General features: G+C 44.1%; 3 protein-coding genes across 4 annotated transcripts; 1 reads left to right on the top strand and 2 right to left on the bottom strand.

Annotated features, from left to right (window-relative positions):
* Positions 1-1333: 1333 nt before the first annotated feature.
* PLA2G15 (phospholipase A2 group XV) lies at positions 1334-10233 on the bottom strand (the record flags this gene model as incomplete). Its single annotated transcript, XM_084257776.1, has 6 exons — positions 1334-1845; positions 3816-4040; positions 4418-4516; positions 4761-4879; positions 6867-7023; positions 10119-10233. The coding sequence occupies 6 exons, from the start codon at positions 10231-10233 to the stop codon at positions 1334-1336; spliced, it is 1227 nt and encodes a 408-aa protein (XP_084113902.1).
* Positions 10234-17191: 6958 nt separating this feature from the next.
* On the top strand, positions 17192-22911 carry ESRP2 (epithelial splicing regulatory protein 2; the record flags this gene model as incomplete). Its single annotated transcript, XM_084256558.1, has 15 exons — positions 17192-17389; positions 17459-17587; positions 19028-19141; positions 19260-19374; positions 19703-19801; positions 20022-20076; positions 20145-20255; positions 20331-20463; positions 20545-20587; positions 21037-21338; positions 21431-21643; positions 21747-21945; positions 22091-22277; positions 22580-22745; positions 22822-22911. 15 exons carry the CDS (start codon positions 17192-17194, stop codon positions 22909-22911), a joined length of 2154 nt encoding a protein of 717 aa, XP_084112684.1.
* Positions 22912-26596: 3685 nt separating this feature from the next.
* NFATC3 (nuclear factor of activated T cells 3) lies at positions 26597-132295 on the bottom strand (the record flags this gene model as incomplete). Of its 2 annotated transcripts, none has more annotated exons than XM_084257448.1 (10): positions 132120-132295; positions 86156-87290; positions 84285-84447; positions 69550-69749; positions 66869-67041; positions 63506-63646; positions 57216-57271; positions 56118-56244; positions 50600-51604; positions 26597-26718 (listed from the first exon to the last, which is right to left on the bottom strand). In XM_084257448.1, exons 1-10 carry the CDS (start codon positions 132220-132222, stop codon positions 26597-26599), a joined length of 3225 nt encoding a protein of 1074 aa, XP_084113574.1. In that variant the 5' UTR covers positions 132223-132295. The 2 variants fall into 2 exon arrangements, with proteins under 2 accessions (XP_084113574.1, XP_084113575.1); XM_084257449.1 differs by lacking the exon at positions 26597-26718 and adding an exon at positions 36166-36266.
* Between the last annotated feature and the right edge of the window lie 3302 nt (positions 132296-135597).

Raw genomic sequence — 135597 nt, 5'->3', positions numbered from 1 at the left:
CTAAGCTGTCAAGACCCCAGGAAGGGGCTAGCCCCTGCTGCCGGCCTCTCTACCACCCTGCCCCTCACTATCTTCCTCCTCATGCTCAGAGCATAGGCCAGTGCACTTTACAGCATCCAGAATACTTTTATTGCCAGAATTGAGGTACAGCCTGCTCAGAGCCCCAGGCAGGGCTCACCACTCAGGGGAAAAGTGACAAATGCTGGGGTAGGTATGCAACAGAGAAAATCCAGCTCCATAGTTACCTTGTGGGAGAGCAGCACAGTCCAGTCTGAATGTGGTTTCAGAGCCACACCTCAGCCTATAGCCATGGTCCACTGCCACCAAGGCAGACCTAGCTTCTTCATCCCTGCTGAGAGGGAGATCTGTCATACCTCTGGGGCAGAAAACCCCCAGGGGGGCCTCAAGGTACCTGGCTCTCTCAGAGGCCAACTCAAGTTTCCGGGTTAGTCCCTGAAGATCAGACACCACTCAGCTGCCTGGTGGGGTAGGTCCTAGGCTGGGGGGTGGAGGGGAGAGGCATGAGCTCTGTCTCCTCTCAGCCCTGTGCCAGCCCACTGGGTACTAGAGAGACCTTACAACAGGGTGGCAACACAGTAGTTATCCTTGAACCACAGTCCTGGGCAAAAGGAGCCAGCATCAATACTGTGGCCAAGAGCACACCAAGGGGATCAGGGTTCTGGGTACATATCCCCCAGAACTGGGGGCTATCTGCTGTCCAGACCTGAGCTAGGTGGCTCTTAGAGGTGAAGGAGGTAGGAGTGCCCCAGGGCAATCGGACTGCCCCCAGAAGCCAGTGAGGTGGCCGAGCAGCTGGGTTGCAAGGCAACCAGCAGCCCCAGCCACCCACGGCCAGGAGCAGGCCTACACGTGGCCAGTGTGCGGGAAGGGTCACGGAGGGCTAGGGGTCCATCCCTGGGACCACTGGGAGCAGGGACCACAGCTCAGTAACATCTCCCACAGCAAGGCTGAGGGACCAGGGCCTGGTGGGCAAGTGTGAGAAGGCCACAGGGGTAAGAGGTCCATGTGGCCCTGGAGTTGGGGAATGGGGCCAGGTGCCAGCCACTCCCCCTTCGGAGATGGTCTTGAGGTCACGATAATTCTACCATCAGCCACATTCTTTCCCTTAAGGCTTCCCTGAGTGGGTCTGGACTATTGTTTCTTTCCTCATTCCCGCAAAGGAAGGATAAGAAACAGCACTTCTTCACAGCAGGCATTTCCTAACACAAGGCCCAAAGGTCAGTCACAAACTGCTGAATTCTTGGGCCATGGCCACTCTGAGGCCAGGATAAACAGCTGTGGGCAAGCCACCAGCAGCCCACCTGGCATTGGGTCAGGGCTCAAAGAGCACATGTTTCAGATAGGCCAGGGTGGTGGGGTTGGCCAGCATCTCGATGTGCTCGCTGTGCGGCAGCTCCTGCATTGATACCTGGTGCTCCTGGCGGCCTCGCCAGGCCTGGCAATGCAGGGCACTCTGCAGATTCACAGTGCCATCACCATTACCAAAGTAGATTTTAGGCTCGTGGTCGGGGAAGTTCTCATAGTAGAAGGAGTCTGGCGTGGGGACCTCAGTGCCATAGAGGCAGTGCAGCGGCACACCGGGTGGCACCATGGGTTCCACAAGCCCTTCTGTGTCCTGCCGCATGAGCCAGCCATCTTTGAAGCCAATGTCCTGGAAGAACTGGGCATAGTCCCGCAGCGTGTAGTTCGTTGTGGGCGTGTGCACAAATACCTTCTCAGGTGACCAGGTGTAGTTGTAGGGCAGCAGCCAGCTGGTAGAGACAGCGGACCGCTGCTGCTCCCGGATCTTCAGGGGCCTGATGACCGGGATCCGGTTGTTGTCTCCTGCAGAGAGAGGGCTCCATCAGTCTGGTTCAGAAATGCCAGCCGGCCAGGCAGCAGGTTCACCTGCAGGTCTCCTGCCTGACCCGGCAGTGGCCCAGTTGGCGCTCGAGCCTCTGTACCAACATCATTACAACTCCTGACCCTACCGGGGCTTTTATCACTTTCCTTTATTTTTTGCTATAAAACACACAACCAAGACTTCTTCCTTTCCTTTGGCATTTCCTTACAGGGGTGGAGGCAGCACATTCCCACAAGTGATTTGTTATGCAAACAGTCCCCTCTTCTGAGCGCTAACAGTGGCCTGTGGGCACTGACCTTGTGAGAAGTGTTATCAGCAGGCTGAAGCCCAGAAGAATGTGCCTCTTTCTCTTTGACTACATCGAGTTATGTAAACATTTTTATTTTCCTGGTTCAGGCCAGCCAGTCCTGGTCTCATCTTACTCATCTGCCTCTCACTTGCCAGGACAGCCAGGGCTGCAGGAGACCTGGCAGGAGAGGCCACGGGTGGTCAGAGTCCTCCCACAGACGTGCTGACACCCACCAGTGGAGCTGGATCTTGGAAACAGGGGCCTCTGACCTGATAGGATGCACCCCACTGCTCTGACTGATCATAGCTTGGCCTGGTAGGACCTGGCTCTAACTTCCCGAGGAAAGGAAGTCTAGAGCTAGTACCCCACACCTCCGCACTCTCCCCCTGCTTCCGCACTGCCAGGGCCTGCCATGACAGCTTTCAGCAGCTGAAGGAGAAGTACTGAAAGGCCAGGGTATAGATCCAACAAGGCTGCCCATCTCATAGGCAGGGGTGCTCATATCCATCCCTTCAAGCCCAGGGACGCGGCTGTGATGAGTGATCACTGTATCTGGACATCTGTGTCCTAGGGTCACTGTCCAGTCAGTGCAGGGTCACTGCTGGGAGAGGCACAGGATCTGACCCAATCAAATGTCAGCTGACCAACAAGCAGGTCAGGTGGTACCAAAGACTTGAAGAAGATTCATCACAGCCCTGGCTCATGGTTACCAAAGTGAGGGGCTGTGAGGGTTACACCTAATCCTAGCAGAGGGAGGGAAGTGCTACAGCTGCAGCTGACAGGTTCTGACAGCCTTGACAAGGCAGGTGGGTTGGGGGAACGGGGAAGGAGGTCACTTTCCCAACTGCCAGGTAAGCAGGCCCAGCCAGATCTGCACCTGTTTCCTCCCTGCATTGCTCACAGAGGCGCCCCACTGCCTACAGATGGAGGTATAACTCATAAACAGGAAACTGTAGTCCAATCTTCCTGCTCTGGGGCCAAGGTGGGGATGAAGAAGGGGGGGGGGGAGTGGTAAAAGAAGGAAAAGGCTCTCCCAAAGAACTCTGTGTCTAACCAAGTTAGGCCAGTCAGGCCTGAGAGAGACAATGTGTGCACACATTTGCACAAGCAAGTACCTGTATGACTAACAGTCATGCCATACCACAAACATGCTGTAAGAAACTTACACAGGGCCTCCCTGGTGGCTCAAGGGGTTAAGATGCAACCTATAAAGCCATCTGCAGCCACTGCAGCACGAGTTCAATCCCTGGCTGGGGAGCTACCCACATGGCACAGCAGACCTCTCCTGTCTCACCCGCTGCTCCCCTCAGCAGTGTATCAGTCAATCTGCCTGTTCTGTTCCCCACTCTGCCTCTGGTGAATCTTCTCACCCCCCACACCTCTGGCCTGTACCCCAGCTCTTGTATGCATAAATAAATAAACCTTAAAAAAAAAAGAAACACACAGATTACAAAGGTCATTAACACTAGAGAACTGACATGAGGGAATAGCATTCTCCTGGATATTCTCTTTTGGAAAGAGTTGTTTGGACAGGATATCACTCAGGAAAATGAAAAGTGCTGACCAAGCAGAACCATGACGATGGCCAGGAGGATGTTGTAGAGAGAAAGAGATGGTTCCATCCCCAGTCCAGCCCCGAAGCTGGGCCCAGCAGGGTCTTACCTGAGGCCAGGACGCGCAGGGTCTTGGCCACGCCCCCCCAGGGCGCACCCAATGACACGAAGGCACGGATATACTTGTCCTTCCAGGCCTGTGGCTGCCGCTGCAGAAAGTAGAGCGTGTACATGTTGCCCATACTATGGGCAACCAGCACCACCGGGCCCCCATACAGCTGGTACATCTCCTCGATCATCTTGCGGAGGGCCAGGAAGTAAGGCCCGTTTTCATCTGCAGGCCAGAGCCAGGCAGGAGTCAGGCAGGAAGGGTCCTGGGCCTGAATCATGGACCACTTCTCAGGGCAGACCCAGGACCAGGAGGTGGGGAACAAGCTAAAATCCAAGTGGGAACAGTCCATTTCCCCTGGATTTCCATGAAGGAAGGAAAGGAGCTCCTTTCTTTCCGTCAGCCTTATGATCTCTCCCCAAGGCTCAGAGTTCCAGAAGTCCTGGGTGAGCAGCGGGAAAGGACACAGGAGACTGGCCAAGAGTGGTGGCTCTGGCCACCGGGCCAGACACCAGAGGCGCAGGGCCAGGAGAAAGCACAGGCTGTGAGCATGGATCCCCACCTCCCAAGGCCTCAGGAAGGAAATGAGGGTGACTGCTTACTTGGAGCTCGGCGCCAGTCATAAGGGGCCCCCCGGACATCCTCGTCCCGTGTGTAGCCCCAGCTCACAAGGCTTTCCACCATGGTGTGGAAATAGGAACCTGCAGGCAGAAATACGCATGACTAGAGAAGGAACAGCAACTGTCAGCTCCTCATATCGTGTCTGCCAAGGAGGCTGTGACACCTACCACGGGAGGCCCAGAGGAGGGCACGCGGGCTCCGTGCCCACCGTGATCAGAGACGGCTCACAGGCTGCCCCTTCAAACACACATGGTTCCCGCCACTCCAGGACTCCAGCAGAGCCCCCGGCCCCATCCCCTAGAGGACATGAGTAAGGGTACACACCCACACTGCTTTTGCTGGGGTCCAGGAACTCCACAGAGAAGGTCTTCCCAAAGTTGGGGACACGGACATCCACACCATCGGGAAACTGGGTGGTCCGGGATGTTCTGTTGTAGACCAGCCTGTCAGGAGGGGACACTGACTGGTGACCAAGAGGTGACACTAGGCATGGTGTGTCGTTGCTCTGTGTCCTGAACCATACTCCCTTTGGTTTGGTTAAATGCAGAGAGGAGACCCCAAGGAACCAAGTAAGTAAAGCACAGATCAGAGTAACAACGTCCAAATGAGGGTTCCCACCAAGGACCATCTAAAGACAGACCCCAGGATCTCTTGATGTCACCCACCCCAAATGCAGGTCTTAGATCTGGGTAGGAGAGGGAAGCGCCAGGTCTGACTCTGCCATGATCGTTATACTTGGCCCCAAAAGGCAAGCAGCCTAACCGCAGGGGCGCTTATCACCCCCCTCCACAGAGCCATCTCCTGTCACCCACCACAACACTTCACAGGGCAAAGAAAATGATGAACGGGGCCTCCCTGGTGGCACGAGGAGTAAAGACACAACCTATGAAGCTATCCGCAGCCACTGCAGCAGGAGTTCGATCCCCAGTCAGGGAGCAACCCACATGGCACAGTAGACCTCTCCTGGCTCGCCCGCTGCTCCCCCCACCAGTGTATTTCAGTAAATCTGCCTGTTCTGTTCCCTACTCTGTCTCTGGTGAGTTCTCTCACCCCCCTGCAACTCCGGCCTGTACCCCAGTTCTTGTATGTATAAATAAATAAATCTTAAAAAAAAAAAAAAAGTTTAAAAAAAGAAAGAAAATGGTGAACCAGCAAAAGACAGAACTAGACAGAAAGATATCCAGCCCAGGGCCTGAGCACCTGGGGTTGCAGCGTGGCCGGCTGCGGCGTGGCCAGGAGAGCAGGTCTGGAGAGATGATGGGGGTAACATAACAGGAGACAGGACAGCTCTGTGCTGGGCTGGAATTGTCTCCTGACACCAAGAGGCAAATATACCCAAGAAAATATAGGCTGGTGCTCCCCAACTCCTTCCATCCCACTTAGCCATAAAGATCAGCCACAAAAAGATGACAGGATCCCTAAAACCAGTCCAAATAATAGGTCTGGGGGGTTCACCTTCTCCAGGCAACTCTGTAGATTACTCTAATGGTCACTTAGCAAAGTTCAGAACATTGTTCTGGAAAGCTAAAGCAGTTCTGTCAGACCACCAAAGGCTGACAAGCCCGTCTTGTTACCAGCCTGCACCTCAAATCGGCAGTTCTTAAGACTGTGTCTGGGACAAAAATAGAAATGCAGATCAACTGCCCAAAACAAGCCTGGTCAAACACAGAGGACGGGGGTCAACAAAGCAGGCGCAAGCGAGGGGAGAGCGGGTGCCTGCAGGAACAGTGCGTGTCTCTGGGAGAAAATGTAACTTGAGGGATTCAGCTCAAGCACGCAGTGAGCCCCAGATGTGCTCTGGGTTCTACCACCATAAAGACAATCCCTCCTTCGGGGGCCTCTGTCTGGGAGAGAAGCTCAGCTTAGCGTCACCAAATACTGCATTCACATGCGGGGGCTGCACTTAGCTGAGTGACCCTAAACAAAGCTGGACTTCTCTGAGCTTACAGATGTTCTTCTTTTGGGAGAGGTTTGCAAACCATACACGGTCAGACTAAACAAAAGGAAGCATGTAAACTGCACAGCTTCTGTATTTAAGATGCTTTCATTCTCACTGCATTATTATCTCACTTGGGGAAACAGGCATGTGGCAGGCGGGGAGGAACAGAGACATGGTATGTCCCAGGGAGAACAAACAGTGATGAGGCAGGTGTGGTGAAGGTCAGGGAAGGGGCAGGGGGCCAGGCTGAGGGTGTAAACAGGGGCTGCATGCTGAGGCACAAGTCCTGGATGAAGAGGGTCGGGACAGGAGGGTAGGGTGAGAAGCAGGAAAGGGAGGAACGCTCTACCTGGAGATTGCAGGGGTGGTGATGCCAAGCAGACTGAGGAAATGGGGGACTAGAGGTCAGTGACCTCAAGGGCTCTTGAGGAAATGGGCTTCCGGAGGCCTCCTTAGGCTGAGCAGCACCCCGTCTGCATCGTGGTCCCCACCTGATATTGTCAATCCAGCAGTCGATCAAGAGAGGCAGGAGCAGCTCCAGGTTGAGCCAGAGTGTGAAGTAGCTGTCCGTCTTCTTGCAGCAGATATAGTGTACCACCGTTGGCTTGTCCAGCTTTGCCTCCAGCTGGTTACCCAAATCTCCAGGCACTGCAGTGGGGAGTGGGGGTGGGCACAGAGCAGACCTGAGGTCCTGGGGACTTGGCAATCTAGAGACCTTAGAGGCTTGAACGCAAGGGCCTTCAACCCACAGCTGTCCTAGCTACAGAGCAGGCAGGGCCTTGTACACTTTGAGAGAAAGGGTGGGAAACAGGAGAGAGTTGGGCCACTTCACCAACCAAACTGAACCCCAGGAAGGCATTCCAGGCAGGCTTGTGGAGAAGGTGATCAACAGAACCTCAGCCTGGCACCTGGTGACCTACTAAAGTGCCCTAAAGGACAGAATCCAGGTTCCAAAGGGCAGGTCATCTGGGAGGGCCTGAGCAGCTTGGCACAGTGGGGCCTGTGTTGGAGATGGCTACCCTGAAACAACACATCATTCCAGCCACAGCTCGGGGGGGTGGGTGTGACCAGGCCCCAAGGATGGCTGCCCTCCACCCCAGACAGCCTATCCAGCCCACACAGAGCCCAGGGGTCTTGTGACACTCAAACCCATCCCTACTGATTCACTGCCCAACATCAAGACTCTTCATAGTCTACATACTTCCAGCGACCCCTCACCCCCAACCTGCTCCCATATGCCAAGCTTTCAACACTTCCCAAACCCAACCCCACGAGGAACCCATGATCATTAAGTCAACTCGGTTTTCCTGGGCTTTCAGTGGGCTCCCACTGTGAACCCAGTCCTGATGAGGACATGCCCTTCCTGAACACCACACCCCAGGGTGCGGAGGGACATGGGAGACCAGTGTGACACCTGCCTTCACCTCCTTTCAGGGTGGAAGTGCAGAAATGGGGACCCCCAAGCATGACAGCATCTGGGTGACACGCCTGTGAACTAGGCAGAGCAGAAACCTTGGCCACTGTCTTCTCCAGAAAGGAAATGGCCAGAAGAGGAAGTCACCACATGTGCTCTCCCTGGACGCCCTTTGCCCTGGCCAGGCTGTGCAGCCTCTAACACAGCAGTCACTTTCTAAGCCCCATCTGTGCCTAGAACTAGGACAAGAGCCATCCACGTGCTTTTCACCTCAAGTAACACTGGCAGAGGATATCCTTATTATGCCCACTTACAGATGAGGAAGCTGAGGCTGGGGTAGATAGAATGGCTTACTACAGTCCTCTCCCTCTGTCCAGGGTCTTCTATGTATCACTTTTCTTGCCTCTGCTTTCTCTACCACAAATTCTAGTCCCACTCATAGAAACTGGTCACCCTTAGATGCTGATCCTCTGATGGCCAAACTCAGGTCCCTGCTCTGCACCTAGGAACAGCTCATCTGATGCAAACCACAGGATTCCCAGGAAGAATGCCAACAGCGGGGACTCCCCGGTGGCACACCCAGTTGAGCGCAGTGCTGTTAAGTTGTCCGCAGCCTCTGCAGTGCAGGTTCAATTCCCGGCCGGCCAGGGAGATTCCCACATGGCGGCAGACCTCTCTTGTCTCGCCCGCTGCTCCCCTCAGCAGTGTCTTGGATCCCTCTGCCTGTTCTGCTCCCTGCTCTGTCTCTGGTGAATCCTCTCACCCTCCAGCGCCTCTGGCCTGTACCCCAGTGCTTGTATAAATAAATAAATCTTTAAAAATAAATAAATAAATATAAGATTAGGGAAGGTGAACTTAAAAAAAAAAAAAAAAGAATGCCAGCAGCCTCACTCTCTGGGAAGCTGGCAGATTAGCATTCCAGTTTCTCTGTGACTCTGGATGAAGACTGAGATTCCTCTGCTGTGACCTAGGATAATCAAGGACTGTATGAATTAGCACCAATCCAGGTGAAAAATCTGCCTGAAACAGACACTTCCTAAAACCACACTCTTGACACTCAGAACCCTGCAGGCCACCCATCACCCATCACCTCAAGATAAAGACCACATGACCAGTCATGGTCAGTCATGGTCACAAGTTCTACACATTTCACTCTTTTCCATACTCTATTCTAGCCAGCCTGGACTGCTCACCTCCCTCCCTCTGATAGGTAGTTCTCTTTGCCTCGAACTCTTTCCTGGCCTCAGTTCTAACTACAGACTCCAGGAATCCTTCCCCGACATCCACCTATTCAGGCTGGCTCAGTGGATTCTCTGTGCCTGCCAAGCGCGGAGCTCATCTCTAGGAATCACTATTCACCCCGTCCTCCAAGCTCCTGAGCACAGGGCCACGGCTGCCTAAATCCTTTGGTTAACTTGGGCCCAGCAATCCCCCTGGAGCATTTCCTGGTCCAGAGCTTCCTGCCAACCCCACCCTTCTGTAATCTGCAACATCCCTGTGAAAATACTAGTAGCAGAATGAATACAGGGGTCATGCGGCTACAGACTCTGAATGCAATATAAGGCAGCATGCCGCTGCCTTCAGGAGTCCTGGCTGGCCATCAACACACTAGCTCTGGGTGGGAGGGACAGCCTGAATGAGGCATCTAAGACACCCCCCTTCCCCCACAGCAGCCTTATCCCTGCCCACCTCAGAAAACACTGTGACTCCTTGAGGTTGTTGTCGGGGCCAGGACCAAGTTGGGGTAAACGGGGCCAAGGCGGTCTAATCTGAGTAGGTCCATTCCCTGACAGCTGTTACTGACCAGCCATTGTCTGAATTCTTACCTCTGCCTTTAGCCATGCTCAGTTCTCTCGTTCCTCCCACAGGACAAATGTTGCCCATTCGATAAGCTGGGGGAGGGGGAGCCTTGGTGGCAAGCTAGGAGTGCCATCCTTTCCCCAAGAAGGCTTCCTTTCAGTAACGCCCCGTTAAACACGGGCTGGAACTGCCTAGGGAGACAACCTCCCAGCCAAGTCCAAGTCAACGCTGAGGCCCCCCTGGGGGGGAACCCGGGGCCACCCTACCAACCCCACGTACCCCCAAAGGACCTCGGTCTTCTCAGCTCAAAAATAAGGACTAAATGAGGCAAGGCTTGGCACTGCGTGAACGCAACCCTCTCCCCTCTCCCCACAGTCAACAGGGCAGGAGGGGAGGCTGACCACAGCCGCGCCCAGCATGGCGGGGGATGGACCCGCCGGCGCAGGGGGCAAGGCAGCCACACGCTCCCCTTCGGGGTTCAGGCACTGAGGAGTGCAAACAGCCCCGCCCGCACCCCGACGAGCCTCACCCAGCACCACCGGGGGGTGACGTCCGGCCGGGAGCACGGGGTCTACGAGCAGCAGGAGGCACAGGAGGCTGCCCGCGAGCCGCCCGGCGCGGGCAGGGCAGCGGCGGAGCCCCATGGCGGGAGAGCGCGGCCGCAGTCCAAGGGGCAGGTTCTGCGCTCCCAGCTAGTGCCTAGGCCGGGCGGCGGCGACACGCTTAACCCCGCCGCCCGCCGCCACCCCCGGCGCCCGGGCCAATCAGGCGCCACCGCCCGCGAACCGCCGGCCAATAGGAACTCGCCGCTGGCCGCGTCCCTCCCAGCCGAGCTCGCAGCCCCGCCCCCGCCCCGCCGGGCCCGCTCCATTGGCCGCGCCGCGAGCCGAGCGCATCGATCGATCCACTGGGCAGGGCTCCCGAGGCGCTCGCCGTTGCTATGGACCTGGCCCAGCGCTCGGTGCCGTGGGTCCAAGGTGCTCGGCTCTCGCCCGGCGCCCTCCCGACCTGGGATCTGGAACGGGCCAGGCCGGGCGGAGACTCAGGGTCCCTTGCTCGCCCCTGCTGAGCGACCCTGGTCAAGCGAGGAGAAGGGAGAAGTGATTCTGGTCAATTCTTGGGGCTAGAGCTGACCAGACCTTTATGCAGTTCCCACACCGGTTCTTCGCACCCTGTTCCCAAGGAACACCCGGGCTGGGCTCCGGGGACACTTGGTTTCAGGCAACCCAGTCTGCTCAGGATATAGGGGTGTAGGTCGGCGAGTGCAACGGGCTAAGGCCAGGTCAGCGTGTTTACGGGGGTCAGTACCCCTATTACAGAAGCAGAGTGTGGAGCCAAGCCGCCAGACAGAACAGGTCGCCAATCAGGTTGGCCTTGAGCTTCGATCTTGTGCCACGGCCCATCGGCACGTTCCCAGCAGAGCAGGAGGGGAATCAAAACTGCTATGTCCCGTCCCTCACCCCATGCAAACCTAGAGACAGAGAACAGAGACCCTGTATGAAGAATCTAGAATGACCAGAGTGGGCAAAGACTTGACAGCTGGTAATATGCCAGCTCCAAGTGTCTGGGACAGGGAGACCAGCATGTTTGGGGGCTGGAGGTCTTGATCCTCCACAGCCTCCCTCCTGAGGGGCAATCATATCCTGCATATCCCTGGTTGGTCCCAAGACCTGTTCCCACCCCCACCCTTCCTTCCGTCCTCTTTGCCAGTAACTAACACTTTCCAATAACTTTGTCAGTAACTAACCCTTGCCCATACCCGGGCCTCCCTTACCTCGATCCCAGGCCCCAGTGGAGGGGGTTGCTGAGGATCTATCTGGGGCAGACCCAGTGTGGGAGACCATAGAGACCCATCTGCCATGGCTAGGGACAGGCGGGAATCCAGAGCCAAGGGGAGCGCCAGGGGGAGGGGGATCAGGATGCCACCTTGGACTCTGGCCACTATCTGAAGGGTCTTGTCAGCCCAACAGCCTCAGGCGACAATGGGCCCCTTGCAGGGTGGCTCTGCCTCCCAGAGCCATTCCCTGGTGCCCACTCTCATATGCCCCTCAGGTCATAAGCACTATGGTCTTTGGGGGAGGGGTGCCAAGGCCTGGTCAGCAATAATCTGTGCAGGCATTGTGCAGAGAGGTCAGAAGGGGATTCAAATTGACCCCTCCATCCACACAAACCCCCCACTTCAGACCTGGGGTTGTCCTGGATGGTTGCTATCTCAAGTGCCAGATCCCAACCAGGTGGTCACCAAATCTTACCACTCTACCCTTCCAAAGCCAAACTACCCTCACCCCCAGAGTAACAGTCTCACTGATTTCCCAAATTATGTCTTTATTCCTGTGGCTTGTTCCCCACATGCCAGGCTGGCACCACTAAACACAGACACCATCACTGCTCCCCTACCCCACTCACAACACTCCCTCAGGACTTCTGTACTGGGAATGCTACAGGGGGACTCCACTGAGCATTTAGGCCTCAGCCCAGATATGACCATTTGGCTTTGAAGCAGCCCCTGCCTGACTCCCATTCAAATATCCCTGCAAGTGTAACCTGTCCTGTTATGTCACACAGTCCTGGGCATGCAGCAGGTACTTAGCATATGTTCAATGACACACGATCTACTGCTCTCGCCTCCTGTAACAGGGTGGTCTCCAGGAAAGGGGGGAGGTTCCAGGTTTCCTGCCCCACCCAAGGGAGGGTGGAGCTGAGCAGGGAGAAGAAGCTGCAGAGGAGACTGAGAAGAAAGGAAGCAGGATGGAGCCAGAAGGAGACCTGGAGGAGGCACGTGGAGCAGAGAGACATGTGAAGAAACTGCACTTCCCTTTTGGTCGTGGACTGATAGAAACAGATGGGGCGAAGGGGAGGGCATTTCTGTGGAGGGGAACTTTCTGGGCAAAGGCCAGAAGTGGGACTAAACCCAGCGATTGAGAGCTAGGCCAGTTGTGGTTTCTTCCTCGGGTGAGAATCCAGCAGACAGCCTCCCTGTTAGTGGGGTCCTTGCATTCCTCCTTCCTCCCCTTCCCCCAAGCTCCTCTGCCTTAACCAGGCTGGTGAGTGGGCTCAGGTCAACCCAACTAAAACTAGGGTTTCTGAGCTGCTTTGGTAGCCGGTGCTGAGTCCATTTGGAGATCAACTGATTTCTCCTTCAAGCTCGTGGCTCGGCATGCTCTTTCCGCCACTGCCGATGCTTTCCTGGAGTTAGGAGAGGCCAGACTCTGCTCCAATCATGATAGAACCCTGGGGGCAAGGGGCCCAGAACAGGGCATCTAACCTGGCCGAGGTATGAGGAAGGCTGTATGGAGGAAGAATTATTAATGGTGGGTTCTGGAGGATAAGCAGGAGTTTGCCAGCAACACAAAGGGGTGATTACGTAGGTGGGTGTTTCAGGCAGGGAAGTAAGCATATGCCCCTGCCTGGAGACCTGAAGGATCGCTGGCTGCGTTCTGCCAGGATTGGCCCCATGAACCATGCTTAAATGCTGAGGCGTTGCTACCTGGCTCTCTTCCTGCTGCATGAGATGGGCCTGCTGGGCGGCTGGACTGTCCTGCTGCTGCTGTATGAGGTCACAACAATACCCGTGCTAGTGCAGCCCCACTCTCCGCCCCTTGACAGTTTCCTGGCCCTGGGCTATCTCAGCCACACCCTAAACTAGTCTTAGAGCCACAGGCGCTTTGAGAGTCTTGCTCCCTGAGCCCTGGTGCCCGACTTCAAAAGGCATTCTTGTCCTTGCAGACAAAAACAAACAAAAAAGCTCGGCCTATATCCAGGGAGCCTGGAGCGAGGAAGATTCTCAAAGTCAAAGGAGGCAACCTGGAGGCAGGGGCAAGGACCCTTCTCTTCCCCCCATCTGGAGGCGTCACCCTGGGTGGAGCCCTCCCGCGTGTCTCCTCCCGGCCCGGATGCTCAGTGCGCCCTCAGGTGGGCACGTAGAGGAGGTTCGGCAAAGATGCCCAGATGGGAACCGGAAGGGGGTGAGGGGAGCCCGGGACTTTGGCTACTCCCGAGGTCCAGTCCCGGGATTGGATAAGGAAGAGGAGCAGCTGGAGGCTGCTGGGCCGCTGAGGGTGGGCATGGGCCTGGGCCGGTGAGTGTGGATCCTGGCAGGTGCACGTGCCGGCAGATCTTCTCCCACAGTGGGGTCTTTTGTGATGAGGATGGGAAGGAAGGAGGAAGAGAGCACTTCCACACCACTGCTGGATGCCCTGGAGGTCCAGGAAGTCAGCCACACTCCCTGCCCGGCACCAGAATCCCTGTGTCTGCCAGGCTTTCAATAATCAGCTAGCGAGCAAGGCTTTCCATAAGGCCAGCTGCCTCTGGGCAGTACTTGAGGGAGGGGGTGAGGATGAGATTCGTGGGGCATGAGGGCTGTTTCAGTTCCTTTCTCTCCAATACCTGGCATAAGGTTTGGTGAAGGCATCTGGCTTGGAGCCTTGCTTACCTCTCTCTCGTGTCCTTACCTCTCTCTCGTGTCCCGTCTCCTGTCTCCGATTCATTCATTCATGACTGGTGGCTCCTAGGAGTGGGAGAGGGAACATTTATCAGTGAAGTACAGAAATCTCAAAATACAGAGGTACCCTGCTAAGAATGAGGGGCCTGGAGGAAATCTGGAGGAGACACAGGGGTTAACCAGGTCAAGGGTCGGTTGGGAGAGGAAAGGATGCAGATGAAACTAGTGCAAAGGCCCTCTGTCCCCAGGGAGGGTTACTCTGAAGAAGCAAATGCAACTATCCCTTCATTAAGTCTTAAAGAGCAACTACTACTGGCCAGATGCAGTGACAGGTGCTGGGATTGAGCCTAACCTGAAGATCTGATATTGGGGGAGGGAGGGTGGCTTGTATGGAGACAATAAATGGTTTATAGTGTTAGAAATTGGTGGCGCAAGGCGTTAAGACGCAAACTATGAAGCTGTCTGCAGCCTCTGCAGCATGAGTTCGATCCCCAGGCTCGCCAGGGAGAAACCCACATGGCACAGCAGACCTCCCCTGTCTTGCCCGCTGCTCCCCTCAGCAGTGTATTTCAGTCAGTCTGCCAGTTCTGCTCCCCACTCTGTCTCTGGTGAACCCTCTCACCACCACACCTCTGGCCTGTACCCCAGCTCTTGCATAAATAAATAAATAAATAAATAAATATTAAATAAATAAATAAATATTAAAAAGAGAAATTGGTTTGGTGCTAGGGGAAAAGAAATGTGAGAACCATTTGGGGCAAGCATGCAGAATGTTAATAACAGGGTCATGTGGGGAACCCATCTGAAGATGAGTGCAGGTGTGTAGTTCTTTTAACAAATTTAGTTGTTTTTTAAAAAATATTTTATGTATACAAGAAGTGGGGTAGGCCAGTGATGCGGGGGCGGGGGGTGAGAGGATTCACCAGAGACAGAGTGGGGAACAGAACAGGCAGACTGACTGAAATACACTGCTGAGGGGAGCAGCGGGCGAGTCAGGAGAGGTCTGCTGCGCCATGTGGGTAGCTCCCTTGCTGGGGATCGAACTCGTGCTGCAGAGGCTGCGGACAGGTTCATAGATTGCATCTTAACCCCTTGCGCCACTAGGGAGGCCCTAACAAATTTAGTTTTTCAAGAAGAGCCCAAACCTCGCGTGGGGGGAGGCAGATAGGCGATGGGAGCCGCCCACACTGCTAACCCCGCGCTTCAGGCCCACTACCCAGCTGGGATCAGGACATGCAGGGACGAGCCACTAATGGGTATGTGCCCAGGACGGTGCCACACTGGACTAGCGCGGTGACCTCCAAGGGGAGGCTTCCAAGAGGATCCAGCTTTGAGATCCGCGCAACAGGAAGAGCCTAGCGTGAAGGCCCAGTTAACCCGACGGCGCGCGAGAAAGGGTGACACCAGAGATCAAGCAGGGCCGAGGCCTTGCGGGAAGCCAGGAACTCTGTCCTGTAGGAACAGGAGCCCCGTTAGGCGCTTGACAAAGAGTAATGCTCACCACGGTAGTTTCAGAAGAGCTCAGAGAGTGGGGTGCCGCTGGAGCGAAAGGCTTTGGCGCAAGGGCGTGGCCGGGCAGAAGAGGTGACTCCGCCTGGCGCAAGCGTGCTTCAGGGGGTGGGGGAAGGGCCTGCCTCACTTTGCACCGCCCCTAGAACAAATATTTGACATTCCAGACTTATCTGGGGGGCGGGCCCCGAAGGTAGAGGTTCCCCCCCACCTCTAGGGCCCGATTGGCTTGGCACTTCCAGGGGTGGGGACGAGGGGGCAGGCCCGGGCTGGACCACCCGAATGGAGCCGCGGCCGGGGACGACTGGCTGCGCCCCGAGGGGACGCGCAGGTCGCCCGAAGGCGCTGGAAGGCGGGTCTGCTCCCTCGCGGCCGCCCTGCTCCGCTGCCGCAGCCCGTCCTGCCGCGCGGGCACGCGGGCACCGTGGGCACAGTCTCCCGGGCAGCCCTTCCACCCCGCGCCTCCGGGCCGTCTCCATTGTCCGACCGTCCCAACGCAGCGCCCAGCTTTTCCGAAAACGCGAGGGGCGACTCCACCTCACGTCCGGCTGGGGCTTGGCACCCCCTGTCTGCTTCCCGCCGGATTCTCCAGTTTCTCAGTTACACAAGCAGAGTTTGGAGACGTGCGGGGCGGCCTGGAAACGCGGTAAAGGACCTTCCCCAAGCTCGACGGGCGAAGGGCGCTGGGACGCTCAGAGGGACCGTCCGAGTTCCCGGCGGGGAGCGCGGGCCCGCGGCCGCCCCCGCGCGCGTCTCCAGGCCGCAGGCCCGTCCAGGGCGGGAGAGGGGAGCGGGAGAGGCGGAGCCCCCCCGCAGGGTAGGGGTGACCCCGGAGGCCCAGACCGTGCCGTCCAGCCCCGCCTGGCGCGCTGCTCCAGGAGCTGGGGGCGGGGGGTGGGGCGCGGCTCTTCCCCAGCGCCGAAGACGGAGCACCTCAGACCCACGTCGACGTTTTGCCGCCTCGGGCGTTTCTTAGCCTGGCAAGGCCTTCGCGGGCAAGTCCTGCCCTGTGACCTCTGGTGACACCCCCAACCCCCGCACGGCTCTAATGACCACCCAGCCCACCTCTGGTGACCCCCCCAGGCCTCGGGGTGACACCTGGTAACCCTCACCGCCCCCTTGGGCCCTTGGTGACTCGTCACCCCACCAGACTTTGCGACCCTCACAACCCCTAGGCCGCCTCCGGGTGATTTTCACAAGCTCCATGGACCCCCCAAACTGAAGAAGGGCCCTGGCCTTGCGCGTTCCTTGGCGGAGGCCTCGGGACCTGAGGGCGCGGAGGGAAGATGGGGTCGCCGCAGGAGCCCGGCGGGGCCGGGCCGGGGGCGCGCGCCGGGGCGGGGCGGGGGCGCCCCGCGCGTCCTGGGCCGGGTGCCGGCGCCCTCCCCCGCGGCCCCCCCGGCGCCCTGGGTCACGTGGGCCGCGGGGCCGGCAGGTAACTCTCCCGGAGAAGGCGGGGGCCGGGGGCCGCCCCGCCCCGCAGGGCGCCGCGGGCCGGTCTCAGCCGCACTCGCCGCGCCAGCCGGGCCGCAGGTGCCGCCCCCGACACCCCGCGTCCCGCCCAAACTGCCTGGCGTCCGCCGTCGGCCCGGGCGTGCGTGCGCCTGGTCGGTCCGCGTGTGCCCGGCCGAGCGCCCCCCTCCTCCGCGGCCATGACGCCGCCGCCGCCCCAGCCGCCGTCCCCGGGCCCGAACCCCGCCGCGGACTCCGCCGCCGCCCCGCGCCCCGGCCCGGGAACTCTGGTCGTCCTGTTCGGGGCCACGGCCGGGGCGCTCGGGTCGGACCTGGGCTCCGACGAGACCGACTTGATCCTCCTGGTCTGGCAAGTGGTGGAGCCGCGGAGCCGCCAGGTAGGGCGCGGGGGCGGCGCGCGGGGGGCCGCGGGGCCGGGGCGCGGCGCTGACCGGCCCCCCCCGCAGGTGGGCTCGCTGCACAAGTCGCTGGTGCGCGCCGAGGCGGCCGCGCTGAGCCCGCAGTGCCGCGAAGCGAGCGGCCTGAGCGCCGACAGCCTCGCGCGGGCCGAGCCGCTGGACAAGGTGCTGCAGCAGGTGAGCGCCGGGGCCGGGGCGGCGGGGCCCTTCCGAGGCGGCGGGGGCGAGGCCTGGCGCGCGCAGCCGGCCGGCCCGGGCGGCGGGACGGGCTCCTGGTGTTTGAAACTTTCCGCGGCTCCCGCGTGTGCGTGTCTCCCGCGGGCGGCGCGCAGCCTCGCCGGGCCCGGCTCCCGCGGCGGCGGGGGTGGGGCTGGCGGCCGCGGGACCCCTCCCCGAGCGCGGCCCGCGGGGGCCGAGGCTGAGGCTCCTCGGGGAACCGGCCCGACCGGGTCTCCCAGAACAGCCCCCGGAAGCCCCAAGGCTGGGGGGCGCGGACTTGGCCACAGGTCAGGTCCCCCCGCCGGCGTCCTCAGCCCACCTGCCCGCCCGGGAGACGCTGCGGCGGGGGCGGAGGGCGGTGTCTGCCCCGGAGGCAGACGCCGCCAGGTGTAAGCGGCTCGTCCAGGCCTGTCCCGGCCGGCTGGCCAGGCGTGGGTGCTGTCCGGACCCCGCCTGGAGGCTCCCTGCCTTCCCGGGGCACAGGCCTAGGGCGCCTCCCGGCCCTGGCTGAAGTGGGGGGCGGTTCCCACCCATGTTTTCTCTTTCTTATCTTCGCACTGGGCTCACCCAGCACCTGAGACTCTTGAGTGGAATAATGAGTGTAAGTGCTCTATGTGCACATTCTTTCGTCCTCCAACAACTTTGGCGGTTCCGGATGAGAACATGGAGGCCAAAGATGTTGAAGCTTGAGTCTGTTCCACAAGGGCTCCCGGAGAGAGCTGGGCTGCCTTGCCCGGCCGGCCCGGATTGCCAAGTGGGGGCTGGAGAGTTCCCAGGCCCCTGCTCAGTGCTTGTGTCTGTTGTCCAGAGGGATGGGGGCTGGGGGAGGGGCTGGGCAGCTTCTGGTGTGCCACCCCCTCTATGAGCAAACAGCTCAGTGCCAGTCGGTCGATAGGGTGTGGGTCAAAGCTCACGCTGCCCCTGGCGTCCAGGTGTGGAGTTCTGTCCTTGGAGGTTCTCTGTGCCTTGGTTGGTCAAACCTGGAGGCGGGGCTGCCTTTGACCATGAGCCGCCTGGCCCGCTGGCAGGACTGGGCCGCCCCCACCTGTCTGAGGGTGGTGCCTCGGCCTCGGAGACAGGTTTAACCTGCTTTGCCCCACCCCTTCCCACCTGCTTGTCCCACTCCACCAGGTGTTTGCTCTGGCCTCATTCCAGACTCCTGGAGTGCGTGTGCTGGGGGCTTGGGCGATAGGTGACTGCCCTCACTCGGCCTGAAGAAGGTGACAGTGGGCTGGGGTGGAAGGGGGACACAGAGCCAGGCCCAGCAGGCGTGGCCACTTTCTTCCCAGGCAGGGTAGGGCTGAACATCTGGCTGAACCAGCTTTGCAGCCTGTGCCCTCCCTCCCTGCCCCCGCAGCTGTGAGTCTGTCTGTCTCTCTCCCCACTCCCTACCCCCAGTTCTCACAGCTGGTGAGCGGGGATGTGGCTCTGCTGGGCGGCGGCCCCTACACACTCTGCACTGATGGGCAGCAGCTGCTGCGACAGGTCCTGCACCCCGAGGCCTCCAGAAAGGTATGCCACTGAGGACACAACCGGGCCGGGGCTTCCAGGACTCTTAATGTCAGGGGGTGGGGGGGTAGGCAGTGCAGCCCAGTTCCTCCCATTCATCCCCACTCCCGTGTGCCCCCAGAACCTGGTGCTCCCCGACACCTTCTTCTCCTTCTACGACCTTCGCAGAGAGTTCCATGTGCAACACCCAAGCACCTGCCCTGCCAGGGACCTCACTGTGGCCACCATGGCACAGGGTATCTGTGACCCAGCAGGGTTAGGGTGGAGGGTGCTGTGTGTGTGAGTTTATGGTGCAAGTTCGCATTAGCTGCTGCCTCCGTGAGTGCACGTCTGTCTGTCTGTCTGTGCTGGGGCGCATTTGGAATGTAGGCATATGTCTACGTGCGCGTAGGCTGGGAGCTGCGAAGGCATACCTGGGCTGAGCCCAAACAGGTGTTTGCTAGGAGCCTGCGTGTGTCTGTGTAGGGGGCGTGGGCCTGGGGGTCACTGGGATTAGTGCTCACGCATGGCTCGTGCCCGGGGCGTCATGCGGGGGTCTCCTCATTGTTCCTTCTCTGCCTGTAGACTTGGGGCTAGAGACAGATGCCACAGAGGATGACTTTGGGGTCTGGGAAGTGAAGACAATGGTAGCTGTCATCCTCCACCTGCTGGAAGGGTCCAGTGGTAAGAGCCCCCTCGCTGCCTGTCACCTGCCCTCAGGACTGGGTCAGGGCCTGCCTATTTCCTCAAAGTACTCCCCGCTTCTTGTTACCTTCTCTAAGAGACCCCAAGGTGAGAGCCCTTTGTCACCCCCGCCCCCTCAACTGTGTCCTCTTTTTGCAGAGCTTGGTGGGGAGATCCCCCTCCACCAGACCCTGCTGACCCCCATGCCATCTCCTCTCAGGTCAATTGTTCTCGAAGCCTGAGGTGGTAAAGCAGAAATATGAGACTGGGCCTTGGTGAGTGTGGGGCTGGGGAAGGGGTGATGGCAGCCGGACAGCTCTGACCTCGTGCCCTGCCCCCACAGCAGCAAAGCCGATGTGGTGGACAGTGAGACAGTGGTTCGGGCCCGCGGGTTGCCCTGGCAGTCATCAGACCAGGACGTGGCTCGCTTCTTCAAAGGGCTCAATGTGGCCAGGTTGGTGTGGCAGGTCGGGTGGGCCCGGGAGGGCAGGCCGACCCTGGAGGCGCTAACACAGCACTGGCTCCACAGGGGCGGTGTGGCACTCTGCCTCAACGCCCAGGGCCGCAGGAATGGCGAGGCCCTCATCCGCTTTGTGGACAGCGAGCAGCGGGACCTAGCCCTGCAGAGACACAAGCACCACATGGGTGTCCGCTACATCGAGGTGGGGCTTTAGGCTGGGAGCGGAGCTGGGCAGAGATGGGGCACGCCTGAGACCCATGGGCTCTTCTCACTGTACCCACAGGTATATAAGGCAACGGGAGAGGAGTTTGTGAAGATCGCAGGGGGTGAGTGCTCCCAGTGGCATCTGGTTCCCTCTGGTTCTTTTTTTTTTTTTTTTTAAAGATTGATTTATTTATTTATTTGTACAAGCACTGGGTACAGTCAGAAGCGCGGGAGGGTGAGAGAATTCACCAGAGCCAGAGCGGAGAGCAGAGCAGGCAGAGTGGCGAAGTACACTGCTGAGGGGAGCAGCAGAGGCAGGAGAGGTCTGCCGCGCCATGTGGGACCCTCGCCGGTGGCCAGGGATCGAACCGGCGCTGCAGAGGCTGCGGGCAGCTTCACAGCCCAGCGCTCAACCGCTGCGCCACCAAGGGAGGCCTTCCCCCTGCTTCTTGACCCGGGTCCCACCTCCCACCACTCACCTTTCTGCTCTCCTGTGTGCCGGTGGCTAGTGAGTGTTTGAATGAATGAGGTCGGCAGGTGCCAACTCCCATGCCCCTCCCGCCCACCCCAGGCACATCACTAGAGGTGGCTCGTTTCCTGTCACGGGAAGACCAAGTAATCCTGCGGCTGCGGGGACTGCCCTTCTCCGCTGGCCCAGCAGACGTGCTGAGCTTCCTGGGGCCAGAGTGCCCAGTGACTGGCGGTGCTGACGGGCTGCTCTTTGTGCGCCACCCTGATGGCCGGCCCACGGGTGACGCCTTTGCCCTCTTTGCCTGTGAGGAGCTGGCACAGGCAGCACTGCGTAGGCACAAAGGCATGCTGGGTAAGCGATACATAGAACTCTTCCGGAGTACAGCAGCTGAGGTGCAGCAGGTAAGCACCCCGAGGTCCCGCCAGCCCTACCCCTTTCCATTCCTGGTCCCGAGTACTTAGCATGACCAGCTTGCCGCTGCCTGCCTTCCTAGGTGCTGAACCGCTATGCCTCCAGCCCCCTCCTTCCCACACTGACCGCTCCCCTGCTGCCCATCCCCTTCCCACTGGCAGCTGGGACCGGGAGAGATTGTGTCCGCCTTCGAGGTCTGCCCTACACAGCCACCATCGAAGACATCCTGAGCTTTCTGGGGGAGGCAGCGGCTGACATCCGGCCCCACGGTGTGCACATGGTGCTCAATCAGCAGGTGAGGCTGCTGCCGTGGGGGGACACCCAGTGAGGGTGGCGCGTGTGGCTGGGAGTAAGGCACTGCTGCGCACGCCAGACTGCTGACGAGACAGTGTGCACAGGGTCGGCCATCGGGGGATGCCTTCATCCAGATGACATCAGCGGAGCGGGCGCTAGCTGCTGCTCAGCGTTGCCATAAGAAAATGATGAAGGAACGCTACGTGGAGGTGGTCCCCTGCTCCACAGAGGAGATGAGCCGTGTGCTGATGGGGGGCACCCTGGGCCGCAGTGGCATGTCCCCTCCGCCCTGCAAGCTGCCCTGTGAGTGTCCCAGGGACTGGGGAAGGAGGCCTGCGGGGGCCAGGCTGTCACAGTCCCCTCTTTCTGCAATGGGGACTCCTTTCTGGCTAGTTGCCCAGGACAATGCCAGGCTCCATGCAGATGCACTCTCTGCTTCTGCCTCTAGGCCTCTCGCCGCCAGCCTACGCCACCTTCCAGGCCACCCCAACACTCATTCCCACTGAGACGGCAGCTCTGTATTCCTCTTCAGCACTTCTCCCGGCTACCAGGGTGCCTGCTACCCCCACACCCATTGCCTACTACCCGGGGCCAGCCACGCAACTCTACATGAACTACACAGCTTACTACCCCAGGTACCCTGCTGCTAAGAGGACTCCACATTCGTGCCCCCTGTCCTGTTCTGGGGAGGGGGGGGCACGATCCCCTTCCGGGCCAGATAACGCGAGGTCTGCTGGAGCTTGGACTTTACTCTGCAATGACAAGGGAGAGACAGGTGTGGGCTGACAAATGCCAGCTACAAACTAGAACAGTGAGGACGCTGGAGAGAAGGAACAGATGGACTAAGCACAAGGCAGAGGCAAAGGAAGGGGAGACTGGTCTTGGTTTAGGCCAGAGGTGGGACTGCATTACTAAACCCTTGCCTCTCCTCTCTTAGCCCCCCCGTGTCCCCCACCACAGTGGGCTACCTCACCACACCCCCTGCTGCCCTGGCCTCTGCTCCTACCTCAGTGTTGTCCCAGCCCGGCACCCTGGTCCGGATGCAGGGTGTCCCGTACACAGCTGGTATGAAGGATCTGCTCAGCGTTTTCCAGGCCTACCAGGTGAGGTGCAGCTAGCGAGCTTGGGGACCTGGCTTAGCGTGGAGCCCCCTGATCTAAGCCCCCATGCCTTCCACAGCTAGCTCCTGATGACTACACCAGTCTGATGCCTGTTGGTGACCCGCCTCGCACTGTGCTACAAGCCCCCAAAGAATGGGTGTGTTTGTAAGTCAGGGAGCCAGGAGGTAAGAGCCGGCTGGTGTCCTGAGCTAACTTGTCTCTCCTGCATCGAGAGGACCAGCACCCTCAATCCAGTGGCTTCTTTCTGGCTTGTCAGAGTTCTCGAGAGGCACCCAGAGGAGCCCAAGCCCCAGCTCCATCACTCAATTATTGTTCTGCTTGTTCACCCCAAAGATGATGGCTAGACCCTGCATGCAGGGTTGGGGGTGGAATGGTGCTACCCTGCTCCTGATGGCCTGAGCTGGGCCTCTTGAGTAGCACCCAGAGAGCCTTTGGCCTGTTCTGGCTATTGCCCATGCCCACAGATTCTGTGGGGTTCACAGCTCCACAGCAGGCTTGCTTGCTTTTTAAAAATGTAAGCCCTGGTACCTTCAATGACTCCTGGGAGCTTCTGGATAAAGATCCCGGTGTTCTACCTTTTTTGTCCTTTCCTGTAGGGGGCAGGGAGGCAGAGAATGCTGGCCTCAGCCCCCAGGATATCTGGACCTCAGCAGCCACGTTGTGCCAGGGGTGGTCCCGTCTAAGGATACCCGTCCACCTGCAGTTGATACAAGGAATATCAGATGGCAAAAATCACAGGGTATTTTGATGAACTGTGCTGCAGTATTTCCAGAGGACACTAGGGGGCAGGAGGCCCCCACACAAAAACTCAGGCTTGAATTTTAAAGGGGATTTTCTGCCTAATTTTCATGTGCACACCTTGGGCAGGCCAGTTGTCCTGAACTCAGCAGACACTGTGGAATGTCCTTTGCATCCATTAGAGGGTGCGGAACTGAAGCTTTGGAAAGAGTTTGGCACTCTACCCTTTCCTCCGTAAAATAAACAAAGATTCCTAACCAAGTGGATTTTTTTAAAGTGGAAGTGCCCTACCTTTGGCCCCCAGAGTGAGGGGTACCACACCAGCCCCAGGCGGAGGAAAACTCAGGCAGATTTCAAGGACACTGTTGACCTGTCAACTGTTTATTATTTCAGCACTGTAATTGAGGAGCTTGAATTGATGGCTCTTCCCTTTGTATTTGTGTTAAGGAGCACTACACTCCTGTAAAAGATTTTAAAATACAAACTGTACAAGAAAACACAATCCCAAGTGCTGTAAACATAACTGAGAACCAGTTTCTTAACTGAACATCATCCATTTTATAAAATACAAGGTTTCAACTTGAGCCCTTCTGAGCCTTTCAACAAGATGACCATCTGTTCTGAATACCAAACATGGGTCTTCACAGCCAGACCCAGCAAAGCTCAGGTGACAGCGGGTAGCCCTGGAAAGCGGTGGGTTGCACCCTGGGGTAGCAGTACCACACGTGAACCTGAAGATCTGTTACTTTGAAAGCTGTCTTTGATTGTGTTTCTAAGTCATGTCCAGTAAGCAGAAGGCTGCTCATCCCATTCCTCAACCCAACATCTAGAATGGGCTGGAGGGGTAAGGGTAGATGTTAGCACATTCCCAGTTGCTCAGTGCTGCTACTAGAAGAAAATTTGCATAGTCCCATGGGTGTGTGCTTCAACAACACTATGTTGCACAAAAGTTAAGTCTATCTACAAAGCCAAAAAATATTGACTCTTACACCAAAGCTTTTACAAAGCTGATACAAAACTGCTTACATAGTATACAAAGCTCTATTTTAAAATTTAACTTTTATTTTAAATAGGAAAGCATTTCTAGTGCTACAGGCATCAAGGTATTTAAAAGGCATCAAAATTTGGTGCATAGCAACTCTGGATCATAGAGGCTTTTATTCATGAGGGCAGCAGAGCAACCCCCAAAGGGTCTTGAAGGGGAACTCTTGCAAAGAACCCCATGTGAGGCAGCTACAGCACGGTCCAGAGGGGAGAGTTAAAAGGCTAGTATGGCCAGCAGTCTGGAACTTCATCTCGGAGGCCAGCCACAAACCGCCCCCCACCCCCCAGCAGGCTTCCAACCACAGGCCCTGAAGCAAATCTCACTATCCACACTCTGACACAAAACTCACTTTCAAAGAAAACAAAAAGACCCAGCTCCAAGTGTTTGGAGTAATATTACAGAGTAATTTGCTGAAAAGTAACATGTTTTTCTCTCGTGTGAGGGAAGAAAGCTAAAACTTTTTTTTTGTTTTTTTAAAGATCATACTTCCTCATCTTGGGTCAACAGCTACTACCTGGCTGACTAGAGGTGGTGGGCAATGAGCCAGCTCCCTCCACCTAGACCTCACTTGGCCTCAGTAGAGTCTGGCATGTAAGACCCACAATCCCTTGGAACAGCATCCAGCCTTTGACCAGCCCAGCACACTGTCTCACATACAGGCACTCAAAAACTTGCTTCCTGACCAAGTGAAAGTGTATCAATCCCATTTGAAAACATACTGCAAACTTCAGGGGCTCTGAAATAGGCCCAAGTTCCAACAGGTAACTTGTCCCATTATGAGGGAGGGGTAGGGCGGTGTTTGAAAAAAGCACCCAACTTGGGCACCTCCTTTGGTAGACAGCAGGCTGGTGTTCCTTGCTGGCCCCTGCCTTGGGTGCCAGCCTCACCAGCAGCAGCACCAGGGTATCTTTGGTGTGGAGAGTCAGGTCTACGATGCTACCTCATTTTTGGATTTGCCTGAATTTTAAGCTATGCAGACGGGGCAGGGTAGGCCAGAATCATTTTAGGCTGTAAACAAAATAAGCCTTCCATGCCATTGTGAATCTTAAAAGCGCCACATCTGAAGTCCTTCCATTTTTCTCTATTGTCTTGATGCAAATCTCATTTGTGCTTAGCGCCTGACAGTCTGGTCTCTGTAGATGAATTAGAACTGGCAAAACTGTCTGAACCATCATCAGAGACTGTGGCTTCAAAGGTTACAGAGCAGCCAAATGTAGATGCTCGCACCTAGAAACGGCCCGGGGCCGGAGGACACATGGGAAGCGCACTCCACCGCCTTCGTGTTTATAGGATGGCAGGAAATGATAGCTACCAAGCTAAAAACCCTACCTTTCAAAGCCATCTTTCATGCAGCTATTTTACCCAAGGCCCTGAGGGAAAAAAGCAATTTCAACATGGAGTCAGTATGGAGAGATTGCAGGAAGATTACCTAGAAAGTTACAAAAAGGCTATGCTCTGGAATGTCTTTTTATATTCCAACACTTCAATGATTGGAATGATCTCATGTTATCTAAAGGTTTTACTTTTATAAAGAGGTATGAGCTACATTTGGCTTTATTTCCTATGAATCTATGAAAGGCTTCAGGACACATGCTGAGTTTCTGAGGCATAGTGTGGGGCTTGGAGAATTTTTTTTCTTTTTTGTTTGCCTCTGGAAAGTTTTATCAAAAGTTCCTATTTAAAAAATATCAAAGCTAAAGGGTCCTTCAAATGACCATAGAGCAGTACAAATCACCAATCCTAGTTAAGCAACAGGTCACCTGCAAAAGCAGCACCTCTGAAATGGAGTCTGCTGCATTCACACTCAAAGCACCCATCATATAAAAGTATCCTATTCAAATATAAAAAGCAAAGCTCAAACAGCCTATGCTGCTCCTGTTCTTTTACAAAATCTACCCAAGGCCTGAAGTGGAGGAATGCTGCTTTCCCCACAAAATGATCGCAACTCCTGGCACCAGTCCTGAAGGCCGCAGAGTTGGAGATCCAAGGTCCAAGGAGAGAACACGCTGAGAAGTACATGGCGGTGGGCACAAGGCTGCAGTGAGCAATATCAGAGTCCATCAGCTCTTCCTAAATCCAGGGACTCAGGATTTGGGAGGGGAGCCTGCCTGCTCGCCCCTGTTCCTTGGGAAACAGAAATCTGGGACATGTCTCTCCCAATTATCTCGTTCACTGAAAAACAAACAGGAGAGTGATTAGTGACCTCTGCTGAATGACCATATGATGTTCAATGCCAATTCTACTTCAAAGACATTTTCCCTTTCCAAGGTTTCTATAAAGGTAATGGTATGCTTAAAGCCTGCTCCTGAGCTGAATGGGAACATCTTCCCATAGGTTGCTCCAAATCCCTCTTTTTTTCCCTTTCATTCAGTTTAGGCTGGAAAGGGGGCGGGTATGGTTGAGGAGAAGGGATCAGGAAAACACTCTTACCCTCACTCTGAAGGTTCATGCTGACAGCAAAGGGACAGGATACAGATGAAATTAAGTGTTCACCTTCACCTAACTTTTCTTTAATTTGCATCCCTGCAGAAGCATTTTCCATTTCTCATTCCTGCAGGGCACCTCATATATAAAGTGAATGAAAATGAAAGCTCTGGTGAGGGTGGATTATTGGGATTTGGGGGTTATTTTATTATCCTATGCTAATATAAACACCCTTTATTGCGTAGGAACATTTTTATAGTCTCTGATCCTTTCTCATTGCAGACTCACTTTTCTGTTTGGATTCTGTGATGTGCCAAGCACCTCAGGGAGCACAGTGCTCTGTGAGGTCCAATGCAAAGAATCTCAATCTTAGAGAACAATATAGAAGAAAACACTCCAAATTTCCTGAATGAGAACCTTTGGTTCTTATACCATAAGAACTCTGTTTTAAAAATGAATCATTCTGGCACTCCCCATTTCTCCTTTAGTGTGGCAGGATGTCCTGTTGAGGGAAATAACTGCGTTGTTAAAACCTTGGATGCGAGGCCTTCTGGCCAAGCATCTATATTTTCATATCGTTGGAGCATTGGCAGTTGCAGTTTTCTGTAAGTTTGTTGTGGTAGAACCAAGAAAGAAAACAGATTCAGATTTCTACAGAAATGATGATTCCATGAAAGATTTTAAAGAGATGAGGAAGGCTGGAATCTTTCAGAGTGCAAAGTGGTCTTGAAACAAAGGATTTGTTTGGCTTGATTTCCATGGAAATTCATCAGTGACTTGTGTTTTATGTTATGAAGCAACATTTGGGCTAAGGAATAATTTTTCTTGGTAAATAAATAAATACTGTGGGTAAAAAAAAAAAATCTCTGCTTTATTAACTAAAGATTCTATACTAATTCCACTCCTAGGCAAAGAACTAAAAACATATATCTACATAAAAACTTGTACTGAAATGATCATAGCAGGGCCTCCCTGGTGGCTCATGGGGTTAAGACGCAACCTACGAGGCTATCTGCAGCCACTGCAGCATGAGTTCAATCCCTGACCCGGGAGCTACCGACATGGCACAGCAGACCTCTCCTGACTTGCCCGCTGCTCCCTTCAGCAGTGTATTTCAGTCAATCTGCCTGTTCTGTTCTCCACTCTGTCAACGGTGAATCCTCTCGCCCCCCAACACCTCTGGCCTACACTCCACTTTTTGTATGCATAAATAAACGAATCTTTAAACAAAAACAACCAAATGTTCTTAGCAGCTCTATTCCTAATAGCTTTAAAGCAACCCAAATGTCTACAAATGATGAATGGATAAATATGATCTATCTATGAATCTATAAACATGATCTATCTGTACAATGGAATATTATTCAGCCTTTAAAAGGAATGAGTTCTGATACATTACAACCTTAAGGTTCATAGATGAACCTTAAAAATGTTGCACTAAAGGAAAGAAGCCAAACATAAAAGGTCACATATTGTTTAATTTCATTTGTATAAGATGGCCAGGATGAGCCAATTCATACAGAAAATAGATAGGTGGCTGTCCAGGGTTTTGAGGACGGGAAGAATGAAGAGCCACTACTAATGGTATGAAGTTTCTTGTTGGAGTAATGACAATGTTCTAAAATTAGATAGTGGTAACGGTTGCATAATTCTGTGTATGTCCTAAAAACCACTAAATTGTATACCTTAGTTTGAATTTTATAGTAACATCTCAATATAGTTATAAACAAAATCAAAGACAAAAACAATTCTATACTTAGAATTTGAAGTGATCATAGAGCAAAGGAAACAATTGTTTTTTAAAAATTAAGAATTAACGTGTAGTACTTTTATGGTTTAGATAATTAAAAAAACTTAAAATTCATGTATTCCTATGGCTATAAGGAGAAGGGAACTAACGTTTATTTATTCTACAAATCTGGGTTAGACTTTATAATTGAAAATTTTTTACCTCAATTATTTTTACCTCAATAATCTGTAACATTTTAAAATCACTGTCATCCCATTTGATATATCAGTTAATTTAGACTTTGACAGTTCACATTAGTTGCTTAGTAAACAGTGGAAACAGCTTCAAAACACCTGTCAGTTTTTGGTGGTCAAAAGAGCTGAGAGGGGCCTCCCCTGGTGGTGCAGCAGCTGAGCGCTGGGCTGCAAAGCTGCCCGCAGCCTCTGCAGCACCAGTTTGATCCCCAGCTGCCACGGAGGGTCCCACATGGCGCGCAGACCTCTCCTGCCTCACCCACTGCTCCCCTCAGCAGTGTATTTCGTCAGTCTGCCTGTTCTGTTCCCCGATCTGGCTCTGGTGAATTCTCTCACCCTCCCATGCTTCTGACTGTACCCAGTGCTTGTATAAAGAAAAAAAAAAAAGAAAAAAGAGCTGAGAGGCAGGGAAATAAATCATTTAGACAAAGAAAATGCAAAGGAGTCAGGCAAATATGATAGCAGAGGAGGAAGTGTGAATGTGGAAAGAAGGCTGACTCACTACTCCCACCAAAGTTGAGTCTAAAAAGAATGCTGTAACTTTAGAGGAAGAAAGGAAAAGTGGCAATTAGTTCTGAAATTGGAACTGAAAATGAGAACATCCAGATGGAAAAGTTTTGTGGGCGAGGACTACAATGAATGGTCAGAGCAAGAAGAGATTGGGCCATCTTCATACTAAAGGTCTGGAGGCATGGGAGAAACCTTACTATTTCACTGAAGAACAGAAGGCTGACAAGAATGGGTGGGAATAGCCTGGCGCTCAGATGAGAAGCTAGGACTTGGGAAAGCAAATATGTACGCATAGTCTCAAAATTTAGATTTGGTTTGGATATAGGCTTTGCCACTAACTATGTCCTTGGACCAGTTACTTCACACATCTATGATTTCATTCCCTTATTTATACAATGATGGTGTTAAGCTAATAAATCTCTTTCAACTGCAGAAATCTTTGGTTTTAACAAATTTTCAAATGGCAAAGAAGGGCAAAGAAATGAAGATTTGGCTTGACTGTGGTTTAGTATTTAATGTTGATTAGCATGTAGCTCATATTCAAGCCATCTTTTCCTATTAATTATTATTTCCAAAGATGGTAACTTCAAAACTATTGTAGGCTGCATTGAAACAGTTCCTCCCCACCCCCAATTCTTATCATTGCTCAAGTTTTAAAACTTCAAAGTGATTAAAAACGGTGCTTTGTCATATTCAAAACCACATGATATGCTGATTTCCTGTGTCTTTTAGAGGGCATCAATGCTTATATTTTCTTTTTTTTAGATTTATTTATTTATGCATACAAGATCTGGGGTACAGGTCAGAGGTGTGGGGGTGACAGGATTCACCAGAGTGGGGAGCAGAACAGGCAGACGAACTGAAATACACTGCTGAGGGGAGCAGCGCGCGAGTCAGGAGAGTTCTGCTGCGCCATGTGGGGAGCTCCCTGGCCAGCCAGGGACCAGAACTTGTGCTGCAGAGGCTGCGGACAGCCTCACAGTGCTGTGCTTAACCCCTTACACCACCAGAGAGGGCCCATATCCAGCATTATCAACTCACTTGCCAAGTACACTTTGATGATAAAGATGAACAAGTCTCTTCCTGAAGTGGTCAGGTGGTAAAAGCCTTATGGATGTTGTATGACTTCTGCTCCCCCTCACTAAAATTCTGCTTTTATTTAGCCTGGCTTGCCTAACCTCACTTATCTGAAGCAATCTGGAAAATTCCTGAAAGTTTAGGACTAATTGAAGACTATGATAAAGTCAAGAAGACTGTTCATAAAAAAATGCTCAAGCTGACTATATCTAAACATACATTAATTTACAGGATTCACTTGTAATTCATAGTAGTCAACAGATTAAGTTCCAGTAGGGCAGGAACCTTGTCTATTTTGTCATCCACTGAACCCTTGGTACTATAAGTGTTGCTATGTATTGAGTCCTGAATAAAATTACTTGCTAACTCAATAAAATTAGGAGACCTGAAACAACAAAAATTATGCCCAGATAATCACTATAGCCAAATACTGAATTTCTTGAAATGGGAGTCAGAACTGTAACAAAGCTGTCCTTTCGAGAAATGACTCAACAAACTGCTACCCACAAAGCAATACCTTCACCATCCTTTAGCAAGAGTGAATGTAGTACTGTGCACAAGTCCACAGCTCGCCATTTCCCTGCACATGGCCTGGAAGCTGGAAGCTCTGGGCTTTGGCTTCCACCCTGGGGTTCCTTAGATATCTTTCTATTGTGAATGGTCTAAATTTGGGTGTCAATCTAAGCAAGTCAAAATTATTACCAGTAAACAAATCTATGATGATATTTATATGTAAATCATTAGGAATCTTGAAAAATGCAATACCAAACTTAAAAAAAAAAAGATTTATTTATGCACACAAGAAGTGGAATGTAGGCCAGAGATTGGGGGGGGCAAGAGGATTCATCAGAGACAGAGTGGGGAGCAGCGGAAGAGACAGGAGAGGTCCACTGTGCCATGTGGGCCAGCTGCCTGGCCAGGGATTGAACTCATGTTATACTGGCTGGTGATAGCTTGATAGCACTGAGACTTAAACCCCTGTGCCACCAGGGAGACCTGCAATACCAAAATTTTTTGTATTAATTCTTGCAACTTCATTTTTCAATTTCTTTTGAATGTATATACATGAATTTATTGATTTATTTAAGCCTTAGTCCACAAAGTGTATGAGATGGTTTTATTTTTTCTCACCAATTTAAGAGCATAAAGAGTTGTTTTATGCCCTACAATTTTATCATTCCCCTCCTTATGAGTACAATGAATTAAAAATCTGGATCAAGAATCAACAGCCCGGGCTTCCCTGGTGGCGCAGGGGTTAAGGATAACACTATCAAGCTGTCACCAGCCACTGCAGCACGAGTTCGATCCCCCACTGGCCAGGAGTAATTAACCCATGTGGCGCAGCAGACCTCTCTTGTCTTGCCCGCTGCTCCCCTGTATGTTTTGGTAGATCCACCTGTTCTGCTCTCCACTCTCTCTGGTGAATCCTCTCACCTTCTGCACCTCTGGTCTACACCCCAGTTCTTGCATGCATAAATAAATAAAAACAAATCTTAAAAAAAGAGAAAAAAAATCAACAGCCCTCCACACCCATGCTAACAGGTTATGTAGGTCACAGCATCTGGCCCACTTGTGGCAGCCACCATCCTCAAGTTCCACTACCCTAACACCTGGTTTGTCTGTGTGACCACAATAAAAGTTAAGTCAGAACCAGGAGCAATATTTTATGTAAGTGAAAATTTCTTAAACTAGAAATGTTCAAATTAGCAGGCCAATGGAATGCTCTTTCTGCTCATGAGAATGAGCTGTTTAAATAACAACAGGCTCTCTCTCACTATTTCCCACGCGTAAGGATTTAGTGCGAGCAGACAAGCATGGCATGGTATGAAATTTCACCATCTGGGGCAGGGTAACCCAGGACATGCACAGTGGAGTATAGATGGATACACACTGCCACGTGCACAAAAGCCCAAAGGGCCTTTGTAACTAGCATCTAATCATCCTGAACATTTCTATAAGGGTTTTTTGGTAAAATTAGATTCCATTTATATATGTTATTTCATTTTGAATGCTCAACAAGCATTCATTAGCTTGACAAATTCATGTTTTTCCCCCTACACCCTAAGATTAAAAGTGTAACTGATCTTTGGGTAAACAATTTCAAAGAACAAAATTTTTTAAAATGAAAGATAGGCTACATATATGTACATTTTCTGAACTGAAGAGAAATTCTGAAAAGGAACAGAAAAGATCAGGGTGAAAAATATAGGATTACTTTATAGTTTATTACTCTACGGCAATTTTGCTACGATTCATTTTTAGGTTATTTGGTAAGTCAGAGAACACTATCTTTAAAAAAAAAAAAAACCACCACCATAATCTAAACTAAATCCATGAAATACTAAATTCACCTCTTTATGGCTCGAGCCAGAAATTAGCTTGCATTTATCAAAATCTGAACATTTAGTAAGAGTATGCTTATTTTCCAATGCATTCTTTGCTGCTAACTGAGGCTACCTAGTCACAGGGTCACTATCACAATTTACAAGTTTCCTTCCTGTAGCCAGGTATGGCTATGTAATTTGTTTACTCCAATGAAATATGAACAAAAGTGAAGTGTGCATCTTCCTCGCCACTTGCGCAATAACCTCTTCCTATCCCTTCTTCCACCCTTGCTTTAGGCTAAAATTCAAAGCAGTGACTCTGCTTTAACAGTAACTAAGGAGACAGAGAGACAATGAAAATTAGTGAAGTTATCCACAGCCTCTGCAGCATGAGTTCAATCCCAAATTCAATCCCCAGCTGACTAGGGAGCTACCCACATGGCAGCAGACCTCCCCTCAGCAATATGTTTCAATCAGTGTGCTGTTCTGTTCTCCTCTGTCTCAGGTGAATCTTCTCACCAACCCCCACCTCTGGCCTGTACCCCAGTTCTTGTATGCATAAATAAATAAATCTTAAAAAAAAAAAAGAAAGGAATCCTGATTTAAAATGGCCATGAGGTGTGAAAGAACATCTAATGATTAAGTCATTGTATTTGGGGATCTCCCTTATAGTAACTATTAACAAAGATAAACACATAAAAGTAACAGAATATTTAAGTATTTTAAATAAGAACCAAGATAACTAGCTTGGTAACTAAGTTATTTTAAATTTTACACTAAACTCATGACAGTTTCTAACCACAGAAAGAATGACAATATATGCACAATAACAGAAGAGTCCTTTATGTTTTCACATTAGTTTTAATAACATTAAAGAGAAACTGCCATTTTTTTCCACCATAATTGACTGAAGGGGAGATCAATCCTGTTTACTAAGAGTCCATACTTGTTAAGTAGCCTCTTATGTGTGATGCTATACTTAGTGTTATATGCATCTTTTCTCTAGAAGACGATGTGGTGCAAAGCATTCTACAAACATTACATTTCCAGTTGGATAAACAGCACATAGGTTTTTGAGAGTAGATTCAAGTACCAGCATATAACCTTCGTATCAGCAAAAATGGAAATAGCGGAAAAAATACTTTTCAATTTTGATTATTAGTGGGATTCACAAGAATATTAGGGATACATAAGGATTCTGTCCTTTCCCCTATTTTATTTTCACTGTTTCACTTTTTCCACATTTTCTCTGAAAAAAAGTCTCCATTTCTATACATTATTGACTCCCAAATCTATCATCTCTAGGGGTCAAACGTGAGTTCCAGAGCCATACATACCAAAATTCACATGACTTATTTCACAATCTGAGCTACTAATTCCAAGACACTGCTCCAATTTTCTTCATCATTCCATATCTTTAATCAGTCTACCTACCTCCCCACCTACGGACTGCAATTCATTGCTAAACTATAAGTAACTATCTCAAACAAGGAAGCAAAACCATAGCCCTCTCTCTTTTCTTTCTTTCATTGATTAATATCTGAAAAAAAAATATCTTAAAGAAGTTATCTGCACTGCCTGCTGTTTCTGTGTTCATAGCTACCCTTCATACCTTAGTTGTTCATTGATTCCTGCATGCCACAGAAATATTTCTTACAAAGATCACTAGTGATCAACTTGTTGCTTCACACACAAGAAGAACTATACAGTAAACACTGGAAGAAACAAGCTTTAATCTTGGTTGAGTTGCGGCCATGTGACCAAAATGAATTAATCTTTCTGCAACTGATTTTCTCAAGCATAAAATGAGGAAATTAATTTATATATTTTGACATATTAACTATATTGAGAGTTTCATCTGTACTAACTGTTTCATCTGTTTCACCTGAATTTAGCTACCACTTTTATTCTCCTTATGATCAGACAAGAATTATAGGAGGCCATGGTAAGCTCAGTTTATGGGAGAGGCCAGGGTTTTGAAGCCTCGTCTGACCAGGAGGATACGTTACCCTAGTATAAAGATTTAGATAGCAGACAAGGTATTTTTTAAAGATTTATTTATTTATACAAGAACCCGGATACAGGCCAGTAGTGCGGGAGGGTGAGAGGATCCACCAGAGACAGAGCAGGGAATAGAACAGGCAGACTGATGAAATACACTGCTGAGGGGAGCAGAGGGTGAGACAGGAGAGGTCTGCCGCACTATGTGGCTATCTCCATGGCCAGTGGGAATTGAACTAGCATCGCAGAGGCTGCGGACAACCTCACAGTGCTGCGCCCAAACGCCTGCACCAACAGGGAGGCCCAGCAGACTTGATATTTTTAAAGATCGATCTATCTATCTATCTATCTATCTATCTATCTATCTATCTATCTATCTATCTATCTATCTAATCTATCTATCTAAGAATTGGCCAGAGGTGTTGGGGGTGTGTGTGTGAGGATTCACCAGAAACAGAGTGGGGTCAGTGGGCGAGACAGGAGAGGTCTGCTGTGCCATGTAGGTCAGAAACACGGCCGGGGATCAAACTCATGCTGCAGTGGCTGGCGACAGATTGATAGTGCTGAGACTTAATCCTGTGCACCACTAGGGAGGCCTGCAGACATGATTTTTAAGTCCCCTTTCAAACCTAAATTAAATACAATGAATTTCAAATGGTATTTTTAGAATTACAATCTGTATATTTATTTCTATCACATACTTTCTTCAGGTGGCTTTGAGTCTGACTAAAGGACCTATATAAAGGACCTATATGTGAGTGGAGGTGGAGAGAGCTACAATGCTAAGATAGAAGTCTAATGATCAGTCCCTTCCCTCAAAAACTCTGACTCCACTTCTGCAGATTAGTTCCAAATGGAGCCTCAAAACATAGGTTTACAGGACAGGCTCAATGGTTGCCTCTGGCAAATGGGTAGCATTTACTGTTTTATTTCCATCCATACTGGCTCACATCAAAACTTAATAGTACTTGGCCAGAAACAAGTAGGCTTACACACCTTATCAACAACCAAATTTACTCAGCATCCAAGCCATAGAATTCATATAGATGGGCCTTTCTCTGCTTTGGCTTAGTAAGTCCAAACCCAGACTAAAATTACAAGCACAAGTGTGAGAGACTGAGTGTGATTAGACTTATAAAGCAGAGTCTTGTAGTCCAAGTGTAGCTCAATCAATGAGTGGGACTACCAAGAAGATGCTGTGTGTACCCCCTCCTCTGTAGCACATGCAAATGCAGCCACTGCATGCAAATACCAGACTTCAGCACAAAAACAATGACATATTTTGATCAACACTCACCCTCTAGATTTTCCAGAAAGGAGCTGGACATGAGAGCTCACTGTGGTTAGGCCATTTCTCTGCTGAACCTGATGGCTGGTGTTCCAAGTCAGACATAAACTGGTCTGTGTCAAAGAAGACAACATCACTACTGAATGGAACAAACCAGAGGGTAACTTAATCCACTATAGTGCCCAGGGTATTTTTTCTATAATCAAGAGGAATTTAGTTGTGCTTTATCAATCACTGTGTAAATGGCTTCCCGCATTCTATCAGATAAAAGGAATATTAGAATTCATTTTCTAAAATTAAAAAGGCAATACTTGAAAAAGTTAACAATGATTTTCAGTGATTTTAAGGGATAGAATCAGTATTAAATAAACTCCTGAGCTCTACTCCAGACTACAAATGTCTCAAGGTAGGAGTTCAGAATTATATGCCCAGGCAAATTTGGCAATCATAGAGAAATATTTTTTAAACTGAAATCAACTCAGTAAGTTGAAATCACTATTTAAAAAATAAAGAAATGGAACAAAATGGAAATCCACATTTCCTTTATCTTACTTATTTTATTGAAGTTACATTGGTTTACAATGTATTTTCTTTTAAAAAAGGTTAAGAATTGGTTTGTGACACTTCAATGTTAGTTGTATATATGTTTTTGTCATGTACTGCGGCCATATTATAAACTTTACCTCTTATTATGGGAAACTATCAGAAATGTTCATCGCACTCTGTCACTACTGGTCAGTTCTGTACTAGTGACAGATGCATTCAAATGCTCAATTAGAGAGTCCAAAATACAATATAATAAGGTAGTCAAAGCCTCCATGTTTGGCCTATGAGGAGCAATTTTTGGCTTTCATTGTAATTAAAAAAAAAAAAAAAAAAAAAAAGGACCTAGCCATAGTTGCTAGAAGAATGCTTATTTCATCCTGGAGAAGAATCTTTATGTAGTGAGCAATAATTAATACCCTCATATTAGGCAGACAGAGGAGGAGCCAATCTGTGTGAAATGCAGCCTCACTAAAGAGGTTAAAAAAACAACAAAACCAGAAATTCTTTGTGCTTAAGATTTTTTTTAACTGAATTTGAGATCAATCACTTAGTTTTTAAAGATTACAATATATGTGAAGGGTTTCAAAGGCTGAAGAAATACTATCTAAAGTCTTTCTGAGGGGTGCTCAATTCTACTCAACCCAATCAAGCACACACTTGAAGGCAGGAAATGTGATTCCAGGTAAATCAACATGTAAATTATAAGAAAGGCCAGGAGCAAAGTTAAAAATTAACCAAGGAGGCATAACATTTATATACTGAACACTACACACTTTCTTTAATTGAAATAAATTAAAGATCTAAATAAATGGGAAACGTCACATGTTCACAGATTAGAAAACATCAATATTATTAAGATGATACTACTACCTAAAGCAATGTAGAGATTCAACGAAATTCCTACCAAAATCCCAACAGTGGTTCTGCAGAAACAGAAATACTTATTCTGAAATGCAGACTCTCAAAGGACCCAAGAGTCCAAATAGTCATGAAAATGAACAACAATGGAGAACTCACACTTCCTGACTTCAAAACTTACAAGAAAGTTACAATAGGGCCTCCCTGGTGGCACAGGGTGTTGAGCGCAGCGCTGTGAAGCTGTCCACAGCCTCTGCAGCACAGGTTCAATTCCTGGCTGGCCAGGGAGACACCCACATGGCGCAGCAGACCTCTCCTGTATTGCCCGCTGCTCCCCTCAGCACTGTTTTCGGTCTGTCTGCCAGTTCTGCTCCCCACTCTGTCTCTGGTGAATCCTCTCACCCTACCATACCTCTGGCCTGTATCCCAGTTCTTGTATGCATAAATAAATAAATCTTTATAAAAAAAAAGTTACAATAATCCAAACACTGTGATAGTGGCATGAGGATATATATATATGGAGAAAGAGAGATGAGAAGATTTAGTTTCTCTTAGAGGGCCATAAACAAATTCTCATAATAGATGGTCAATTTATTTTCAAACAAGGGTTCTAAGTCCATTCAGTGGTTGAAAAGGCAGTTTTTAAAACAAACAAGGGGAAAACTGGGATATCCACATGCAAAAGAATGGAAGCAGGATCCTACCTAATAACCATACACAAAATTAACCCAAAGTGGACCAGACACCTAAACATAAGGGCAAAAATTGTAAAACTCTAAGGAAAAAACACATAGAAAATCTTCATGACATTGGATTAGGCAGTGATTTCTCATGTATGTCACTTAAACCACAGGCAACAAAAGAAAAACAGATAAATTGGACTTCATATAAAAATTTAAAACTTTTAAGCATCAAAGGACACTATCAGAAGGGTGAAAAGACAGTCCACAGAATGGGAGAACATATTTGCAAATGATATATCTGAAAAGGGATTAATATCCAGAAAACATAAAAAACTAAAACAACAACAAAAACTCAACTAAAAAGTAGGCAGAAGATTTGACTAGACATTTCTCCAGTGAAAATACACAACCAATAAGCTCAGCATCGTTAGGGAAATACAAATCAAAAACTCAATTAGCTACCACTTCATACACATTAAGGATGGCTATTATTTTTTTAAAATAGAAAATAGTAAGTGTTGGCAAGGATGTAAGAAACTGTAAGTGGCATACATTATAAACAGAAAATGGAGCAGTCACTGTGGGAAAAACATTAGTTTGACAGTCCCTCCGAATGCTGAACAAGGAATTTCTATATGAAACTCTAGCAATTCCACTCCTAGAATACCTAATAGAATTGATAGCAGAGACTTAAACAGATCCTTGTACACTAATTTTTCACAGCAGCATTATTCACAAGAGACAAAAGGCACATACAAGCACAATTTTTTTAAAAGATTTATTTCATTTATTTACGCATAAAGAGCTGGGGTACAGGCCAGAGGTGCAGTGTGTGAGAGAATTCACCAGAGACAGAGTGGGGAACAGAACAGGTAGATAGACTAAAATACACTGCAGTGGGTGAGACAGGAGAGGTCTGTTGCGCCATGTGGGTTAGCTCGGGGTGGGGACTGAACCCATGCTGCAGTGGCTGCTGATAGCTTCATAGCTGAGACTTTAACCCCGGTGCCCCTGCGCCACCAGGAAGGCCCCAAAGTTCTGTTTTAACTTGTAATTCAATAGCGATATATACAAGAAAATAAATCTTTGAGAATCTGTATAATATTAAAGATTCACAAAGGAGTCCTGAGAACAAAAAATTACCAAGCTGACCAAATTGCCTACTTCTTTCTTCCATCTAGGTCCCTCTTGCTACAGCCACATGGGCCTCATTGCTGTTCCTCAATAACCAGACATGCTCTCACCTAGGACCTTTCCTTGAGTTGTTCCTTTTACCTGGAATACTTTTACCACAGGTATCCACATTGGTATCTTAATCTTCAAATTTTTCATCAAATGTTACCTCATCAATGAAGCTCTATTTAAAGTCAAAATCTGCTCCCACTTTACCCTTCACAACGCTCCAAATAGCCTTTACCTTGCTTTTTTTCCCACAGCACTTACTACCTTAACATATTTAATAATTAACTTAATTATTATGCCCATTTGTGTTATATGTCTTTTCCACACTAGAATGTAACCTCAGTGATGGCAAGAATCTGTTTTATCTACTAAGGGCCTAAAAACGGTGCTTAAGATATAGTAGGCAGTTGTTAAATGCTGTTTGAAACAAATCAACGAGCACAAATTAAAAATGCTGGTAAACATTCTAGAAATGAATGCAAACACTGTAGATTGATCAATTTATAAACTCTATTTGTAATAATTTTATTACATAAAATTTCACAGCATAAAAAACACTGATAATATTATAAAGAAGCAGCCAACAAGTGTTGTTTTATATACACTACTGCATTTCTAATGTAAGGCAAAAGATTTAAAATTAAAATAGGGCCTCCCCTGGTGGCACAGGTGGTTGAGCGCCGCGCTATGAAGCTGTCCACAGCCTCTCAGTGCCGGTTCGATCCCAGTCGGCCAGCGAGGGTCCCACATGGCGCAGCAGACCTCTCCTGTCACACCCGCTGCCCTCCTCAGCAGTGCATTTCATCAGTCTGCCTGTTCTGTTCCCCACTCTGTCTCCGGTGAATCATCTCACCCTCCCGCGCATCTTGCCTGTACCCTGGTTCCTGCATAAATAAATAATCTTTTTAAAAAATTAAATTAAATTAAAATATCCTATTGTGAGAAGGTCCAGAAATAGATCCAAATAACCTGGGAAATTAAGTAAAAGGTAAAGCTGGTATTTTAAACCAAATGGGGAAAATATGAATTATTTAATAAATATTGTTGGACAACTTGGTATCTATCTGAAAAAAGCTAAAATTAGATTCATTTTTCACACAATCTACCAAAATAAATTCCTGATGGATCAAGGATTCAAAAAATCTTTAAAATAATAGAAGAAAAATAGAAGCTTCATAAGTTATATGATTATAAAAAACTTTTTCTTCATGGCAAAAACAACAAATTGGGGAAAGTATGTCATAACTCATAGTTCAATGACTTAATGAACTGAACACAAAAAGGGCTTCGATATTCTATAAATCAATTAAGAAAAGGATTAATGCGCTATTAATAGAAAAGTAAACAAATATGAACAGAGATCACAGATATGTGATAAAAGGTTTTTTTCTTAAGCATATGAAAAGGTACACAACATATACATAAGGAAAATGACTGATGCTATTTTCTACCTAATTCATGGCAAGATGTATAATAATAGAATGTGATGAAGGAATAGAGAAATTGACACTCTCACAATGCTAGTGGCAATGTAAATTGGTACAATATTTATGGAGGACAATTTGGTATCTTTCTCAAAAAACTGGTTAGCAACTGCACATCTAGGAATTTATTTTATATATATGTATGTATGTACACGTGTATGTGAAATGTCATGTAAAAAGTTGTTCACTATACTTGATATAGCAACATAATGGAATATTTGATAGAATATTTGATGGGATATTCTATTTAAAAAGATCTTCCAATGGGTCTCCCTCGTGGCTCAGGGGTTAAAGACATAGTACTATCAAGCCTTCGCCAGCCACTGCAACATGACCTCTCCTGTCTCGCCCGCTGCTCCCCTCAGCAGCGTATTTCAGTAGATTCACCTGTTCTGCTCTTCAGTCTGTCTCTGGTGAATCCTCTCACCCCCTACATCTCTGGCCTATACCCCAGTTCTTGTATGCATAAATAAATAAATAAATCCTTTAAAAAAAACCTTTCTTTCCAAGAAAGTTCTTTCATGTTACAAAACAATATAATCTCCAAGACTCAATATATGGAAAAGACAAAGTGCATAATTATACATAATATGCTAGTAAAAATAAGGGAAAAAACACATACTTGCTTACAAATGCATAAAATAGCTCTGTGGTAATAGCCAAGAAAACTGGCAACTCCAATAGCCTACATTAAGGAAAACTAGGTTACAAGGCAATATTTCACTGTGCACCTTGTGTACTCTTAGCATTATGAACACACAACCTTTTAAAAACTAATGATTTTCTTAAGAAATCTAAATAAAATTTGACTGTAAAACTCCATTCTACACAAAATCATGTACAGATACTTTTAAATACACATTATGATTACAAGGGACTAAATATGATCCACATTTTGCAGATGTTAAACTGAAATGCCTGTGACCATTATTACTCAACTTTACTCCATTTTCTACCATAATTTAAGAATTTCACACTTTTCCTCTTGCCCAGATACATAGGTTAATGGTAAGCTAAAAATGTCCATTTAAAAAAAAAAAAAGTAAGGCCTCCCTGGTGGCACAGTGGTTAATATGCAACCTATGAAGTGATCTGTAGCCACTGCAGCAAGAGTTCGATCCCCAGCCAGGGAGCTACCCACATGGCACAGCAGACCTCTCCTGCCTTGCCCACTGCTCCCCTCAGCAATGTATTTCAGTCGATCTGCCTGTTCTGTTCCCCACTCTGTCTCTGGTGAATCCTCTTACCCCACACACCTCTGGCCTGTACCCCAGTTCTTGTATACATAAATAAATTTATAAAAAAAAAAAGTAAGATTATTTTAGAGCAGAGCTGAGTATATTTATTTAAGTTCTATCAATAGCTAAGATGGTATATGGCATAGGTAACCCTGCAATGCAAAGTCACAGGATTGCAACCAAACCACCAAAGCTTAGCCACTGAGCCTAAAATGATTTATCTCATTTTAATTATTTTTGTCCCTGTGACTAATCTATCTCCAAAGGAATTTTCTTTTTTTTTTTTTAAGATTTATTTTTTATGTATACAATAGCTGGGGTACAGGCCAGAGGCGCAGGAGGGTGAGAGGATTCACCAGAGACAGAGTAGGGAGCAGAACAGACAAATGGACCAAAAGCTGAGGGGAGCAATGGGCATGACAGGAGAGGTCTGCCATGCTATGTGGGAATCTCCCTGGCTGGCCAGGAATTGAACCCATGCTGCAGAGGCTGCGGACAGCTTCGCAGCCCAGTGCTCAACCGCTGCGCCACCGGGAAGCCCTAAAAATAAACTTCTTGAAGTGAATTTATTTTGAGGACTTCTGATCTGCTGGTCTAAAGTCTCAAATCTCCATTATGGTATGTTCTACATGACCTATGATCCAAAGTTACATAGGCACCGTTTATGGGATCTTTAATCATAAATATTTTTTGACTGGATGGAACAGATGTATTTCCCAGAAAAGGATCCATGAATTACCCAGCGCCCAGGGTTTTTTTAAATTTTTAAAAAGGATTTATTTGTGCATACAAGAGCTGGGGTGCAGGCTAGAGATGCAGGGGAGGGGAGGAGGTGAGAGGATTCACCAGAGAGTGGGGAACAGAACAGGCAGATCTACTGAAATACACTGCTGAGGGGAGCAGTGGGTTGGGACAGGAGAGGTCTGCTGTGCCATGTGGGTCACCTCCCTGGCTGGGGATCGAGCTCGTGCTGCAGTGGCTGCCGACAGCCTTTAATAGTGCTGCGTCTTAACTCCTTGCGCCACCAGGGAGGCTCCCAGAGTCCCAGTTTTAAGAGAAAATTCAGTATTATCCACTTTCCTCTGCCGTGGTGTTCCAAAGTTGAATACTTTTATTTTTTTAACTTTTTAGGAAAGATTTATTTACTTATGTATACAAGAAATGTATACATTTACTTATGTATAGGCCAGAGGTATGGGGGATCAGAGGAGAGGATTTACCAGACAGAGTTGGGGAATAGAACAGGCAGATCTACTGAAATACACTGCTGAGGGGAGCAGCGGGTAAGAATAGGAGAGGTCTGCTGTGCCATGTGTGTCAGCTCCTTGGCTGGGGATCACACTCATCCTGTAGTGGCTGGCAAAGGCTTGACAGCACTGTGTCTTTAACCCCTGCACCACCAGGGAGGCCCCAATGTTGGTTAATTTTAGCATCTCATTCATGACATATTCTCACTATTGACTATGCATGGCCTTCTTAAACTTATTTAAATACAATAAATACCAATCAAACCAGTCCCCTAACAGGTGGAACAGACACTGACAATATTTACACCTCTTTCTCCTCCTCCATACCAATCTCCTGCTTCCCTGAGAAAAGTAACCACCTGAATCTTGTGTTTACCATTCCCTTGGCAGAAAAGCAGGTTTTTCTGCGAGTCGCCTACATACATAACTGCAGTAGCTGAGATCACATCTAGAGTCCCTGTTTACAGTTGAATTAGCCCTATATTCAGCATCAGCATGTTACTGCACTGAGCCTGCAAATGATAGTGTCAGTTTTCACCACAGCAGCAGGTCAGGCTATATATAACATGCACCCTCTTCTCTGCTGAGCTGCAGTTAGTTTGTGGACAAAGGTAGGAAAGCTGGTAGGAGATTCCATTAGCTCAATCACAAATTAAATGGGTCTGTATCTAAAGGTGTAAGATAGTCTATTTTCACAATTCTATAATCTTAATTAAAATGTTTAAAGCACAGCTCTGACAATTTCTATGTTTCCACACTGTTTTAATGTATAAACCCTGGGGCACACACACTATAATGCACAGAAATGTTTAGAAAAATTTATAGCTCCAAGCATACAAATTATAACATATGAACAAAAACTCAATGATAGGGCTTCCCCGGTGGCACAGCGGTTGAGTGCTGCGTTGCGAAGCTGCCCGCAGCCTCTGCAGCGCCGGCTCAATCCCCAGCCACAGGCGAGGGTCCCACATGGCGTGAAGACCTCTCCTGCCGTACTTGCTGCTCCCCTCAGCAGTGTACTTCGTCAGTCTGCCTGCTCTGCTCCCCACTCCGGCTCTGGTGAATTCTCTCACCCTCCCGCGCTTCTGACTGTACCCAGTGCTTGTATAAATAAATAAATCTTAAAAAAAAAAACAAAAACCTCAATGATAAATTTATACTTTTTTTTTTTTTTTTGGTGGGACCCTCGCCGGCGGCCAGGGAATGAACCAGCGCTGCGGAGGCCGTGGGCAGCCTTGCAGCCCAGCGCTCAACCACTGCGCCACCAGGGGAGGCCCATAATTTATACACATTTTTAAAGCAGAAACAATGGTATATCTAGGTAGCAGGGAAAAAATTAAGTAGCGAAATAGTTTCGAACAATGCCCTGATTGGCTGAACAAGTACATATTACAGTCTCTATGGGAACTGTTTGAAAGAGAACACTAGCTGGTAAAGGCTGGTATTCTACCGTTGCCATAGCCCAACGCATACCCCCTGAGGATGGAGCCACACTACTCTGAAATGGAGAAATGCTTCTAGGGTATTTTTGACCTTGGAAACTTACATGCGGGGCCAAAATCATCTTAATGACACTGAACACAGATAATTATAAAGTTTTAGGTTCTAAAAACAACATACACAAAAAAACAAGGGGGTGTGGGGGAAGATGTGATTTAGCAGTATTTATGACTCACTAAATCAATAGCAAGATGGAACTAAGAAAATCCCCTGATCTTACGCCATAATGACAAAATAAAGTCTTTCAAACAAAAAATGTGATAGACCCAATCCATTCTGAGTTGGCCGGGGAGTGTTACCTTCTGGACACTGCATTATGAAAAGAAACTAAAACGATGGCGTTCAAGCAGAAAGGAACTAGTGTACTGTGAGGGTGCGGGAAGGGTGAAGTTGCTGGAGTGTATCCTAGACTGGGAAAGTGATCAAGATTCCTCACATGTAAAGGGCTATTAGAGGAAGAATTCCAGAGGCATCAGAGTCCCCAAAACACAGGCAACTGGAACTCAAAAAGGCCCTGGGATGTTCCAAAGAAGCTTGAGAGAGAGTACACACAGGGTTATAATATCACTGGGGATATCAAGTGTGAACTCCAGTGTGAAAGAGGACGGAGAAGAACATCCTTAAAATTCATTTAACACCAAGAAACTATAATTACCTGGTCCTCTCACAAACCAAGCCTCTATGGGGTGAAATGACATTTTCTTTTACCTATTTTGCTTGCTCTACACTGGCACTTACAACCCACTGACTAATTAGAAACATGAGGAGAGATACTGGAAAATCTAGATTACTGAATTAGGAGTGAAGAGCTTTGTATTTTAGTCTTTACTTTGCGATTAACTCTGAAATGTTAATCTGGTGACTACCTTAGGCTCTATAAAACTCAGATTCTTTATCTATAAAAGGGGGAAACTGTATTAGAGTATTTCCAGCTCTAGTGGTCTTAAATTTCTGAGGTGTACTGTCTTCTCTATTAGGTATCACTGAATTTATTAAAAAAAAATTTAAGCTGTTAGTGTCCACATTTCTAACAGTAAGTCACATAATATACTTAACTGATTACTAACAGACTCCATTTTACTTAAAACTGCAAAAGTGGATATTTTATTTGTGTTTAAATCTTTAAAAGTTTTAAAGAAAAAAGGGAGTAAATAGACAAAAACAAATAGGATTTAAAAAGTCATTAGGGGGCCTCCCTGGTGGCACAAGGGGTTAAGTCTCAGCACTATGAAGCTATCAGCAGGAGTTCAATCCACAGCCAGGAAGCTAACCCACATGGTGCAGCAGACCTCTCCTGTCTCACCCACTGCTCCCCTCAGCAGTGTATTTCAGTCAATCCTCCTGTTCTGCTCCCCATTCTGTCTCTGGTGAATCTTCTCACACCCTGCACCTCTGGCCTACACTCTTGTATGCACAAATAAATAAATCTTAAAAAAAAATAAGTCATTAGGAATTACGTAGGTGTATTTCAATAGTATAGGACAAATTAAAAAAATTATACTCTCTGGTTATAGAGTGCGTTTTACTTTATACTTAATATAGAAAAGTTAAAATACACCTGAGCTTGGAGTAACTGCAAAGTTCACTTTAAATGCCTCTAATCCTTTTGGCTTTTAAAACTAATTTTTTGCTTACTTTTAAAATTAGTAAGAGGGCCTCCCCGGTGGCGCAGTGGGTTAAGCAGCACATTGTGAAGATGTTTGCAGCCTTTGCGTGAGGGTTCGATTCCCGGCTGGCCAGGGAGAAACACACATGGTGCGTCAGACCCCTCCTGCCTTGCCCACTGCTCCCCTCAGCAGTGTCTTTGGTCTGTCTGCCTCTTCTGTTCTCCACTCTGTCTCTGATGAGTTTTCTTGCCCTCCCGCGCCTCTGAGCTGTACCCCAGTTCTTGTATAAATAAATAAATCTTTAAAAAAATAAAACTACTAAGAGGACAATCAAAAGTTATGAAATTCAAGGCCTATAAGCGACTATTGTTTTAAAAGTGAATTTGTATTAAAATTTTGCTGTACTGTAGGATTATCTAAGGATCTAGAAATTTTACTTTCAAAGGCAAATCCAAATAACATAATCAATGAATCACTAGAAAAATACAGAAAATTTATTTTTTTGTTTTTATTTATTTATACAAGAACGGGGTACAGGCCAGATATGGGGGAGGGTGAGAGGATTCACCAGAGACAGAGTAGGAAATAGAACAGGCAGACTGACGAAATACACTGCTGAGTGGAGCAGTGCGAAGACCGGAGAGGTCTGCTGCACCATGTGGGTTTCTCCCTGGCTGGCCAGGATCGAGCCCATGCTGCAGAGGCTGCAGACAGCTTCACACTGCGGCGCTCAATCGCCTGCACCACCAAGGAGGCCCTCAAAAATTTATTTTAGAATTCAAGTTAAACATCAAAAATGTTTTTTCCCAGGGTGCCTCCCTGATGGTGCAAGGAGTTAAGCACCGCACTTGAGGCTATCTGCAGCTACTGCAGTACAAGTTCAATTCCGGATGGCCAGGGAGGTGACCCATATGGCGCAGCATACCTCTCCTGCCTTGCCCCCTGCTCCCCTCAGCAGTGTATCTCAGTCAGCCTGCCTATTCTGTTCCCCACTCTGTCTCTGGTGAATCCTCTCACCCCTCTGTATCTCTGGCCTGTGCCCCAGCTCTTGTATGCATAAATGAATCTTAAAAAAAAAAAGTTTTTTTCAATTTGTGAGGGAGTTCAACAGCCAGTCCTTGTTCTTTGTGGGGCTTAAATATAATCATTCTTTTGATCATTTTACTATATAATGAATGAAGCAAAAATGAAATTGCTTTTATAGTTATCATCATAGACTTCATGTCTCCTGATCCTCTGTTTTTGCAATACATCTTTACATATCCAAAGGTGAAACTGAATTTTCAAAACTTTCTAGGAGTTTCACAAAAACCTTTTCAATTTGTTGCCCACCAAGACCACTCAATCTGTGATAAATCAGAAGGAGCAGGTTCCATCTTTGGTTTCTTGTTAGAAGAAAAAAATGTTTTCATTTGGAAAGATAATGTACCAGGATATCCCTTGAGACCTGCTCAATAAATCTCGTGTCCTCAGTTGCATCACAAACAGGTGGTAGGCTATTACTCAAGGTCTTACCCCTTTGTTTCAGGCATTAAAATTCTAAATATAAATCCTAAAAGCACTATGAAGAGTCTAACAATGCCAAAAGAATGAACAGGTAACATATTAAAAGCCTATATATATTTGGAAAAGACTTTATTTCAAATCTATTTTGCATCATAGAAGTGTAGTAACCTCTCTACCTGGAGGTCATCATTAATCAGACAGTGACACTTACACCAGCTGTGCATTAAGTGAACCACAAGAACCTAATGCCAGGGCCTCCCCGGTGGCGCAGCGGTTGAGCGCTGGGTTGCGAAGCTGCCCGCGGCCTCTGCGGCGCCGGTTCGATCCCCGGCTGCTCCCCGGCCACCAGAGGAGGGTCCCACATGGCGCGCAGACCTCTCCTGCCGCCCGCTGCACCCCTCAGCAGTGTACTTTGGTCCTTCTGCCTGCTCTGCTCCCCGCTCTGGCTCTGGTGAATTCTCTCACCCTCCCGCGCTTCTGACTGTACCCAGTGCATGTATAAAACGAAAACAAACAAACAAACAAATAAATAAATAAAAAACATGCCTCTATTTAAAAAAAAAAGAACCTAATGCCAGAGTCCTTCACATAAGCATGATAGCCCATATGCAGTTATGAACAAGGTTCATGCAGTGAAATGCGGCATACGCATTCCTGGTCAATGTTCCCTATTCTCTAGGCATTAAAAAAATCTTGAAGAAACTCCTTTACCATAGAGTTCTAACAGCCATGGCCGGCTATTGCGGGAAGGAAGCTGTACTACTGCAAGAGAAAGACTAGAATGAAAAAAGTCTGCTGAAAGAGGATTGGTAAGGATTAAATTAGATAATGAAGAGAAAAATGACATGCAAATTGTAGAAAACGCTTTAGTTCACACACATACCTTCTCTTTACCCACAAATGACCTGGCAATCCCCTGTGTCTTTAAAGTCATCCTATACTATACTAGTCACTCACTAGATACAGGTAATCATGCTTTCCCAGACACATCTCCATATTTCTGCTTGTGTCATCTGATTTGCCTTTTAATTCTCTTGTATTGAAAATACTTAACTTCAAGACTCAAGGTTTAAGTGTTGTCTTCTCAGGACGTATTGCCAAATCTTTCTTCTGGAATCTGTCACATCACTCTGCTGAACTCCTAATGTGCTTCTTTTATAGCTTGGTTATAAATAACTCAGACCCACTGCACTGTATAAAACGGTGTGCTGGTCTGACAGTAAAGCCCCAAGAGAGGGGATAGCACATATTATTTAACTTCCTTTCCCCTTATGCTTAGAATATCAGATTTAATACCATCTTTGTAACTAAGTATGAAACTCAGCCTCTCCACATATAAAGAAATGGTTAACTTACTATCTTCTAGAGATTAATACAGAATCAGAGAGAAAACTAAAATTCTGTATCCATGCTTCAGAATATCCATACTGGTCAATAATCACAGGCAATTTTCACTGAATTCCTATTTAGACAAAGTTAACATGTTAAAAACCTATATATGTATTTGGAAAAGCCTTTATTTCTAATCTATTTTGTATCACAGGAGTATAGTAATCCCTCTATCTGGAGTTCATCATTAATCAGACAGTGACATACCAGCTGTGCTGTGGCTGTCAACCATATCAATGATCAAGAACAAACTCTGAGGGCCTCCCCTGGTCCCTGGTGGCGCAGCGGTTGAACGCTGGGCTGCGAAGCTGCCCGCAGCCTCTGCAGCGCCAGTTCGATCCCCGGCCACTGGCGAGGGTCCCACGTGGTGCACAGACCTCTCCTGCTGCGCCCGCTGCTCCCCTCAGCAGTGTATTTAGGTTCATCTGCCTGTTCTGCTCCCTGCTCTGGCTCTGGTGAATTCTCTCACCCTCCCACACTTCTGACTGTACCCAGTGCTTGTATAAATAAATAAATAAATCTTTTAAAAAATATATTAAAAAAAAAAAAAGAACAAACTCTGAAATTGTTGCCTGAAAAGACAATCTTGGAAAGTTTTCAATTTTATAACTAATATTCCAGAGTTTGTTCTTTAATTTATTGATTTCATAAAAACAGAGGTCTCCACACCAACTTGGTATTGTACATAAATTGCTTTTTTTATCTGTGTGCCAAGAGCTGTACCACCAGGACTACCTGACTCAGCAAGCTGGCATGGCCACAGAGGAGCAGGTTCTTGTATAAACTTCCTTAAGGACAGAACTTCTATCTTAATATACTCCTAGCAATCCCAGTATCTAGCTCTGCCTTGCAAATAGCTGGCATTCAGTAGTGTGCTGAATTAAGGACCTGAATTCTACTTTCTAGACAATGTGACCTCTCTATATGTTCTAGGAGAACAGATGTCCAATAAATGTTATGTCTTCAGTTCTATCACCGGTGGGTGGTAGCATATTACCCAAGGTTTCACTCTTTGCAAAAGGTATTAGAGTAAAATTAGACTTTAAAGCATAGATTTCTATATCTATCCTCAAAGTCATATATGAACATATTTTAGTAACAACTTACTTAAAAGCCCAATAAGAAACCTGTGATAATTTTTTCATGACTCTTAAAGAAGGAAGTTCTTAAATCTTCACAGCTTCAAGAACATAGAAATGAACTTACCATCATCTAAAGTGATGTCCTGCAGGCCAATTGTCGAGAAGTTAGGTTCCTGCTCTTCAGGTTCAGGTTTAATGTTCACAGTGGCCTCATCAGGTGGAAATGAAGCAGGATCACACAAACTGTGACATATTAAGGATGAAGGTACAGAAAGACTTCCCTGGCCTGTACTTTGTGCTTGAGTTGAGTGCTGTCCAGAAAGCATTCTGGTGGCTAAAGATGGTGATGAGGCAGTTCCTGAGCTAGGAGACTGGTAAGGCATTGGTTGCAGCTGAGGAGATGGTGGCCCAGAAAGTGGTGAGCTGGCGAGGGGACGAGAGGCTGCTGATGAGGCTGTTGTAGCAGACCCTGAATGTGAAGGACTGTATGTTATGGGTTGTAACTGAGGGGAAGGCTGACCTGTTACCTGGTCAGCCACTGGAGAAGAAAGAGATCTTTGTCCTGCATTTGAACAATGGTATCCCATTGACTGCAAATGAGGCAGGGTCTGCACAGAATGAGGTGTATGGGATAAGAGATGTCCTGTTGAGCCTGAATTTGAATGAAATGGTATGGATGACGATGATTGACAGGCAAGATTTATTAAATTAGGAATAGCTGCATCCTGCTGAAACAAAACTGGATCAAATTCTTGACTAGAGGCAGCATTAATAGGAAGACAAGATGGTCCATTGTATATAACATTAGTTTGCATAGGCTGATAGGAAGACCCCACTGGAGGTGTTGGTGTGACTTGAAAAGGCTGGTGTATGACTGAAGAAGGTAGCATATGCTGTTCTTTACCAGCAGTCTCATCCGTACACTGCAACTGTTGCAGATGGGATGAGGTTACCATGGATGCATATGCTTGCTGAATGGGACAAACCAAGCTTCTCTGTGCAGACAGTACACTGTCACATGGGTGTTCCGTGTCTGAGGAAGGCCTCTGGCGCTGGGTAGGATGAGGCACAGGCAAAGATGGAACTGAAGACAAGTCCATTTCTTCTTTGTGTTCTTGCTTCATCAAAACTGGAAAAAAAAAAAAAAGATTAAAAAGCAAATGTTATTACAAAACATGTAAAACAACTATGAAAGTTCTTTATTCTAGGCTAAACAAATGTAGCATGCATCCAAGCAAGGGGATGAAAGCTCAAATGTCTTCAGACAAGGCAGATAATATAAAATAAATGAAATCAACAAGTATGAGACAAGGAGTGATTCTTGCTTTAATGAGCTTTCAAGTTAAGAAAGAATAATCCTGCATAGAACCCTGAAATGATATAGAAAGACAGCTAAAATATGTTGCTAAGTGACAAAAAGTTTCACAATAATGTGGTATGTCACAACTCATGTAAAATAATGTGTGTGTATATATAAAAGTATATATGTGGATATGATTTTGCTTATATATGCATAGCAAAAACATGGATGAATAGCTCTGGAAAGATGCATGTACTGGGTCGACTGCTGAGAAAGGAAACATGGTGACAATCCTATAGAATAGAAGCAGGAGGGAGACCTAATTTTTACAGTGTAAGCTTTTGTACCTTTTGATTATACTTTACCATGTATATAAGTTACCTATTTAAAAATAATTTTGAAAACCCCCCAAAACTCCATGACCTAACATAGTCCTCTATTTGGGGTCTCTAATCTGAAACATACCAGTTACGTGGTTTTATATGTTGCATCATATACCAGAATTCATTCATAGTGTTTCCAGTTTACAAAGGTTTTCACATGTATCTCATTTGACATTTCATTTGATCCTAAATTATCATCAGATCCACATTATAAGAAAAATAATGGGGGGGGGGGTTAAAAGAAGCACGAATCCACAAGAAACCTGTTAGAGCTAACACTGAGAACAACCCCAAGGACAAGTAAAGGTTATCACCAACCTTGTTTTACTTCTACCACAGTGCACATTCAAGTTCCTGATCCAGACCTCAGGTTCCAAGAATGGTCCATTGTGCCTTTTGGCTCCTAAACTATTTAATGTCTTTTTTTTTTTTAAAGATTTATTTATTTATGCATACAAGAGCTGGTGTACAGGCCAGAGTTGTGGGGGGTGAGAGGATTCACCAGAGACAGAGTGAGGAACAGAACAGGCAGATTGACTGAGATACACTGCTGAGGGGAGCAGCAGGCAAGTCAGGAGAGATCTACTGTGCCATGTGGGTTGCCCCCTGGCCGGCTGGGTATCGAACTCATGCTGTCGAGGCTGCGCATTGCTTCATAGTGCGGCGCTTAACCCCTTGTGCCACCAGGGAGGCCCCTATCTAATGTCTTACGCACTTAACTTTGCTTGCTTTACTACTTTTCTGTCAGAACTAGAAATTTCCCTCGGGACCAATCAATATTTGTTTTTCTCTCTTCCACTTTACTTCCTAACCCGGTCCTAGGTAAGTCACAGTGAATTCTATGCCCAGAGCTACTTTTCTATGTAAAAAGGGGAAATAGGGGCCTCCCTGGTGGCGCAAGGGGTTAAGCACCACACTATGAAGCAATCCACAGCCTCTGCAGCACTAGTTCGATCCCCGGTCAGCCAGAGAGCACCCCACATGGCGAAGCAGACCTCTCCTGTCTTGCCCGCTGCTCCCCTCAGCAGTGTATGTCAGTCAGTCTGCCTGCTCTGTTCCCCACTCTGTCTCTGGTGAATCCTCTCACCACCCCCCTCCCCTGCATCTCTGGCCTGTACCCCAGATGTTGTATACATAAATAAATAAATCTTTAAAAAAAAAAAAACAAAAAGGGGAAATACCCAAGAAAGCATACTCACATCCCTTAATTAATCATGAATGGAGGAGGTAGGGCCCTAAGCAGTTGGTTATCATAAACTAAAAAGGAAAGAAAGGGACTGAAAACTATAGCAAAACATCTTTTTTATTTTTGTAGTTTTTTGCATGATCCAATACGTATTTTTATCTTCCTGACACATCTCTGGATACCCAAATTGAGAGGTCTGTTCTGCTAAATCAAGTATATTTCCACTCTGTCAAATCAACTACCACTCTTTTTGTCTATAAGGGATTCAGACTCCAACCTGATCAAACATAGGAAATCCTCACTATTGGTCTATGGTAATTTATTCTTGTTTGGAGGGAAATATAAAAAGCCCTTACTTACATTATCTAGGACAAGGTGGGTTTTAGAAATAGATTACTTCTATCTTTTGTGTATATATGCTCATTCTCAAATTCAGAATGTTGATGCACAGAGGAATCCAGAAAAGAAAAACCAACTGATTTTGTGTCAACTACGAGAAGCCTCACACTTTTCTTTCAGTAGTGATTGTGGAAGAACAGGATCCAAAGAGTAGATGTTCTGGATTTCCTCTTCATCATCATCTTCTTTTTTTAAAGATTTATTATTTATTTATGCATATAAGAACTGGGGTACAGGACAGAGGTGTGGGGTTGAGACAAGGGTTCCCACATCAGAAGCTCTGTCTGAAGTTAATGGCTGGGCAGAAGCTCAGGCAGCACAACTAGCCCCTACAGTAACTATGACAAGGTGAGTGTTCTATTACCATCTCACTGTTCTGTTACCATCTATGGTTATAGCAATTTGTGACTCATAATATGCTGGTAACTATCAAAAAAATTAAATTTAGGGACAAATAATACTAAATATAACTTCTAATTTAAAAATATAAAAAGGGCCTCCCCTGGTGCAGCGTGTGTTTGATCCCCGCCGGCTGGCAAGATACCCACATGGCATGGCAGACCTCGGTCCTGTCTCGCCCGCTGCTACCCTCACCAGTGTATTTCGTCAGTCTGCCTGTTCTGTTTCCCACTCTGTCTCTGGTGAATCCTTTCACCCTCCCGCACATCTGACCTATATCCCAGTTCTCGTAGGCATGAATAAACAAATCTTTAAAATAAATAAAATAAAATAAATAAAAATATAAAAGAATCAGCAGCTTGTAATTAAGTGATTAGTCTTCCATCAGATTTTTTTTTTCAAGTTTCATTTGTTTATTTTTGCATAGAAGAACTGGGATGTAGGTCAGAGGTGCAGGGGGTGAGAGGATTAACCAGAGGATTCCATATTTTCCACCTCCCCTTAAGAATCTGAGTGCTGAGCCTCCCTGGTGGTGCATGGGGTTAAGACGCAATCTATGAAGCTATCTGCAGCCACTGCAGCATGGGTTTGATCCTGGCCAAGGAGCTAACCCACATGGCGCAGCAGACCTCTCCTGACTCGCTTGCTGCTCCCCTCAGCAGTGTATTTCAGTCAGTCTGCCTGTTCTGTTCCCCACTCTGTCTCTGGTGAATCCTCTCACCACCCCACATCTCTGGCCTGGACCCCAGTTCTTGTGCATAAATAAATAAATCTTAAAAAAAAAAAAAGAGAATCTGAGTGCTGCTCAGGAAAACTACACAGAAAGGTTAATTAGTACCTATAAATTCAAGAATATTGACATCAAAGTGCCTTTTAATCATGCCTACAATCTTATTAGGTTTTTACGGTAACTTACCTCCTCTCTCTTTATAACAACTATTTCAAACTTCTCCATACTATCTTTAAACGCCAAATCATCTATATTCCCCTCTGCTCACATCAGGAAATGTCAAGTCATTATTTACAGAAAAAGGATAGATGCTAGCATATGGAAACTCCACCACTCTTCAAGACCAGTTCTACAACCCCACCATCTTGTTCACCCTCCTTTACTTTCCTTCTTGCTCCTCCTGTCTCAAGTTTACTCCCATGTCTATATTTTAAATCTTATCCCTGTCTACCTTTCTTTAGCATCACTGATGCTCTTCATGATGTATATTCAAAATATTCTAGCTGTCTGAATCACCTTTTTAATCTTCTTGGGCCTCTCCCATGTAAATTTCACTCTCCACAGTTAATAACTTTAGAGAAGACTCAACTAGTAGTTGACATTTTATAAAAGGACAGAAGGATTATGGACAAAAAAAAATTTCTTAAACACCTATCGCATCACATCAGCTCCCTGTTAAAGTTCATTTCTTACAACTCTCTTAATACTCCATGATCCCATCAACCACATGACCTTTGCACATGTTATTGCCTATATGTAGACTGTTCTTCCTCACTTTATCTAACATAGTAATTGAATAGTTAAGAATACAACTAGAGTGCCTGGATTCAAATACTGCCTCTGCCACATTTGCTCCATGACCCCAATTCATTTATCTGCAAAATGAGGATGGCAACAAATACTTACTTTACAGGGCTATGGGAGGATAAATGAGTCATTATATATAAACTTAAGAATAGAAACTGGCACATACTCAACGTTCTATATATTTGTTAAATAAATACTTGTTATCACTGTTTGCTAAATAAGTATGCTGAGATGTCATCTAGCCTAACAGTTAGTAGTTCAGATGCTAGAACTGAGTCCAATATTTAAAATCAACACAAACTTTATAGATTAGGCATGTTAGGATTTTTGCTGATTATAAGAAATACCCTACCTTAAACATTCTAATCTAGGATTCATCCCATAACTTTATTCATTATGAAAGAACGCTCTATAGTAAACCATCACAACTCCTCGTACCTGGTGTATAAGTAAAACGTTGAGACTGGCTTTTTTTCCTCTTGCCATTACACAGATAAAAGTGCACCTGCACTGCAGCTGTAACTGCTGGGTTATGATATGGAGGAACTTCAAGGACAATGTGAGCCTAAGGAGCACAGAAAACAAGATTGTGTTACACTCAGTACTAAAAATGAAATGCACCTGCTAAACTCAGCACAACTCATGAGCAGTAACTACTCAGGCTCTCGTCAGGCACAGATCATATACAATCAACTGGTCATGTTAAGATTTACTCTTCAGTATTAACAGAGATAAGATCTTTAAAATAAACCATTAAAGGAGAAACTGCTTTTTACCCAACAAACTGAGCTTGTGGTTATAGCAGAAATATAAAAGTTTAATATATTATGTAGTGAGATACTTTGCTCTACTGAAAACTACATTACTACGCATCTTACCTAGAAGTCTGCTCTGGTTTTTAAACATGCTTAGTATTTACCAAATGGTGTCAGATTTCCCAAATGGCGTTAGATTTTTTAAATTTTATGTTCAAAATATTCTAAATTGGCAATATGTAAAATCTATGTATGTTTTAAAAATAATTTAATATAAGCAGAGTGAAAGCCTTTACCCCAAAACCTCCACTGCAATTTTTAAATTTCTCCAGGTCTTTGAATAGTACTAGGGGAAGTACTATTTTCTACCCCAGAAAAGAGTCTTTTGCATTCCTACCAGGATGAAGAGACCAGTTTTCACTGTGGAATCCTGGAAAGCTTAATGAATTTGGGGGAGGTGTCTTATATGCACTGAGGGCTTGTCCGCCTATCTTTTGTCCACAATACTGTTCTTTACTGGATTTGTCTGATTGCGTCACTGAACTCAGAGAAATAAATTAATGATAACGTCAGAAAAATGCACTAATAATCTTTCAAATCTAATCTCTCCTTTTACATACACAAAATATGGGCAGACACTAGTTGTTTATTAATCCTAACCCTTAATTCTATTACCAAGAAAGTATCTTAAGTCCAAATTTGAAAACTTGCCAACAATATCCAATAATCAGTCTTAACAGGTTTCTTAAATATTTCTGAAGAAATAAGGTAAATTTCTTACCCCTTGACATTTTTCCCTGATTATTTTCCCTTCTACCTCCCAGTGAGGTCGTCCATCTGTTAAAAAAAAATTACACTTTTAAGTCAGAAAGCACTTAACAAAATCCAACACATATAGTATCACAAATTTATTGACAAAGGGAACCTTTTTCTTACTGACTTCCATTATGAAAACAAAATACACACCAATGGGAAAATGGGAAGAAAGATCTTTGCTGTCCATTTGAAAATATTCTGCAAGCATTGGGCCTCCCTGGTGGTGCAACGGGTTATGTCTCAGCACTGTCAGACTGTCAGCAGCCACTGCAGCATAGGTTCGATCCCCACCTAGGGAGCTACCCACATGGCACAGCAGACCTCTTCTGTCTTGCCCACTGTTCCCCTCAGCAGTATATTTCAGTAGATCTGCCTACTCTGCTCCCCACTCTGTCTCTGGTAAATCTTCTCACCCCCCATGTCTCTGGCCTGCACCTCAGTTCTTGTGTGCATAGATAAATAAAAATGAATCTTTGAAAAGAAAAAAAATATTCTGCAAGCATCCCCACCAATTTCTGCTCATATACATTAAGGAAAGGGAAACTCCCTCTCTCACAAAATAACCCATTTCATCCTTAGTCAATAACTGCTGCTGGAAAGTTCTCCAGGGTAGAAGAAATCTGTCTCCTTACAGTATCCAACCATTGGTCTGTGTACTACCACTTAGAGCTACTCTAAAAAAATCTCAAGAGTCTCTGTGAGACAATATTTTAAACATTTAAAACAGCTATGCTTGTCTGTGTCTCCTCTTCTGGCTAGCACGTCCAGTGCTATACCTATTTTATTTTTAAGATTTATTTATTTACACACAGAAGAACTGGGGTATAGGCCAGAGGTGTGGGGTGGGGGGTGAGAGGTTTCACCAGAGACAGAGTGGAGAGCAGAACATGAGGATCCCCTGAAATACACTGCTAAGGGAAGCAGTGGGCAAGAAAGGAGAGGTCTGCTGTGCCATATGTGGGTTAGCTCCTGGCCGGGGATGGAACTCTGCCTGTGGTGCGTCTTCACAGTGATAGTGCTGAGACTTAACCCCAACGCCACCAGGAAGGCCACTGTGCCTATTCTTTATACAGTGTTTCAGCCTTCTGGTCACTCCTCTTTGAACACTCCTCCAATGTGACTGTCTCCCTCCAAATGTGCCAGGTCCAGGACTGAAGAGCCCAAGTACAAAATGAACCAGCATGGTAGAGAGCCCCAAGACTCTTGCCACCTTATGTGGAGATGCTATCTCTGCTAATAAGTTTTCTGGGGTAACTGCACTATGCTGACTCTTACACATAGTGTGGAACCATCAAGTGACCCTATGTATGTCCCATTTCCTACTGGCAAGTTCAAGCTCCCACATTACGCACTCCTACAGCCGGGGTTTTTGTCCCTCAACCATTGTTACATTAATTTCTCCCTACTAGACTTCATTTTCTAGGATCAAATGGATTGTGGAGATCTTTTCAGATACTATAGTCTTTATTATATTTATGCATACAAGAACTAGGGTGGAGGCTAGAGGTGCCAGGAGTAAGAGAATTCACTAGAGACAGAGTGGGGAGCAGAACAGGTGGACTGACTGAAATACACTGCTGAGGGGAGCAGTGGGCAAGACAAAAGAGGTCTGCTGTACCATGTGGGTTAGCTCCCTGGCCAGGGATTGAACTCATGTGCAATGGCTGGTGAAAGCTTCATAGCGCTAAGATTTTAACCCCCATGCCACCAGGGAGGCCCTGGCTAGCACATTTCCTATCTCTTCATTCCAAGTGCACTGTTATTCTGGGGAGAGCCCCTCCTACTACTAAAGCTCTCATTCCAATATGATGTGCAATTATTCTAAAGCATTCTTTTCATGTCATGAGTATTCACCCCATGACTACTCATTCAAGTGTCTTCCCAGTTAGCATAACCTGTTCATTTGGTTTGCAAAGATATAAGAGAGACTAAAAAAAAAAAAAAAAAAAGAGAGAGAGAGAGACTCAAACACCTACAGATTATAACTATTATTTTCCTGCCCAATAAACTAGACAATGATTACCCTGTGTATAGAAACATTAAATGTTATGCCTACTAGGGATTGCAGCTCAACGCAGATATCATTTGCTCGGTTCCAAGATGTCAGACACTTTGGGTTATTGAAATAATGGAGACAGGATATCCTGTCTCTGGATAAAAGGCAAATACAAACAGTTCATTACACTGAAATGCAGTGGTTACAATAACTAAATGTGCACTAGATGTACCAAGAACACAGAGGTCAAACCCCTTAACTAGCCTTGGGGTGGGAGTATGAAACCAGTAAAGCTTACTGAGGAGATCTTGATATGGGACTTAAGGAAAAGGTGATATGGGGAAAAGCATAGTAAAACAGAAGAGACAGCATGAGTAAAGGAAAAACAGCAAGAAACGACATTATACAGAGAACTACAGGCAGCTGCACTAATGGAGTATAAACTATGAGGCAGTGAGCAGTAAGTCAGTCGGCAGGAGAAAGACAGATACTAGATGATTTTACTTATATGTAGAATATAAAGACACAAAACAAAGGAACAGACAAAACTGAACCAAAATAAAACCTAGAAATCTGACAGCAGAACTGAGGCTACTGGAGTGGTGATGAAACAAAGTAGGGAGGGAGATCAATGGCTTACGGGGGTGAGTATGCTGTGGTAATATCTGAACAGGCATGAATGAACCTGTTCCTCTAAATCATATACAATGTTGTAAACCAACTTTACTGCCAAAAAAAAAGTTACAGAAGTAAAATATTCAACTTATTTCCATTAAAAAAAAGAAAGAAAGAAGGAAAAGAAATGAGGCTGGAAAGACAGTCAAAAGATTGCAGACTGAATATCTCATTAAGGAGCCCCCAAAAATGAAGGGATCACTGATGATGCATTTAGAATAGGATTACATGTTTACAACTGCAATCTCACTCAAAGTCAGCAATTGCCTCATTTATCATAATTCAATTTAAAGCAAAAGTTCTTAAATGTGAAGCTTTGGGTTCAGTAAAATGAACTCTATCCATATCTATACATATTTATTAAATTCAGGCACAAATGAATTTTTACAATGGAAAGGGATATTGAGTATTGAGACACCTATCCTCTCCTTATCCTTCTTGTTAGCCTAAAATATGATTACTGCAAAAGTGGCAGGATACAAAATCAACACGCAAAAGTCAGTAGCCTTCCTATACACAAACAATAAATCTGAAGAAGAAGAAATCAAAAAAACCATCCCTTTTGTTATTGAAACAAAAAAAATCAAATATTTGGGAATAAATCTAACAAAAGAGGTAAAGGACCTAGACAAAGAAAACTATAAAACACTATTAAAAGAAATCGAAGAAGACACAAAGAAATGGAGAGACATCCCCTGCTCATGGATTGGAAGAATAAACATTATTAAAATGGCCATCCTTCCAAAAGCAATATACAGATTCAATGCTATTCCAATCAAAATTTCAATGTCATTCTTCAAAGAAATAGAACAATTATTGATGAAATTCATATGGAATCACAAAAAACCCCGAATAGCCAAAGCTCTCCTGAAAAAAAAAGAAGGGAATGGAGGCATCACACTCCCAGACTTCAAACTATACTACAAAGCCATAATCATCAAAACTGCATGGTATTGGAACAAGAACAGACATACAGACCAATGGAATCGAATAGAAAATCCAGAAATAAACCCACAGATTTATGGTCAACTAATCTTTGACAAAGGAGCAAAGAATATGCATTGGAGCAAAGAAAGTTTGTTCAATAAATGGTGCTGGGAAAACTGGGTTGCTACATGCGAAAGAATGAAGCTTGACCACTACCTCACACCATACACAAAAATCAACTCAAAATGGATTAAAGAACTAGACATAAGACCTGAAACCATAAAATATATAGAAGGAAATATAGGCGAAACACTACGTGATTTGCACATCAAAGACATCTTTACAGACACATCACCCAAAGCAGTGATAGTGAAGGCAAAGATAAACAGCTGGGACTACATCAAATTAAAGAGCTTTTGCACAGCAAAAGAGACAATAACAAAAACAAAGAGAAACCCCACCAACTGGGAGAACATTTTTGCACCCAACACTAATGATAATGGACTGATCACAAAAATCTGCAAAGAGCTGATGAGACTCAACAACAACAAAGAAAATAATCCAGTCAAAAAATGGGCAGAAGAGCTAAAAAGAAACTTCTCTGAAGAGGAAATGCAAATGGCCAACAGGCATATGAAAAAATGTTCAACATCACTTAATATCAGGGAAATGCAAATCAAAACTACCATGAGATACCATCTTACACCAGTGAGAATGGCACATATTAAAAAAACTAGCAACAACAGGGCCTCCCCGGTGGCGCAGCGGTTGAGCGCTGGGTTGCGAAGCTGCCCGCGGCCTCTGCGGCGCCGGTTCAATCCCCGGCTGCTCCCAGGCCACTGGAGGAGGGTCCCACATGGCGCGCAGACCTCTCCTGCCGCCCGCTGCTCCCCTCAGCAGTGTACTTCGGTCCTTCTGTCTGCTCTGCTCCCCGCTCTGGCTCTGGTGAATTCTCTCACCCTCCCGCGCTTCTGACTGTACCCAGTGCATGTATAAACAAAACAAAAACAAACAAACCAGCAAACAAATAAAGCATGCCTCTATTAAAAAAAAAAAAAAAAAAACTAGCAACAACAAATGTTGGCGAGGGTGTGGAGAAAAAGGAACTCTTCTGCACTGTTGGTGGGAGTGCAAACTGGTCCAACCACTGTGGAAAGCTGTGTGGAGATTTCTGGACCTACTAAACATAGAGCTTCCATATGATCCAGCAATTCCACTCCTAGGTATTTACCCAAAGGACACAGAAACATCAATTCCAAAGAACACCTGCACCCCTATGTTTATAGCAGCACTGTTTACAATAGCTAAGCTTTGGAAACAACCCAAATGCCCAAAAATAGATGACTGGATCAAGAAGATGTGGTACATATATACCATGGAATATTACTCAGCATTCAAAAAAAATAAACACATGCAATTTGCAGCAACATGGATGGCGCTGGAAGGGATCATGCTCAGCGAAATAAGCCAAAAAGAAAAAGAAAAATACCGGATGGTCTCACTCATAGCAAGAATCTAGAAAACTTAAATAAGGGACCAGGAAAATGAATAACTATAAGAAAGTGAAAATCAAAATCAACAAAAAACTATGAACCAGAGACACTTTTAGGGGGGCGGGGGCGGGAGGGGAGGGATTGGGGTCAGAATGGGGGGGCTGCAATTGTATGGGGAATATAACAATAAAATTTATAAAAAATAAATAAATAAATAAAATATGATTACTGCAGAAAGACATTACTTGACCACTTGATATAAACAGTTCACTATTCAGTCATTATCACATTACCTTCTTACTTCACTTCATAGCACTTTTATCTGGAATTACTTCTCTTCCGTGTGTGTATATATAAATATACACATGTATCTAAGTATATATATGTATATATGTGTCCCACTGACACTTACATATAAAACCATGTCAGATTTCACAAACCACTTCATCTCACTGGGTACCCTTGTGTGTGTGTGCGCGCGTGCATGTGTGTAGTAAGTGGCTTCAGCAATCCTCAGCTGTGTCTTTGTTGATTTTTCTTTTTCATAATTTTTGGCTTAGTATGTCTCTTATTCTTAATTTAAATGCTTATCTCATTAGTTTTCATCCTTCCATTTTTAAACATCTACCTATGTTTATCTACACACACACACATACACACACACACATAGTGAAACTACTGGGAGATTCTTCTTCTACCTCTGCTTTGAAACATTTTTTTTTTTAATATTTCTTTATTTATGCATACAAGAACTGGGGTACAGGCCAGAGGTGTGAGGGATGAGAGGATCACCAGAGACAGAGTGGGGAACAGAACAGGCAGATTGACTGAAATCCACTGCTGAGGGGAGCATCGGGCGAGACAGGAGAGGTCTGCTGCACCATGTGGGTATCTCCCTGGCCAGGGATCTAACTCATGCTTCAGTGACTGAAGATAGTTTCATAGGCTGCATCTTGTGCCACCAGGGAGGTCCCATGAAACATTCTTAATAAAAACTTAACATTTATATGAAAATTTGATAAATGTTTGGTTTACAAAATCTGCATACATGATGCATTCTGTGATTAGGGAAACATTCTGTGATTAATGTCACAAAACATCTGATTAACTAATTTTCTTTTTTCCAATTTAGTTTGAGGTCAACACAAATCTTGTATTACTTACCCTGTCCTTTTTCAAGAAAAATGATTTTAGATTCTGGAAGAAAATTAGATCCAGTCACAATCATTTCATGACCTCCATTTACAGAACAACTGTTGATACTATACTTTTCAATATGAGGAAGTTCTTGAGCAGACCGCTGGGCTGTTTGAGAAGAAATAAAATAATAGTTTATAATTTATATATAAATGACAATCTACCTAATGAGAAACAAACTGAGTTTTTAAAATTCAAGATGTTGCTAACAATACCCACTAAAGTAACTGCCTTATTTAAAAAACAAAGGGATTTATCTGATTTCTGAATTATTTATTAAGACTACAAGTGTAAAGAAACCAATAGATAAATTAATTAATGCCTGCAACTTCACCCTGTCCAAGTACTCTTTTTAGCTTAAATCTTTAATACATTTCTTCCCTATAAGTATGCTAAAATTAATAAATCTACTATAACTGCAAAGAGCAAATTAAATACAAAGATATATAATTATACTGTGTACAATTAAAGGATAAACACCAAGTCATCCTTTCATCAAGAAAATATCTAGATCACTATTGAGACATCAGGATTCTGGACAATTAGAAAACTGTCATATTGTCTAGAAAATTGGACAATTTTCTAAATAACAAAACATATATGAAGTACACATTTCAATAATGCATTTTTTAAAAAAAGATTTATTTATTTATACAAGAAATAGGGTATAGTCAGAGGTAGGGAGCAGAACAGGAAGACAGACCAAAAACACTGCTGAGGGGAGCAGGGCGCGAGGCAGGAGAGGTCTGTTGTGCCATGTGGGTTTCTCCCTGGCCCGCCAGGAATCAAACCCGTGCTACAGAGGCTGCGGACAGCATCACAGCATGGTGCTCAACCGGCTGCGCCACCAAGGAGGCCCAATAATGCATTTTTGTAAATGAATCAAATATAGCTATAGTAAGTGCACTGAACTCTTCCTCCCCAGGGTATGTGAACATAATTTTTCTTAATACCTCAGAGTCATTATTTAAATTATCAACTTTTATAAACAGTAACCTTGGTGCCACCTTTCTCTGATATTGACTGATTCCAAGTTGCTATTTTTTTTCTAGAGATTCTATTTCTGGCTTTTCTTTGCTTTCTTTCTTTTTTTTTATTAACTACTTGAGCTCCAAGCTACAAATTATGCTTCTTTTGGTTAAGTTTTCTCCGCATTTCTTCTTGCCAAAGACTTAGCTACCTAGGTTTTTCTCTGGATTAAAATTAACAACAACATATGTGGATATACTCTTATATTTAAAAAACAGGACTACTTTTAGTCTGACTAATAAATTGATGACATTGAGTGTCAACTGTGTTTTGTTTACCTAAAATAACATTTTAAGGAAATTTAAACTTGAATGACTTTAGGAAGCATATTCCCAATGGCTCTCCCAACTACTGAATACCAAATTAGAAAAGTATGGGGATTGGGGTCTCTGTGCCCCATCCAAAGAGGACGATCAATCTAGACTTAGGATCAACTACCATTGGGAAGCACAGAATACCAACTTGGATCTCAGAAAATACTACGTCTATCTTTATGTTCCAATGGCTCGCATGAAAACAGCACTGAATGGTCTAGGGAGTAGACTAATTCAAGGTTTAGATATTTATGGTAGAAACTAGCTATCACAGGTACATTCAAAGGAACAGTAAAAAATGTGCTCAACAAATGGCACTAGCACACTCAAAAATTATGCATGTGTTAAAAACATTTTGAAGAGTATCTAACAATGAGAAAATGTCATTGTAAAATACTAAAATAAAACTAAAATACTAAAAATACTAAAACTATATAAAACTGCATTACTACATCCAACTTAAAAACTCTTATACATATCCCTAAAAAAACAACAAAAAACTGCACCCCCCACCCCCCCAATTAATAGTGACTACCTCATGGTGGTATTACAAAGTAGTTCAATATACCTTTGTACCAGTGAGCATTTTCTACATTCACAAAAATCACTCACATTTTAATTTAATAAACTAGAAGAGAAAAATTATTTTAGAGTAATTCATCTCACAAATTCAAACTACTCTATGAACTTAAATTATTTAAGTCACTTTGTTAAAAAATAGAGACATATATGTTTATACGGGCAAAGAATAAACTGAAAGGATAACTGACAATGGAAATGACAGTTACTTCTAAAAAGGGACCTAGTTGAGTTAGAAATTTGCTTTTCACTCTACTCCATTACTTAAAAATTTTTGTGCCATGTTCCCTTGCCTCTATTTTAAAATATTTTAAAAACTGACTTCTACAGTCAATTATATTACCATGATTTTATTCAATGATTCCCAGTCTCTGGCAAAAGATAAAGTATTACTCCAATTCAGCAAGCAGCAAAAGGAAGCATAGAAAGGTAATACAGTAGGTGTTACCCCAAATTAAGGATAAATGTGATTAGTAGAAATAAAACAGCATAATATAATCTAAAGAGTGCTAAGAAAATGTGTGTTCTAGACATAATTCGGTTACCAACAAGCAGATAACTTCGGATGCTTACTTGAGATACTATGCCTCAGACATGGAATTAGAACACTTTTAAGTCTATACCTTAAAGATCTAAACACAGCTCATTTTTTTTGTCCTACCAGCTATATCTGCTAACCTCCAAAGGTCCACAATTCTCCAGCACTTCAGCAGATAACAGGTTCTAGGATCTTTTCTCTTTACTTGTCTTTGGAAATCAGGTAGAAAAACATTCACTTTCTCAATCTAATGTTATAAATAAATGTATGGCAAAAAAAACCCCAAACCACAAAATTCTGCAAGTCCTTTTTTAGCTGAGGCATCAGTTCACAGAGATCGGCTTCTTTCAACATGAAGACTGAAATGAAGATGACCAAGGACACTTTAATCAAAATCTTAACTTTACAATTTGGTCCTCAGGTGGCAACATTTATAAATAAGAAAACTGTAGTCAAGAGATTTGTCTATAGTTGAAAAACCTACCTAGGGTCAAATTATCAAAAGCTATTTCTAATTCTTAATCAGTCACATGCTTCTCACCTAAGCATGTAACGTATTTCCCTATAAAAAAAATCACGACTCATCGAGACTCTATGCCTCAATATCACTTTTTTTTTTTTTTCAGGAGACACAATACAAAGTTTATTAGAAATTAAGGCTGTCCAAGAATTGATCCCTTTTCAATTGAGTATCTTTTAAAAGGTCAAGACATATTGAAACACTGAATACAATTCGCTCTCTTGCCATGGCTTTTCTCAATATGGCCAGATTGTCAATTTCACTTTTTATACCAACATTACATTATAAGCAAGACAAAAAAATGACCTATTTCGAACAAAAATTTAAAACATCTTTGCAAGCTCACTCACAGCATTCAACAGGTATAGAAGCTGTCTGCAGAGAAAGGACTTTGCCATTGGGCTGCGGGATGTGTACACGGAACACAAGTCGCACTCTGGTATTCTTTCTGCCAATATCAGTTTCTCCTTTTCGAAGTTCAATATCTGAATTACGGAGTTTTAAAATACCTGCACAGTCAATACTAGAAAGAAAAATGTAAAAAAAAATTACTCACTGATAATTAGTAGTTCTAAACAACTCAACTAAATAGCTATTTTTTTTAAGATTTTTAAAAAATTGATTATGTATATAAAAGCTGGGGTGTAGGCCAGAGTTGTGAGGGGTGAGAGGACTCACCAAAGTGGGGAGCATAACAGACAGATCTACTGAAATACACTGCTGAGGGGAGCAGCGGTTGAGACAAGAGCGGTCTGCTGTGCCATGTTGGTCACCTCCCTTGCTGGGGAGCAAACTTGTGCTGCAGTGACTGGTGATAGCTTCATAGTGCTGAGACTTAATCCCTTTCACCATCAGAGAGGCCCCTAAGTAGCTATTTTTAATTTGGCAGCAAAGAACTATCTCCACCTAAAATTAGGTCAATAAAGGAAGAAATGTATGATAGCTATTTTATGCTCTTTCAGATTTTGGGCTTAAAAATGTATCCATAGGAGGATACAATCCCTGGTGGGTTAGCTCCCTGGCAGGGGATCGAACTCAGGCTGTTGAGGTGATAGTGCCTAGACTTAACCCCTTACGCCACCAGGGAGCCCTGAAATAGGTTTTAAAGAACTGTTTTTACAAGAGCCTGAGATGCTACTGCCATTCTAAGAAAGGTCTATACATACTTTGAAGCAGTTTCTGTTCACTATAAATTTCACATACCTATTTGTGGCAGGTTAGTAAATGCCTACTAAATATCCTTCCTTACCCTTTTCCTTAGTATTATGTATGCCTCTACATTGCTAGAGATGGCAATATACTCAAGTAGAAAAATATACCCATGTTTTCCCTTTACATAGGATGATCAATGTAAAGGTAGTAAATTTCATTATGTTGGATAGATTTCTGGGAAAAGTTCTTTAAAGAGGTCTGATTTTGATGGAAGTTTTCTTCTCTCACACCCTTCTTCCCACTCTAAAATATTCTCATTTAGAAACTGGCCATTTCATTTTACTTGGAAACAGAAAACCATAGGCAAAGTTTTCCTTACGGAGCCTCAACTATCATAATTATACTGCTATTGCTTATTTACGGTCTACCTATTGGACCATGAGCTACTTTAACCCTTTGCACTCCGAACCATTCTGGACATTGGCTACCAGCTACTCCATGCTACTCTGCGGCGGAAACGTGCATTTACAGACCCTCGTATTATTTAGCATAATTTTGGAACCAAGTAACGTATTATAATGATATTGGACTTATATGAATTGGGTGACATCGAGGAATGTATATTTGCAAAAAAACCAATATTTTATTGTTTATAATTTTGTACAGTATGGTAAGTTTTGTAACACTCCCCAATATGCATTGCAGGCTGATTAGTGCATGTTTGACATGTCTGTATAGAGGTCGATCTGGAGCTCATCTTCACTACTACTTGTGTCATGAGACTCATTCGTGGTTGGACGCTTTGCCATTGTTCTAATAAAAAATATGAATAAATGCATGGGTTGAAAATTTCTAATTGTTATTACTAACTGACAAGATGATATTTACCAAAATAGCTTTCACCAAACAATTTATTCACTAAGAAAAGAATCACTTTTCCGATTTTCTCCTCGTTAGATCTATGTGCACTGCTCGAAGCGTCAAACCAAAATGAGCTCAACTTTGAAAATCTTTTCCTCCAGATGTAGACTTGTTTATTTGTAATTATATATCTCACTATACAGTGTGCGCTATGTTTGAAAACCGACCTTTCTTCTACAAACTTCCCTTACCGCTCTTTTCAAGTGGCATCGCGAAGTGTTCGGACCGTCGTGAGCATGCATCTCACATTCTTGTCCGACACAAAACCCGCTGACATTTCTTGTATATATCTTAGTAATTTTACGATATTTTGATTTAATTTCTTGTGCCATTTCAAGATAAAACTTCAGGGAAACATGCATGTCTCAAAAAGTTGCGTTGAAATAACTCAATTCCCCGTAATCAATAATAAATTGCAATGTCCCCTGAGAGGGGACATCCGAGTGATATGCTAGAATTCCGATGTCCCCTGAGAGGGGACAGCGGAGTGCAAAGGTTTAAAAAAAGTATACACACACACATTTTTTATTTCTGAAAAGAAAACATGACTTTAAATATTCCTTTATTATTTATTTCTACATGTTAGAGTTCTCGGTCAGACTTGAAAACGCTTTAAAACAAGTCCTTGGCAACCTCTAAATTAATCTTGGTGACTCTGATAACCTGCTGGCCATAATTCTGAAACCAGTAGGCCATATGAAAAGTCACCTATATTTTTATCTCTGTCACTTACCATGATGCTTAGCTTGTACTAAGTGGTTTATGAACTTTTGCTGAATTTTTCTTTTAGAAATATGTTACCAACCTTAGCAAGTATACAATTCTTTATATAATATGTTTAGATAATTTAGAACAATATTTTATTTTTGTACTATGAAAAGCAGTATGTTTTTTCCCAAAAGTGGTTTAAGGAAAAGAAAGAACTGGGTATGTTCTTTTTGGATATGTTTCAAGATACCTGGCTGACATATTATTTTCAGGAAGAAGTGGAATTTCCAAGACCTTTGTGCTGGCAATTATTATCTCTTGGCTTGCAGTAGCAACTGTTTTCCCAGTGATTCGATGCACCTGGTAAAATGCATGCGGTCGCAAATATCTATCATCTGCTGTTCCAATAAACATCTGTAGATTTATTGGTTTTTCACTATAGCCCAGGAGCTAGTTAGGAAGAACAAAAACAGAAAAATACAATTCATTACTCATGCATTTGACAATAAACAAATTGTAGACTCACTGTTTGTTCTATCTATAGCATATATTATGGATGCATAAAATGTTACTTCAAAAAAGATAACCAATGGGCCTCCCTGGTGGCGCAGTGGTTGAGTGCTGGGTTGCGAAGCTGCCCGCAGCCACTGCAGCACCAATTCGATCCCCGGCCACACGGCGAGGGTCCCACGTGGCGTGCAGACCTCTCCTGCTGTCCGCTGCTCCCTTCAGCAATGTACTTCGTCAGTCTCCTGTTCTACTCTCTGCTCTGGTGAATTCTCTCACCCTCCAGCGCTTCTGACTGTACCCAGTGCTTATATAAATAAATAAATAAATTAAAAAAAAAAAAAAAAAAGGTTAACCAAGTCTAAAATAACTGAAATGTGATTATCAACTGACACCAACCACAGAAAGACAGATTTTGCAGTTGACACCAACCAAGTTAAGTACCACCTAAACAAATAAAAAATCAACATTCTTTGGGAGAATATGAATGTGTATGTAGACTTGTTGGCTGTTGCTGAACTGTAGGAATTCTTTATAAATTCTGAATATTAATCCCTCACAGATATAATTTGCAAATATTATCTCCCATTCTGTAGGTTATCTTTTTCACTTTGTTGGTAGTATCCTTTGATGCACAACATTTTATTTATTTATTTACTTCTTTATTTTAAAGATTTATTTATTTATACAAGAACTGGGGTATAGGCCAGAGGCGTGGGAGGGTGAGAAAATTCACCAGAGACAGAACAGGGAGCAGAACAGGCAAAAGACACTGCTGAGGGGAGCAGCAGACAAGGCAGGAGAGGTCTGCCACGCCATGCGGGCATCTCCCTAGCTGGCCGGGTATGGAACCTGCGCTGCAGAGGATGCGGACAACTTCACAGCGTGGTGCTCAACCCGCTGCGCCAGCAGGGAGGCCCACAAAATTTTATTTATTTTATCTATTTTTTTAAAGATTTATTTATTTATGCATACAAGAGCTGGGGTACAGGCCAGAGATGCAGGGGGTGAGAGGATTCACCAGAGATAGAATGGGGAGCAGAACAGGCAGACTGACTGAAATACACTCCTGAGGGGAGCAGTGAGAGAAGTCAGGAGAGGTCTGCTGCGCCATGTGGGTCAGCTCCCTGGCAGGGAATAGAACTCGTGCTGCAGAGGCTGCGGATTGCTTCATAGTGTGGTGCTTACTCCACGAGACACCAGGGAGGCCCACAAAATTTTATCTTTTATAAAGTTCAAGGTATCTATTTTTTTTTCTTTTGTTGTCTGTGTGTATCATCCTTAAGAAAACACTGCCAATATCAAGAGTATTTTCTTTTTCTTTTTTTTAAGATTTATTTTATGTATACAAGAGCTGGGGTACAGGTCAGAGTTGCGAGAGGGTGAGAGAATTCACCAGAGACAGAGCTGGGAGCAGAACAGGCAGATGGTCCGAAAGCACTGCTCAGGGGAGCAGTGGGCAAGACAGGAGAGGTGTGCCTCGCCATGTGGAAATCTCCCTGGCTGGCCGGGAATCGAACCGGTGCTGCAGAAGCTGCGGACAACTTCACAGTGCTGCACTCAACCCGCCACGCCACTGGGGAGGCCCAACATCAAGAGTATTTTCCTCAATGTTTTCTCTTAAGAGTTTTATAGGTTTAGGTCTTACATTTAGATCCTTAATGCATTTTGAATTAATTTTTGTATATGATATAAGGTAAGGATTCAAATACATTATTGTGCATGTGGGTTAGCTCCTTGGCTGGCAAGGATCGATGGAGACAGCTTGATAGCACTGTGTCTTTAACCCCTGCACCACCAGGGAGGCCCTCAATTGGTTTTCCTATGTTGAGTCACCTGCATTTCTAGGGTAAATGCTACTTGGGATATTTAATGTTTTTTATGTGGTGTTGGAGATTTGGTTTGCTATTATGTTGTTATGGATTTTTAGGTTTTTATTCATTAGGCCTATAGTTTTCTTATATCTTTCCCTTCACCATTCTCCTTTAAAGAAAAATTTCCTCCATTTCACATTAGACCACCTTTTAAAAAAGACAATCTATCATTTTATATAGCATTTAATAAGAAATTTCAGTCTTTCAGGGTCTTCACCAATTCCTTGAAGTTTAATACATGCCACTTTCCTTCTTACTTTAGTGTTATCTATATAATACTTGTGAAGTTGGGGCATTTAGTGTATCAGAATTATATTAAAATCTCTTTATAAAGACTCCGATATCTAATCTAAGTCATCTCTGGGTCTGCTTCTATTGATTGTTTTCTCTTTACTGTGGGAAACACTTTCTTCTATCGTGTGTATACATGCATTATTTAAGATATACTAGACGTTATATAAAAGAACTCTAGAGACTGAAGAAAATATTTACCTCAAGACAGAGTCATGCTATTTATTTTGTCAGGTTACAGTTCTTAAATTATGTCTGGACTTTATCATAGTTTTAGTCTGATTCCTAGAGTATTACTTTCAAAGACTTTGAGAGTACATGGAATCTGAGCATTGTCCAGGTTACAGAGATCTCCCTATGCAAGACAGCAGTCTCCAGCCCTTGAAATGGTTAAGAGAATTTTCTCTGATTTTACCAACAAGCTGCTTGCTTTTTGTGGTCTATGGAAAAGTCCTTTGCTCTTATTCCTGTGCCTGAAAATATCTCTTTTAGCTCTGCTGCTTCCAGCTTGGATCTTAGAATACCTTGGAGAGATTCTTCCCCCTACTACCTTTGTACTTCTTTTGTAAATGAAAGCCTACAGTGCCTCAAAGTATTTCGGCACCCTCCCCCAAAAGGTAAAAGAAAGAAGTAGGGTCTCCCTGGTGGTGGCACAGTGGGTTGAGCGCTGCACTGTGAAGCTGTCTGCTGCCTCTGCAGCACGGGTTTGATTCCTGGCCAGCCAGGGAGATTCCCACATGGTGCAGCAGATCTTTCTTGCCTCACCTGCTGCTCCTCTCCGCAGCGTCTTTGGTCCTTCTGCCTGTTCTGTTCCCTGCTCTGTCTCTGGTGAATCCTCTTACCCTCCCACACCTCTGGCCTGTACCCCAGCTCTTGTACAAAAATAAAAAACTAAAAAAAAAAAAAAAAAAAAAAAAAAGTAAGTAACAATTACTCTGCTTTTGGCTGGTGGCTTCCTTGCATTTGGTCTCACAAGTTTTGTTTTATTTTAAAGATATATTTTAATTTATTTATGCACAGAAGAACTGGTTGTAGGCCAGAGGTGTGGTGGGGTGAGAGGATTCACCAGAAACAGAGTAGAGAGCAGAGCAGGTGGATCAGTGTCTGGCATGTAGCTAGTGATTAAAAAAAGGGTAACTACTAGTCTACAACCATGAGTCTAAGTTCAGAATCTAGTGAGAGAATTTCAACAGCCTTTCAAATGTGCAGAATTGCTATGCATTATGTGGGTCATCTCCCTGGCCAGGGATCGAACTCAGGCCATAGTGTGCTCTCAAGGTGATAGCACTGAGACTTAACCCCAACTCCACCAGGGAGGCCCTAGTCTCACAAGTTTTAAAGAGATGACTCTTCAGCAATTCCCATTCCTACTTTTGGCTGCAAGTGTCTCTAGGAAAAAGATCTGCAATGTGTCTGCTCTAATCCATTAAACCAGCAAGGAAAAATACGATAATGTGGGCTACATATAGTCCACTCTTCAGCAAGCATAGTAAAGGAGGTGTTCAGTTCTTCAAGGCAATAGCAAAATTTCCTGGCACTCTTTTCCAAGCACTGTTTGTGTAAGTTGTGGTTATAAGTCAGTGTCAGTGATGTTTCGCTCCAATAGTACCAGGTAGAGTGTCTGGACACTGTTCCAGGCCATGTAGCTTCCAAGTCTAAGCTTTTATGAGCTACCTAATAAGCACCGAAAGAAATTCTCTCCTGTTTCTGTACTAAGGTTTATAAAGAATCCAGACAATTGATGTACAGTGTCTGGCATATAGCTAGTGATTAAAAAAAGGGGTAACTACTATTCCACATCCATGAGTCTAAGTTTGGAATCTAGGGAGAGAAATTCAACAGTCTTTCAAATGTGCAGAATGAATTTTATTCTATCATGTGACCCTTTTAGTGAATGTTGTACTCCCCATTGTTTGCCCAATCCTAACTGCACAGTAGAGTTGGTAACCAAGCAACATAATTTATTATCCCCCTCTACCCAGGAAAGTATATAAAAACTTTCATAGATACTACAATTTACCTAGAATGATTTTCAGTCCTGTAACATTTATAGAGAAGCAGTTAAAGCCCGGACTATTCCAACAGGCTTATAACAAACTGACACTGTTTTCACTCTTACTCTCCTACAGTCCATTCTCAGTCCAGGTGCTGGAAAATTTTTTTTAATATGAACCAGATAATTTCATCCACCTGCTCAAAACTCTCAATGGCTTCTTTCCACACTCAGAACTAAATTAAAACTTCCTATAGTGGTTTATGTTCTGTATGATTTGGGCCCTAATTTGTTTTACCTTCTCTCCATTCCACAGTCAGCTTTGGTCCTCCTGGTATAATATTGCACGAAGCACCAAAGATCATTACTAACCTCACATTTAGTATTTAATGACTCCAGGATATTCTTCCCTCTCAACTCCATATTACCTCACTGTTTTAGCTCTACAGCCAAAGGTCACCAGTTCAGAGAAGACCACCATTTATATCACATCTGTGTCACATTATTATGTCCTATTCTTTTTCACAGTATTGATCTCTATAAAAAAGTATTATACATTTGTTATAATATTATCTGTTTTCCTCAGTACCAGATGGGTTCAAATAAGGCAGACACTTTGCCTTGTTCATCACTCTATTCCTTCCTCTTTTAATTGAAGATGCACTCTGGCAATACCCAGAGTGGATGTCACTGCTTCAGTCAGTATTCTACCAGTGATGCTGAAACAAAGCACAAAAGCTGCATGTACTATACCTGAAGGAATTAGAGAAGATCATGAAAGGCAGATATTTATTAATAGAGTATGTAAAGAAGCAAGCTAAGAGGCTAACACACCAAACTCATGTTAACTGGGCCTCATGGCTATAAGTGATAAGCCATTTCTTTCTGCTTTATCTGTTGCTTTTATGTTTAATCTTAAATTTAGCAAATTATTTGATGGTTTCAATTGTTTATCTAGTAGAGGTAGGAGAGCAACAACTTTACCATTCACCTTTAAGTACTGTAAGAGAACAATGTTCATCTTATTATATCCAGAGCCTACCAAACTACCTGGCACATTACAGGCATTTAATCATTGTTAAATGAATTTGTGAAAAAGAGAACACTACGTGGCGGAGCAAAATAATTCATGACGTTAATAGAATTAAATAAGAATTACAGTCATGAAAATAGCTGTTCAAAATGATGTAGCTAAATCTAAAATAGAAAGTAAATTTTAAAATTTATTTAAATTTTATTTAAAAATTTATTTTGGGCCTCCCTGGTGGCACAGGCGGTTAAGTGCAGCACTTTGAAGCTGTCCACAGCCTCTGCAGTGCCAGTTCCATCCCCGCCGGCCGTGGAGATACCCACATGGTGAGCAGACCTCTCCTGTCTCGCCCACTGCTCCCCTCAGCAGTGTATTTCAGTTAGTCTGTCTATTCTGTTCCCCATTCTGTCTCTGGTGAATCCTCTCACCCTCCTGCACATCTGGCCTGTACCCTGGTTCTTGTGTAAATAAATAAATCTTTTAAAATAAAACAAAATAAAATATTTATTTAAAAATTTAAATTCATTTATTAAAAATAAACTTAAAAATTTTTACTACTATCTATCGTTACCCAAGTATCATAACATACCAGTAAGTACTATATGCCAAAGTATCCTAGCCATATTAGGTGACTCACATTAACACAGCTTGGCAAAGACATAAGCCACCTGTTCTTTATATTTCGATAGTAAAGTAAACTGGTAATGGGGGAAGGTAATAATGCATATAAGATTTCAAAGGGAATATATTTCATCACACATATTTTGGCCAACAACTGCTCCGAGTGTCTATACTACAGAATAAAAAAAGTAGGGCTCCTCCCCAGCATCTCAGGAATTTAAAAAGAACATCAAATAAATTAGACTATCATCCCATAGCCTTTCCAAAGAAGCATTATGGTGAGGCTATATACAAATTACTGCTACTATTAAACAATTTATTTATTTATAAAATATTTTATTTATTTATTTTTGCTTAGAACTGGGGTGCAGGCCAAAGGTGTGGGGCTGAGAGGATTTACCAGAGAAAGAGTGGGAAGCAGAATAGGCAGAACTACTGAAGTGTACTGCTAAGGGGAGCAGTGGGCAAAACTGGAGAGGTCTGCTGTGCCATGTGGGTCAGCTCCCTGGCTGGGGATGGAACTCAGGCCATCACAGTGGTAGAGCAGAGACAATCTCTAGGCCACCAGGGAGGCACTACTATTAAACTATTCTTCAAAAACTTTTATCTACCACTACTATATGTCTCTTCAGGCACTCTACTTTGTAGAAGAAAGTAAGCCATATTGTTTATTATGTTTCTGTATCATTTCCATAGCAAAGGTCTATGTACCTAATTAATTTAACTAAAGCTAGAGGGTTAAAGCCCAAAGGTATACGGACAGATTGCAGCAGCTTCAATAAGAGTTCTATTATCAGTTCTGTTAAATAACTTGGTATGAAGAGATATGAATATATTAAAAACATGACAACACATTATACAGATACTAAAAATACAAAGTTAAATCTTCATACAACCCAAATGTCCAAAAATAGATGACAGGATCAAGAAGATGTGGCATATATACACAATGGAATATTATCCAGCAATCAAAAAAGATAAACTCATGCCATTTGTAGCAACGTGGAAGGACCTAGAAGGAATTATGCTCAGTGAAATAAGCCAGAAGGAAAAAGAAAAATATCAGATGGTTTCACTTATAACACGAATATAGGGGAACCAAATAAGACATCAATGTAAAAAAATAACAGTACAAAACACAACAAACAGCCATTTTCTCTGTTTGTAAATAAAAACCAGCCATGTTAGTGGGGTTGGGCACACTTGGCTCGTGCTCTTGGCCAGGCAGGTTTGGTCTCGGCGGGTCATTTGGGATTCCAGGTGGGCGGAACATGGGTAGGACACATTTAAGAATTTATCTCCCTCTTTTCTCCCTGAGATGTTGAGTTGTACATTTCCTCATTCCCCTTCTCTTGTAAATAAACCTTTTGTTAACCTTAAAAAAATAAAAATAAAAATTGTTCAAACCCCCCACCCCCCAAAAAAAATAAAAAAATAAAGAGATGTTGGTTCCCCGCTCTGTCCCTGGTGAATCCTCTCACCTCCCCGGACCTCTGGCCTGTGCCCAGTTCTTGTATGCAAAAATAAATAAATCTTTAAAAGAAAAAAAACACAACAAAGCAAAAACAAACAATCATAAATCAGAGACATTCTGCAGGGGAGGAGGCAGGAGAGAGATCAGAGGGAGGGAGGGAGGGAGGAGCACAGGGGACTGAGGTGCTGGTGCACGGGTGCAGTGGGGAAGGAAACTCTATGGGGACCACACCTGAGAGGGTGGGAGGGAAGCAAATATTGTTTAAAAATGAACAGTGATGTAAAAAATAAAAAAATAAAATAATATCTAAATATATAAACTATAAAAAAAACAAAGTTAAATCTTCATAATACAAACTGCTTAAAACTGAAAATGTGCATATAACATAAGAAAAAAATCATCACCTGGAAATAATCTTGGTGTATGATGAAATATAAAACCTAAATATGAATACTACACTCTCCATTTAAAATATTTCAGTAACTTTTGGAGCAAGACAAAAAGTATTTATACCTTAATAAAACATCCACTGTATAAGAAAGTATGTGTGTAGTTTAACGTAATTTTATGCTATGTGTGTAGATTCAAGTAACTACCATCACAATCAAGATACAGAACTGTTCTATCACCACAGAACTCTTGTGCTATCAATTTATACTTGCAACTTTCAACCTGACCCTGTTCCCTGGCAATCACAAAACTCATCTCTATCTCTACACCTGTGCCATTTCGAAAAGTTATGTGTGTGTATAAATATGTGAGTGCGTGCGCGCACACACACACACACATACATGGAATCAAACTTGGTAACTATTTGAAATACTATTTTTTTTTTAAGATTTTATTTATTTATACAAGAACTGGGGTACAGGTCAGAGGCGCGGGAGGGTGAGAGAATTCACCAGAGACAGAGTGGGGAGCAGAATAGGCAGACGGACGGAAGACACTGCTGAGGGGAGCAGTGGGCAAGGAAGGAGAGGTCTGCCGCGCCATGTGGGTTTCTCCCTGGCTAGCCAGGAATCAAACCCATACTGCAGAGGCTGCAGACAGCTTCACAGCGCTGCACTCAACCTGCTGCGCCACCGGGGAGGCCCTGAAATACTTTTTTTTCACTTGGAATAATTCTATGGAGAACCATCCAACTTGTTGCATTTATTAATAGTTTGGTTCCTTTTTATTGCTGAGCAGTAGTACAATGTATAATATACCAGAATTTAACCATCTATTTGGACTGTTTCTAAATTTTTGGCTATGAAAAATGAAGCCGTTATGAACACTAGAATACAGGTTCTTGTATGAATGTTTTTCTTTGCTAGTGATAAATGCCCAATAATGCAACTGATGGGCCATGTGGCAAGTGCAGGTTTAGTTTAAGAATCTGACTATTTCCAAAAGTGGCTGTACCATTCTGTATTCTCAACTGCAGTTTATAAGGGACCCAGTTTCCTGACATCTCTGCCAACACTTAGAACTATTTCAACTGTTCTAACAGGCATGAAGTAATATTTCATTATGGTTTTAATTTGCATTTATCTAGTGGCTAATGATGTGCACCATTTTTCACATATTTATCTGCCATCTTATCTCCTTGGCAAAATGTCTGTTTATATTTTTGCCCACTTGCTAACTGCTTCTTTCTTATAGCTTTCAAAGTTCTTTATATTCTGAATACAAGATCTTTGTCAAATATGTTGTTTGCAAAGTTTTCTCCCTATTTATAGATGGTCTTTTGCATTCTCTTAATAGGATCTTGTATAGAGCTAAGTTCTTAATCATGACTAAATCAATTCATCAATTTTTTTCTTCTAGATATCATGCTTTTAGTATCATGTCATAGAACTCTTCACTTAGCCTGAGATTCTGAAGATTTTCTTCCATGTTTTCTCATAGAAGTTTTATAACACATATTTAAATCCAGTCACCTTTAATTTTTATATGAGATGTGAAATTAAGGTTTTTTTTTTTTTTTTTTTGCTTACGGATATCCAATGCTCTAACACAATTTGTCAAAAAGACAATGTAGGGGCCTGTCTGGCGGTACAGGGGTTAAAGTCTCAGCGTTATCAAGCTATCACCAGCCGCTGTGGCATGAGTTCCATCCCCAGCCAGGCTAACCCACATGGTACAGCAGACCTTTCCTGTCTAGCCTGCTTCTCCCCTAAGCAGTATCTCTCAGTACATCTGCCTGTTCTGCTGCCTACTCTGTCTCTGGTGAATCCTCTCCCCTGACCCACACCTCTGGGCTATATCCCTGCTCTTCTATGCAAAAATAAATTTTAAAAAAGTCTAATGACATTAGCTTAGCTAATATTAACGTTTTCTACATGCAATGTTTCATTAGTCCTCATATCAGTGCCTAGATATTATCTCCATTTTACAAAAAAAGAAATAGGAAGTAAACTTCCTTCCCATAATCAGCCTCTCATATCACATTATAATTTTCAGTATAGCAGTTAATACATTCTAATATTATTCTGTTTGTTCACTTGTTCATTTTCCCTTTCGGTATACTGCACAAGAAAGCCCATGAGAGTGAGGGCCTTATCTGTCTTGTTTATCTCTGGATTCCCAGCATTGATAGTACTGTCTATGTATTGTGAGCAAACAAAAATTACTTATTGTATAAATGAAGGGACAGGTTGATAAATTAACAAGAAATGATTCGATAAAAGGTTTAGAAAATTTAAGGCCAATGATAGAGTATAGCCCAGGATTCAAAGACTGAGGCTGCAGAGACCTTATTAGTCACTTAGCTACTATTAACTCCTGAACATCATTAAAGACAAATATTATACAGCAAGTGTGGCAGAGAAAGCACACCGACACCAAAGATTATGCATGGAGTTGGATAGCATAGTATTCAGAGTTGTTGCTGAGGAAAGGCTGGTCCAGCAGTAATTATTCTTCCTAGTCCCCTTGCACGTAAGTAGGGCATGCAAATACTCCTGGCCAGAGCCACTGTACATGGTAACAACTGCACTTTTCCAGGTTCATTTATTTCATGTGCCTTCCCTATTCTCTCTTCCCTTTTCTTAGGGGGCAAGGAGGCAATGTATTGAAGATGATAGCATCACAAAATGGACAGTCCTTTTATTCATGATCTGAAAGTTAAAAATAAACTTCCTTTTTTATTTTTTTATTCTGATAACTGAAAATTATTAGTTATAGTAATTAGCCTACCATACTTAACCAAGGTGAAAGTACAAAAATGGTAAAGATCTAACATTTTTCTCAGGGGCTAAACAGACAGAGTCAAAGGCCAGGTTTTAAAAGAGGCTTATGAATGAAAAGCATGAAATTATGAGGTATCTACAGAGTAAGAGGAAATATGGTATGATAGTAGAGGAACAGCAGAGTTGAAAGACCTGGGTTTAAGATTTCTGCCAATCACACTATGTGTAAATTTAAATCATCTGTACCATATACTTACCTTGCCATTTTCAAATAACTTCTGTATTAAATAAAAACTCAGAGAAAACATTTTGTAAACTACAAAGCACTACAAAAATGTCAATTCTTGGAATTAACAGGTCCACAAACCTGCAAAATGTCCCTTGTCTTTTAGCACTTTCTAAATAATGCCTATATTAAAGCAAGTTCTTTTTAAATTATTTTTTTCTAGGGCCTCCCCTGGTGGCGCAGCGGTTGAGCACTGGGCTGCAAGGCTGCCTGCAGCCTCTGCAGCGCCGGTTCATTCCCCGGCCACCAGCGAGGGTCCCACCAAAAAAAAAAAAAAAAAAAAAAAAAATTTCCTAAAACCTAAACATTATGTTAAAAGATACAGAGGATCTATAAAATTAAACCATCTAAAACACACGCGCGCGCACACACACACACACACACACCCCTAGAAACTGATTCCTGGTGAACGCTTCAGACTTAAAAATTTAACAATATATATTCAACTATAAACCAGAGAAATACTACAGGGGAGGGAGAAGGGAGTAGGATCAAAACAAGAGGGGTGAGGATTGTACGGGGACTATAACCAAGATGAAAATGCATACATTGTACAAAAATGAAAAATGATGTAAAAAATATACAAAATTAAAAAACCAAAAAAAAAAAAAAGTATGTATTCAATACATTATGAGACCAAATACAATAAAATACCAAGTAAGTGGAAAATGGAGCTAGGGAATCTAATTCAAAACACAATTGTAGGGCCTCCCTGGTGGCACAAAGGGTTAAGCACCGCACTACGAAGCAAGCCACAGCCTCTGCTGCACGAGTTCGATCCCCGGCCTGCCAGGGAGCAACCCACATAGTGCAGCAGATCTCTCCTGACTCGTCCTCTGCTCCCCTCAGCAGTGTATTTCAGTAGATCTGCCTGTTCTGCTCCCCCCTCTGTCTCTGGTGAATCCTCTCACCGCCAGCACCTCTGGTCTGTACCCCATTCTTGTATGCATAAATAAATAAATCTTTAAGAAAAAAAAACACAATTGTAGATTTAAAAGCTAAATTAGAAGTGGTGAATGACGAACATATAAAAAAAAAAAGGTCATCTTGAAAAAAAAAATTACAGTAAATGTTAAGAAAAAACAAAGCATCCAGAAAAAAGGACACACTGATATGTAGGATAAACAAAGTAGACAGGCCATTTTTTTAAATTATTTTTTTAATCTTTATTTATTTATTTATTTATTTATTTATTTATTTATTTATTTATTTATTTATTTATTTATACATACATACAGGCATTGGGTATAGTCAGAAGCGCGGGAGGGTGAGAGAATTCACCAGAGTCAGAGCGGGGAGCAGAACAGGCAGAAGGACCGAAGTACACTGCTGAGGGGTGCAGTGGGCACGGCAGAAGAGATATGTGCGCCATGTGGGACCCTCACCGTGGAGGCGGGGGATCGAACTGGTGCTGCAGAGGCTGCAGGCAGCTTCGCAGCCCAGCACTCATCCACTGCGCCACCAGGGAAGGCCCTAATTATTTTTAACATTTATTTATACAAGCACTGGGTACAGTCACAAGCGCGGAAGGGTGAGAGAATTCACTAGAGACAGAGCAGGGAGCAGAACAGGTAGACTAACAAAGTACACTGCTGAGCGGAGCAGCGGGGCTGCAGGAGAGGTCTGCGCGCCATGTGGGACCCTCGCCAGCGGCCGGGGATTGAACCGGTGCTGCAGAGGCTGTGGGCAGATTTGCAGCCCAGCACTCAAGCGCTGCACCACTGGGGAGGTCCTAGACGGGTCATTTTTTGAAAGACAAGTAAACATTTGAACAGCCCTTAAGAAAAAGTCAAAACAAATAGAACAAGAAATATATGTAGATATATAATATAGAAAATTCTTGCACCAAGGAAGAAAGAATCTCAGATTAAAAGGGAACATCAGAGAGACAGGCAAAGACCAAACCCCAACATCTAGGCATAGTATGATTAAGTCAGTAATTTGAAGTTCTGTACAATTATTAAATTTTTCAAGGAATAAATCAAGAAAAATAAGTCACTCACAAGAAGAATATAAAATGGTAGTCTCCCTTCTGCAGGGAATCAATTTTTAATTAAAGGAAAACTGTGGAAACAAATCACTTGGGCTCCCAAAAGATTTCTGTCCATTCAAGCACTTACACATAATGTCTTTCCTGCTAAGAAAAGTCAAATAAACAGGAAATGAAGCAAAGACTACACCTCCTTAGTCAAAATGAAGTAAGCTCTCACTTAAGAGCAAAGTATAACCTAGTAACACAGGGCATAATGCCTATGTTGTTTTCCAGACTTTTTTCCTTTCACTTTTATTGAAATACAACTGACATACTTTATTTATATATATTACAAATTGATTACCATGATAAATTTAATTAATATCAATCATCTCATAGCTATACCAAAAAACAGAAACATGTTTTTTCCTTGATGAAACATTTAGGATCTACTCTCTTAGCAACTTTCAAGACCTATACCACATAACAGTATTTAGCAGTATTAACTATAGTCATCATGTTGTACATTACACCCTCAGTGCTTATTTACCTTTTAACTGAAAGTATATACCTTTGGACCATATTCATCTAATTTCTCTGCTCCCTACCCTCAGCCTCTGGTAACACAAATCAGATCTCTTTTTTGATGACTGACATTTTTTTGCACAAGTCATTTTAAAATCTACTTGAAAAGCAAGTATCTGTCAAGAACTATGACACGGGGCCTCCCTGGTGGTGCAAGGGTTAAGCACTGCGCTACGAAACAATTGCAGCCTCTGCAGCACAAGTTTGATCCCTGGCTGGCCAGGGAGCAACCCACATGACGAGGCAGACCTCTCCTGTCTCGTCTGCTGTTCCCCTCAGCAGTATATTTCGTCAGTCTGCCTGTTCTGTTCAGCACTGTCTCTGGTCAATCCTCTCAGCCTCCCACGCATCTGGCCTGTACCCTGATTCTTGTATAAATAAATAAATAAATAAATCTTTAAAAATAAATAAATCTTTTTTTTTTTAAAGATCATTCATTTTTCTGGCTCTCTACCCAGTTTTCCACTAAACATCCACAGTTAACTGGAATGTTAAGTAGATGTTAACACTTCTTATTTCTAAGAGATTTATATTTGGGGTAATTTATTGCTTCATTTTTTTTTTTACTTTTCTATATTGAATTTCAAACGAACATATGCTAGTTTATAAACAGTCATCTTTGTGTTTTTCTTTTTCTTTTTTTTTAAAGATTTATTTATTTATTAAAACAAGCACTGGGTATAGTCAGAAGCGCGGGAGGGTAACAGAATTCACCAGAGTCAGAGCGGGAAACAGAACAGGCAGACTGATGAAGAAATACACTGCTGAGGGGAGCACTGGGCGCAGCAGAAGTCTGGGGTGCCACGTGGGACCCTCGCCAGCGGTAGGGGATTGAACTGGCACTGCAGAGGCTGCGGGCAGCTTCGCAGCCCAGCACTCAACCGCTGCGCCACCAGGGGAGGCCCCGTGTTTTTCTTTTTAATCAGAAAAACAACGAGCACTATATAACCTCTCCCCATAATTTCTCCAGCTATAACATTAGTACAGGAAGAATTACCTTTCAGCATAGCAAAGAAAGATCAATAAGGAAGTGCTGCCATTATCAACAAGGTAACAAAACCTCAACTACAACTTTCTAGTTCTGAATTTTCTTTTTCTGGGCTGAGTAGTACCTAGCTGAATATGCGCTATTGTTAAGTGTGTAGTATTTGTGACACAAGCCAACCCCCCACCTCATACCTTCACAACAGGATGTCCCCCAGTAGATGCTTTTACTGCTCCTCGGCTACCCTCAGTTTCATAATGGGCTCGATGATGAGTTTTAGGTTGCACTTCTATTTTTAGTTCACATTGTCCAAAATGAGTTGGTAAAGGCCAGTCTAGTGGAGGTAATGAAGATGTGCTATAAACAAAACACACAAAGATGGATTTCACCATACTATTTATTGCCAAGCAGCAATTCAAATCACTTCTTGCCAGCACCAACATTCCTTCCTAAGATCTTCAAGAAAAACATCTTAAAATAAAAATTTACATAGTAATTTATTATGTGAATAGCAACCATAAGCATGAAAAATGACCAGTAAATACTTCTATCAACTCATGTAAAAAAAAAAAAAATTCACTTGGATATGGAGGGTGTTAACACATAATTTTAACCTGAAAGATAAAATTTATTTTATCTAATTTCTGGCTTCCTATACTTTTTTTAAAAGGACAAATTCTAACATTTTGTAGAATGTTAAAATGTTTAAAGTATATTTCTACAAGTCAAAAATTAATGGATTCAAAGCGAGAATGATTTCTATTATAAAAAATCTTCCTACTATTTGTTAAAATGGGAATCTAAGGTCTTTTGTACCTCACCTCTAAAATGCTGTAATTGCTATTGTAAATTTCTAAATTGTTTCAATGCTTCCTTGAATGCCCTCAGCCTAACTTAACTAGCTATTGTAAAGTTCAAAGGTATTAATTTTTATTAGTCTGAAAGATCTCCACTACTTAGCTTGTTTCTATTCTTGTTTTGCAGACTTTAAGCAAACCAAAAAAAGAGTAAGGTAATTTTCAGAAGCAGATGATAGGCTCAAAGATGTCTTCAATACCATAATTACACATTATATTTTTCTAGAGATCTGGATCCAGAAATACACATTCATAGCAATGAAAAAGCATTAAAGAAAAAATAAATAAATAGACCCAACTCCATGTGGGGATTTAATACACAATTGAAAGTTGTCTTTTCTAATCAGTTATACACTAGATTGATTCTATAAATGGCACTGTGATAACTGATAGGCCATTTGCAAAATAATGTAATTATACTATTCTTCACTCTAGTCCTTAGCCGGACTTGAGGTTCAAGTGTTTGTGTGTGTGTGTTTCCAATATAACATAAAACCCAAAAGTCATAAAGGAGAAGACAAAATACATACAATTTTAAAATTCCTCTATAACAAAAAAAAAATCACAAACTTATAGTCAAAAGAAAAAAATCATGAAGAAAATTCTTACAATAAATATGAAAAGGCAAATTTCATTTGTATATTGAGCTATTATAAAAAATAAAAGGCCTATCCCTTCATTAGTTTTATTACTAATTCATACTATAATCAACCTTGCACAGAAGAACTGGGCGGGGGGGGGGGTGTAGGCCAGAGGTACAGGGGGTGAGAGGATTTACCAGAGTCAGAGTGGGGGAGTAGAACAGGCAGACTGGCTGAAATACACTGCTGAGGGGAGCAGCAGGGGAGGTCTGCTGTGCCATATGCGGGTAGCTCCCTGACTAGAGCTGTAAGGGTAATAGCCTACCAGGGAGGCCCTGCATAGGAAGATTTTTAGGTAAGAAAATTTCTTCTAAGGAGCCTTAAAAGTAACTTATTGTTATCTACACTCCACTATGTATATACTTTTAAAATTTTAACATTACCTTATCTAAAGAAACTTTTAAGATTCAAAGGAAATACGGACTTTATTTGAATGGAAGAAACTAAAAAAAAAAAAAAAATGGAGCAGGAAGAAACGGTCAAACTATTCTATATAGAAAGTGTAATTAAATGCCACGGATAACCCATAAGCATGAAAGATGACCAGCAATCATTCCATCAACTCACCGAAATATAGGGGTGTGACCAGGCTTTGGTTTGCTCCAGGTAAAGGGTGAAGGAACTGAAAGAAATTGGTCACCACATGAATCTTTCTTTAAAGGATACTGAGATCCAAGGCCATCATCTATTGTCGTTTCCCGGGATGGTGACAAATTCCCTTGGTCATCGGAACAGAGCTCTATTTTTCCTGGTAGTACGGTAGCTTGATCTTCAGAAGTCTTCCTTGTTTTCAGAGGGATATCAGTCTCCACACAGTACTGAAATGGAAAAAGTGCAGGGCCAAGGCCTGATCCACCCTGGACAGAAGCACTGAGCCAGGTATCTTCTGTTATACTTCCCCTGGGAGAATGACCAGGAGAAGGAACAGGTGAGTGATGGGGTGACAGGGAACCAGCATAACAAACCTCAGCACTAGAGTGCCGCCGTTTCCCACAGGGGGAAGTAGGCCTCGATGAAGGTCCCGAGGCTGGCCTGGGACTCAGCCAATTTTCATCAGTGACACTAGATCTAGGAGAGTGGCAAGGAGATTGCCTAGGTGACAAGGAGTGTCCAAGTCCATACTGCTGATGCCAGGATTCTTCTCCAGGGCAGCCTCCTGGAGAGCCACCAGGAGAAGTCAGAGGGGATCCAAGGGTAAATCGGGCAGCAGCTTCATTCAACTCTGAATCCACATCATCATAAATATGTGAAAGAGATTCACAAGAAGACGCATCTGAGAACCAACTCCTCGAAGAGATGCTGCTGGCGGGACTAGGACTAAGGGAAGAATCCCGGTAGGATGGCTCAAGAGGAAGATAGAGATGATCTCTAGAAGGCCTTTCCAAGTATTCCCTTTCTGGATCATTTATGTGTAGGTCATCTTCTTGAGCATCTATTTCTTGATGACAGTTAGGAGAGATGGATGTAATTTGAATACTTGGGCACTCAAATGGTTTGGGACCACCTAATGGGCTATATTTAGATTCAGGAATCTCACAAGTTCCTTCATAGTTTTTGTGACCTTGGAGCTGAAACGATGGTGACAAAACGGAAGAGTGAGCCGGTGATCCATGAGGTGGGAAGCAAAGTGGTGAGTTTAAAGTAGATGGAGGTGGGTCTACATTAAAGATGTAAATGGATGCACAATCATCTGGCTCAAGATCTATGAGGGGGGAAGCAAAAAAAACAAAAGGAATCAACAAAACAAGAATTCAGAAAAGTTAGATGTGTAAATTACTAGATGATCTGAGAAAGCAAATTATAATCTTGAGAGAAAAAGTGATATATAAGATGTACATTATTAGCTTCACTAAAGAGTTGATGTGTTTTTAAAAAAAATGTGTATCTGGTTATTTCTGCAAATATACATAAATTCTTTGCACTAAATTAAAATGTAATTTTAATTATAAGTGTAATTTTATTTAAAATTTATTTTATTTAAATTTTATTTAAAATTTCATTTTAACATTTTCCTGAAACGAGAGCCTAAAAACAATAAATGCTTTTATAAAAGAAATCATAGGCACAATTTTAAAAAACAGTCAAAAAATTATAGAATGATATAATCATATCAATTCAGCCTTGTCTGGGGTCTGCAGGTTTAAAAGAGAGTAAAAGATAAAAGTCTTTAAAAAGTTTTTTATTATAAGTATACACACTAAGTTTACCTGAAAAAGGTTACAGACTCCAAGTCAGGAGATGAAGACTTAGTTTACCTCTACCACTAACTGTGAGCTCTTGGCCACATATCCTAACACCTCTCAAGGCCTCAGTTTCCTTGAAGTTAAATTCAGAACTTTTCTTTAAGGAAATTTTTGTGATTTAACAGTAACAGTTTTTCTTTGATCTTAGTAGACAAGTTAAAAATGTCACATAATTCCACTGGATCCTTTACGTAACAAGAAAATAACTCATCAGGGCTTTCAATTTTTGATTGTTGCACTAATCCTAATGAAGACATAACTTTTAAAATGTACCACTTGCTGGAGTACTTAATACCAAAAAAATCCTGACAAGTTACCTACTCAAAAGTGTTTGCAGCAACAAAGGTATTTTTCCAATGTCACTCAAGGCAGTCACATTATTTTATTACATTAGTACTCTAGAAAATAATGTACACCTTTAGACGCACAGTATTGCTACCACTAACCAACATCCTAACTCCTAGATTTTGGAAATGTCAAGATATTCTGTGGTTAGTGAACCTATTCATACATGTATCAAAACAAAACAAAATCCCCAAGGTTAAACACTGGCTCTTCCATTCCACAGCTGTACAAACTTGGACAAGTTATTTAACCTACTTGAACTTCAATTTTCTTTTTTTTTTTTTTAAAGATTTATTTATTTTTGCATACAAGAGCTGGGGTGCAGGCCAGAGGTGAGGGAGGGGTACGTGAGAGGATTCACCAGAGACAGAGCGGGGAGCAGAACAGGCGGATCTACTGAAACACACTGCTGAGGGGAGCAGCGGGCGAGACAGGAAAGGTTTGCTGCACCATGTGGGTCAGCAACCTGGCCAGGGATCAAACTCCTGCCGCAGTAGCTGCGGATAGCTTCACAGTGCTGACGTTTAAACCCTTGTGCCACCAGGGAGGCCCCTGAACTTCAATTTTCTAAGGCAATTTTTTCCTCTAAAACTGGCAAGGAGTATCACCTAGAACACAAAGGACCATTTCAGCACAAGCAATCTACCATGATTAATATTTAGCAGGAACTCAATACATGTCAATTACTTTGTGTTTCCCATTTTAAAACTTAACATGAACATATTATATTATACTTTCTAAAACTTTGAAATAGCTCCTAATAAACTGAAACATCTTTTCAAGTATACTACTCACTCATTCTCTCACTCTACTCATTGAAACAAGAGAAGTGGGAAGTCAAAACTCCAATGAAGAAAACCTGTATTTGACTGAGGTAAAAAGCCTGAGGGAAAAGACATTAAAAATAAATAACATCAGCTAAAAGAAGAGGTCTAGGGGCAAAGGGGGAAGTGATTGCTAGTAAGTACTAAGTTTCTCCTTGGGGTGACAAAATGTTCTGACATTGATTATGTAATGTTTGCAGTATCCTGTGATATACTAAAGACCACTAAATTGCACTCTTTAAATAGCATATGAATTATATCTTAGTAAAGCTGCTATAAAAATATGAAAAGCAAACTGAATGCAGTAATACATTAAGAGTCATACAACAGGCTCCTCCCTGATGGTACAGGCAGCTGAGCGCAGCGCTGTGAAGCTGTCCACAGCCTCTGCAGTGCCAGTTCAATCAGCAGACCTCTCCTGTCTTGCCCGCTGCTCCCCTCAGCAGTGTATTTTGGTCAGTCTGCCTGTTCTGTTCCCTGCTCTGTCTCTGGTGAATCCTCTCACCCTCCCGCACATCTGGCCTGTACCCCAGCTCTTGTATAAATAAATCTTTAAAAAAAAAAAAAAGAATCATACAACATGATCAAATGGGATGTATTCCAGGGATGCAAGGATGACTCAACATATGTAAATCAATAAACATAATACACCACAGCAACAAAAGGAAGGACAAAGTCATATGATCACCTTAATAGACACAGAAAAACATTTGGCAAGATTCAACAACCTTTTAAGATAAAAACCCTCAACAAAATATGTATAGAAGGAAAACACCTCAACATAAGAAATGCCACCTATGACAAACCCATAGCCAATGTCATACTCAATGTTTTGTAAAAAACTGAAAGTTTTCCCTCAAAGATTAGAAACAAGGATGTCCACTCTCACCATTATTATTCAATATAGTGCTAGAAGTTCTTCCTGAATAATCAGACAAGAAAAGGATATAAAAGGTATCCAAATTGGGAAGGGAGAATTAAAAATATCACTATTTGCAGATGACATGAAAACCCCAAAGATTCTAGTAATAAGCTATTAGAAATAATTTAAAAATATGGTAAATTGGCAGGCCACAAAATGAATATACAAAAATATACTGCACTTCTATTGATATAGACAAATAAATTAGCATGAAATCAGAAAAACCATCTCATTTACAAATGCAACAAAAGTAATTAAATGCCTTAGAATAAGGGCTTCCCCTGGTGGCGCAGCGGTTGAGCACTGGGCTGCAAAGCTGCCCGCAGCCTTTGCAGCGCCTGTTGGATCCCCGGCCACCAGTGAAGGTCCCACATGGCACGTATACCTCTCCTGCCACGCCCACTGCTCCCTCAGCAGTGTACTTCGGTCCTTCTGCCTGTTCTGCTCCCCGCTCTGTCTCTAGTGAATTCTTTCACCCTCCCATGCTTCTGACTGTACCCAGTACTTGTATAAATAAATAAATAAATATTTTTTTAAAAATCTGTTATTAAAAAGAAATGCCTTAGAATAAATTTAACAAAAGAAGTCAAAGACTAGTATGCTGGAAACTCTTAAGACACTTTTGAGGGCCTCCCCGGTGGTGCAGCAGGTTGAGCGCAGCGCTGTGAAGCTGTCCACAGCCTCTGCAGTGCGGGTTCAATTTCCATCTAGCCAGGGAGACACCCACATGGCGCAGCAGACCTCTCCTGTCTCACCCACTGCTGCCCTCAGTAGTCTATTTCAATAGATCTGCCTGTTCAGCTCCCCACTCTGTCTCTGGTGAATCCTCTCACCACCACCCCGCACCTCTGGCCTGCAGTCCAGTTCTTGTATGCATAAATAAAAAAAAATTTTAATTCTACTTTGGACATATTAAAAGTGAGATGCCAATAAGCTTCCCCAAAGTGGAGCTAGCAAGTAGCTGCTCAGGCTGCTTGTCTAAATTAGGGAGTCATTAACATATAGATAACATGTAAAGTCTTAAGACTAAAATATGACTAGGCACTACCTGTAGACAAAGAAGTAGGAAACTGAGGCACAGGGGTTTCCAAAATTTAGAGATTAAGGAGACAATAATGTGTAATAAGGAGCAGTCATTAAAATGAAAGAAAAACCAAGTGTGGCATCCCAGAAGTCAAGGGAAGAAAGTGCCCATTCATTCAACAACTATTTATAATGTGATTATTATTTTCAAGGAACTGTTCTAGATACTAGTTATATGTATATAAATATGGCAAAGAAGATATGCATGGTCCCCTACAGACATGAAGCATTTAGTCCCAGGGGAAACTGAAACACACACACACACACACACACACACACACACACACACACCCAACCCCAAATTCTAAGTACCACTAAGTGATGGAAAGAGATTAAAGAGGTTATCTATTTTACATAGAGTACAGGAATGGCATTTTTTGAGAAGACTGATTAGAACCTGAAAGATAAATGGCAACCAGCAGGCAAGAAAAGGGGTAGGGAGGCACAAGCAGAGAAGGGGTTGCTCTAACACAGGGAAAGTATAAGCAAATACTGAGTCAGATAAAGCTGTGGCTTTTTGAGGAAGTGAACGGTCCAGTACGTGGCTAGAGCTAACAACTAAAGGAAAAAAGAAAGACATAAAACCTAGAAAGATCATAGAAACGAATTAGAATTTTATTCAAAGAGTATTGGAAACCATCAATTTTAAAAGGGAGTCTTTATTATACTTAAGGATAACTTTGCTGTGAATCTAGTACCTAGCAAGTCACTGAAGTTTATTATATATACAGTAATGTATTAGTTGTTGAATTATTTTCCTTTACATGAGCAAAATTCTTAATTAGGAATTTTTTCCCTGAATAAGTTCTTTTTTTTTTTTTAAAGATTTATTTATTTTTATACAAGAATTGGGGTACAGGCCAGAGATGCATGGGGGGGTGAGAGGATTCACCAGAGAGAGTGGGGAATAGAACAGGCAGACGGACCGAAGTACACTGCTGAGGGGAGCAGTGGGCGAGACATGAGAGATCTGTTCCACCATGTGGGTTTCTCCCTGGCCGGCCGGGAATCGAACTTGTGCTGCAGTGGCTGCGGATTTCTTCATAGGTTGCGTCTTAACCCCTGCGCCACCAGGGAGGCCCTGAATAAGTTCTTTATATATATTTTTTAATCTTCTCACTTTTATTTTTTAAAGAAAACAAATATAAAACATCCACTGCCATCCACTATATTCCCTGCACCCTTGATTCCGTTCCCCCAACTCTCTTCACTTCTGGTAACCTCATTTTGGCTTTCAATAATCACTAGTTTTATTTTATTCCGCTGTTTTCCATTTATCTGCTTAATTTCTTTATACTGCATATATAGGTGAAATCATCCAATATTTATCTTTATCTTTCTTACTAATTTCGCTTCACATTCTAATCCCTCATAGTTCTTTCCATTTTGTTGCAAATGGCAAATTTTCATCTTTCCTTACAGTCAAATTTTTTCTTTGTGTATATATACCACATATGCTCTAATTATCTGTGAGGACCTAGGCTGCTTATACATTTTAGCCATTGCACACAACAATGCAACAAACATTATGGAACCTGTGACTCCTCCAGTTGATGATTTCATATTCTTTAGATAGATCAATTAGGAATTTTTGAACCATGTATTTCTTTTTTTTTTTTTTTAAGATTTATTTATTTATGCATGCAAGCACTGAGGTACAGGCCAGAGGTGTGGGGGTGGGTGGGTGAGAGGATTCACCGGAGACAGAGTGGGGGAACAACTCTGTGGGGGAACAACAACAAACAGTCAAACTGACTGAAATATACTGCTGAGGGGGCAGCGGAAAGTCAGGAGAGGTCTGCTGTGCCATGTGGGTATCTCCCTGGCCGGCCAGGGATCAAAGTCATGCTGCAATGGCTAAGGATAGCTTCATAGGTTGCACCTTAACCACTTGCACCACCAGGAAGGCCCCTCTTTTTTTTTTTTCCAAAGATTTATTTAGGCATACAAGAATTGTGGTATAGGCCAGAGGTGTGGAGGGTGAGAGGATTCACCAGAGAGTGGGGAATAGAACAGGCAGATCCACTGAAATACACTCCTTAGGGGAGCAGAAAGTCAGGAGATATCTGCTGTGCCATGTGGGTGAGCTCCCTGGCCGGGCATCGAACTCATGCTGGAGTGGCTGCAGGTAGCTTCACAGTGCTGAGACTTTAACCCTCTGTGCCACCAGGAAGGCCCCAGGTGGAATTTTTTTTTTAATTTTTTTTTTTTATATTTCCCCTTACAATTAAAACCCCCTTATTTTGACCCCAAGCCCTCCTTTCCCCGCCCCCCAGTCCCCATAGAGTGTCTCTGGTTCATAGTTGTTTGTTGATTTTGATATTTTCTTTCTTATAGTTATTCTTTTTCCTGGTCCCTTATTTAAGTTTTCTAGATTCCTGCTATGAGTGAGACCATCCGGTATTTTTCTTTTTTTAAAAAAACTACATAGATTTTGATTGGGCTTCGTCTTCTTTTTTTTTTTTTTTTTAAGATTGATTGATTGATTGCTTGATTGATTTATACAAGCACTGGGTATAGTCAGAAGCGCGGGAGGGTGAAAAAATTCACCAGAGCCAGAGCGGGGAGCAGAGCAGGCAGAAGGACCGAAGTACACTGCTGAGGGGAGCAGCAGGCGGCAGGAGAGGTCTGCGAGTCATGTGGGACTCTCCTCTGGTGGCCGGGGAGCAGCCGGGGATCGAACCGGTGCTACAGAGGCTGCGGGCTGCTTTGCAACCCAGCGCTCAACCGCTGCGCCACCAGGGGAGGCCCCCATCCGGTATTTTTCTTTTTCTTTCTGGCTTATTTCACTGAGCATGATTCCTTCCAGCTCCATTCATGTTGCTGCAAATTGCATGTGCTTATCTTTTTTGAATGCTGAGTAATATTCCATGGTGTATATGTACCACATCTTCTTGATCCAGTCATCTATTTTTGGGCATTTGGGTTGTTTCCAAAGCTTAGCTATTGTAAATAGTGCTGCTATAAACATAGGGGTGCAGGTGTTCTTTGTTTAACTCACAGGAATTTGTTGGAAGCTCATTCAGACCACCTATGCACAATTTTAATGCTCCATAACATTTTATGCTCCTCTAACCCACTGATTAGAATTAGGAATCAGAATGGAGAGAAGATGGTTGCAACAAAATGGAAAGAAAACAGGCAAATACCCCATAAGGTACAGTAGAATCATCCATAACTTGCTTAAGAATTCCACCTGGGAATGCAAGTTATGGATGATTCTGAGATACTGTTCCTTATGGGCTATTTGCCTGTTTTCTTTCCATTTCGTTGCAACCATCTTCTCTCCATTCTGATTCCTAATTCTAATCAGTGGGTTAGAGGAGCATAAAATGTAATGAAGCATTAAAATTGTGCATAGGTGGTCTGAATGAGCTTCCAACAAATTCCTGTGAGTTAAACATATGAGCTATAAAAAAAAAATTATTTGTTTATACATACAAGAGCTGGGGTATAGGCCAGAGATGCGGGAGGGTAAGAGGATTCACCAGATAATTGTGGAGTAGAACAGGTGGATTGACTGAAATACACTGCTGAGGAGAGCAGCAAGCAAGACAGGAAAGGTCTGCTGTGCCATGTGGGTAGTTCCCTTGCTGGGGATCAAACTCATGCTGCAGTGGCTGCACCTCTGGCCTACACCCCAGTTCTTGTACGCATAAATAAATCTTAAAAAAAAAAAAAGAATTCCACCTAATTGTATTGTTTCTTTACAAATTACACTTCTCCTTTTAAAAAGTTATAAATCTAGTCTATATACTTTATTTCATAAAAACTACAGTAAGGGCCTCCCCTGGTGGCGCAGGCAGTTGAGTGCTGCGCTGTGAAGCTGTCCGAAGCCTCTGCAGCGCCAGTTCCCGGCCCGCGAGGGTCTCACATGGCACGGCAGACCTCTCCTGTCACCCCAGCTGCTCCCCTCAGCAGTGTATTTTGTCAGTCTGCCTGTTCTGTTCCCCACTCTGTCTCTGGTGAATTCTCTCACCCTCCCGCGCATCTGGCCTGTACCCCGGTTCTTGTATAAAAAAAAAAATAAATAAATAAAAAACCTACAGTAAATCTTTGATTGACCAGATGAGGTAGGTTTTATTTTGTAGATCCCACTCACAAAATAAGAATTTAAAATGGTAAATGAGAAGTCAATGCCCCTAGGACACATCTCACACACTGACTCAGGCTGACTGTGGTAGGCACTTGTGCTTAAGAGTCCTGTACACACACCCTGCAAACAACGGTACCAGGAGTCTGGCTCCCAGTGTACAAACTGAATGGACCACAGCAATTACCACTGCTGCTGGGAAAGCTGCAACTGGTTATGTAGCTTATAAAAGATTTTATGATAGAGATCACCGCAACAAATCTATGGTCAACCTTCACATACAGATAGACAATCCCAAGACAGTACAAGCTTTTGACATGAAGGATTTGGGGAGAGAACGTTGCATACTGCCTTGTTAGAGGTCTAAAATGCCGCTGTTCTGTGATGAATGTCACACAAAATATAATGAAGAGACTGGAGATAACATGAGATGCCCGATGATAAAGGAAAAATAAACTTAAATGGACAGTTTGATGCTGCAAATCTATCTGTCCTGATGTTATCTGATTCTTCAATTAGTATGATTACCACCTTCAGTCTAATTCACCTTCCTTAGGTTCTAGATGTGGTTTACTAAAAAAACTGCAGCTGTCAAATTCATGGCATGTGCCTCATCTGTTGAGCTATTGTGGGACACATTGTTTAAACAAAAGGAAAAAGTGAAAAGCCTCAAAATAAAGAAAATTAAATGGCAGATTAAAAAAACTCATCCTTCTTGTTGTATAACAACGCAACTGTACTTAATGCAACTAAACTGTACACTGAAAAGTGGTTAGACGGTAAATTTTATGTTATTTATAGTTTACCACAATTGGAAAAAAAAAAAAAAACTGCTGGTACCTTAGTTCAAAAAAGGTCCACAATGCTATATTAGCACTGAATTCTTCATCACAATACATCCTTATAAGTGAAAAGACAAAAACTCAGTATTATTTAAGAATATACTTGGTAGGGCCTCCCCGGTGGCGCAGCGGTTGAGCGCTGGGTTGCGAAGCTGCCCGCGGCCTCTGCGGCGCCGGTTCGATCCCCGGCTGCTCCCCGGCCACCGGAGGAGGATCCCACATGGCGCGTAGACCTCTCCTGCCGCCCGCTGCTCCCCTCAGCAGTGTACTTCGGTCCTTCTGCCTGCTCTGCTCCCCGCTCTGGCTCTGGTGAATCTTCTCACCCTCCCGCACTTCTGACTGTACCCAGTGCATGTATAAACAAAACAAACAAATAAATCAAAAAAAAAAAAAAAAAGAAAGAAATAGGCCTTCTTTAAAAAAAAAAAAAGAATATACTTGGTAAAGTGCCAAAATTTCTTGATTAAACCTCAAATACTTTGAGCTTAAAAAAAAAAAGGGAGGGGGGAAGGTGCAAAAAAAGAAAGGTCATTCCTGAAGACATTATAATTTTATTCAAATGTAATTATTGTATCAACGCCATTTCGGTGGTTGACAAATGCTGAAATCCACAGCCTCCACCTAAATAAGCTATAGATGAAGCAAACATAATTCTCTATCAAATGATATCTTAACTTACTGCAAAGACTAAATACAAAATTTGGGGGAGTGTTGCTTCCTCTTTTTGCCAAGTGTCATTACAAAGTCCAAGCTCCGGAAGGTATATGAGCAGCTGCTACAATCTCACTATAATAAAGAGTCCTAGGTCCAGACTTCCAACTGTAGAATTCTCATAAACTCATGATTCTTCAGAAATGCGAGCATAAGACTTACTTGCTCTGTGTCCCTTCAGCCGCAAGGGGGCTCCGCAAAGCCCACATGCTTTAATGTTGCCTATTGGCCAAATGTGACCTACCATGTTTCTGCACAGCCTACAAGGATTTTTTTTAAAGATTTATTTTATTTATTTATGCATACCTCTGGGTGCTGGTCAGAGGTACAGGGGGTGAGAGGATTCACCAGAGACAGAGTGGGGAGCAGAGCAGGTGGATCTACCGAAATACACTGCTGAGGGGAGCAGTGGGTGAGACATAAGAGTTCTGCTATGCCACGTGGGTTAGCTCCCTGGCCAGTGATCAAACTCATGCCACAGTGGCTGTCCATAGCTATACAGCGCAGAGATTTAACCCCTGAACCACCAGGAAGGCCCCAAGAATGTTTTTTTTTTTTATAGAGGCATGTTTTTATTTATTTATTTATTATATTTGTTTGTTTGTTTTTGTTTATACATGCACTGGGTACAGTCAGAAGCGTGGGAGGGTGAGAGAATTCACCAGAGCCAGAGTGGGGAGCACAGCAGACAGAAGGACTGAAGTACACTGCTGAGGGGAGCAGCGGGTGGCAGGAGAGGTCTGCGCACCATGTGGGATCCTCCTCCTGTGGCCGGGGAGCAGCCGGGGATCGAACCGGCGCCGCAGAGGCCGCGGGCAGCTTCACAACCCAGCGCTCAACCGCTGCGCCACCGGGGAGGCCCCCAAGAATGGTTTTAATGGTTGAAAAAAATCGAAATGATATTGTTTTATAACACAAAAGGATGTAAAATTCAAACCTTGGTGTCTATAAAGTTTTATTGGAACACAGCCATGCTTTCATTCATTAATGCATTCCATGGTTACTTTCACAAAAGGGTAGAGCTGAGAGGCTGTGAAAGACAATGCTTTCCACCACTACGTAGCATGACCCAGTTCTAACCTGACAGCGTCTGAGCATAATGGAGTGATGTTGCCAACAATTTTTAAGTTTGCCTGTGCATACTTATCACATCAAAAGAGAAAAATGAACTTTGAATCGAATGTCACCCTTTTAAGGTATAGCAAAATATCATGTTTATCATATAAAACATCAGAATGACTACAGTAATACTCCCATCTCACAGGAAAAACAAAAGAAAAATAGGGGAAAAAACAGAATACCTTATCTCGTAAGATTTATTCACAAAGAAAGAATAAAAATGAGGCAACAACCAAAGTTCCTAAATGTCTCATTTGTTACCAAGTAAAGAAAGCCTATTATTAATGGTAATTAATTTAAATTGTGTCTGATTGTAGCAACTGAAGAAAAACTGGCTCAGAGAAAATAAACTTGTTTAAGATTACTAGTCTTTCAACAAGAGTGGTTGTTTGAAAAATTGAGGACATTGATAGCAACATTAATAGGCAATTACAAAACAAAGCAAATTGTATCAAGGGGTTTTCCTTGGCTGGCCCCAGATGTTCCTGATTTTACTTAGCTACTATTTGAAGAGTTAATGCAGAGTTTAATTGGCTTCTATGAATAATCTGTATGACAACTTCAGACCAGAATATTCCAAGAAATGAGAACACTCTAGTTTAGTACAATATAAGCGAATATGTGTTAGTATATATTATAACTGCTGTTGGTAAAAATATGTGTGAGAATACTTTAATAAGAATACTGTGATAGGGCCTCCCCGGGTGGCGCAGCGGTTGAGCACTTGGCTGCGTAGCTGCCCGCAGCTTCTGCAGCACCAGTTCGATCCCCGATCACTGGCGAGGGTCCCACATGCCGCGCAGACCTCTCCTGCCGCCCACTGCTCCCCTCAGCAGTGTACTTCGGTCCTTCTGCCTGCTCTGCTCCCCGCTCTGGTGAATTCTCTCACCCTCCCACGCTTCTGACTGTACCCAGTGCTTGTATAAATAAATAAAAAAATAAATCTTTGGGCCTCCCTGGTGGCACAGCCATTGAGCGCTGGGTTGCAAAGCTGCCTGCAGCCTCTGCAGCGCCGGTTCGATCCCCAGCTGCTCCCCGGCCACCAGAGGAGGGTCCCACAAGACACGCAGACCTCTCCTGTGGCCCGCTGCTCCCCTCAGCAGTGTACTTTGGTCCTTCTGCCTGCTCTGCTCCCCACTCTGGTGAATTCTCTCACCCTCCCACGCTTCTGACTGTACCCAGTGCTTGTATAAATAAAATAAGTAAATCTTAAAATATATATATATATTATTTAAAAAAATAAAATAAAATAAATCTTAAAAAAAATTAAGCACATAATTATGTTAGGACTCATCAAGCCTATCTCAGGGTATATACACCAGAGAATGCAAAAATATGTCCTGACAGAAACTTATACACAAATGTTTATAACAACATTGTTCATAGTAACCGTAATAGCTGAATGGAGAAGCAAATCATGGTGCATGCATACAATGGAATATTATTTAACCATAAAAAGGGGCAAAGTATTGACAGAAGTTGCAAATTGTGAACAAAGAAAACATTATGCAAAGGTAAAGAAACCAGAACACAAAAGATCACATATTGTTATGATGCCTTCCAAGTGACATGTTTAGAATAGACAAAGTCCCAGAGCCAGAGAGAAGATTAGAGGTTACCAGAGGATGCGGCAGAGGAAGAGTGGGGAATGATTACTTAATGGCTATGGGGCCATTAAAAATCTGAGACTAGAGAGCTGATGGTTGTACAACGTTGTAAATACACTAAATACCACTTAATTGTATAGTATGTAAATTTCACCTCACCCAAAAAAGAAAAAAAGATTTAAGACATAGTTTTCCCACCCCTTCTGAAATGTCACTAAATGATAGTAAAGGAATTATTTTTTAAAGGGTGTGAAGTCACAAGAACAAAAAGAACAGAAGATGAAACCATGGCAACAAAATTTTTAGCAGCTGGAATGCAGGACACGTGATAAGTGATTTAGCACCTGAAAAAGCTAAAACTTAAGCCAGCAGTGAAAAGAAAACTGATTTCCAACAAAGAATTCAGGACATGAACTACCAGGAAATGTTGGAAGTGGAGGTGAAGGCAAAGCTGAAAACAACACTGGCACCAAGTTTGTTTAATAAATGTAGCCTCCTTCCAAACTCCCACACTTTCTCTTTACCCTGTACTACCAGATGACTGTCCCTCTAGGCAGAGATTTTTCTAGGACAGCTCAGAATTTGAGTAACCATACTGAAAACAGAAAGAAATTAAAGTCACTCTAAAACTTGTATATTAAAGCACTTTGCCCTCCCTTGGCCCACAGTATAATGGGCTTATACTATTGGGAATCTGATTAGCCTAAGAACAAAGATCTACAGTTAATGACATCATGGGTATCCTGGTAAAACTTCAATGAGGCCAGCAGTTAGTAAATGCCAGTTGTGATCACATAAATGCCATTTAAAAAGGGGTCAGGGCCTCCCAGGTGGCGCAGAGGTTGAGCGCTGGGTTGCAAAGCTGCCTGCAGCCTCTGCAGCGCCAGTTCGATCCCGCCTGCTCCTGGCCACCGGAGGAGGGTCCCACACGGCGCGCAGACCTCTCCTGCCGCCCGCTGCTCCCCTCAGCAGTGTACTTCAGTCCTTCTGCCTGCTCTGCTCCCTGCTCTGGCTCTGGTGAATTCTCTCACCCTCCCGTGCTTCTGACTGTACCCAGTGCTTGTATAAGTAAATAAATAAATAAAATAAATCTTTTTAAAAATAAATAAATAAAAAATAAAAAGGGGTCAAAGGCGGGGGGGGCGGGGGGGAGAATTGCCATTAAGATTTTGGTGTACCAATTTTACAAATAAGAGGATAGGGCCTCCCCTGGTGGCGCAGCGGTTGAGCGTTGGGCTGCGAAGCTGCCCGCAGCACTGGTTCGATCCCCGGCAGCAGGTAAGGGTCCCACATGGCTTGGCAGACCTCTCCTGCTGCACCCGCTGCTCCCCTCAGCAGTGTATTTCATCAAGGCTGCCTGTTCTGCTCCCCACTCTGGCTCTGGTGAATTCTCTCACCCTCCTGCACTTCTGACTGTGCCCGGTGCTTGTATAAATAAATAAATCTTTAAAAAAAAAAAAAGAAAAAAAAAAAGATAACCAAAGATGATTAAGCATCTGAGAAAAGTTTCAACATGAAAAACAGCCAAAAAGAAAGTAGAGGAAAAAGACTATGCAGTATGATATAAAACAAAACCTATCTTCAATGCCTTAGAGAAATGTGAAATGCAAAACTTGGAGAAGAACGTGGGATTTTTTAAAAGATTTTTTTTTTAATGCATAGACGAATTGGGGTGTAGGCCAGAGGTGAGAGGGGGATGAGCAGATTCACCAGAGACAGAGTGGGGAGCAGAACAGGCAGATCTACTGAAATGCACTGCTAGAAGAGGCCTGCTGCGCATGAGGGTGAGCTCCCAGTCTGGGGTCACAAGGGCTGCAGCAACAGTTAAGCATGATGGTGCTGAGACTTAACCCCTACACCACCAAGGAAGCACCAAGCACATGTGATTTTAAAAGACGAAAGAGCACCAGAATTTAAAAGTACAGCTGGAAAGTTCAAGGAAAAACTGAATGAGCAAGTTGAAGAAATTTTCAAAGTTTTAAGCAAAGAAACAAAAAGGAAATGGGAAGGGCCTCCCTGGTGGCGCAGCAGGCTTAGCGCAGCGCTGTGAAGCTGTCACAGCAGCCTCTGCAGAGCAGGTTCCATCCCCGCCGGCCTGGGAGATTCCCACATGGTGTGGCAGACCTCTTCTGTCTCGCCCACTGCTCCCCTCAGCAATGTATTTCAGTCAACCTCCCTGTTCTCTTCCCCGCTTTGTTTCTGATGAATCCTCTCTCTCTCTCTTTCTCTCTCTCTCTCTCTCTCTCTCTCTCTCACACACACACACACACACACACACACACCTGCACCTCTGGCCTGTACCCCAGCTCTTATATAAATACAAAAATCTTAAAAAAAAAAAAAAAAAAGGAAACAGGAGAGAAAATTAGAATGCATTTTACTGCACTATTTGATTCTTTAAACAGTGGCATATATAACTTCAGTAGTACCTGTAATGTTAAAAAATAATATAATAAATAAAAGAGCAAGAAATAAGTACTTTGTAAGAAGAATGAGTTAACAAGTCTCAAAGTTGAAACTGTGAGTTCCTGAAGAAGAGAAAAATGAAGAAAAAAACAAAAGGTCACTGAGGGTCAGCATAATAAATGAATACAGACCAGGAATACAAATGCAACAACATGAAATTTCAAAACACAAAGAATCTAAAAGACTGGAGGACATGCCTTCAAAGATTTGATAAAATTGTATCTAACCTAGAATTCTACAACCGATAGGGGTGAAGGATGTCCTGAGCAAACGCCATACAGGCTTTGTGGACTCCACCCCCATGACACTGGGAACTACAAATCCCATGATCACCAAAAGGAAGACTGCGGAGGACCTGAGGGTGGAGTTAAGCAACTAGGCTGTAGGTCTGGGTAATTAACTGGCCATGGGGGTGGTCCCTTTTCTCCCTGAGTTATTCATTTTCCATTTCCCCTTCCCTTGTAAATAAACCTTTTTATCGACCTTTTGTGTGTGTCTGCAGTTTAGCATTCATAAGTCCCCTTTAAGTGCGCGGGTGAGGACCCACAGTCAGGCAACCCATTTTATATCGGGGTTTGCCCTGTAACAGCGTGGCGCCCAATGTGGTTTCCAAGTTACACCCGTGGCTGACAAGCCCCAAGTAACTTTCCTTGCATTGGTCGCTGGAAGCGCACTAGGAACCAGTGATAATTAAGGGTGAGGGGAGATCTTCTGGTGTCCCGCTCACCAAATTCTGGGGGGAGAGGGGGTGGAGAGGGGTGCAAACCACCAACCAATTCTCCACACACAGGCTGGACATCTTAAAATTTAATTAAATTCTGATACTACTTACCTGGAAACAGCATCCAGTGCTAGGAGGGCTCAGTCCTACAAGACTGCTCTCCCTGATCACCACAACTTCGCAGGGCAGTCACAAGCCCCAGCTGTGACCTGTACTTCTGACCTATAAATCAGAGGTTCTCACAATCCTCTCCTCCTGGAATTCAATTACTGTAGTAGAGAGACTCAGAACATCTTCCTTAGATTACTGGTTTATTTTAAAAGGATATAATTCAGGAGCAGTCAAGTGGAAGAGATGCACAGAGAATGCTCTGGGGAAAGACAGCTTCCATACCGTCTCCAAGCGCAACTCTCCCCACATTTCCATGTGTTCACCAACCTCCAAATTCTGGGAACCCAGTACTTGCAGGGCTTTTTATGGGGAGTCACTATTACATAAGCACGACTGCTTAAGCTCAGTCATTAGTGACCGTTGGGGAATGGGGCTGAAAGTTCCAACCTGCTAGCCAGAAGAGTGGCTCCCATCCTTAGGGCAAAAGCCACCTCATTAACTAGCAAAAGACACCCTTTAAGCTCTCAACAATTAGGGAGTCGAGGGCTTTGGGCACTCTGTCAGAAATGGAAATAATGACCAAATACATACTTCCCAGCCTAGCCCACGCTACCACAGGATGTAGGGAAAAGGCAGTAGCTCGGGCTCTTTCTCATCTCCAGCCTCTACTGCTACCACCTGAGGCCTTGCTTCTCTTCCAGGGTTTCACTGCTCTCACGTGGTAAGGTGGTGCGGGAGGGTGCTTGGTCATGGGGCATGTGTGCCTATAGATGTCAACATCTGCGCTAAGAGACAGAGGAGAGAGAAGAGAAGCCAGAGAGTGGGGAGATCTGTGGGGTCGGGAGGGAAAGGAGGGGCTGGGAGGCTCGACTGCTGCCATCCTCCTTTCTCCCAGCCTCCTTGCCTCACTCATGCCTGCATCTGGCCCCCTGTTTCAGCATTAAAAGCCTGTTAAGTCTGGGGGTGGGGGACTAGGCGCCAAGATTCTTATCAGTTGGCCAGAATCAACAACAAATCTGCCCACCCTGCTACTGGTCGGCCAGACACAAGAGAATAAAGATATTTTAAAACATTGTAAGGTCTCAAAAATTTGCCTTTTATTACCTTCAGTAAGCTACTGGAGGAAGTACTCCATCAAAATGAGTGCAAAGTAACCAAGCAAAAGGATGATACGTAGCGAAGAGGCAAGTGATTCAACAAAATAGAAAGTCAAAGAGATCCCTTAAGATGACAGAGAAGGAGGATCGCAATGACAGTTGTTCAAGACCCTAGGTTACAAACAGCACAGGGCTGCTGAAAAGGCTGAAAGAGAAATCAACAAGAAAATAAAATTGACAGACTGACATATTTTAAGAGTGCTGAGATTGGGGCCTCCCTGGTGGTGCAAGGGGTTAAGATGCAACCTATGAAGCTATCTGCAGCCTCTGCAGCGAAAGCTCAATCCCTGGCCAGGGAGCTGCCCACATGGCGCAGCAGACCTCTCCTGTCTCACCTTCTGCTCCCCTCAGCAGTGTATTTCATTCAGTCTGCCTGTTCTGTTCCCTGCTCTGTCTCTGGTGAATCCTCTCACCCCCCACATCTCTGGCCTGTGCCCCAGTTCTTGTATGCATAAATAAGTAAATATTAAAAAAAAAAAAAAAAGGTGCTGAGATTAGAATTGGGCATCTGGAGCTGTTAGGCATTAATTAACTTAAGTACACAGAACACTAACAACAACAATCATTAACTCTAGAAACAATAACAAATTGTATAAGGAAGGAAAACTAATAATAGTATACTACCTGGCTTAGTTATGAACAGCACAATATATAATCATAATAGTATAAACACGAGTAATCTAACCACAATTATGATATAACCATATTGGGGAATGAAAGATACAGTCACTTGTAATTTGGGGTGTCAGTGTGCTAAAACCTCACTTTCCACAGTGAGAAGTCAACAGATAATGGCTAAAACTCAAAAATCAAGAAATAGCAGTATGAGTATCTTATCTAGAGATATGAAGGTAAATATCAAAAGAAACTGCTAAGGGCCTCCCAGGTGGCGCAGCGGTGGAGCGCTGGGTTGCGAAGCTGCCCGCGGCTGCAGCGCCAGTTCGATCCCCGGCTGCTCCCTGGCCACCAGAGGAGGGTCCCACATGGCGCGCAGACCTCTCCTGCCGCCCGCTGCTCCCCTCAGCAGTGTACTTCGGTCCTTCTGCCTGCTCCCGGTCCTTCTGCTCCCCGCTCTGGCTCTGGTGAATTCTCTCACCCTCCCACGCTTCTGACTGTACCCAGTGCTTGTACAAATAAAAAATAAATAAATAAATAAATCTTTAAAAAACAAATAAATCTTAAAAAAAAAAAGAATATATTAAAAAGTAGTATGCTAGAATGAATGTAGAATTTTACACAGGTACTCAATCTTACTATATTCCACCAATGCAGAAAGAAAATACTTCCTGAGAAGAGTTTTAAAAAGCAAAGAATTTCACCATCTTTAGCTTCTATCACTTAAAGAATAATACGCAGTTCATGAAAGGAATTCTCACAATGAATAGACAAAAAACAACAACAACAAAACACAACAACAAAAAACACAAAACCAGGAGAGTTATTCAGGCAACTATTTACCTAGCATGACTATGCTTGATTATAGAGACAAAGTCAACGTAGAAATGGTGCTGCAATCACAGACTGACATAACCTATGTAGGAAAAAATAAATAAGGTCAATTTACAGTCATCTAAAAGAACACAGAATATATACTAGTATGATTCTATAAATTAAAAAAAAAAGAAACTGGGCCTCCCCGGTGGCGCAGCGGTTGAGCGCTGGGTTGCGAAGCTGTCCGCAGACTCTGCAGCGCCGGTTCGATCCCCGGCTGCTCCCTGGCAACTGGAGGAGGGTCCCACATGGCGCGCAGACCTCTCCTGCCGCCCGCTGCTCCCCTCAGCAGTGTACTTCGGTCCTTCTGCCTGCTCTGCTCCCCGCTCTGGCTCTGGTGAATTCTCTCACCCTCCCGCGCTTCTGACTGTACCCAGTGCTTGTATAAATAAATAAATCTTAAAAAAAAAAAAAAAGAAACTGCCAGAACAATTTAAGACATAACAATGTAAGACAGTCCTTATAATGGCCTATAGAAGAAAACATTTAGGAGAAAATCGATTCTACTTAGATGATAGCAATAAAACTCTGAGTTCCTCCCAAAGTCAGCACTCTCAGCTACTACATACCTCTCTCAGCTTTGGGCAAGAAATTATGGTCTCAATTAGACAGGTAAATTGTTGTTTTGGAAACAACAACCCACCATCTAGAACTTGTCTTTTTTAAGTAACTTGTGAAAAATAAAAGATATGAAACATATATTCATGTTTCCAATGATACTATCCTCATTAATTTGATATAATGGCATATTATGAAAACAAAATTCAAAATGACCATGAGAATCTGGGGGGAATTTGCCCTTAAGGCAGAGTAAAAACAACAAAGTAGTCTAATTATGATTCCACTACAAATACAGAATACAGTAAGTCCACATTAGAGACAGAGAAACTGTGTACCATATTTAGGAGGTAGTTAGGAACACAACAACAAGCAAGGGTGGGGAAGGGAGTAGTCAGAGGAGAAAAATGCAATGGAGAACATTGACTATGGTGTCAAACATACTGCTTCCTAGCTGCCTAACCTTCATCAAGTTAATTAATCTGAGTTTCAATTAACCTAATCTGTACAATGAGGATAGTATCTAACATTAAAAGACTATTATAAGGATTCTAGATAATCTGTACCGATACCTAACATCTATCTGGTAGCCATCTAGAAATGTTAAGATTTATCATATATGACACTTAATAGAACAGAAACAAATCTGGGTCTCAATCATCTGTATACTATTGACAACTTACAGCATATTATCAGATAATAATAAAAGCTTAGTCATCTAATAAACCACATCCATCTTTTAACAAAGAGATACGAATATTAATCCTTGTACTCCTAATGAGTATACAAGAACCATGGTTTCTAGAAAGAAATGTCATCTAACATAGTTCCTCCATTTCTTCCAAACCCAGTATTCTCTTTAAACGGTTTCTCATCAGATTACTAACAAGGACGACACCTCCCACCTGACTCCTCTTTGCTCTCAATCTCTTAATAATAGACTCCCATCCCATCTCTCAATTTTTTTTAAAGAGGCATGTATTTTTATTTATTTGTTTGTTTGTTTGTTTATTTATTTATTTGTACATGCACTGGGTACAGTCAGAAGCAGGGGAGGGTGAGAGAATTCACCAGAGCCAGAGCGGGGAGCAGAGCAGGCAGAAGGACCGAAGTACACTGCTGAGGGGAGCAGCGGGCGGCAGGAGAGGTCTACACGCCATGTGGGATCCTCCTCTGGTGGCCGGGGAGCAGCCGGGGATAGAACCGGCGCCGCAGAGGCCGCGGGCAGCTTCACAACCCAGCGCTCAACTCCTGCGCCACCGGGGAGGCCCCCATCTCTCAAATTTAAGGCTTGTTTCCCGAGAACTCTGCTTCTTTGGCAGTCACTGCAGTGTACACCTGCTCAGTCACCAATTTTCAAATGTGTTCTCTGGCGCCAAGAACAACCTCTCTCTCACTACTCTTTCACTACTACATACCTCTCCCAGTTTTTGGAATGTTTCTTACCAGTTACAGGAAGTTCTATACCATCCAGCTAAATCACCTTTCATCTGTTATTACCAATATCTATTGTTCTCTAGGTCACTGGTATCTGGCACAGACTTCTACTCTATTTATGCATGCATACATGAACTGGGGTGTAGGCCAGAGGTGCAGGGGGTGAGAGGATTCACCAGAGACAGAGTGGGGAGCAGAACAGGTGGATCTACTAAGATGCACTGCTGAGGGGAGCAGCAGGCCAGACAGGAGATGTCTGCGGTGCCATGCGCAATAGCTCCTTGCCTGGGGATCGAACTCAAGTCTCAGTGGCTGGACAAAGCTTGACAGCGCTGAGACTTTAACCTCTGAGCCACCAGGGAGGCCCTCTGAATCTATTTAATCCCAATGCATACTCAACAACCATGTCCTTCAGTCTCACCTCACCTCAGCATCTAACACCCAGGAAAATAATTCGGACCTTGACACTAGTAGGGTCCACTGGATTTCTGTAATCTTAAAACTCTGAAATTCCTATTTCTGACCACTACCCCTAAATATTCTTCCCTGTTTTTCTCTTAGTCCATTATAGCCGCCGTGCTACCTCACATAGATGCAGAGTTTCTTAAACATTCCCTTTACTCTCAATCTTTCATCTCCAGGCTTTACTTTCTTATCTAGTCTGTATCTCAAATTCCAGCACTTCAGCTGCTTTTTTCCTGGCAACTCATTTCCATCCACCCTCTAAAACCTTCCACCCAGCAAATTTCAGCAGAGAATCAGTCTATTCATCTAACTTTTTTGTTACTACATGCAAGCAGTCAAATATTGCTTGGGGGTGGGGGTGGGAGCAGTGGCCATTAATCCAGACTGGTAGAAACTTATCTTCAAATCGCATACTGAGCTGAGCTCTGAATGCAACATTTCTGTTCCTTCCTCACCACCTCCCTCTCTGATTTTCTATATTCTCAATCTTTCTCTAATCTCTTCAGTCATCCTCTCCACAGTAACACCCCACTTAGTAAAGAACCATGACTCCTATGTGAGAACCACTACCTTCTATGCAATCCTCTAGGCTATATCTCTACAAATATCCAAACATCCTTTTCACTGTTGCCTGTCTCAGAAAAATAAGTGACCTGCCTCCCATATAAAGCTAATCTCTCCATCTGTGCTCTAAATTCCATTCCCTAGTTCCATCAGTTACCTTTCTTGCATTCAACCTTCCTTTTCTCTCCACTGGCTATGCTTTCCTCAGTCTGTCACTATCTTTAAAAAGCTTACCTGAGATCTGAGTTCATTTTTAGGATCTTCTCTCTCCTCCTTCCTCCAACAGGGGAGCAATTTTGCTCCCCACAGAACATGGGACAATGTCTGTTAGCATTTTTGGTTATCAAACTATTATAGGGTAGCCCAGATACAAAACGGGGTGCCTGACTGTGAGTCCTCACCCGCGTGCTTAAAAGGACTTATCAATACTCCACTGCAGGCACACGCGAAAGGTTAATAAAAGGTTTATTTACAAGGGAAGGGCAAATGAGGAAATGTACAGCTCAGGGAGAAAAATAAGAGACAAAGTTTTAAATGTGTCCTACCCGATCTGCCGATCTGGAATGCCAAATGGCACTCTGAGAGCTGGCCGAGAGACCCCAAGGCCCACGTGTTTGGTTTTTATACCCAACTTGGCTGCTTAACTCCATCCTCAGGTCCCCGCCACCTTCCCTTTGGTGGTGATGGGATTTGTCTTTCCCAATGTCTTGATGACTTTGGTCTGGAGTGGGGGTGGGGTCCATCAAAGCCTGTATGGGATTAGCTCAAGACATCCTTCCCCCTAACAAAACCACACTGTTACTACTGGCATATAGTGAGTAGGCATCAAGGATGTTACTAAACATCCTATAAAGCACAAGCCAGTTATCCTAAGCAAAGAATTATGCAGTCCTACATGTCAATAGTGCTAAAATTGAGCAACCTTGCTCTAAAAACTAAATTTGGGGGCCTCCCTTGTGGCCTAGGGGTTAAGTCTTAGCACTACCACCTCGAAGGCCCACTCCAAAGGCCTGAGTTCAACCCTCTGCCAGGGAGCTAACCCACAAGGCACAACAGACTGCTCCTGTCTTTCCCACTGCTCCCTCAGCAATGTATTTAAACAGATCTGCCTGTTCAGCTCTCCACTCTGTCTCTGCTGAATCTTCTCATCCTGGTCCCCCACCGCACCTCTGGCCTACACCTCAATTCTATGCAAAAATAAAAACTTTTGTGCCTCCCGGGTGGCGCAGCGGTTGAGCTCTGGGTTGCAAAGCTGTCCGCGGCCTCTGCAGCGCAGGTTCGATCACCGGCTGCTCCCCGGCCACCAGAGGAGGGTCCCACATGGCGTGCAGACCTCTCCTGCCGCCCGCTGCTCCCCTCAGCAGTGTACTTCGGTCCTTCTGCCTGCTCTGCTCCCCGCTCTGGCTCTGGTGAATTCTCTCACTCTCCCGCGCTTCTGACTGTAACCAGTGCATGTACAAACAAACAAATAAATAAATAAAAATACATGCCTCTTAAAAAAAAATTTTAAAAATTTAAAAATTAAAAAAAAAAAAAAAAAAAAGGGGGCCTCCCCGATGGCGCAGCGGTTGAGCGCTGGGTTGCGAAGCTGCCCGCGGCCTCTGCGGCGCCAGTTCGATCCCCGGCTGCTCCCCGGCCACCGGAGGAGGGTCCCACATGGCGCGCAGACCTCTCCTGCCGCCCGCTGCTCCCCTCAGCAGTGTACTTCGGTCCTTCTGCCTGCTCTGCTCCCTGCTCTGGCTCTGGTGAATTCTCTCGCCCTCCCGCGCTTCTGACTGTGCCCAGTGCATGTATAAAAACAAAAAACAAACAAACAGATAAAATAAATAAATAAAACATGCCTCTATTTAAAAAAAAAAAAATTTTTTTTTAAAAAATTAAAATTAAAAAAAAAAACTTCCTTTTAAAAAAATTTTTTTAAGATTTATTTATGCATGCATGCAAGAGCTGGGGAACAGACCAGAGGTGTGGGGGGGTGAGAGGATTCACCAGAGGGAGAGTAGGGAACAGAATAAGCAGATTGCCCAAAGTACACTGCTGAGGGGAGCAGCAGACAAGTTAGGAGAGGTCTGCTGCGCCATGTGGATTGCTCCCTGGCAGGCTGGGGATCGAACTCACGCTGCAGAGGCTGTGGACTGCTTCATAGTGTGGTGCTTAATCCCTTGCACCACCAGGGAGGCCCCCTTTTTAAAAAATTTAAAAATAAAAACTAAATTTAGGGCCTCCCCGGTGGCACAGCGGTTGAGCGCTGGGTTGCGAAGCTGCCTGCAGCCTCTGCAGCGCCGGTTCAATCCCTGGCCGCTGGGCGAGGGTCCCACATGGCGTGCAGACCTCTCCTGCCGCCCGCTGCTCCCCTCAGCAGTGTACTTCAGTCTGCCTGTTCTGCTCCCTGTTCTGGCTCTGGTGAATTCTCTCACCCTCCAGCGCTTCTGACTGTACCCAGTGCTTGTATAAATAAATAAATCTTTTTTTTAATTAAATAAATAAATAAAACTAAATTTATAGAAAGAGTAGCATATTGTCACTATAACGATTGCCTCACTTTTTTCCCCCAAAGATTTATTTATTTATGCATATAAGAACTGGGGTACAGGCCAGAGTTGTGGGGGGTGAGAGGATTCACCAGAGACAAAAGTGGGGAGCAGAACAGGCAGGCTGACTAAAAAACATTGCTGAGGGGAGCAGTGGGCAAGACAGGAGAGGTCTGCTGCGCCATGTGGGTAGCAGGGATCAGCTGCAGAGGCTGCAGGACAGCTTCAGAGTGCTGTGTTTACCCCCTTGTGCCATCAGGGAGGCTCTATATCCTCACTTTTCAATCTTATCTGGCTTTAGGTAAGATCCATCCATTGAAACAGCTCTTTATAACTATGATCATTTGAGTTGCTAAGCCCAATGTAAGTTTTTCAGTCCTCACCAGTATCCATATCCCCATAATAGACATTGACTACCCCTCCTTCTTAACATCCCCTAATTGAAAGGCAATGAAAATAAAAACAAAATATATGAAATAGAAAAAAAAGAGAAGCAAAACATGGTTCTTTGAGAAGAACAAGCAAATTGAAAACTTACTTTCACACAAAAACCTGTATGTGACTCTGCAGATTTATTCATAAATGTCAAGAATCAGGGAGAGCCAAGATGTTTCAGGGGCCTCCCTGGTGGTATAAGAGGTTAAGTCAAAACACTATGAAGCAATCTGCAGCCACTGAGGCATGAGTTCAATCCCTGAGTTCGATCTCTGGCCAGGGAGATAACCTATTTGTATTTCTGCAGTGTATTTCAATCAATCTGCCTGTTCTGTTCCCCTTTCTGTCTCTTGTGAATTCTATTACCCACTCACACCTCTGGCCTGTACCACAGTTCTTGTATGCATAAATAATTTTTCTAAAAAAGATGTTTTCAGTGGGTGAATGGATAAACTAACTGTGGTATATCCATACCACAAAGTGCAAAGTGAAAGAAACCAAACACAAAGAGGAGGCGTGGTCCATGGGAGAAAAAGGGTATCCACAGGAGAACTTCTAAGACGACCGATCCATTACAGAACTTCTAAGATGACTGATCTATTACAGTAGCATTGAGGTAAGGAATGCATAAAACTATGTATTTATCAAAACCCACAGAATTATATACATCATATGAACTTTAATGTGTGCGTTTTTTTTTAAAGATTTATTTATTTATTTATACAAGCACTGGGTACAGTCAGAAGCGCCGCGGGAGGGTGAGAGAATTCACCAGAGCCAGAGCAGGGAGCAGAGCAGGCAGAAGGACCAAAGCACATTGCTGTGGGGAGCAGCGGGCGGCAGGGGAGATATGCGCACCATGTGGCACCCTCCCCGGGGGCCGGGGATCGAACTGGCGCTACAGAGGCTGTGGGCAGCTTTGCAGCCCAATGTTCAACCACTGCACCACCAAGGGAGGCCCCTGCTTTTTTTTTTTTTTTTTTTTTAAATTCAACTAGGAGTTGGGGGATTCTAGGATGGAATGTATACAATGTAAAAAGAATGCACTGTTTACAAGAGTATTACATAACCTCAAAAAAGTATAAAGAATTCTTCTAACTCAAAAAGACAAAGAATCCATAAGATTATGGATGATTTTGAGTCCTTGTTTTTCTGTATATGCTACAATGAAAAAGAGTAAAATAAAATAATACCAAGAAAAAAAATCCAATTTAAAAATGGGAGTTTTTTAGGACCTGACTAGACCTCCAACAAAGACATACAAATAGGGAATAAGCACATGAAAAGATGCTCATTATTATTAATAATTAGGGTGTTCCAAGTTAAAATCATAATGAAAAAAAACAAAGAAAAATAACAAGCATTACAAGATGGAGAGAAGGTGGAACTCTCACGCACTGCTGATGGAAATGTAAAATGGTGCTACGGTGTAGATAAGAGTTTGTTTGGTTCCTCAAAAAGTTAAACCAAATTAATATATGATCCACCATTTCCAGTATTAGGTACATACCCAAGTGAAATGGAAAAATGTCCACACACAAACTTTGTACATGAATATTTACAGCAGCACTTAAATAAATAGCATCAAAAAAACTTGGTATAAATCTGGCAAAAAAAAATTTAAGGCCTGTACAATAAAAACTACAAAATACTGAGAGAAAAGAAGTGATATATAATAAAATAACGGTATACACCAAGATAACAAAATTAATGGAGACATCTTATTAAAGGTTTAGAAGACTTGACACTGATAAAATACAAGTTTTTCCAAAACTCCAAAACTGGTTAACAGATTCAACACAATGTTAATCAAATTCTAGCAGGCTTTCCTGCAGAAACTGGTGATCTGAGTCTAAAATTTACATGGAAAGAAAAGAAAGTCAGAAGAGTCAAAAAAAATTTGTAAAAGAACTAAGTGGAAAATGACATCATCTCATTTCATGATTACTACAAAAGTAGGCATAACAGTATAGTATCAGCTAAGGCCAGACACACAGCTCAACATAGAACAGAGTCCAAAAATAAACTCACACATGTATGATCAACTGACTTCAGCAAAACGTGCAAGGGCAATGGAGAAAGGATAGCCTTTCAACAAATGGGACTGAAATAATTAAGACACCCTACATAAAAACAATGAACCTGAGTTCGCAGCTCACGCCAGACACAAAAAATTAACTCAAAAGTAAATAATAGACCTAAATGTAAAACCCAAAATGTTAAAAACCTTTTACAGGTTTTTATCTGGAGAATACCTGGAGAAAATCTTTATTGACTTGGGTTAGGCAAGGATTTCTCAGATAAAACATTAAAAGCACAATTCATAAAAGAACAAGTTGAAAAAATCAAACTTTGTCAAAACTAAAAACTTCTGCAAAAGATAAGCCACAAATTGGGAGAAATTCCTCATAAAGTATATATATGATAAAGTACTTGAGTCCAAAAAAAAAGTAAACAACTCTCAAAACTCAGTAAGAAAACAACCAAACTTTGCAAGGAACAAAGATTTAGGGCCTCCTAAATTTGGGCATAAAGGTTAAAGTCTCGGTGCTATCAAGCTATTACCAGTCACTGCAGCATGAGTTCAATTCTGGACAAGGACTGGGTTAGACCTCTCATGGGTTAGACCTCTCCTGTTTTGCCCTCAGCAGGAGGTGAGACACTGCTCCCCTCAGCAGTGTATTTCAGTAGATCCACCTGTTCTGCACCCCACTCTGTCTCTGGTGAATTCTCTCACCCCCTCCCATCCCTGCACCTCTGGCCTACACCCCAGTTCTTGTATGCATAAAGAAATAAAACAAATCTTCAAAAAAAAAAAAAGAAGAAGAAGAAAGAAATTCTACCATTGGAACATACTTCAAACTTTAAATAAATATTCTAAATCAACAGACTGGAGGTTGGGAGGTAACTACATTTTTGAGCATTTATATAAGGAAAGCGAAAACTTACATTTATGCAAAAGCCTGCATACAAATGTTAACAGCAAGCTTATTCATAATGGCCAAAAACTGGAAATAACCCAGATATTCTCCAATGGGTAAAAGGTAAAGCAAATTTTTTATACATCCAAGTCATGAAATACTGCTCTATATTAAGAAGGAACAAACTTACATACACAACTTGGAAGGACTGCCACGGAATTATACTGAATGACAAAAACCAACCTCAAAAACTTTCAATACTACAAGATTCAATTTACACAACATTTTCTTGAAATAAAATTATGGAGCTGGAGATTAGATTAGTAGTGGCCAGGAATTAGAGATTGGGGCAGGGAGGAGGCAGATCAGTGGGTGTGGCTATAAAGGGTAAGACAGATGGAACTTTGTGGTAATGGAACAGTTCTATATCTTGATTGTGGTGGTAGATAAATCTACATTTGATAAAGGTGAACAGAACTACACACACACACTCACACACAAATACACACACACATATGAATGAGTTTGGTGAACTGCACCAATGCCAATGTCTTGATCATATTACACTAGTTATGCAAGACATTAGGGTAAACTGAATGAAAGATATACAGAACATCCTTCTTTTTTGCAGTTTTCTGTGCATCTATAATTACTTCAAAATAAAACATTTTTAAATAGGGAAAATATTTAAACACTTCACCCAAAAAGATATACAGATGACCAAAAAGTATATAACCAAAAAATACAAAAAAAGGTGCTGGTTAAGGGCCTTCCTGGTGGTACAACAGGTTAAATGTCAGCACTATGAAGCAATCCACAGCTACTGCAGCACAAGTTCAATCCCCTGCCAGGGAGGTGACCCACATGGCACAGCAGACCTCTCCTGTCTCACCCACTGCTCCCCTCAGCAGTGTATTTCAATCTGCCTATTATGCTCCCCACTTTGTCTCTGGTGAATCCTCTCACCCTGCACCCCAGTTCCTATACACATAAATAAATCTTTAAAAAGAGAAGGCGCTGGTTAGGAAAATATAAAAACCACAAGGAGATACTACTACACATTTATTAGAATGACTAAAACTAAAAACATTGACTACTTCAAATGTTGATGAAAATGTGGAAATGTAAAATGATACCCACTTGGGAAAAGGATTTGGCAACTTTTCAAAAAGTTAGAGTAAAAGAAATATAGGTCAACATAAAAACTTAAACATATATGTTCAAAGGATCTATTTGTAATAGCCTGGGAAAAACCCAATGTCCATTAAGAGGTGAATGGAGGGCCTCCCCGGTGGCGCAGCGGTTGAGCGCTGGGTTGCGAAGCTGCCCGCGGCCTCTGCGGCGCTGGTTCGATCCCCGGCTGCTCCCCGGCCACCGGAGGAGGATCCCACATGGTGCGCAGACCTCTCCTGCCACCCGCTGCTCCCCTCAGCAGTGTACTTCGGTCCTTCTGCCTGCTCTGCTCCCCGCTCTGGCTCTGGTGAATTCTCTCACCCTCCCGCGCTTCTGACTGTACCCAGTGCATGTATAAACAAAACAAACAAACAAATATAATAAATAAATAAATAAATAAATAAAAATGCCTCTATAAAAAAAAAAAAAAAGAGGTGAATGGATATACAAATTGTGGTATGAACACCCAATGGAAACTACTTTACAATAAAAACGAATGACCAACTGATAGGCTTAGTAACTAACATGGCTGAATCTCAAAATAACAATGCCAAGAAAAAGAAATCACACAAAAAAGGAGCATGATTACATTTAAATGTGTTCCATGGAGACTTCTGCAGTTGTCTGGCAATTGGAGTTAATGGCAATTGGAGTTCAGTCTTAAATGTGGTGAAAAATCTCATAGATATATACTTGTCAAGGTATACACTTAAATTTTTTTAAAGATTTATTTACTTGGGCCTCCCCGGTGGCGCAGCGGTTGAGCGCTGGGTTGCGAAGCTGCCCGCGGCCTCTGCGGCGCCGGTTCGATCCCCGGCTGCTCCCTGGCCACCGGAGGAGGGTCCCACATGGCGCGCAGACCTCTCCTGCCGCCCGCTGCTCCCCTCAGCAGTGTCCTTCGGTCCTTCTGCCTGCTCTGCTCCCCGCTCTGGCTCTGGTGAATTCTCTCATCCTCCCGCGCTTCTGACTGTACCCAGTGCATGTATAAACAAAACAAACAAATAAATAAAACATGCCTCTATAAGAAAAAATAAAAATAAAATTTTAAAAAAAATTTAAAAAAAAGATTTATTTACTTATGTATACAAGAACTGGGGTACAGGCCAGAGGTGGGGGGCGTGGTGAGAGGATTCACCAGAGACAGATTGGGGAGCAGAACAGGCAGATCTACTTAAATACACTGCTGAGGGGAGCAGCAGGCGAGACAGGAGAGGTCTGCTGCTTCATGTGGGGATTGAACTCACACCACAGTGACTGGTGATAGCTTGATAGCGCTGAGACCGTAACCCCTGTGCCACCAGGGAGGCCCCAAGCTGTACACTTTAAATAGGTACAGTTTATTATTGAAGTGGCAATAAAACATGCCACTGTGGCACAGGATTATTTATGCTGAAAGCAATTGAAAAACAGTAGACACAGGAAAGAACTCTCTGCCCTCTTCCTTTCTGCCAAAAACCAGGGCATAAAATTTTCCTTTGTAAACAAGTTGACATCAATTTTCTTTTGTAAAGGTGTTACTGTCTCCAGAACCAGGAAAAGAACTACTCTTATCTGTATAAAAATCTTACTAAGTAACCCTTATTATCATGTTTCCTTTTCACCTTCCCACTACTTAACCCATCACCCTCAACCCATCCCACCCGAACACCTAAGATAAACAGAAAAAATATCCATTTTCTCCTTCCTCCCCCCTCTTTTTACTTTGTCTACTCTCTTCTCCACACTTTATCATCCTTTCATTAAACTGAATCATATTTCTCCCTCTTTACCTCAAATATGATTCTCCTACATCATTGAACCAAAATAAAAAAAGAGAAATAATCCTAGTCTTACTCACTCTACTGATGCCAGATCTCATTCCCCTAAATCAGCATCAGCTTTAATCCCACCCTTGCCATCTCTGCTCTTCTGCCGTTATCATTTCTCAGGTATATCATCACACCTCCAATCCTGAATCACTCAATCCACTATCCATATCTAAACCACAAATCTAACATTCCTATCCAATTTGGAATCCCTTCAATAATTCCCCACTGTTTTCAACCAAACTCAATACACTGTAAGTTCTCCTTCTTGAGCCACATCTAGTTACATTAGTCTGATTTTCAACCTTTGCAAGTAGAAGGACCATGATCTCTAACTTGTGTCTTTGAGTGTGGTCATCAAAAGACCTGAAACGCACTTCTATTTTAACAACCTGAGGAATTCATCCTACTGGATTCAGCTCCATTTTAACCTCTTCTCTGACCCTGTGAAGTTAAGCTCTTTTCATTTATGCTCTCAGAGGGCCTTCTCTGTACCTATGTTAATATTGTTCAATTTATTTACATGTCCAGTCCAATAAACTGAATCACATCCCCCCCCCGTAGTATTTGGCAAATCATATTGACATAATAAATTTTATTAAAAGATTAAACTGCTTAGTTTATCATTCAGGTAATGATCTTAAGATTCCTTCCTACTCATTCTACCATCTATACAATGTTCCTATCTGGTTTCTACTTTGTTTTCATCCTTCTATCTTATCATTTAACAAACACTAGTTCTTTTCAGACTAGCAAAAGACAAAAAGTGAATTTTTAAAACTTTGAAAAACATTTTAAATACCACTAAATCTATTTTGATATATCAGGATTGGCTTAACTAGATGGCTTTGTCTTCATGTTCTGCGTATATCAGTATAACCATCTGATTCCACTAGAATCATACAAGGAAAGCAAATTTAGGGCCCAACATCTACAACCCACAAGTAATCAAGTCTATCATTCATGAAAACCTACCAGTCATACTTCATTCCTATCTTTCTCTGTACTTACATAAGCTCCCATGTCCACCCCAAGAGTTTTACAAAGCAAGAGAAAAAGTGTCAGAAAAAATAACTTTGTAGAAGTCATGCTTACATTTTGAAGTTCCTCAATTGCTAGTATACTGTGGCTACTAAGCGCAGAGGATTCTTAAGGTTGGTCTCCCTCACCCTCTCCAGCATCCATTTTCTCCTTCCTCCCTAACAGATTTTCTTCCATGTATCCACTCTCTCCCATACAGCCACACGCTTCTGGGGAAGGGAACCACATCCTCTGGTGAAGGAACAGGGCTTGTTGGCTAAGAATAATTTCATCCTTCTCTACCAGTGGCTAATTTAGGATAGGAAATGTAACCCAATTTTGGTGACTTGAAATGAGTTAAGTTTGTTGTAGGCTTTTGGAAAATTACTTCCTCATTCTTGATAAGAAAAGAGGCATGTGAAGCCTGTGTGTCTCTTTCCCTCTCCCCAACAAATATTAATCTCAAATATAACTAACATAAATTTAAACTAAAAAATTAAAAATATTACCATTTCTTTCTAATAGTAACCAGATGATAAAAAGTCAACAAAAACTTTAAAAGTGATTAGTCAATACTTACTAGGCAACATAACAAAAGGGCCTTCTTGCCTTTGCTTTGTAAGGCTCAGAGATAACTTTATAAAAAGAAAAACTAGGGGCCCTCTTGATGGTGCAAAGGGTTAAGACACAGCACTATGAAGCTATCCGCAGCCTCTGCAGCACAAGTTCAATTTCTGCCAGGGAGATACCCAAAAGGCGCAGCAAACTTCTCCTGTCTCGCCCACTGCTCCCCTCAGCAGTGTATTTCAGTAGATCCGCCTGTTCTGTTTCCCACTGTCTCTGGTGAATCCTCTCACCCCTACACCTCTGGCCTGCACCCCAGTTCTTGTGTGCATAAACAATAAATAAATCTTAAAAAAAGAAAAAATAAAGAAAAACTAGGTAGTACACAGAGAAAAGTCCAAAAGGCAGTACTGATCTTGAAAGGTAAGAATAAATGGCAGATGGCAAGTGATCAAAATTATCAAGAGGAAAAAAAAATGTGTATTAGTGTCAGTAGCTATAGAATGTAGAGCAGTTTTACTGGGTTCTAAATTCAACCAAAGAAATAAACAGCACTCATCTTTTTTGGAAAACATGAAAGCAAAATGTGATTTTTTTTTTTTTTTAAACTGCCCTAACCAGACATTTAGCATTTTAAGGATTCTGAACTTCCCCCTCATTTATGTTTAGGACAATTTCAATGGCAAATCTGAAAAAGCTTTAAATTTTAAATCTGAAGTGCAAAATAACCTGCAAAGGTCACAAATCAGATGCTAATCAGGGCAACAGGGGAGGGAGTCCACAAAGAGAAAGGCCAAATTCTCATTACTTAAAACTTGGAGTATCAGGGCCTTTCCGGTGGCACAGCAGTTGAGCGCTGGGCTGCCAGCATGCCTCTGCAGCCTCTGCTGCGCAGGTTCGCCCACAAGGCGCACAGACCTCTCCTGCCCCGCCCGCTTCTCCCCTCAGCAGTGTACTTCATAGGTCTGCCTGTTCTGCTCCCTGCTCTGCTGCTCCCCTCAGCAGTGTACTTCATCGGTGTGCCTGTTTGCTCCTCGCTCTGGCTCTGGTGAGTTCTCTTGCCCTCCCATGCTTCCGACGGTGCCCGGTGCTTGTATAAATAAATAAATTAATTAATTTAAAAACAACAACAACAACAAAAAAAAAAAAACCTTGGAACATCACCTGGCAGTTAGCTGGGCAGTACCCTCTATTGGTCTGGTTGTCTCACTGTGACCATTTAAAATTTTCTAAAGTAGGCAGGAGTAAGAAGCATCCCTTCCAGTAGCCATTTTGAGGCAAAAGCAGAAAATCTAGTCATAGGCATACATATGTAATTTGTAAGCCCTGGCTCATTTAGATGTGATTCTATGTGCTCACCATGAATCTTTCACCAAAGGAAAGAACTGAATATGTGTTTAAACTTTGTCTGGGGGTAGAGAGTCAAGAGGCACAGTAGAAATAACCCAAGTCAGAAAACCGGCATCTAAATACCTACTGTTCTCCTTTCTAGATGATCAAACCTATCTGTATCTCCATACAGGTGTAAAATGGATATAATACCTCTCTTTACATTATCAGGAGACCAAGAGATAAAAATATCTTACAGCTAATAGGTACTCAATAACATTGGATTAAATATTTATCTAACAGAACACAGATTTTTTAAGTTACAAAATGACAAAATTACAGATTGTGCAAAAACAACTATAATTTTCAAGCAGAAGTTAAGCAACTTACTGAAGAACATAGGACTAGGAATCAGAGGTCCTGGATCTCTATTTTACAACTAACTAGTTAAATGACTCTGGGCAAGTCAACTTGAACCTCAATTTCCCCTCTTATTAAAGGACTGAATTAATCTGAGACTGTTCTGTGCTTTTTAGCAAAGTCATACAACTAGCACAGACATGAATCTAGAACTAGGACCTAGCTTAGTATTACCTCAAAATAATGTTTCTAAATTGTCTTACAAAAAATAAAGACCATGAAACAACTTGTGGTTGGCAGACTTCAGAAAGAAGGGCAGAGGGAAAAGTTTCACATGGGAACTAAAAAGAGATTAATAAAATTAATGAACTTGACAGTAATGTACCAAGTGAGGGATACAAACAGGTGAAGCACAGTAAGAGGACCAGTATATTGAGGCGGCAGGTTACAGACAGATATGAAGGAGCAGAAATCAAAAATAACCTTGGCTGTGACTTTCAAAACTGAATCTGGGGATAAAATCTGAAGAGAAAATTATGCAAATCCAAACAGAAGGTGACCAAGACTGTGACTCTAGCCAGAGAGCAGAGAGAAAGGGAGAGATACAACTCATTTTCAGGAAGTGGCAAAACTTAAGCAATTTGTCCAGCAAAAAAGAAAGCACTAAGTTAACTCATTTAAAAAAATTAAGGAATGCATTAAAGAACTACAGATATGGGAAATATGACTTGGAAAACAAGAATATCTCATAATCTCAGTTTTGATATAATCAGGACAATGAAACCATTTTCCAGAGCTGTGTTTTTCAAACTGAAGGTAGAGACTAACAACTTTTTAATACTGTTTAATACAGTTTTCTGTGAATAACTATATCTGTGTAAGCTAGATTGAAACACAAAAAATATTTCTTTCTCAGCACATGGTCAAATGGTTTCAAACTTTGTATTATGAAAGTTTTCAAACAAAGCAGAGAGGACATACTAACGAATGCCCATGTATCACCTAGCTTCAACAATTTCTGGATGCAATTTTTCCCTGAATGTCATTTTTTTTTTCAGTTTAATTTTGTTTATTTATGCATACAAGAGCTTGGGGGGTAGGCCGGAGGTGCGGGGGGCCAGGGGAAGGGGTGAAAGGACTCACCAGAGACAGAGTGGGGACCAGAAGAGGCAGATTGACTACACTTGTGAGGGAAGCAGTGGGCAAGACAGAGGTCTGCTGTGCCATGTGGGTCAGCTCCCTAGCTGGGGATTGAACTCGTGCTGCAGTGGCTGTGACTAGCTTCACAGTGCTGAGTGAGACTGAACCCCTTGTGCCACTGAATGTCATTTTTACTGACAATTTACTGAAAGGAAGTGAAAACTATGAAGACGTATTGCTACCAGAGGAAACATCAAGTTTCTTTAAAACTCTTTTTTTTTTTATTCTGTTTATGTTTTTCTTTTTTTTTAAAGATTTATTCATTTATTTATACAAGCACCGGGTACAGTCAGAAGCGCGGGAGGGTGAGAGAATTCACCAGAGCCAGAGCAGGGAGCAGAGCAGGCAGAAGAACCGAAGTACACTGCTGAGGGGAGCAGCGGGCGGCAGGAGAGGTCTGCGCACCATGTGGGACCTTCCTCCGGTGGCCGGGGAGCAGCCGGGGATCGAACCGGCGCTGCAGAGGCTGCGGCAGCCTCGCAACCCAGCGCTCAACCGCTGCGCCACCGGGGAGGCCCTCTTTAAAACTCTTAAACTGCTCAGACCTGTCTCGCCCGCTGCTCCCCTCAGCAGTGTATTTCGGTAGATCTGCCTGTTTTGCTCCCCACTCTGTCTCTGGTGAATCTTAGCCCCCTGAACCTCTGGCCTATACCCCAGTTCCTGTATACATAAATAAATAAAAATAAATCTTTAAAAATATTTTTTAAAAACACTCTTATGCTGCATAAAGAATAAAAAAGTAGCTCTAGCTCCACAGCTTCCACCTGTGACAGGCACACCAGGTAGTCTTCTGCATTATGACTGGGCTTCTGGGCTACTCAGACCCCTGGGATCTCTGCTTTGTGGCTGCTTTTAATCAGCCCTTGTGGAATGTGGTGGCAAGTTGAAAACAGAAAATTCGCAGGTTGAGCAGACCTTCAGATTTCCCCACCTAGCATGCTTTGTCCTGGGTAGTGACATCACATTTCTGAATGTCCTGCACACTCACTGGTGATTTCCTCAGGATCCTGTAAGTAATCACTGGTGATTACTTCAGGAGGCAAGAATGACCAGGTTCCAGTTCAACATTCTGGACAACACCATGTACTGGGAAAGCACAGCTAATTATCTGGGCCACCATGAACACCAGCCCCCCAGGCCTGCTGCTGACCATGGTGGTGGCCCTCAACTATATAATTACCCCCCGGTATGAGGAGCCCTTTACTTAGGAGATTGACGGGCAAAAAGTCTCTCAGGCCCACAAGAGAAACTGATGAGGTGATTAGCCACTTTGCTGAGAGTCTCCTATCCCCAGTCTACTAAGTGTCAAGCCCTTTGAGGAGAGAACTTCATCGGCACTGCTCGGTGCTCGAGGGCTATTCCACTGCCTTGTGTACCCTTGCCTTGGGGTCCCTGGACAGGCTGCCCTGTGGCCTCTGAGTCTCCTGCCCCCATGTCCTGATGTACCATTAAGGCACCCTGACTCCAAAATAAATATGTAACATTTAGATAAAATTCTCTATATTTCCCCCCACTTTTCCTACATAAAGGACATGGTTAAAATTTATATTCCTTTAGTAATCAATATGACCTCACAGATGTATATTCCTTTAGTAATCAATATGATCTCGCAGATGTAAACGTCATATGAATTTCAGACATTCTTTGCTCTGTAATGTTTACAAATCAAAAGAATATATACTTTTATGATTTGTGTTAAGTTCTATCAATTATATTATCCACATTCTCTAACTTCAATTCATAAATTTCAAAGTTCAAGTGAATTGACAATATTTAATATTAGGCTGATGGATACATGCAACCCAATCAAACACTAAAATTAAAACAAAAAATTCCAGGGCCTCCCCCGTGGTGCAGCGGTTGAGCGCTAGGTTGAGAAGCTGCCCCGCAGCCTCTGCAGCGCCAGTTCGATCCCTGGCTACCGGGTGAGGGTCCCACATGGCGCACAGACCTCTCCTGCTGCCCACAGCTCCCCTCAGTAGTGTACTTCGTCAGTCTGCCTGCTCTGCTCCCCTCTCTGGCTCTGGTGAATTCTCTCACCCTCCTGCGCTTCTGACTGTACCCAGTGCTTGTATAAATAAATAAATCTTTTTAAAAAATCCATTATCCTTATATTACCATGCAATAGATGAATTTTTCTAATTCTGCATGGCTACTTAGAAAGTACCTTTAATTAAAAAATGACTACTCAAAAGCATATCATCAGTTTACTTCCTAATTATATACACCACTAACTCACCTCACCATACCACTGCTAATACAGTTCAATCAAAGGGAGAAATGAGTTTTGTAAATCAGAGATTCCACTAGTAATTTTTACCTTCTGTCAATTTGTTAAGCCAGGTTTGTTTTTTTTTAATTACATGTAACAAGTAGTCCTACTAACTTGCTGTTAATGGCACTTTATTGGAAAAATATTTGCATTTAAGTACAACTCACAAGTAGTACATTAAAGTGTTCTGAGCGGGCCTCCCCGGTGGCGCAGCGGTTGAGCGCTGGGTTGCAAAGCTGCCGGCGACCTCTGCGGCGCCGGTTCGATCCCCGGCTGCTCCCCGGCCACCGGAGGAGGGTCCCACATGGCGCGCAGACCTCTCCTGCCGCCCGCTGCTCCCCTCAGCAGTGTACTTCGGTCCTTCTGCCTGCTCTGCTCCCCGCTCTGGCTCTGGTGAATTCTCTCACCCTCCCGTGCTTCTGACTGTACCCAGTGCATGTATAAACAAAACGAACGAACAAACAAACAAATAAATAAAAAAAAAAAACATGCCTCTATTTAAAAAAAAAAAATAAAATAAAAAAAAAAAAAATAAAGTGTTCTGAGCAATGATTACATTGACGGAAAACACTATTTTAGCTATATTTTTACATATGATACAAATGAACATCATTCTTAAAAAGTATACAAAGAAAAGGTTGGGCCTCCCCGGTGGCGCAGCGGTTGAGCGCTGGGTTGCGAAGCTGCCCGCAGCCTCTGCAGCGCCGGTTCGATCCCCGGCTGCTCCCTGGCCACTGATGGAGGGTCCCACGTGGCGCGCAGACCTCTCCTGCTGCCCGCTGCTCCCCTCAGCAGTGTACTTCGGTCGTTCTGCTCCCCGCGCTGGCTCTGGTGAATTCTCTCACCCTCCCGCGCTTCTGACTGTACCCAGTGCTTGTATAAATAAATAAAAATAAATCTTTAAAAAAATTTTTAAAAAAAGTATACAAAGAAAAGGTTAACCTGAAATTAACCAGATTTCGAGCTTATATCTTATATCCTACTTAAAACAGTAAAGCTGATGAAAAGGTAGCACAAAATTAAGAAAAGTTAACAAAAAACAAAATAAAACAACACACTGAAAACATTTTAAAATATTAAAACTCTCATCTGCTAATGTAACACTAGACATACTGAAACGTCACAGTTTGTAGGAAAACAAAGCTTTCAAGTAACTTGGCAGTGTATATGGGCCTTTTCAGGCGTTCATAGACATGTAGTTCCTTTACACATAGGAAGATCAATATATTAACTAGATCCCAACAACTATGTTTCAGCTATCAATTCATAGGTTATGCTACACAAATCTTACCAGTCCAATTATTCCTCTCTTGTAAATTTTACCAAATTCAGGTAAACTGGTGAGAGTTAAGCAATTTAATTACATAAACATTGCCACAAGAGCTGAAATATACGCAGACCCATGCGATTTGAGTTAATTTATATTTGTTAAAAAAGCTTGCAGGCGCTTGACTCTAAGCCTCTCTGAACAAACTCCTCTTAAATTCCACTGTTACCTGAACCTCATATGGCATGCCTGGGCAAATTTGATGACTTGGATTTTGTTTTAGAAGCCAGGCCTACTGCCAAGTCGTCTGTGTCTACTCCCCTGACCCACCAGGACAACTTTAGACAACACCTCCCTTATTTATGTTACTGCTGTGAACTACAGCTTACTATCAAATGAGGCTTAAGCGACTCAGATTTCCTATCAAGAGTAATTCGATTGACTTCACTGTATTGAGGCTTCCTCAACTCCACCTCTTATTTAAAGTAAGACATCACCGTATTGAGTCATCTACTAATCAAAAAATAAGGAAAGTGCACACTATCAGTAACAAAAATTACCTTCTCCTAAGAAGTTTCCATTTTATATATCAGTATTTTATTATGACCTCTTCTGGGAAAAAAAATGCATTTTTCTTACCCAAAATGTACTTATGATCATATGTCATTGAAAAAATAAACATAGAGCAAAACGCAAAAACAGCTTTGGCTAGGTCTTCATCTGATTTTAGATCAAATATACTGGTTGCCTCAAAAAGGCAAGTCACAGTAAGTTGATGCTACAACTTACCCTGAATTAATATTTGAAATGCCTGAAACTAGCCTTACTAGACCTCCACAAATTCTTGATCATGCACATAATATCCAAGTTTTTATTTTTTTATATCACAATAAAACTGTTAGGGGGAAAGGATGTCCTCAGCTAATTCCATGCAGGCTTTGTGGACTCCACCCCCACTGCAGACCTAGGCCATCAGGACATTGGGAAAGACAAATCCCGTCACCACCAAAGGGAAAGTTGCTGGAACCTGAGGGTGGAATTAAGCAGCCAGGTTTGGTATAAAAACCAGACACGTGGGCCTTGGGGGGACCCTTTTGGCTCTCCGCCAGCTCGCAGGTCTCAGAGTGCCACTGGGTTTCCAGGTTGGCGGATCCGGTAGGACGCATTTAAGATTTTATTTCCCTATTTTCTCCCTGAGTTGTACATTTCCTCATTTCCCCTTCCCTTGGAAAGAAACCGTTTGTGTGTGCCTGCAGTGGAGTATTATAAGTCCCTTTTTAAGCACGCAGGTGAGGACCCACAGCCAAGCAACCCGTTTTATATCCGGGCTGCTCTGTAACAAAACTACTACAGTACTACTTGTGCTAACAGTTTAAAATATATGCCAAAATAGTCCTGCTGTATTGGCAAATAAAAAAAAAAAGAAAATGCAGGCAAAGCAATGCTTTCATAAATAACCAAGCTTTAACAAAACAATAAAACACTGAAATTTTTGCTGCTCGATTCCCCCCCCCCCCCCAAGTTACTAAAACACATTGAGTAATCTCCATCACAAGCTTCTGCTAATACTCCCAGGAGCATCCTCTACCCCTATTAGGAAAAGCGTCAAAGAAACAGAACCTGAAGTTATTCTTCCAAGTGAAAAAGTCAAGCATATTCTCACTGCATTCAAGTCTACAGTAAAAGCTGATGTATGTATAGTATGAAATTAAAAGCTCAGCAGCAGTCAACTCCTTTACAGTACCTAATGAGTTATACAAACACATCATTACATTGCTACAGGAAACCATACAACTTCCCTTTTTTTCATACTGATTTAAATATCCAACTATACTTAGTACGGTTAGCAAAGCAACCATCTTTTACACTATAGTGAGTGACAATTCAAGAAATACAAGATCAATTAAGAGTCGAACACCTTCAGTATTTATATTTATTGAAGATATGAGAAAGGTAACATTGAAAATAATAGTAGAATGAAGAGGATAAGATAAAAATGTCTGGAAACAAATACTCCAACTTATCTAAGTAAAATTTAAATGACTAGAGCTGAATCTGCCCCTCAATGTTTTAGTTTACTACAGGGAAAAGGCTCTAGGAAAGAGGAAGAAGAAAAAAATAACCTATTATCAGTCTCTCTGTGGTAGTTAAGAAATATTAAACACCATTGCTGAGAGAGAACCACATGATGAAGGACGGTACTAAGAGTGTTAAGTATATTATCTTTTTCACAAAAGATTAAAAAAAAAACTGACTAGAATGACCAATAAAAACTGACAAGGGAGAAAATGAAATTATTTAAATAAATCAGATCTTCAAACATTATACAAAATGAAAATATTATAAAGAGTAGGAAAATAGGGAACTCCCTGGTGGCACGACAGGGTTGAGATGCAGCCTATGGGGCTGTCTGCAGCCCCTGCAGCATGTGTTCAATCGCCAGCCAGGGAGCTACTCACATGACGCCGCGGACCTCCCCGCCTTGCCCACTGCTCCCCTCTGCAGTGTATTTCAGTCAGTCTGCCTGTTCTGTTCCCCGCTGTCTCCAGTGAGTCCTCTCACACATCCCCAACACCTCTGGCCTGTACCCCAGCTCTTGTATACATAAATAAATAAATCTTTTAAAAAAAAAAAGAGTAGGAAAATAAATCTAGAAAAGTTTCTTAACTTTATATACGAAAAAAGTTGTGTTTTAAAATAATATCTGACAAACTTACACATATCATGAAGTAAATTCCTTACCCAAAAAAATGCATATTATATGTATTTTTTTAAAAAGCAGCAGATAAAAACACCATACACAGATTAGTACACACTCCTCCCTAGGACTCTCGTTTGGACTAAAAAGTCAGTATTTCTGGGCCTCCCTGGTGGCGCAACAGGTGAAGCACCGCACTATGAAGCATCCACAGCCTCTGCAGCCCAAGTTCGATCCCCGGCCCGCCAGGGAGAAACCCGCATGGCACAGCAGGCCTCTCCTGTCTCGCTTGCTGCTCCCCTCAGCAATGTATTTCAGTCAGTCTGCCTGTTCTGTTCCCCACTCTGTCTCTGGTGGATCCTCTCACCCCCCAACCCCCCCCTATCTCTGGCCTGTGCCCCAGCTCTTGTATGCTTAAATAAATCAATCTTTAAAAAAATAAAATAAAATAGTATTTAGTAATGAAAAAATTCTAGAAATGAAACTCTGAATTTGAAAAGTAAAGATTAATAACATCAAATTAAATGAGATATAATGGGGGGGATCGAACTTGTGCTGCAGTGACTGAGGATAGCGTCATAGTGCTGAGACTTAACCCCTTCCCCCTCCAGGGAGGCCCACTAAAAGCTGCTCTTATATAATGTCAAATAATGTTAATGAAACATTAAACACCAACTTAAAATTTTCTATTTACAATTGAGATATAAACTCAATTTGAAGTTAGATATTAAAAGAAAGCTTACAAAATAGTTTGATTCATTTCCAACTGGAAAAATCAAAGCTAGCACTTAAAAAAAAAACTAAAGATTAGCATCTTTAATTTTCTTTAATGGAAAAAATTAATGCCTCATGAAACAATAATCTTAAAAAGTCAGTCACAAACATATACAACATTATCAAGTGCAACTCAAATCATCTAATTTGCCCTTGAACAAGTTTGCTTAGGACAGTCACTAAATTCAGCTCCTAAAATCCTCTGTCTCCATTCACTACACCCCTCCATCTGTTACAGGACAGGGAGAAAGGGCCCCCAGAATCCCCAAACCTGCCTGCACTAAATAGGTTCTGCCACCCGCCACATTAAGACAAAACACATGGACTTTAATAGAAAGGAACTTCAAAACAATTAGTTCCCTGGAACCTCCCCTTTTCCTGTTACACATCTAAACATTTTCCAAAATTCTTCTCCTGTAGGAAAATTAGATGTGATTCAAATACTCTCAAACCTTTATTGAAATGGAAAACAACTGCAACACGAAATTACCAAGATCTGCAGTCTTATGGAAACGACCAGTAAAAGCCAAAGAACTGAAACAAGTCTCACCAACTTCCTCTACCACACAAAAAAACTCTAGCCCAAAACTTAAGCAGTATGTATTCATTAATTCAATAAATATTGGGTACCTATTATGTTAATGGTACTGTGCTAAGCACTGACAATACAACGACAAACAACATACTAACATACTCTCCCATCCCTCACAGAACGTCCATTCCAGAGAGGAAAGAGAACCCAAAACCAAGTAAACACAGGAATAAAACCCAATACTGATCTGAATTCTACCAAGCAATTGTTATTACAACCCACCTCATTGAAACGTATCATCCTAAACAAACGCATGTCAATTATTCTACTCCTTCAAATTACAACTCATAACTATGAGACTAACATGAACCTTGAGAACAAATCATTTGGAAATTTTTTTTCAAAAGAATTTGAAGAATAACTGCTACATGTCCATAGCAGCACTATTTAAAATAGCCAAAAGGCAAAAACAACCCAAATGTCCATCAATGGATAAACAGATAAACAAATTGGGGGATACATACAATAGAAGATTCAGTGAAGAAAGGAATGAACTACTGACATGTTTTACAACATGAATGAACGACAAAAATACATGATTCCATTTCTATGAAATATCCAGACTAGGTAAATCCACAGAGACAGATCCCAGATTAGAGACAGGGTTGCCAGGGATTGGAAGGGAGTGAGGGAGAATAAAGAGCAACCCCTTAATGGGTTTCTTTCAGGGTGAGAAAATGAACTAGACAGAAGTGGTGGTTGCACAATGCTGTGAATTCAACAAATGCCACTGAATCATTACTTTAAAATGGTTTGCCATTGGCATTTCACTGTAATTTAAAAAAAAAAAAACTTTAAAAAAATAGCTACTAGAGTATTTTAAAGTGGACTTTTTAATCATAAAATTGTTAGCTTTAAGAATTTGTTACCTATCAAGTTTCAAGCCTTAACTCCCAGAACTATTCTAATATCAAAATGGAATTTTGTGTGTGTGTAGTGGAAAAATCAATTCTTAGAAGTTGTTTTAATAGCTTTTAAATGTTATTTAAGATTTTGGATGCACACATGAGTCTGACTTACATGATGATACTCCTTTATTACCCATATTGGCTAACATCTTTATTATTTTTTAAAGATTTATTTATTTATTCATGCAAGAACTGGGGTACAGGCCAGAGTTGGGGGGAGGGTGGGAGAGAATTTAGCAGAGACAGAGTGGGGAGCAGAACAGGCAGACTGAGTGAAATACAGTGCTGAGGAGAAGTCTGCCATGCCATGTGAGACCCTCGCCGGCTGGGATGGAACTCGGGCTGCAGTGGCTGAGGAGGGCTTCACAGGTTGTGTCGTAACCCCTTGTGCCACCAGGGAGGCCTGGTTAACATCTTTATTGACTGTAGATTTTTTTCCCCTAATAACTGAGCACACAAGTTAAAATTTTTATCTCTGCTAATGCAATCAGAGAATTTCCATTCTTAATATAACTTTCTCTTCTGCTTCCATCAGCACCTCGCCTTACTGATGGCCTAACCGAAACATTCACCTGCTCCATGGGGTCTTAAATAATGACCAAGTTGGAAGAGATTTTTTTCCCCTCACTCCTTTACAACCAAGAATCACAGAGTTGGTCTATAACGTGCTCTGACCAAGTGTGCGCGTGCTGACATCGTCAAGGGTTTAGAGACTGTTTTCACCGTTAAGTCTCAACAACCGAAGTACAATTCCAGGCGCCCCTCGCCACAGACGCCCTTTGCCATCTTCACCTCAGTGACAGAGCGCGCCGCCAGGGTTCCGTCTCCTCGGCCCTCGCGTCCCCCGCCCTCTGGGGGTCAGCCGTCCCCCGCGCACCTCTGTAACCCGACAAGACACCCAACGGCTCCTCAAATGAGGTCAGGCGCTTCAACGATGTCAGCGAAGCTGACATGAACGCGGCCCGCGGGTCCACGGCGCGAGTCCCGAGGCCGAGAGGGACGCCCACATGCAAAGGCTGGACGGAGAGATGGAGACCTCGGAGACTCCCCGCGCCTCACGTTCCCAAGTTTTCCAACGCGGCGACGCCGCAGAAGCCCGCCGAGCAGCAACGCGAGCGTGAAGCATCCCCCCGACACCCAGAAAGCAGCAACAGGCGCGAGTCTGGTCTCCTGCCTGAAGCCCGCCCGCCCGCAGGTGTCCCGGGAGCGCGAACGGAATGAACCGGCCCCGCCGCCGCGGCTCCTTCCCGAGGGGGCCGACCCAGAGCGGGAGGGAGCGCGCGCCCGGCTCCCGGCGCCCCTCAGACATCTGCGGAGGGGAGCGCTTCCTTAAACTAAAAACGGGCTTCCAGAACTTTCCAGGAGGCTTACGAAAAAGGCGGCCCACTTTTCTTTCTTTCTTTTTTTTTTTTTTTTCCTTTTAAACCTTCCCAGACAACTTGCTCAGGAGACGACACCCGCTTTCGGCGAGCCCCGCCGGAGCCGCCCGGGGAGGTAAACGCGGCCCCGCACGCGCCCCTCACGCGCCGCCGCGGCAGCCGCGCACCCCGAGCGCGGGACCCCGGCCGCCCCCGACGGCCGCACGGCCGAGAGCCGCCGCGGGGCCACGCGCGGTCGCGCCGCCGCGGGCGTCTCCCAGGGGCCGGCTCGGCGGGGCGCGCGGGCGCCACCCGGGCAGCGGCCCCTACCCTCGGCCTCCCCGCCCGGCGTCCCCGGCCGCGCGCCGGAGCCGCACTCCCGGCGGGGTCGCCCCGGGCCAAGCCCGCGGCCGCGGCCACGTCGCCGCGACCCCGAGGAGCCGCGCGCGCCCCGCGGCCGCCCCGCCGCGCTCCCCACACGCCGGGCCCGGCCGCTCGGCCCGGGAGCCAGGGAGGGGCGCGCGCGGCGGCGACGCTCCGCGGTCCCGCCCGGCCCGGCACCCACCTGCAGGCCGCGAGCCCGGGGGCGGCGGCGCCGGCGCCCCGTCCTCGCCGAAGACGAGTTTGAAGTCGAGCTCGTCGTGGGCGCCACAGTTTGCAGTAGTCATCGGCGTGGCCCGGGTCTGCGGCTCCTCCTCAGGCGGCGGCGGCGGCGGCGGCTCCTCAGCGCCGCTTCATGCCGGGCCGCGCCGGCCGGGAGGTCGCGGCTGCGCTGCAAACTTTCCGGGCGGGGACCGCGACCCCGGGCGCTTGGTTCCGAGCTCGGGAGCTGGCCCCACGCCGAGCCACGCTAGGAGCCGCCGCCGCTGCCAGCCGCTACTGCCAGAGCCGCCGCGGACGCCTCAGCCGAGACTCCCCGCCCCCCAACTGCCTCTGCCGCCGCCACAGCCGCCACAGCCGCTGCCGCCGCCGCCGGCGCGCCCCCGCGCACGGCCGCGCGCCCGGGCCCGCCCCCCGCCGCGCACCCCTCCGACCCGGCCGCCCATAGGCCGCCGGCGCCGCGGGTTAGACCGATGGCCCCGCCCCCACCGGCCTACGCGCGGCTCCCTCCCCCGGAGCAGGAAGTCGCGCGAACGCGGAGCCCCGCTGCCTCTTGGGAGTTGTAGTTCCCCCTCTATTCCCTCCACTTCTAAGTCAGGCCCCAGCGCCCGGATGTGGGCCCGCGGCCCTCTCTAAACGGGTTGGGGAGTGCGCGGCCGCCCAATCGGAGCTGGCTGCTTGCTTGCGGGGCGGAGCACACGTCGAGGAAGGCGCGCCCGGGGCCTGGGCTTTCTGGGTTCGGTGACGTGCGTCTGCGGAGTTAGTCCTGGCAGTTGGGTTTGGGGAAGGTGTGAGGGCCCCGGAAGGTGAACTCCACTCGCGCTCATCCCCCACCCCGACCCTCCCCCACCCCAAAGGCGGAGTCTCCCGGGGGCGGAGACTGAACCGAGGCTCCCACTAAATTGGGGAGGAGACGAGAGAGCCGGGTGCGAGTGGAGCCCGAGCTCGCGGAGGCTGCAGGCCCACCCCTGCCGGGCGGGGCCCGCGCCCTAGTGGCAGCCCCTTTGTCTCCCCCAGGGGTCGGCCCACCAGCTGCTCCTGGGAGGACAGCTGGCGCGTCGGAGACCTCAGCAAGCCCAGCCGGCAAGGTTGGCCCCCTGTTGGAAATCGAGTTCTCCGAACGGGAAAGTGTGCCGTGACCTCAGCATCCCGACGCATATCCATGAAAGCGGCAGGGATCGTGCTGCCCGAACTCAGTGGCTGGCTTCGGGGAGGAAGTGACACTGGGATGAACCGTTTTCGCTCCCGGCCCCTCCCAGACGGGCTAGTCTCCCTCCCTGCCCCCTCTCGCCCCCAAGAGACGACCCAAGACGGCTCCTCCAGGGGCCTGTGATGGAGTTCGTGCCCGGGGACACTGAGCCTAGCTTGTTTACTAAAGGCTCCTCCAAGGCACAGGGTGGACCGGGAGCTGGGAGAGAAGGCTGTGACAGACTCCCCTAGCCCCAGGCCCCACAGGACATAGCATCCACAGAAGCGTTGCCAGAGGAACACCGGGTGCTGTCTCAGAGACTTGGGTGCAAGTGCAATGACCCAAACACATCCCGCACTACCCACAAAAAGCCCCTGGGAGGACTCGCGGAGGGGAGGATCCCAACTAGGCCTTGGGTCAGGAGGACAGTGAAACGTCCAGGGCAGGTTGATCTTGGATTGGTTCATTCCTGAGGTCAGAAAACGTTTCCTGCCCTGTACTCTGTACCCAGACCTGTGGTAGACCCTGGGACGGGGGTAAATTAGTCTTCCATCAGGAGTAGGGAAGAGGAGGCTAACACATCTATAATCACTTTGTAGTTATTAGGACTATGCCAGGAATTTGGAGAGGGTTCACAATCCCTCCACAGGGCTAAGTAGGAATTGCAGAGATGGGCTAAAGGTGAGGAAGATGGTTCCAGGCAGAGAACAAATTTCCATACTTGAAAACCAGAAAGCACCTGCAGTGAGCAGAAGTCAAAGGTAAGGCTAGAGGGATGGCACATTGTTGCAGGCCACAGCAGGGTTCTAGACTTTATCCTGAGGGCAGTAGGGAGCCATGGAAAGGCTTGGAGCTGGGGACTTCCATATTCAGAATTAAGAATTCTGGATGAATCACTGGATGGAACTGGGCAAAGGGATGGTTAGAGGCACAAGATAAGTCACCAAGGAAAGGGAGAACAGGGCACTAGGTGGGTGGAACATCTTCCCAATAAGCTGCCTTGCCTTCAAAATATCTCCAACCTTGATGGCCAGAGTGTGGAACTTAGAGGCCAAATGGTCCCACCTACTTTGCGGTCTTCTGCCACAGACAAATGGCTGGCATGCCAATTATTACCACATGTAATATGTCCCCAGTATAGTAAAAGTTCCCAGAAGTTTGGCCAGCTCACTTCTTCCTCCCCATAATATAAGTTTTAGGATGTATCACCCTGTCCCTACACATACCTCCCAGGGTTATCTGGAAGGAAAAATGAACCTTCATTTAGCCTTTCTGCCTCCCAGACATACATTTATCTCAACCAGGTCTAGGTTCAGTCAGCCAGGCAAGGGTAAAGACAAGAGGTAGATCCTGGGTCTGCCTGACCCACTGCTGGGAAGGAGCCCAGAACCTGCAGACAGCTTAAAAATCCCCCCATTCATCAAATGATCCATAATGCATCTATAGTCACTTGCACCTGGAGAACACTCAGAAGGGGAAGTATTTACTGAGAAGTCTAATTGAGAGTGATCAGAGCTGGAGTAAGGGTAGACACCGACAGCAGGAGTGTTACCATTTCTGTAAGAAAAGCAGCAATGGTTGGGAGCTCTGCAGGCTGCAAGGAGCCTGCCACACACACAAACACACACACACACACACATCCCACTATACACTCTCCACCCTCACACACCCTTGGCTAAGGCCAAGACTCTCCCCATGAGCTCTGCTTTAGACCAGCTCTGAAGCCTCTTAGATGGCAGGAGGCCACCCAGCCCACCTGTAGCTTTCTGAGAGTCCTGTGACACCAGGAGGCCCAGGAGACCATTGCTGCAGACAGAACCCTTGAGTGGGCTGAGCTACTAGAAAGGACTGTGTGGGTCCCTATATACCCTCTCTCCTGTGGAAATGCCAGCCAAGCCTGAGATTTAGGGAAAGCCATCTCTTTCATCAGTTGCCACAAGCCTGCCCATGAGCCCCCAATGTTAAAAGCTTTCCTAAGCCCTCTGAGTTTCTGGGATGGTATCACTCAGCCCAGCCCAGCACAGCCCCCCTTGTTCCACAGTAAGGGAAACAGGAGCCTTGGAGGAAAGTCATAGTTTAGGCACACACACCCCTCACTTTCCACAAGCCCTTGTTTAATTCTTCTGTGCCTATCTTCCCACACACACTGACACTGCCCCCAACAAAGGCTTGCCATAGGGGATACAAGGACTGCCCTTGAGTGAATCCCAATATGGGCAGAGATGCTCAGACCAGCCAACAACAACGGAAGAAA

The sequence above is a fragment of the Talpa europaea genome (genome assembly GCF_964194135.1).
Source record: "Talpa europaea genome assembly, chromosome: 16".
NCBI lineage: Eukaryota > Metazoa > Chordata > Mammalia > Eulipotyphla > Talpidae > Talpa > Talpa europaea.
Note: the sequence above shows the minus strand (reverse complement) of the source record. Positions and strands in the feature narration are given on the sequence as shown.